Raw genomic sequence first — 130701 nt, 5'->3', positions numbered from 1 at the left:
GCTGTGCTTCCAAGGGAAATTAGGGACAGGCAAAGGTAAATGGTTCTGCGAACTGGAGTGAATGATTGACTCAGGTTCATAGGTGGGCCCCTCATCCAGAGTACCACATGACCTAGAGAGTGCACCAGTCCGACTATTGCAGGACGCATCCCAGAGATCGCTATATACAGCGGGAAGAGCAGAACATACTGGGATGGTGGTAACAGGAAATTTCTCCTTTGGGGTACCCTTGAGTAGGCAGGAAGAGGAACAGGAGGAACCTCAAGCCAGGACCTGACCGGCAGACCAGTCAACGTGTGGAGAATGGAGTCGTAACCAAGGAAGACCTAATATGATAGGAGATGAAGCCTTAGGTAAGACAAGGAAGGATATCCACTCCTGGTGGAGTGTCCCTACTGACATCTTAACAGGAAGAGTCTGGAAGTGGATAGGGCCCCCTGGGAGAACAGTGCCATCAATCGCCAAGACCACCAATGGCGTTGTAAGGGGCAAAAGGGTAAGTCTCATGGAGGATGCAGTTTCCCAATCCATGAAATTGGCAGCGGCTCCGGAATCCAGATGTGCTGAGACCGAACAAGAGGAAGCACCGACATGAAGCAACAGGGAAAGGAGAAGACGAGAAGGTGAAGGTGATATTTCAGGGTCTAATACTCCACCTTCCAGATGTATTAGCCCTGAGCGTTTTTCTGGACGAAGAGAACAAGTATCACGGAAATGACCTTTGGCCCCACAATAGAGGCATAGGCCCAGAGTTCTGCTCCTAGCACGTTCTTCGGGAGATAACTTTGTCCAGCCCAACTGCATAGGTTCCTCAGCAGGCAGGGGGTGCTCCTCAGGTCGAAGAGAAGGGACTAGGGGCTCAGGCTGCCTAAAGAACGGGGAGTGCTGGCGTCTTTTTTCCAGGGCCTCTCCTGAAAGCGAATATCGATCTGGTTACACAAGGTGATGACACTGTCCAGATCAGCAGGAAGGAATCTTCCTGCTAATTCATCCTTCACTCTATCAGAGAGGCCATGTAAAAAGGTTGCAACTAGGGCCTCATTATTCCAGCTCAATTCCGCTGTGAGGATACGGAACTGAAGAGCACACTGTCCCACAGACGCAGACTCTTGACGGAGACGTAAAAGAGCGCTAGCTGCTGAGGAGACACGACCCGGTTCCTCAAAGATATTCTGAAAAAGTTTCAAGAAATCAGACAGGCTAGAAACCACTGGATCATTCAGTTCCCACAGAGGGGCGGCCCAGGCTAACGCCTCGCCGGACAGGAGGGATATGATATATGCGACTTTTGCCCGATCGGATAGGAAGTTTTGGGGCAGAAGTTCAAAATTAATTGTGTACTGGCTAAGGAACCCCCTGCTAGCCTTGGAGTCCCCAGAGAAATGGACCGGAGCTGGTAGTTGTAATGAATGTGTGGCTGCGACTGATGCGATAGGTGCAGCGGCAGATAGCGGTTGAGGTTGTTGAACCGGGGGTCCTAATGAGGCCTAAACCTGTTCAACACGGGATGCCAAATCCTGAAGGAATCGCATCACCTGGGTCTGATGCGATTCTTGGGTCTCAAGTCACCGAACTAAGCTCTGCAATGGATCATCTGCAGGAAGCGGCACGTCAGCTGGGTCCATGGCCGATCAAACTGTCAGGTCACCTTGAGGCGAGGTGACAGGTGCACACCGTAGGATCAGGAGTGCACCCCAAGGTTGTGGACCCTATGGCTGACTGCTGCAGACGGGGGACAGATCCCACTGGGGTTAGAGCGTAAGATTTCCTGGGGCTCGGTGTCTAAGAGCCAGCAGGTGTTCACCAGCGCCTCTGGTGGTGAGGATGGACTTGGCTGCAACTGGCTCCAGGTCACGACCCCCAGGGTCCCCCAGCTCACACCCACAGTAGGCAACAGGAGGATAGGTAAGGTGAGGGACAAAGCCAAGGTCGGGGCCACAAGCAGACAAGAATAGTCGGGTACACGCCAAAAGGTCAGGATCACAGGCAAACAGGGATAGTCAAGACACGCCAAAGTCGGTAACAGAAAACAGTAGCAGAGCACACGGCAGGAAACAGGAGGCTAACACACAAAGGTTGATCAGCACTGATGGCCTGCAGTGCACAGGTTAATATAGGGCTCCCTGATAGGGCCTGGGGTGGAGCCATGCTTAGAGGAGAGGTTATAAAAACCACCAGGTGGAAGTGGCTGGCCTCTTAGGCTGAAGACATGAGGGGAGGTAAGCAAACACAGGAAGATCACTGCATAACCATGACACTCATCCTGAATCTCAGAAGTGATAATAACATCACTTCCGCCGGAATATGGCGAGTGCGTGTCATTGGGCACTTCCCATTTGCGTCTCAAGCCTCACAATGGAAACCAGAAGCGATAATGATGTCGCCCCGGCTGAGACACAAAACGGTAGGCGCCGCGAACCTGACCAGTCAGATCGGAAATATTCAGCAGTTCCACCGCCCTCCGCCAAAGCCATAGCGAGAAGGAAGTTGCGTTGCTGAATACAACCACTAAGGTCACATGTGATACAATCACATGTAGCCAATTGCTGTATAGTCTCGGAAATGATTAAAAACATGGGGTGAACACAATAAGGAAACAATGATGATAAAAGGGCAGCGGCCCCATGGGAAAACACACAGATGTGCAAGTAGTATGTGTACATGCTCCTCAAAGGGATACAAGGCCACACTACAGCACCATCATGTGGGGAAAAAATATATACATGAACCAAGGGAACCCGTGAACCGGGTTCCTGTACCCAGACCTAGCACAGGGCAACTCACAAAGCTCCCCGGAGCAAAAATATATACATAGATTCCCCACAGACACAAGAGGAATGTTGCATATGCTAGTACCAAAGACACCACTGTCCAAATGGAACATTGAACCAAGGTCCAGCTGCAGTCATACATCATTAAAATAATCGTAATTGAAAAAAGGGGGTACATCAATCCAGAGAAAATATACACGACACAAATGTATCATCACATCCAAAAGACTTATATGGATATAACATTTATAATAAAAGGGCAATATGAGTCTAAAAGTAACAATGCCTGACAGATAATCCAATGGACATAAGAAAGGAAATGGACCAGAAAAAAATAAAATATGTTAAGTAAGGGTGCATCACAAACCCAAAACACACCAGAGAGAAGGTGCCACTCATGTCCGATTGATCACTCTTTCCTATTTACATGGATGTTTTTGATTATAGGACCACTAGGTCCCTTAACACTAATGGAGTTTTTGTTATGAATAATAATGACACTGAATTGAGTGGACTTTTCCTTAGACTCAAGAATGTAAAGACCACCAAATTACATCTACAGTGGGACATTGCATTCTTAGAGCAGTATATTAAGGAGAAGATGATCCCGAGAGGCCTACGCTGGGATGTCTTTCCTCAACAGGGGGACACTGATTTAGAACCTTGGTCCCGATACTTTAACGAGGCAGGCCTTAATCTGATTGTTTTTCTAGTAGAGAGAAAGCAGGCCAGATTGACCACAATAGATTTGGAGATCTGTGATCTCAAAGACAAACTTACACCTTCATGCAGTACATCTGAATATGCCTCTCTACTAGTTTAAGAATCCTACTTGAAAAAGAAGAAAAGGACCAAAGGAATACAAAAACAGAAAAAGTCTGAGATGTTACCGACTACAAAGCCAGTCTAGTCTTTAGTTGGCAGAAAAAGATTGCCCAAGGCAATGATCAGGGGATTAATATTCCACCTATGGAGAATCCAGAACCCATACCTCCTAAACCAGACAGGAGGTTGGTCTATGACCCTGCCCCCCTCAGGTTAGGGAATCTGTGGAAAATAGAAATAATGCGCCCTCCCTTAAGAGTGGACTTCAAAATGTCCACCATCCTGGGATCTCCAATCGAGGGAGATATCCCTCTAATAGAGGCCACCCAGGAGATTTCCATAGATGTGGACATTTGTCCAAAAACAGAGGTAGGGGACGCAATGCCAGGGGCCAACATAATCATGGTGGTAACATCAGAGAACCTTATTATGGGGACCGGTCAGGTGGTCCACCTAGATCTTGGTATAATGAGAGATCAGGATATGGGAGAGACAGTTATGTCTATAGTACCCCCCATACATACCAACAAACGATATAGTGCGCTTCAGGATGAAGGTCCCTATGAGGCGCACTGTGATCGACCTTATTATAATAGAGGAGAAGAGTATATGAGAACACCACATAATCTTAGTCACCCTGGTCCCTCTCAATCTTTGGATTTTTACAAGCCCCACTACAACCCCCACGAAGTTCAAAACTAAAAGAGGATGTAGAGATGTAGAAAAAGAAAAAGGACACACTAGGTGCAGGCATTTTTAATTTGAGTAATACAGTCCTTAGGAACGAAGAAAGGTACATCTTAGACAAAGGACTCAAATTTGTCCCTCCAAGAAAGTTAAACAAATTTACCACGTTTGTGGACGTACACAAATATGTCCGCAAACTAAACATACAGAGACACTTTTTGGCAGCTTCTTCAGTTGATTCTAGAGGTGGGGGACAGAGTGTCAATTTTCACTCTGGTTTCTCCAACCCATCCCTCTTCAATCCCCCGAATAATTCATCTCTTTCTATTAATATTTTTAAAAGTAAGGTCATCCAGGACTTGGATAAATTACCTAACAAAAGATTGCATCAGGACCCAGCTATTGCAACTGGATTAAAATCCCTTTGTGATAGAAAAGACCTTATTATCCACCCCACAGATAAAGGGGGCGGGATAGTGGTCTTAGATAAAGAGGACTACATCACGGAAATTAAGAAATTGTTGGATGATCCAACTACATAAAGGATTCTCCCTAAAGAACCTGCAGTGGAATACAAACAAGCCCTTATAGCATTGGTAGACGGGGGCTTCTCTCTTGGTATCCTTAACAAGAAACAAAGAGAATTTCTCGTTCCTCTGATTCCTATTATCTGTTACCTTCCGAAGGACTTGACCAATCCTCCGGATCGTCCAATTGTCAGTGGGATAGACTCTATCACTTCGAGGATCAGAAGGTATATAGACTTTTACCTGCAGCCATTGGTCAAACAGGTGACTTCCTATCTGAAGGACACCCAAAATACTATTAATTTGCTGGAGAAGGTCGAATACCATGATGATCTCCTTCTAGCAACGGCGGATGTATCCGCACTTTACACATCTATCCCATTAGATCTGGGTTTGGCCGCAGTAGAGTCGTTCCTTTCTAGGAATTCAGCTTTGTCTTTGATCCATAGAAATTACAAAATGGCACTATTGAAGTTCGCTACGGAACATAATTATTTTTGGTTCCAGGATGTATTTTATGCATTCTATTCGCAATTCAAATGGAGTCGCGATGGGGGAAAAATATGCCCCCAGCTTGGCCAACCTATTTATGGCCCAGTGGGAGGAGGATGTCATCTATGCCCTCAAACGACCAGAGCTGGTCTTGTTGGCTAGATATATAGACGACATCCTCTTCCTGTGGAAGGGAGACCGAGTGTCCCTTGAAGGCTTTATGTCCCATTTGAATACTAATGATAGGGGCATAATTTTGAGTTTTGCAGCAAGTCCTAAGTCTGTAAATTTTTTTGGATCTGGAGATCTCTGTCGTGGATCACCAGTTGGTTCTGAGGACTTACTTCAAACCCACAGACCGGAATGGATACATTCTGGTGGACAGCTGCCACCACCGCCAATGGCTTAAGTCTGTCCCTAAAGGACAGTTTCTTCGCCTTTGTCGCAACTGTACCAGCATGGAGGACTTTCTCTCCCAGTCCCAGACTCTCAAACTGAGATATGTAGAGAAACGGTACAAGGCATTAGAGCTTGATGCTGACATCCGAGCAGTTAGAGATGTTGATAGGAACTCTTTGCTGATGGACCGTCACAAGGTGGTAAGAGAGAACCATTTTAAATGGTCCTTTTTTACCTCTTACTCAATCTAGCATAGGGAGATCAAAAAAACAATAAATAGACATTGTAAAATCTTGCTTAATGATAGAGTGTTGGGACTGGACCCGCTGGACCGGACGGGCATCATTTATTATGGTGCTCGCTCCATCCAGGGTGAGGTTGCTCCTAATAATATGGACCCTCCACGTGTGACTTCCTTCTTTTTGAATGTAAGGGGTATTTCCCCTGTAGGAAGTGTAATGTATGTTTGTATAATGTTCTCAGATGTAAATCTGATACTTTTGTTTCCACTGTAACATTGCAAACCTACAATATGAAACATGTTACCACGCGTGCTACGAAATATATTGTTTATCTAATTACATGTCCATGCAAAAGACAATACGTTGGACGTACAATTAGGACTTTTGCTGTTAGAGTAAATGAGCACATAGTAAAGATCAGAAAGGATTGCATTAAGCACAGCGTTCCTCGTCACTACTTGGAACATCATGGTAAGGACCATATGGGTAACCTATTCCAGGTCATTGACACGTTTATTCCACACTGGAGGGGGGAGTCCTGCCTTAGGGGTGTATCTCAGCTGGAAACTTACTGGATACATGAGTTAAGTAGTGATGGACGAACTTCCGACGGGACGTTTCGCGAACGCGAAACGCGAACGGACACAAACGTTCGCGAAAACGACCGTTCGCCGCGGGCTCCATTGACTTCAATGGGAGGCGAATTTCGCAAACCTTTAGGTCGAATTTGCGGCCACGGGGTAATTATTAGGGGGTAGCACGTAGTCCCACCACCTGGACAATAGCATAATACATGTATGAGGTGAATTTGGGATCGATAACTACAAGCATTTTTTTTTTATTTGGGAAATTGTTCTGACAATTCAGGACTATGGAGCTAATGAAGGCAATGGAGGAGAGGGAAGGTCAGGGACCAGGGTAGGCAAACAAGAGGGTGCAGGAGATACAGAGCACTGACAGCAGCACCGTAATACAGAGCACTGACATCAGCACCGTGACATACAGCGCTGACAGCAGCTCCGTGACATACAGCGCTGACAGCAGCTCCGTGACATACAGCGCTGACAGCATCTCCGTGACATACAGCGCTGACAGCAGCTCCGTGACATACAGCGCTGACAGCAGCTCCGTGACATACAGCGCTGACAGCAGCACCGTGACATACAGCGCTGACAGCAGCTCCGTGACATACAGCGCTGACAGCAGCTCCGTGACATACAGCGCTGACAGCAGCTCCGTGACATACAGCACTGACAGCAGCTCCGTGACATACAGCGCTGACAGCAGCTCCGTGACATACAGCGCTGACAGCAGCACCGTGACATACAGCGCTGACAGCAGCTCCGTGACATACAGCGCTGACAGCAGCTCCGTGACATACAGCACTGACAGCAGCTCCGTGACATACAGCGCTGACAGCAGCTCCGTGACATACAGCGCTGACAGCAGCACCGTGACATACAGCGCTGACAGCAGCTCCGTGACATACAGCGCTGACAGCAGCTCCGTGACATACAGCGCTGACAGCAGCTCCGTGACATACAGCGCTGACAGCAGCTCCGTGACATACAGCGCTGACAGCAGCTCCGTGACATACAGCGCTGACAGCAGCTCCGTGACATACAGCGCTGACAGCAGCTCCGTGACATACAGCGCTGACAGCAGCACCGTGACATACAGCGCTGACAGCAGCTCCGTGACATACAGCGCTGACAGCAGCTCCGTGACATACAGCGCTGACAGCAGCACCGTGACATACAGCGCTGACAGCAGCTCCGTGACATACAGCGCTGACAGCAGCTCCGTGACATACAGCGCTGACAGCAGCTCCGTGACATACAGCGCTGACAGCAGCTCCGTGACATACAGCGCTGACAGCAGCTCCGTGACATACAGCGCTGACAGCAGCTCCGTGACATACAGCGCTGACAGCAGCTCCGTGACATACAGCGCTGACAGCAGCTCCGTGACATACAGCGCTGACAGCAGCTCCGTGACATACAGCGCTGACAGCAGCTCCGTGACATACAGCGCTGACAGCAGCTCCGTGACATACAGCGCTGACAGCAGCTCCGTGACATACAGCGCTGACAGCAGCTCCGTGACATACAGCGCTGACAGCAGCTCCGTGACATACAGCGCTGACAGCAGCACCGTAAGCAGCCCCAGGAGGAAGTCAGCACAGCACAGGGATGGTGTGATCCCCTCATAATAAGAACCCCCAGGAGGAAGTCAGCACAGCACAGGGATGGTGGGAGCCCCTCATAATAAGAACACCCAGGAGGAAGTCAGCACAGCACAGGGATGGTGGGAACCCCTCATAATAAGCAGCCCCAGTAGAAATATGACACCGCTCAACCTCTTCAAAGAGGAGGGTAGGGGCATATAGTACGGTGTGCTTTTTTGGGTCAGGGAAGTGAGCCAAATGAATTAAGAAGGTCTGTGTGCTTGATTCCAAAAATTGTTTATAGACATATACATGGTCTACTGATCACATGTGTTGAATTCCTCCGAGATCCATGCCTCATTCATTTTTAGAAATGTGAGGTAGTTAACACTGTGGTGAGCTAGGCGAGTACGCTTATCGGTCACAATCCCCCCTGCTGCGCTGAACGTCCTTTCGGACAGGACACTGGATGAGGGGCAAGCCAACAGTTCGATTGCAAATTGGGCAAGCTCTGGCCAGAGGTCAAGCCTGCCCACCCAGTAGTCTAGGGGTTCATCACTCCTCAGAGCGTCCACATCGGCCGTTAACCCAATGTAGTCGGACACCTGACGGTCTAGGCGTTCCCTGATGCTGGATCCGGATGACACCTGTCGATGGGTCGGCTGAAAGAATGACCTCATATCCGAAGTCACCAACACATCTTCAAACCGGCCTCTTCTTGCAGGCGCTGTTGGATTGGTACCCGCAAATCCTTCTCTGGGAGTGGGAATTGCTCCTCTGCCAGCGCACGCAAAAGCAGAATGCAGCATTTCTCGAAGCAAGGCCTGGAAGTGCTGCATTCTGACAGCCCTCTGCGACGGCGGTAACATTTCCGCCATTTTGTGTTTGTACCGGGGGTCTAAGTACGTTGCCACCCAGTACTGGTCCTTGACCCTCATGCTTTTTATACGGGGGTCCCTATTAAAACACTGGAGCATGAAGGCCCCCATTTGCACTAAAGTGGAAGCGGTGTGGTGGCCTGGCTCCTGCTCATCATCCAGGATAATGTCGTCCTCTTCATTCTCCTCTCCCCATCCTCGCACAACAGGGATCCCAGAAAGGTTTAAAGCATGCTCTTCTTGCTCCTGCTCATCCGCCCCGGCACCATCCTCCTCTGACTCCTCATCAGACTCCTGTTGTTGACTTGTCTCAGATAGAGTAGCCCCCCCTGGGAATTCATCCAGCATTGCGACTTCCTCATCTTCCCGCTCCTGCTCCTCCACAGCCTGATCAATGACACGACGCAATGCACGCTCCAGAAAGAAGGCATAAGGTACCATGTCACTGATGGCGCCATGGCTGCGACTGACCAGTTTGGTGATCTCCTCAAATGGCCGCAGAAGTCTGCATGTGTCGCGCATGAGCAGCCACTGGCGCGGTGAAAAAAAACCCAGCTCCCCAGAACCGTTTCTTTCGCAGAGTTCATACAGGTAGACGTTAACTGCACGTTTCTGCTGGAGCAGCCTATCAAGCATATAGAAGGTTGAGTTCCATCGCGTCGGGCAATCGCAAATAAGACGTCTGACCGGCAGATGGTGTCGCCGCTGAATGTCAGCAAGGCGAGCCATGGCCGTGTAAGATCTTCTGAAATGGGCCGAGATTTTCCTTGCCTGCCGCAAGATGTCCTGGACCCCAGGGTATTTGACAAGGAATCGCTGCACGACCAAGTTTAAGACGTGTGCCATGCACGGCACGTGCGTGATTTTGCCCTGTTTCAATGCGCTAAGCAGATTGGCACCGTTGTCACACACCACTTTACCAACTGTCAAATTGAGCGGTGTTAGCCACTCATCTGCCTGTGAACGCAAAGCTGAAAGGAGTGCCGGGCCAGTGTGGCTCTTTGCTTCCAGGCACAACAGACGCAGCACGGCATGGCAACGTCTCACCTGGCATGTGGAATAGGTTCTGGGGAGCTTGGGCGGTGCAGTGGAAGAGACGCTAGCAGCGGAAAAGGAGGAGGCAGCTGAGGAGGAGAGGGAGGAGGATGGAGTAGGAGGAGGAGAAGAAGAGTCAGGCCTGCATGCAATCCGTGGCGGTAAAACCAAATCTACACGGGTGCCACGGGTTACATGCTTGACGGCCGTCAGAAGGTTCACCCAGTGGGCAGTAAAACTGATATACCTTCCCTGCCCGTGTTTGCTAGACCACGTGTCTGTGGTCAGATGTATCTTGGCACCGACACTGTGTGCCAGAGATACATTCACTTGCCGCTGAACATGGCCATATAGCTCTGGGATGCCCTTCTCTGAGAAATACTTCCTTCCTGGGACCTTCCATTGTGGTGTTCCAATGGCCACAAATTTGCGAAAGGCCTCCGAGTCCACCAGTTTATATGGCAGTAGTTGGCGGGCTATGAGTTCTGACAAGCCAGCCGCCAACCGTTGGGCAAGAGGGTTATCCGGCGTCATCATTTTTTTACGCTCAAACATTAGGCCCACGGAAGCCTGCCTTTTTGCAGAAAAATGTGAGCTTGGCGTGATGGAAGGTGGAGTGGAGGACAATTGTGAGGAGAGAGGAGAAGGAGAAGTAGAAGACGAGGCTGGACGGTGAGAGCCTGCAGTGTGGCTTTGTGTGTTCCGTTGCTCCCACTGGGCTCGGTGATGGCTGCTCATGTGCCTTCTTAAGGCGGTCGTCCCTAGGTGAGTATTGGGCTTACCGCGACTAACGCGTTGACTGCAAAGATTGCAGATGGCAACGCTATTGTCAGCAGCGGACACGTTAAAAAAAGCCCACACTGCGGAGCCATGTGCCGGTGTCCTGGGAGCGCCAGATGTGACCGTACATGGTCGATGACTCGCTCCTGATACATTTGCAGTCTGCTTTGTCCCTGCTGTGCAATGTAAGTCATTGCTGCTTCTCCTCCCTATCTGCTGGTCCATATCTCCCTCTGAACTCCCCTCCTCTTCCTCTCTTGTGGGCACCCACGTGACATCACTAGACACGTCATCATCAACGTCACCTTCCCCACCGCTATAAGTAGAGTAGGCAGCAACACCGGGGACCAACCTCCTCCTTGGGCTGATCTGGGTACTGGCGTCAGACTGCTGAGTAGCGCTTGTTGCTACCTCCTCTTCCTGATCCAATACCAAGAGTGGCTGCGCATCAGAAATGTCCTCTTGATATGGATCGGAAAATAATTCCAGTGACTCAAGCGGAAGGTATGTGGTGGTGGTGGTGGTGGTCGTGTTGTTGGTGGTAGTGTCTTTGGGGGTGCACATAGCAGAGAGTGAAGAAGAGGGTGCAGATCGAGAGGATGAGGAGGGTGCAGAAGAGTAAGGCTGAGCGAGCCACTCAACCAAGTCTGGTGCATCCTTTAAAGTAATTGAACGCACCTTCTGCAACTTCCCACTTTGGCTCAAGCCTGTTGCTCCTGCCCTACCCCTACCACCCCTGCGGAAGGGCCTGCCTCTTCCTCTGCATGTCATTTTTTAAATGACCCTGTGACAAAACTCTTAGTCCCTATACCGCTGAAGGACTGCTGCAGTATAGGTGAGCGGTCAGCAGTGGTGCACGTCAACCCTATCTATTGTGGACCGATAGCGGTCCTTACAGAACAGCAGACTGTACCGCACTCAAGCCTATGTACCGTAGCACCCTATACCAAGTTACCAGTCCTTATAAGAACTTTTGTGGACCAAGCAGGTTGTGTATTAGTGTTTAGCAGACTGTACGTCAGTCCCTATACCGCTGAAGGACTGCTGCAGTATAGGGCAGCGGTCAGCAGTGGTGCACGTCAACCCTATCTATTGTGGACCGATAGCGGTCCTTACAGAACAGCAGACTGTACCGCACTCAAGCCTATGTACCGTAGCACCCTATACCAAGTTACCAGTCCTTATAAGAACTTTTGTGGACCAAGCAGGTTGTGTATTAGTGTTTAGCAGACTGTACGTCAGTCCCTATACCGCTGAAGGACTGCTGCAGTATAGGGCAGCGGTCAGCAGTGGTGCACGTCAACCCTATCTATTGTGGACCGATAGCGGTCCTTACAGAACAGCAGACTGTACCGCACTCAAGCCTATGTACCGTAGCACCCTATACCAAGTTACCAGTCCTTATAAGAACTTTTGTGGAACAAGCAGGTTGTGTGTTAGTGATTAGCAGACTGTACGTCAGTCCCTATACCAATGAAGGACTGCTGCAGTATAGGGCAGCGGTCAGCAGTAGTGCACGGCAACCCTATGTATTGTGGACCGATAGCGGTCCTTACAGAACAGCAGACTGTACCGCACTCAAGCCTATGTACCGTAGCACCCTATACCAAGTTACCAGTCCTTATAAGAACTTTTGTGGACCAAGCAGGTTGTGTATTAGTGTTTAGCAGACTGTACGTCAGTCCCTATACCGCTGAAGGACTGCTGCAGTATAGGGCAGCGGTCAGCAGTGGTGCACGTCAACCCTATGTATTGTGGACCGATAGCGGTCCTTACAGAACAGCAGACTGTAACGCACTCAGGCCTATGTACCGTAGCACCCTATACCAAGTTACCAGTCCTTATAAGAACTTTTGTGGACCAAGCAGGTTGTGTGTTAGTGATTAGCAGACTGTACGTCAGTCCCTATACCAATGAAGGACTGCTGCAGTATAGGGCAGCGGTCAGCAGTAGTGCACGGCAACCCTATGTATTGTGGACCGATAGCGGTCCTTACAGAACAGCAGACTGTAACGCACTCAGGCCTATGTACCGTAGCACCCTATACCAAGTTACCAGTCCTTATAAAAACTTTTGTGGACCAAGCAGGTTGTGTGTTAGTGTTTAGCAGACTGTGCGTCAGTCCCTATACCGCTGAAGGACTGCTGCAGTATAGGGCAGCGGTCAGCAGTGGTGCACGTCAACCCTATCTATTGTGGACCGATAGCGGTCCTTACAGAACAGCAGACTGTACCGCACTCAAGCCTATGTACCGTAGCACCCTATACCAAGTTACCAGTCCTTATAAGAACTTTTGTGGACCAAGCAGGTTGTGTATTAGTGTTTAGCAGACTGTACGTCAGTCCCTATACCGCTGAAGGACTGCTGCAGTATAGGGCAGCGGTCAGCAGTGGTGCACGTCAACCCTATCTATTGTGGACCGATAGCGGTCCTTACAGAACAGCAGACTGTACCGCACTCAAGCCTATGTACCGTAGCACCCTATACCAAGTTACCAGTCCTTATAAGAACTTTTGTGGACCAAGCAGGTTGTGTATTAGTGTTTAGCAGACTGTACGTCAGTCCCTATACCGCTGAAGGACTGCTGCAGTATAGGGCAGCGGTCAGCAGTGGTGCACGTCAACCCTATCTATTGTGGACCGATAGCGGTCCTTACAGAACAGCAGACTGTACCGCACTCAAGCCTATGTACCGTAGCACCCTATACCAAGTTACCAGTCCTTATAAGAACTTTTGTGGAACAAGCAGGTTGTGTGTTAGTGATTAGCAGACTGTACGTCAGTCCCTATACCAATGAAGGACTGCTGCAGTATAGGGCAGCGGTCAGCAGTAGTGCACGGCAACCCTATGTATTGTGGACCGATAGCGGTCCTTACAGAACAGCAGACTGTACCGCACTCAAGCCTATGTACCGTAGCACCCTATACCAAGTTACCAGTCCTTATAAGAACTTTTGTGGACCAAGCAGGTTGTGTGTTAGTGATTAGCAGACTGTACGTCAGTCCCTATACCAATGAAGGACTGCTGCAGTATAGGGCAGCGGTCAGCAGTAGTGCACGGCAACCCTATGTATTGTGGACCGATAGCGGTCCTTACAGAACAGCAGACTGTACCGCACCCAAGCCTATGTACCGTAGCACCCTAGACAGACCAAGTTACCAGTCCTGATAAAGAGCTTTGTGGAACAAGTGAGTTGTGAATGATTAGCAGACTGCAGCAGAAGGGCAGCAGTCAAGTATAATATTCTTTCTATATTTGGAAGAAAGAATATTATACGTGTACAAGCCTATTACCGTACCACTGATACCAGTCCTGAAAAGAACCTTTGTGGAACTAATAGTAACAGCAAGTCTTTAAAATTATCCTCACTGCCTGACACACTGCTTCCTGCCTGTCCCTATACAAATTGGCAAAAAAGAGTAGGCTGGAACGATTAGCTGGAACAGCTCTTTTGTGGACCTGATAGTAACAGCTAATGATGATGATGATGATGATGATGAAGAAAGACTAATCTGGCTGAGCTGTCCCTAAAATAGCAGCATACAGCGCTCTGTCCCTTTATCTAAACTGACAAAAGAAACTCAGGCTGCTGACCTAACACCTATACCAGTCCTGAAAAGAACTTTTGTGTACCAAATAGCTAGCGTTTTCTCTGTCCCTACTCCACACAGGATCCTTTCCCTACAGTGACAGAAGAAAGAATGTAAAATGGCCACCGGATCGGGTGTATTTATAGGTTAGGGGGAATGTCCAAGTGTCCATGAGCTGTCATGTCTCAATTGGTTGTCCTGTAACACATGATAAACGTGTCACGAAAGGTTAAAGTTCTTGTATACATTAAACACGTAAGTCCGCCGGGGCGAACGACGGAAAAAGGCGTTCGAACCCGCGGACGGCGAAAGTCGGAAATTCGCCGCGAAACGACCGCCGGGCGAACCGTTCGGCCATCACTAGAGTTAAGGTGCCACTCGCACTACGGTTTGAATGTCGAATGGGACATAAATTGCTTCATCAATGGGGCATGAGTGGCACCTTCCCTCTGGTGTGTTTTGGGTTTGTGATGTACCCTTACTTAACATATTTTATTTTTTTCTGGTCCATTTCCTTTCTTATGTCCATTGGGTTATCTGTCGGGTATTGTTACTTTCAGACTCATATTGCCCTTTTATTATAGATGTTATATCCATATAAGTCTTTTGGATGTGATCATACATTTGTGTCCTGTATATTTTCTCTGGATCCCCTTTTTTCAATTACGATTATTTTAATGATGTATGACTGCAGCTGTATCTTGGTTCAATGTTCCATTTGGACAGTGGTGTCTTTGGTATTAACATATGTGACACTCCTCTTGTGTCTGTGGGGAATCCATGTATATATTTTTGCTCCGGGGGGGGGGGGGGGGGGGGTTTGAGAGTTGCCTTGTGCTAGGTCTGGGTACAGGAGCCCGGTTTTATGCGTTCCCTTGGCTCATGTATATATGTTTCCCCACATGATGGTGCTGTGGTGTGGCCTTGTATCCCTTTGAGGAGCATGTGCACGTATTACTTGCACATCTGTGTGTTTTCCCATGGGGCTGCTGCCCTTTTATCATCATTGTTTCCTTATTGTGTTCACCCCATGTTTTTAATCATTTTGGAGACTATGCAGAATTGGGCTACATGTGATTGTATCACATGTGATCTTAGTGGTTGCTATGGCTTTGGCAGTGGGTGGTGGAACTACCGGATATCTCCGATCTGATTGGTCAGGTTTGAGGCGCCTGCCGTTTTGCGTCTCAGAGGGGGCGACATCATTATCGCTTCAGGTTTGCATTGTGAGGCTTGAGACGCAAACGGGAAGTGCACATATTCTGGCGAGATTCAGGACGTGGCTTGGGATGCAAACATGTGGAGATTTATGGTTGCGTCCAATCTTTCAGCCTGACCCCACGAGACTCCAATTTCCACTCCAGGGAGAGTTACTTTTATTGGAGGTATGATAGTTTTATAGTCTATTGTCTTATAATTGAGGTGAATTCAGAGACATTCAACTCAGTGTTTACTTCCGGTTACGCCATGATGGGGGCGGACCCGTGCAATTCATGTAACTGATGGCTAGCTTATATATACTGAGTAGCAATGTGGGGAGGTTAGGAAATGCCCCAGTTGAAGACTATTTAGTTGAAACATGTCGGGCCAGCACCTCCTGCTTCCCAAATTGCTTTTTTTTACTATTTTTCGTGATCACTTTTAACTTTTACCTGCATTCCATTGTATGGCAATTTTTTATTTTAATAAACCAACCGTGGTTGACCTACGCCATGTGGAGCTTTTATCCTTTTTCTTTCACCATGCTTGAGTATTGATGATTGCCCCCTGAGCACCTTGTTTGGGACCGGTTTGGATTCTTTGGGAACCTCTGCTTTGGAACCATCGCTTTGGAACCACCATCCAATTCCATCCAGATTGGTGTTACAGTCTTCGTGCCATTTTCCAGCCTGGCATCATCCTGTACTGGGAAACCAGTACTACAAGCCTTCCTGACGCATCGCCGTACGGTTTGTGCGTCCATCTGTTCTGGTAAGAGTACCCATTCCTTCATCAGAATATGTTTTATGATGTCATCTTAGCCTGCCATGATCACATGATATTTGCCTCTGTTTGTGACTTAGAGCTATTCCTCTACCCCAGGGGTAGGGAACCTTTTTGGCTGAGAGAGCCATGAACGCCACATATTTTAAAATGTAATTCCGTGAAAGCCATACAATATGTTTAAAACTAATTACAAGTAAATGTGTGCATTTTATGTAAGACCAACACTTTTAAAGTACAACATGTCTCTGAATTAAATCAGGTGTTCTTTATCAAGGGATAAATCACAGAACAAAGAAATACGGCAAAGTTGCCAAACATGACATGACCTCTGAATTCTTTTTAATAGCGTTGTTATGCTGTTGCTAACCAATGATGAATAAAGTACTTCTTACCATTAATGCGACTTCTGGTGCTGCATGGTTTTGCTGATAGCTTTGTAGTCTGGTTGATAGGTGGTGAGGTTAAGCTTCATGCAGACGTTGTGACTTCCATCCATTAAACGTGATCGTAATTTCAATTAATTATAACTGTAATGTCATCATCTCCCCCACTGTAATATCCCCGCCATCTCCTCCCACTGTAATGTCCACGTCATCTCCCCCACTGTAATGTCCACGTCATCTCCCCCACTGCAATATTCACATTATGTCCCCCACTGTAATATCCACATCTACCCACTGTAATATCCACATCTCCCTCACTGTAATGTCCACATCCCCTCCACTGTAATATCCACATCTCCCCACACTGTAATATCCACATCTCCCCACACTGTAATATCCACATCTCCCCCCACTGCAATATCCACATATCCACACATCTCCCACCACTATAATATCCACATCCCCCCCACTGTAATATCCACATCTCCGCCCACTGTAATGTCCACATCTCCCCCCCCACTGTATTATCCACATCTCCACACTGTAATATCCACATCTGCACACATCTCCCCACACTGTAATATCCACATCTTCCCCCACTGCAATATCCACACATCTCCCACCACTGTAATATCCACATCTCCCCCCACTGTAATGTCCACATCTCCCCCCACTGTAATGTCCACATCTCCCCCCACTGTAATGTCCACATCTCCCCCCACTGTAATATCCACATCTGCACACATCTCCCCCACTGTAATATCCACATCTTCACACATCTACCCTACTGTAATATCCACATATCCCCTATGACTGTCTGCTTGCTTCCAACTTCCAACTACACAAGCAGGCAGATCCACGAGCAGTTGAGGCGGGTGATGATGACGTCAGTGCGTCGCTCACCTAGTGTACCAAGATTGCTGCCGCTCCGGAGCTAGGCCGAAGCCGAAGCCACGGCCTTTCCTATGGGCTCAATCCGTGGATCGACACACCATGCGATCAGCGGATTGAGAGGCGAGAGCCAGATGCGGCCATCAAAAGAGCCACATCTGGCCTGCGAGCCATAGGTTCCCGACCCCTGCTCTACCCAGTGGACTTTTTAAATGTGGACATTGGCCATTTGATTTATGTTTGGCATTTGTACATTACTGTGATATTATACTTTATCATTTATTTGTGTTTTTTATAGGTTATTTTTGATCTATTCGCTTTGATCTGACATTTTCATTGTGACACCTGTTCCATTTAGTGCTACACTTATTTTTTGATATTACCCAAATATTTAATGGCTTCCTTCTGCCATTTGAAGGAAAAGTTTTTTTTTAAAGATCTAATATCCTACTCGGTAATGTAATATTAAGGGCTTCTGATTTGTTGTAATTGACTTTAAAATGATTCAATATTCCAAAACAGTTACATTCCTGGATAAGATTTGGTATTGTCACCACTGGTTTAGTATATATAACAGCAGATCATCTGCATATACTGACATCTTATATTATGTTTCCTTAACTGTAATCCCTTGTATATCTAAGTTTTTACGAATTTCTGTACTCAAATGTTCCATTACTAATACATACAAGAAGGGGGAAAAGGGACAGCCCTGTCGGGTTCCATTTGTTATCACCACCGGGTCAGACAAGACTCCGTTTGTACGTATTCTAGCTGTTCGGTTATGATAAAGAGCCATTATTTTCTCCAAAAGTAGAGGACCATTTCCTAATTGCTTTAATGTCTCCTCAAGGAAACGCCATCCTACCCTGTCAAATGCCTTCTTGGCATCTACCGCCAATAGACAGGATGGGTCAGTTCTGGGTATATTCTATCAACATAACATACCAAAAAAAAAGACTGAAACTTTTTGGGAAAAAAATTATATTTTCTACTTTCTGTTATAAAACATTTCCAAGAAAATAAAATTTCTTCATAAATTTAGACCAAAATGTATATAATCAATAAATGTATACTGCATAGCTCCCAACTGTCTCTGATTTCGAGGGACTGTCCCTGATTTGGAATAAAGTCCGTCCGTTCATCATTCCTGCTAATTTGTCCCTCATTTTGGTCTGATCTATATAGTTGTATATAAAATTTACTTTTTATCTATCAAAAAGTGTTTTCCAGCGCTAAACCTTGCTTTCATCTGATTTTTAAACTGCTGCATCTGTAAATTCCAAAAGCCAATATAAAGGAATAGTAGTGATAAAAAAAGCACTTGTGGGTTTAACTGATCTTGTTTTTTTGTACAATTCTCCTTTAAGGGGGTGTGGTAAGGGGCGTGTCCTATGCCTGCAACTTTTTCTAATAGGTGTCCCTCATTCTCATCTCAAAAAGTTGGAAGGTATGATTTTGATTGATTTGTGTAAAAGTTATAGCATCCCATAACCGGGATATAACTCTGACCAGTAAGTGAGATCAGGAAGCAGAAGCAGCCAGATCTGTGTTCTGTGTTTACTAACACACACAGGCAGGGCAGGACTTAGGGTGGTGGGGGCCCCTGGGCTTGTCACTTTCGGGCCCTACCTTCTATACATTACCGTATTTATCGGCGTATAACTCACGCCAGCGTATAACACGCACCCCAAGTTTAGGAGGGAATTTTAAGGAAAAAAAACTTACATTTAAATGCCCATCAGTGTCAGTGGCAGTGTCATTTGCAGCCTTGTCAGTGTGGCCTTGTAATTTACAGCCTTGCCCCAGTGCCATTGCAGTCTTGAAGTTTAAAAATGGTGCTGCCGAGATACAGAGTCCCGTGTATCTCGGCGGCTCTCTGCGGCTCTCGGGTCCTCTCGGCGGCTCTTGGGTCCTCTCGGCGGCTCTTGGGTCCTCTCTGCGGCTCTCGGGTCCTCTCGGTGACTCTCGGGTCCTCTCGCAGTCCCGAGTGGAGTCGAGAGTAGTGTGCTCGGCTCACAGTCACACCCATTTCCTGTGTTATGTCCATCATAGGTTGGGACTGGGTGTGACTGTGAGCGAAGCTGAGCCGAGTACACTCGTCTATGTATCTCGGCGGGGCCCCCTATTGGGCGGGGCCCATGGGCTTGAGCCCAGTCAAGCCCAATGGTAAGTCCTGCCCTGCACACAGGTCTGTAAGTTGTGGTTGGCCACAGCCATTAGCAGGTTCACAGCCAAAATAATTAGCTGCAAACTTGCTGACAAGCTTATGCTGTGTCCAACCACAGCACAAGAGGCAGGGTGCGTGTGCGCCTGTAAACCAGGAAGTTCTCGGGGGAACAACAAAGCCACCAGCCAGCAGGACTTGTTAAACTGCTGGTCAGCAAGTGGTTAAAGCCCAGCTTTTAGTTAAATCGGCTAAGCACGTTCTAGGTGCTTTGAAACAAAAATTGTGCTGTTACAATTTGTTTTGTGTAAAACAGAGCCACAGCCTGTGTAGAAAAGTCTGTCTGTTCCAGCATTCTGTAGAAAAGAACTCTTTCTCTCAATAGAGCTGCCTCTCATGCACCCTGCTGACTAGAGAGCTCTAGCTGCTACGTAGCAGGAGGAGTGCCGTACCTCTGCAGAGAGACCACTGCTTCCCATAGAGAGCAGAGGTCCTACTTTGCAACATGCTGGCAAAGGACAGTTATGCGAGTCTGAGTCTGTGTGCACATGCTGATAGCCAATCAAGTTACAATAGTCTGTAATTATTTTTATTTTCCCAGCCATCTCCATTGTCTTTCTATGAAACCCCAGACAAAAGGGATCTGCACTCACGGCTCGTTTCATGTTAATTTCGGTTCCGCTTTTCAGCAGAATTTCAGCCATTTTTTTGCCATCTTTGATTCGGGCCGCAATATGTAGAGGTGTCTCCTAGTCCTAGGACATAATCAAAAAGTAAGGCAAAGATTTTTGTGTTTCTCAAATGTACAAAAAAATATCATGTTAGGCCAATTTATTAAGTATTTGTTTTTAATGTGAACTCAAGACGTCCCTGTGTAGACATTTAAAGGTAACCTGTTATGGGAGAAATGCATGGATTGCCACTGCTGAAGTCCTTCTGGAAATCATGTCATGCTGATTCTTTGGCTTCAGTAGGCACAGAGATGGGACAAGACATGGCCATCTGCGTAAAGGCCTAAGACTTTACAATCACTTTAAAGATAAGGCAAGGAAAAAAAAAATGATAAAAAAAACAAAAAAAAAAACAAAAAAAAAAACAACAAGGCGAAATGTACAGCACTGGCCAAAAGTTTAGAATGACAAAATAATAATTTTTACAAAGTCTGCTGCCTTAGCCTGGGTTCACACTCCTGCGATGTGGGAACCAGCACAATTCCACTGCCGGTTCCCACATCGCATTTCCCCCTGCAGGCAGTTCACACTGCCCTCTACGAACCGCTGTAGGTGTCAATACTAAGTTAATGACACCCCCAGATCGGTTCACAGATCACAGTGTGAACTGTGGAATTCAGACAGGAATTGGGTCACATGGGTGTGAACCCCCAATGCGATCCGATTCCAGTGCGGGGGGGAAAAAAAAGTCTCTGCACCTCTTTTGTGTGAATGCAATGTCAGTTTAGCCATACAACTGTATGGCTGAATTCGCATTGCACAGACATCGCATGTGATCCGCATCAGCAATGCGGTGCAACTCAAATGCAATGTCTGTGTAGCGGCTCTTCAAGATACTGTAGCAGGCAGGTGCGCGCGCGCCTGCAGCGTGCCCCTGGGGCCGATGCCAGTGTCCGGCAGGTGCAATGACTGCAGGGCACCCACGATCCCTTGTGAAAGAGCGAGAACCGTGATCTGTGTGTGTAGACACACGAATTGCAGTTCTATCAGGGGAGAGGAGAGAGATTGTGTGTTCCTACTAAGTAGGAACAACGTTCTCTCTCCTCTAGTCAGTCCCACCAGTTAGAACACACATAGGGAACACAGTTAACTCATTGATAGCCCCTAGTGTTAACCCCTTCCCTGCCAGTGACATTTAAATCAGTAATCAGTGACTATTTTTAGCTCTGATCACTGTATGTCGCTGGTCCCAAAAAAAGTGTCAAAAGTGTGCAATCTGTCTGTCGCAATGTTGCAGTTCCTATAAAAAACGCCGAACATCGCCATTACTAGTAAAAAAATAAAAAATAAAATAAAAATTCCATAAATCTATCCCCTATTTTGTAGACGCTATAACTTTTGCGCAAACCAATCAATATGCACTTATTGCGTTTTTTTTCCAAAAATATGTAGAAGAATACATATCGGCCTAAACTGATGAAGAAATTCGTTTTTTATATTTTTTGGGGGGGGGATATTTATTATAGCAAAAAGTACAAAATATTGTGTTTTTTTCAAAATTGTTGCTCTTTTTTTGGTTATAGTACAAAAAATAAAAACCGCAGAATACCACCAAAAGAAAGCTCTATTAGTGGGGAAAAAAAGGACATAGATTTTGTTTGGGTAAAACATCGCACGACCGCACAATTGTCAGTTAAAGCAATGCAGTGCCGTATCGCAAACAATTTGCCTGGTCATTAAGGGGGCAAATGTACCTGTCACTATATGGTGTTTTGGTGTGTTTGCTCCATTATATGAGGACTGTTTACCGTATATTCATTTTATATGAGTGGTCATATGTTATGCACTATATTCACAGTTATAAACATATGTGAGTTAGCTCCAACTTTTTATATGTTCTATATTAAAACTCATATAAACCCAAAAAGTTGAATGAATCCTACCACCGGCAGTTTGTGCCAAAAGTGAAATGATCTAAAGGGTTGGCAATACGTTTCCGGTAGGGTTGCACTGATACTAGTATCATTATCGCTGCTGATACCGAGTATTTGCACAAGTATCGGTACTTGTGCAAATGCACCGATACCTGAAACCGATACTTTTAGGTTTGGTTCTTTGAGCTGTCAATGGGGTCTCTCCTGTTGACAGCTAAAATGTTAAAGAAGTCTGGTAATTGGAGCTGTGAAAAAAAACAAACAGCTGGCAATGTTTATTAACAACATTGCTCAGCCACGCAAACACTATAATAAAAAGAAACATTTGTTTCTTTTTGTATCGTTTTGTTTCTTCATATGCAGATCAAACTGATGAACAAATGTTCCTCTGTTGAACCCCTTATTGACCCTTAATTTACTCTAATCAGCCTTAATTAACTCCCTATTCTCCTCCATTTAATTATTATTTTGCTGCTTTTTTTTTCACATCTATTTTATAAACGATAAACAATTAAAACTTTTTTTTTTGTTTGCTTTGTTAGTGACTATTTTCACACATATATATTAACATATATTTACACATTTCCCATTGAAAAAGCACGAAATTAAAAAACAAAATCAATTTATTTAATTTGTAAATTACTTTTCAATGCTTTGTTCCATTGCTGACAGCTGAAGTGTAAACAAAACAGTTGCAGTAAGTATCGGTAATTGGTATCGGCGAGTACTAAATAAAAGTATCGGTATTCGTAAAAAAAAAAAAAAAAATGGTATCGATGCATCCCTAGTTTCCGGACCTCATTTCACCATTTTTGGGAACTGGAAATAGTTAAAATTGGTTGAAAAATGTCCTTATTGTGCGTGATCTCGCGAGGCTTGGCACACATGCCCACTGCGAGCTCCGTGATTCCGACAGCGGGTCTCGATGTCCACGGGCATACCCGTGATCGCCTCATGGAGAGGAACAACGGGAGATGCTAATGTAAACAAGCATCTCCCTGTTCTGTCTAGTGACAGTGTCACTGATCTCTGCTCCCTGTGATCGGGAGCAGTGATCAGTGACGTGTCACATACAGCCCAGCACCCCACAGTTAGAATCACTCCCTAGGGCACACTTAACCCCTACAGCCCCACCTAGTGTTAACCCCATTCACTGCCAGTCACATTTGCACAGTAATCAATGCATTTTTAATCACACTGATTGCTGTATAAATGCCAATGGTCCCAAAATAGTGCCAAAAGTGTCCGATATGCCATTACTAGTAAAAAAAATGAATAAAAATGCCATAAAACTATCCCCTATTTTGTAGATGCTATAACTTTTCTGAAAACCAATCAATAAACGCTTATCGTGATTTTTTTTAACCAAAAATATGTAGAATACATATCATCCTAAACTGAGGGAAAAAAATGTTTTTTTTTTTTATATATTTTGGGGGATATATTATAGTAAAAAAGTAAAAAATAATGCTTTTTTTAAAATTGTCGCTCTTTTTTTGTTTATAGCGCACAAAATAAAAACCGCAGAGGTGATAAAATACCACCAAAGGAAAGCTCTATTTGTGGGGGGAAAAAAAGGACATCAATTTTGTTTGGGAGCCACGTCGCACGACTGCGCAATTGTCAGTTAAAGCGACGCAGTGCCGAATCACAAAAAGTGCTCTGGTCTTTGGCCAGCCAAATCCTCCGGGGCTGAAGTGGTTAATGCATGGCCAGCATCAAATCTTCGTCTTGTTTTACTACGAAGGCCGGCCTGAGTCTTCCTCAGCACAAATACACCACTATTATTAAGGTTAGTAAATAATTCTCAATTGTTGATAAACGGGAGGAAGAAAAAAAAGTATGCTGATGAATAAAAATATCTACTTGCCTTGGTGCACGGCAAAACATTCGAATTGTCCACTGACAATCGGCAGATGGCTGGTTCGCAGATTTGTCTCGCGGGTCGGTTGTATGTTGGAGTCACTTTGGGGACTTTCATTCTGGTATATGTGTATGCGCTGTTGGTTTGTGTGGACATCGTTGTTGTTTGTGTATTGGAGTGGTGTTGTATGTGTTTTGTCATGATTTGTGCGCATCGGTGGGGGTTTGTTGCTGGTTTGGTCCCGTCAGGCTTCATCACCTTCCCAGGCTGCAATGTGTAGCGGGGTCTGTCCTTTATCCTACAGAATAAATCGCACGACACATAACTTACAGCTTTCTGTAATACCCAAATGACTTCAATATATACAATGAGATCTATCGAAAGTCCACCCAAAACGGAGATTTCTCCGATTGGCTGATTCTAAGGAGCAACATCACCGTACTCCTTTAACATCTCAGTTTATTGCTGAGATCCCTGTGCTGAGGTCTGTGTCTGTACACCTGCTTTGCCCTTTATGAGGGGTTCCCACCATCCCTCCTCTGAGTTCCAGGTCTGCACATCTGCTGCGACCATTATGAGGTGTTTCCACCATCCCTGATGGATATTTTATTATTCTAAGTTCTGGAGCATGTAAGACAAAGGCTAATTGGAACAGAGTCAGGAATGATGTTAGTCATACTCTTTTGGAGTATAGATGATATATAATAATATATAATCCCGGGTCTGACCATCTATACCTAAAATATCAGTTTTGGTTGGACTCAGAAGAAGTTCTGAGACACGTGCAGTTGTTCGCTCTCTTGTGTGATTAGTAATGTACAGAGTGTGGTGATCCAGGTACTTACATTCTGGCCATCCACAGGAGCTCCACATTCCACTAGGAGTCTGGCCACCTCCACATCTCGCTTTCTACAACAGGCATGAAGTGCTGAGCCACCACATTTCTGTTATTGACAGGCAGTACAGTGACACGTCACTGGGACTGTACACTGATCATCATCATTAATAAAATGTTGCCCACTGGGCAACAAGAGAGCACCCCAGAGTATTTCAGAAGCGTTAGATCGAGGAAGGAGCAGAGTCCTCCAGCAGAGCAGAGTATTTCAGGAGAGGAGAGTTATAGAGGAAGGAGCAGAGTCCTCCAGCAGTGCAGAGTATTTCAGGAGAGGAGAGTTATAGAGGAAGGAGCAGAGTCCTCCAGCAGTGCAGAGTATTTCAGGAGAGGAGAGTTATAGAGGAAGGAGCGGAGTCCTCCAGCAGAGGAGAATATTTCAGGAGAGTTAGATAGAGGAAGGAGAAGAGTCTTCCGGCAGTGCAGAGTATTTCAGTAGAGGAGAGTTCGGTAGAGGAAGGAGCAGAGTCCTCCAGCAGAGGATCTCAGGAGAGGAGAGTTATGGAGGAAGGACAAGACTCCTCCAGCAGAGCAGAGTATTTCAGGAGAGGAGTGTTAGATAGAGGAAGGAGCAGAGTCGTCCAGCAGTGCAGATTATTTCAGTAGAGGAGTGTTAGATAGAGGAAGGAGAAAAGTCCTTGAGAGATCTTTTCCACAGTTATAGATAAGTCACACTGAATTTTGAAGGCGATTTTCATCACTACTATATTGTAATAAGCACATTGAATGGATGGATTTCAGGTGCCTCTAGAGAAGGATAATTACTACATCACTCGACATTGTGGATAATTGCGTTCTTCTAATTTTGTGGTAACAGTTTGATGAAGGCCCTTTTCTGTTTCTACATGACTGTCCACGGTGTACAAAGTCAGCTCTATAAAGATAGGGTTTGATGAGTTTTGTGTGGAAGAACCCAAGTGACCATAGCCCTGAACATATTTGGGTTGAACTGGAATCCTTCTAAACAAACATCAGTACCTGAGCTCACAAATGGGCACAAAATCCCACATCCAACATTCTCCAAAATCTTGCAAAAAATTTCCCTCCGAAATATGGAAGCTGGTAAAGCCACAAACGGGGACCTATTCTTTATCAATAGCCATGGTGGAGGGCGGGGGAGATGGCCTAATATTTTCCACTTGCCGACCGGCTCACGCCAATATACGTCGGCAAAGTGGCACGGGTGCGCAGAACAACGTACCCGTACATCGCTGCGTCATTGGCGGCCATCGGGCGCGTGTGTTTTTATAGTACTGATCGCTGTATAAATGCCAATGGTCCGAAAATAGTGTCAAAAGTGTCCAATCTCTCTGCCGCAATGTCATGATGAAAATCTTAGTTTGGGTACAGTGTAGCAAGACTGCGCAATTGTCATTCAAAGTGCAACAGCACTGAAAGCTGAAAAATGGCCTGGGCAGGAAGGGGGTGTAAGTGCCCTGTAGGGGTTAAACGATGCTCAATTGGTACTAAGGGGCCCAAAGTGTACCAAGAAAATATCCCCCACACCATTACACCACCAGACTGAACTGTAGGTACAAGGCAGGATGGACCCATGCTTTCATGTTGTTTACGCCAATTTCTGAACCTACCATCTGAATGTCACAACTGAAATAGAGACTCATCAGACCAGGCAACGTTTTTCCAATCTTCTGTAGCAGAATCTCTAAACTCTTCCAGTCTAAGGAGAGACATCCTTCAATATGTAGTGGGTTGTGAGGCATAGTGGGTGCAAAGGTGGTAAAAGTCATTGAGCGCCAGACACTTCTTGGATGCAAAAGAGGTTTTATTTCTTCTAACAGTCCTTTTTATATTTTGCAAGGGAAAGAGGGTTAGGGGCCAGGACAACCTTGAGTAGTTGCAATTTCAATTGGTAGACTCCAAGACTTCAATAAGAGGACAGCCGTACAGGGAAAGGCTCCAGCATGGTGCCACATCTGCACATGCAGGATTGCTGTCTCCTATGGCAACAGTGCTTAACAGTTCCTAACACAACAGTTCTCTCGGCTTTACTACAATGTCCACTTGTAGCTCTTCAGCCCCTTGAGCTCCTGGTCTCTCACTGGACCCTCTGATTCACTGACTCTGAATCCCGTGAGCATCACCTACGCTTCCATGCTGGGTCTCTAGCTTGGCACTCCCAATACTTCTCAAGCTTCAGCCCTCTGTCCTGTTCGGTCCTTGGCTTGACACACAAGGCTGCTCTGCAAGCGTCACCTCCGCTGGTTGGATCCCTGACTTAATCACCGCCTGAAGTTTCCGATTCTCCATCGAGCCCGTTCGGTGAGAATGTTGCTCCTGTACTTGCTTCAGTTACTCACTGTGGTCCCTGGTAAAGGTGGTGACAGCTTCCCTTCTACCTCCGACCACTGACAGGTTGGACTACAAGCCGCAATCCCAACCCTGCACTGCCCTCTTACTTCTGGATAGGCCCTCACACAGCCTGGCAGCCAGGTGCCCCTGGGATAGACCCAATCTCTCTAGCAGCTGTATGACACACATCCACCCAGACAGAGGTCCGGGTGGCACAGAACATAGATCACCTGACCCCACCTGAATCTATAGGTTCTCACAGCAGGCCAAGGAATTCAAGAAAACCCCTGTCCATTGGCTGAGACCCTCCATATACCCATAACTTGACCTCGAAATGTCCTTCTCAAAATGTAATGCCACCAACTGCTCGGCCACCTAGTGGCAGAAGAGAAAAGTACAACAAGGCCAAACAGGGAGAAATCAATTGATCTCTAACAACTATCTACAGTAGCTACTCCTGACAAGGGATTTGGTGAGGAGCACCCTGACTAAACCCCAGGGCTCTACACTTCTATTATACAATTTTGGTGAGCCTGTGTGAATTGTAGCCTCAGTTTCCTGTTCTTAGCTGACAGAAGTGGCACCCGGTGTGGTCTTCTGCTGCTGTAGCCCATCTGCTTCAAGGTTCAATGTGTTGTGCGTTCAGAGATGGTATTCTGCATACCTTGGTTGTAACAAGTGGTTATTTGAGTTACTGTTTCCTTTCTATCATGTGGAACCAGTCTGCCCATTCTTCTCTGACATGGCATTTTCTTCCACACAACTGCCGCTCACTGGATATTTTCTCTTTTTTGGACCATCCAATGTAAACCCGAGAGATGGTTGGGTGTGAAAATCCCAGTAGATCAGCAGTTTTTGAAATACTCGGACCAGCCCGTGTAGCACAAACAACCATGCTACGTTCAAAGTCACTTAAATCCACTTTCTTCCCCATTTTGATGCTCGGTTTGAACTTCAGCAATTCTTCTTCACCACATTTAGATGCCTAAACGCATTGAGTTTCTGCCATGTGATTGGCTTATTAGCAATTTGTGTTACCAAGCAATTGAACAGGTGTACCTGATAAAGTGGCCGGTGAGTGTTATATATTGTGAGGGGTTAGCTCGGCAGTGGGTGTGTATGACCCCCTGGATGGGTTCACAACACAAAATCAGGCACAGCAGACATCGTTATAGGTGAAAAAAACAAAGGTGCAGTTTATTTATGCTATATGCAGTGCAAAATATAACAGCAAAACAAAAAGAAAAAAATGAAAAGAAATCCTGGTCAGCTTGACCGCTTACTACACATGCAGATTCCCTGTCTAACAACTGGGTGCAGCCTTGTGCTGCCCCAGTCCCTCTCTCTCTATTGTAGAAGTTTGCCACTCAGGCATTAACTCACCGCACAGAACAGATGCCAAACTCCCCAGTCTACACAAACACAGAACTGGTTCCAGGATGGAGCATCTACTTAAGCATGCTTTTTTTTTTTTTTTTTGTAGAGGTCTTAATGAGCCCACTTACTCCAGTTGGGCTCATTAACTCTTCCCCTGTAGACAGGGCCGGACTGGCCTACTGGGATACCGGGAGATTTCCCGGTAGGCCACCTGCCCTGAGGCCGCTTTTAGTTGCGGCTGCTTCCTCGCTCTCTCCTGCGGATCACAGAGCTGGCTGGCTCTGTGTTAGGCGGCCGCTCTGTAACATGGCCCCGTCCCCTCAGACCGGCTCGTGTGATAGTAGATAGAATCAACTTTCCACCTATCACACGAGCAGGTCTGAGGGCCATGTTACAGAGCGGCCCCCAAACACAGAGCCAGCCAGCGCTGTGATCTGCAGGAGGAGATGCTGCAGGTACAGCCCGACCTGTGTGCCACAGTGCCTGGATAGGAGGATCGGCGGGGTGGGGGCGGGCCCCCCTGCCAATTCTCCTATCCAACTTATTTTACTGTCCCCAGTTCACCTTGTGCTCCCTGCCCCCCCCCCCAGTACTCTCCTCCACCACCACACTCTCCTGCCACCACCCCCCCCCCCCACAGTTCTCTCCTCCCCTGTTCTTGCTGCCCCCCACCCCCCACTCTCCCCATCCTTCTATAGCCACCATCCCAGTGCTCTCCACTCCCCCCAGTTCCCCCCCAGCCGATTCTCCTATCCAATGTATTTTACTGCCCCCCCAGTGCTCTCCTCCACCACCACACACTCCTGCCACCCCTCCCCACAGTTCTCTCCTCCCCTGTTCTTGCTGCCTCCCACCCCCCATCCTTCTATAGCCACCATCCCAGTGCTCTCCACTACCCCCAGTGCTCTCCCCCTGTTCCCCCCCAGTGCTCTCCCCCCGTTGTTCTCCACTCCTCCCAGTGCTCTCCCCCCAGGTGCTCTCCACTGCTCCCAGTGCTACCCCCCAGTGCTCTCCACTCCTTCCAGTGCTACCCCCCCAGTGCTCTCCCCCGTTGCTCTCCACTCCTCCCATTACTCTCCCCTCCTCCCAGAGCTCTCCCCCCCCTGTTGCTCTTCACTCCTCCAGTGCTCTCCCCCCGTTCCCCACCAGTGCTCTCCCCCCTGTTCTTCCCCTCCATTGCTCTCCCCCCAGTTCTTCCCCCCCGTTGCTCTCCACTCCTCCGAGTGCTCCCCCCTGTTCCCCCCAGTGCGCTCCACTCCTCCCAGTGCTCTCCCCCCCCTTTCCCTACCGTTGCTCTCCACTCCCCCCAGTGCTCTCCCCCGTTCCCTCCCAATGCTTTCCCCCCTGTTCTTCCCCCCAGTGCTCTCCCCCCGTTGCTCTCCACTCCTCCCAGTGTTCCCCCCCAGTGCTCTCCACTCCCCCCAGTGTTCTCCCGCCTGTTCCCTCCAGTGCTACCCCTGTCGTCCCAGTGCTCTCCACTCCCCCCAGTGTTCTCCCCCCCCAATGCTCCCCCCCAGTGCTCTTCCCCCTGTTCTCCCCTCTCCGCCCTATGTGATTTCATATCTATATATAATACTCTCTTCATCAAATGTGTTTTAAAATGAATGGTTTTCCCTTTCATGAACAAGAAAATAATGACGTTATGCTGTGGGGCTGGTATGAAATTTTTTCCAGGGCTGGTTTTTATTCCCAGTCCGGCCCTGCCTGTAGGATACCCAGCACTCCCTCTAGTGGTATAAGTTGGCATAAAGCCTGAATCTAGGGCGTATATATTTTCCATCCTGGATGCAACCAGGTGATTTTACCTGCCTGCTGTCACATACCCCACCTTCTTGTTTCAACCTTGGGATTGTAACACAAGCAGTCAGACACGCATGTATCCGAGACAAAGCATCCACATTCTCCACTTTAACACCAGGGCGACGCTTAACTGTAAAGTTGAATTCCTGTAGGGCCAGGAACCACCTGTTTACCCTTCTATTGGTCTTCTTGTTTTGAGCCATCCACTTCAAAGGAGCGTGATCAGTCACCAGGTCAAAGTGCCTACCTAGCAGATAGTACCGAAGGGAATCTAGAGCCCACTTCACCGCTAAACATTCCTTCTCAATCGTGGCATAATTTACCTGAGGTAAATGACTGGGTGCTCTTCCCCGTTCCAGACCTGGGACAACACTACTCCTAACCCGATGTCTGATGCATCAGTTTGTACAACAAAGTCCTTAGAGAAGTCTGGTGAGTACAACAATGGCTGGCTACATAAGGCTTTTTTTAAGTAGTGGAATGCTGCTTCTGCCTCTGGGGACCATTTAACCATGACCGACTCTTTCCCTTTTGTTAGGTTGGTTAGGGGCACAGCCTGGGAAGCAAAATTGGGAATGAATCTCCGATAATAGCCAGTGATTCCCAAAAAGGCTCGTACCTGCTTCTTGCTGTTGGGACGTGGCCAACTCTGTATGGCCTCAACTTTATTGACTTGGGGTTTTATCACACACCTCCCAATAGTGTACCCCAGATATTTGGCCTCCTCCTGTCCAATGGTACATTTCCTTGGATTGGCCGTAAACCCAGCTTCCCGGATAGAGTCTAAGACTGCTTGCACTTTTGGCAGATGTGACACCCAATCTGTGCTATGGATAATCACATCATCCAGGTAAGCTGCAGCATACTTTTGGTGGGGACTCAGAATCTTGTCCATTTTCCGTTGGAATGTTGCCAGTGCATTCTGTAACCCAAACGGCATTCTCTTATATTGGAACACCCCATCTGGGGTTACAAACGCAGTTTTCTCCTTGGCCTACTCAGCCAGGGGAATTTTCCAATAACCTTTGGTGAGATCAAGAGTTGTCATGTATCAGGCTGTTCCCAGCCGGTCGATTAACTCATCTATATATGGCATGCGGTAAGTGTCAAATTTTGTAATTTTATTCACCTGTCGAAAATCGTTACAAAACCGCCAGCTACCATCAGGTTTGGGCACTAGTACGATAGGACTAGACCAGTCACTCTGGGACTCCTCTATCACACCCAATTCCAGCATCCTTTCAACCTCCTCCCGCATTGCCTCTCGTCAGGCCCCTAGTATTCTATAAGGTTTTAGTTTTACCCTTTCTCCTGGCGGGGTGATAATGTCATGCTCTACGCCAGATGTTTGTCCCGCAAGCTCAGAAAAAAATCTCTTTGTTGCGAAGTACAAACTCTTTAACCTCCTGTTGTTGGGGTTTTGATAAGGTGACTGCGATTCCAACCTCAGGAACTAAGCAATCAGACTGGGCCGGTGACAAAGTTTCTGCTACTAGGGATTCCCTATCCCTCCAGGCTTTCAGCAGATTGATGTGATATACCTGTTCCGGCTTTTGCCTTCCTGGCTGTCTGACTCTGTAGTTCACCTCACTCACTTTTTCAATTATTTCGTATGGACCTTGCCATTTGCCCAAGAATCTGCTTTCAACCATAGGGACTAGCACCAATACCTTATCCCCTGGGGAAAAAGTATGGGTCTTGGCCCCACGGTTGTACACTCTCTGGTGTGCTAACTGTGCTTGAGCCAAATGTTCCTTTACGATTCGCATTACCTGTGCAATTCTATCTTGCATCAGGGCTACATGCTCAATCACACTCCTGTGAGGAGAACTCTCATTTTCCCAAGTTTCCTTGGCGATATCCAGAGGCCCTCTTGAGTGTCTCCCATAGAGCAACTCGAAGGGTGAGAAACCCATAGAGGATTGGGGTACCTCCCTAATGGCAAACATCAAATAGGGTATTAGTCCCAATTCTTTCCATCTCTATCCACCACTTTCTTTAACATTTGTTTTAGGGTTTTGTTGAATCTTTCAACCAACCCATCTGTTTGGGGGTGATACACGGACGTACCCAATTGTGTCACTTTGAACAACTTGCAGAGTTCTTTCATAACCCAGGACATAAAGGGTGTACCTTGGTCCGTAAATAGTTCCTTACAAATACCTACGCAGCTAAAAACAAGAGATAGCTCTTTGGCTATGGTTTTGGCCGAGGTATTTCGAAGAGCAATCGCTTCCGGATAAAGGGTGGCATAGTCCAATATAACCAAAATGTACTGATGCCCCCTAGCGGACTTCATTATCGGACCTACCAAATCCATTGTGATCCTCTCAAAGGGGACCTCAATGATAGGAAGAGGTACCAGCGGGTTACGGAAAAGTGGCATAGGTGCAGACTTCTGACACACAGGGCAGGAGGAACAATAATGTTCTGTTTCCTTCATGACCCTAGGCCAATAGAATCTCTGCAATACTCTGTTTTCTCTGTCCCCAAATGACCTCCAAGAATGTGCCCATGGACCAATTCTAACACTAACTTCCTGTAAGGTTTGGGAACCACAAGTTGCTCAACGGTTTCTTCTGCCTTTTTTATGCCACTCGATACAGCAGGTCCCTTTCCACAGTGAAGTACGGGTAAGTGCAAATCTTGTCAGGGTTCACTAACTCGCCATCAGGTTCAAGCAGTGCTGGGAAATAATTGTGGCCACACAAAATATTAACACTTTGGTCCCAATTTGGACATTTTCACTTAGGGGTGTACTCACCTTTGTTGCCAGTGGTTTAGACATTAATGGCTGTGTGTTGAGTTATTTTGAGGGGACAGAACTACTATTACTATTGCGCACACTCACTATTTTACATTAAAGCAAAGTGTAATTTCTTCAGTGTTGTCACATTAAAAGATAGAATAAAATATTTACAAAAATGCGAGGGGTGTACTCACTTTTGAGAGATACTGTGAGTCTGTTGTGTGCAGGGCTGAACTCCACAGCCTGACAGTCCTGGCCTCAGCCCCTTTCATTCATTGGATTACAATTTTGTCGGTAGGTCTGTCGGCCTGTTGTATTGCACACTTTTCATGGTGTCACACTGTTGTGGAAGTCTGTTGTGTTGTGGTTCTTGTTTTATGATGCTATGGGGGTGTCCCAGCTCCGGCCCTTATGGCTCAATTAAAGGTCGTCTCCTAGAATGAGGCCTCTCGTTGCTCAACATTTCTGGCCATTGACATTCCCATGTCATCACCCTGAGAGACTGGCATCACGGTTTGCCTTCCCTCGTCCTGTACTGATATAATCAACCTCCTTCTTCACATTTGGCCCTGACTGTAATAGCACAGTATGTAATAAGGGGGACTGTACCCCGAAAAGGAGACTTTGCATGTACCTTTTTGGTGCCAATTTTCCCCCCAAACCTGCCTGCCGAATGTGCATTCCTGATATTTGTCAGATGCTGAATAATGCTGTCTAGCCCTGGTGTGGTGGTACTCCATCATCAAAGCTAGGGAACTGCACTATCACTGTCCACCTAATGGCTGAAGACCAGTGACTGCTGCTCTCTCCTTGTGCAGGGTGATTGTTCTTGTCTCCGCCCACTCCTGTAGTTCTCTACGAGCAGGCTGTAGTAAGGTTTGGCCTTCTGGGCCCCTCCCACAGCTCTGCTCTATGCACAGGCTATGTACAGCACAGTGATGGTGTCAGTGCTCTATATCACGGTGCTGGTGTCAGTGCACTCTATCACGGTGCTGGTGTCAGTGCTCTCTATCACGGTGCTGGTGTCAGTGCTCTCTATCACGGTGCTGGTGTCAGTGCTCTCTATCACGGTGCTGGTGTCAGTGCTCTCTATCTCGGTGCTGGTGTGCTGTCAGTGCTCTCCATCACGGTGCTGGTGTCAGTGCACTCTATCACGGTGCTGGTGTTCATCTCCTGCACCCTCTTCATATCCTACCCTGACCTTTCCTCTCCTCCATTGCCTTCATGGGCTCCTGAGTCCTGAATTGTCAAAATTTCACATATAAAAAAAAGAATACTTGTAGTTGTCGATCCCAGATTCACTTCATACATGTGTTAGTTATGTCAGTGGCCATGTGGTGGGACTATGTGTGCACAGCTAGTAATTATTTTGTGGCTGGAAATATGACCTGTAGGTTTTTAAAGTTCGCCTGCCATTGAAGTCAATGGGGCCCGCCGCACACTTTGTGGTTCACAAACTTTCGGCCACGTTCGCGAAACGTCCCGTCGGAAGTTCGTCCATCTCTACCATTTAACATGGTTTCCAATGGATGTAGTTCACATCTGTGCATTTTATGGAAAGGGCCAGGGACTTTTTTCTGGTTTTTGGTTCCATAGACTTCAATGGATCAAAAGCATGTATTGAAAATGCAAAATACAACATGAATAGGTGTGAATCAGGCCTTATTCTTTGTGGCAGAGATTCAACAAGGTTTTGGAAACATTCCTCAGAGATTTTGGTCCATATTGACATGATAGCATCACGCAGTTGCTGCAGATTTATTGGGGGCACATCCAAGATGTACATCTTCCATTCCACCACATCCCAAATATGCTCTATTGCAGTGGTTCCCAACCCTTTACTCGAATACCCCCAACATGCCATGTTTTCAGATTTTCCTTCATCTTGCACAGGTGCTTTAAATCACAGTAAATGGCTTGATATTTTGGATAGCTATTTTATCTAAGAGAAATTTCCAAAACATGGCCTGTTAGGTGTACTTGAGGACCACTGCTCTATTGTATTGAGATCTGGTGACTGTGGGGGCCATTGGAGTACAGTGAACTCATTGTCATGTTCTATAAACCAGTTTGAGATGATTTGAGCTTTGTGACATGGTGCGTTATCCTGCTGGAAGGAGCCATCAGATGGGTACACTGTAGTCAAAAAGGATGGACATGGTCAGCAACAATAGTCAGGTATGCCATGGCATTTAAATGATACTCAGTTGGTACTAAGGGGCCTAAAGTGTGCCAAGAATATATTCCCCACTAGCCTGAACCGTTGATAGAAGGCAGGATGGATCCATGCGTTCATGTTTTTTATGCCAAATGTTGACCCTACCATCTGAATGTCACAGCTGAAATCGAGACTCATCAGACCAGGCAACGGTTTGTCCAATTTTGGTGAGCCTGTGCAAATTGTAGCCTCAGTTTCCTGTTCTTAACTGAAAGGAGTGGCACCCAGTGTGGTCTGCTGCTACTGTAGTCCATCTGCTTGGAAGTGTTGTGCATTTAGAGATGGTATTTGGCCTACCTTGGTTGTAACGAGTGCTTATTTGTTTCAAATCTCTCTTTATTTTATATTAATAAAACTTACATTCAAGAATTACCCCATTACACATTTCTCCATATATATAAAAAAAAAAAAAAAAAAAAAAAAACACAAAACACCACAACATACATTAAATCCACCACCATCCATCCCCCCTTCCCCCCTCAAAATACTCTTATCTTCCAACAGCTATACCAAATATGCTCTAAAGTAGGGCTGAAATGATTAATCAACATTATCGATAATGACAATCGTTGTCAACGACTTTCAATATCGATTAGTTGGTCCGCAACCATGCGATCCGCGGAGCAGTCCGTAGCCGCGGCCTTAGGAAAGGCTGCAGCTTCGGACTATCTCCGGAGCTGGCGGCCATCTTGGCACACCCGGCGGCGGTGTTGTAAATTGTAACCCCGTCACTTCCGGTGGGGCTCCGTCACTGAAACAGCTGACGGCGGCCCTTTACCGCGCCACTTCAATGCTATTAACAGCGCATGAGCAGGATATTTCTTTAGCGGCGGAGAAAAATTATGGACTCAAGCGGGTGGAGACTTGCGGGTGGGCGGAGCTGGACAGATGGTTAGAGCATCAGCAGCAGCCGCGCCCACCCCACTAACATGCCCCCGAATCGATTAGAAGGATAAAACTGCTGACAGACTGGGACTGACTGCGGCAAGCTTTATACACAGAGTACAGGTAGCAGGGTCAAATACAATGTTATTGACTGGCAGTTACCTTGTTACTTACTAATTAGCTTTGTTAAATTGTCAGGTCTTATTAGTTATTCTGTATAGCCACATTGGAATATTGGTATTGGTGCAATGCTGAATTCTGGGGTGTTATGTAATATCTTTTTGACATGTCCGCTGACATCCGAGCCGTTCCGAGCCGAAAAAGTGTGATGGAGGAAAAAGCTATTTTTCCATCCGTCATCGGATCGGATGACGATGGACACTACGGTCCGTCATCACCCGTTCTCCCATAGGAGAGAGCGTCGCTGTGACAGGTCCGTCCCTGCGCAGTGTGCAGAGACGGACCTGTCATCTTCCTGCTCAGTGGAGATCGCTCCGGCAATCCCCACTGAGCAAGCGGATATCCACGATCCGCCCCGTGTGAAAGGACCCTTACACTCAGTTTTTCATTATTACTTTTAATTAAATGGAAAAATGGCATTTTAATTTTTTTTTTCAATGATTTTATCCGATTAATCGAAAAAATAATCGGCCGCTTAATCAATTATGAAAATAATCGTTAGTTGCAGCCCTACTCTAAAGTACCCTTTTCTATCTTACATCTCCAGCAGGTTTCAGAATTCTCTTTGTTTATTCTGTTCATAACCATTGGGCTTCTATAGCATCTTAATATTATTTTATAATTTTTTTCCTGATATTGAGTAGAGGTATTTTATATAATCTTACAAATATCTCTTCCCATTCTTTCTCTGTCATTTCACTCCCCATTTCTTCCTCCCATTTTCTAATACCTGCTATTTTTTTTTTTTTAGTTACTGTTGCCTTTGTCATCTTGAACCAGTCTGCCCATTCTCCTTGGACAGCAACAAGACATTTTCGCCCACACAACTGCTGCTCACTGGATATTTTCTCTTTTTTTGGACCATTCTTTGTAAACCCGAGAGATGGTTTTGTGTGAAAATCCCAGTAGATCAGCAGTTTTTGAAATATTCAGACCAGCCTGTCTGGCACCAATAACCATGCCACGTTCAAAGTCACTTAAATCCCTTTTCTTCCCCCATTCTGATGCTCAGTTTAAACTTCAGCAAGTTGCCTTGACCACATCTAGATGCTTAAATGCATTAAGTTTCTGTCATGTGATTGGCCGAATAGCAATTTGTTTTACCAAGCAATTGAACAGATGTAGATAATAAAGTGGCTGGTGTGTGTGTGTATAATATATAAATATATAGGGCTAACCGTTTAAAAAATAAATAAATAAGAAAAGTATTTTTTTTCCCCAAAAAATGCGTTTGTAAGACCGCTGCACCAATCCAGTGTGACAAAGTATTGCAACGATCTGCATTTTATTCTATAGAGTCTCTGCTTTAAAAAAAATAATGTTTAGGGGTTCTAAGTAATTTTCCAGCAAAACATACTGATTTGAACTTGTAAAAAAATGTCAACAATAGGCTTTGTCCAGAAGTGGTTAAATAAGAGGGACTGGCAGGATCAACTGGTCATTATGTCCAAAGGTATGAATTAAAACGATTGTAAGCCCTGTTGCACCACTTTTCACTACAGATAAACCTATAATAAGGCTTACCTGTAGTTTCTGTGAATATCTCCTAAACTTGCAGTTTATGAGATATCCAATGTATCCGCATGTGCCAATGTCATTGGCATATGTACACTAAAGAAACAGCACGCTCGTGCCGATTCTTTAGTAGCTGTGGCTGATGGTAGGTCATTATAATTCCGGCCAATCACAGTATGCAACGCATACTAGCTCATTATACCTTTGTGTTGCAGGTTTTTTTTTTTTTTTTTTTACTGAGTTTACAACCACTTTAAGACACAGCAGAATTTTTCCAGACACGAATATGCCTAACTAGACACATTTACGCTATAATAATTTTAGGGGTAACATACACTTTAATACAATGTTGACTAACCAAGTTCTTTGTCAGTTCCGCAAATGTGCTTTTGCAGCTGTGGTGGTCCTGGGCCATTATAGCAAATTTAGAAAATGATACAAAATATAGTAAAAAGCAATTTAAAAAGTTACTAGATTCAATATTTTATATTAAAAAAAAAACACACAAATACATTAAATATTACAGTGAGCATTGGAGGTTCTTATTGACACCTTACATCTCTGTACAGTAGGACCATTATAATGCAACTTCTGAGGGATCTTTTACACTGATCAGCCATAACATTAGGCCCACCCAATATTGAGTAGGTTCCTCTTTTGCTGCCAAAGGAACTCTGACCCATCAATAGATGGACTCCTCTAGCCCTCTGAAGGTATGCTGTGGTATCTGGTACCAGGCCATCAGCAACAAAGCACTGCCTCCTTCCCATAATGCAGAGATATGCACTTAGCGGACCTCCACCTGTTGCAAAACTACAAGTCCCATCATGCCTCTGCCTCTGGGTGTCATGCTTGTGGTGGTCAGTGTCTTGGTATGCCTTATGTTATAGTTCTGCAACAGCTGGAGGTCCGCTAAGTGCCATAAGGCATACCAAGACACTGACCGCCACAAGCATGACACGCAGAGGCAGAGGCATGATGGGACTTGTAGTTTTGCAACAGGTGGAGGTCCGCTAATTGCATATCCCAGCCATCTCATAAAAGAAAATGCAATTCATCAGACAGGTCACCTTCTTACTTAGCTCTGTGGTCCAGTTCTGATGCTCACGTGCCAATCGTAGGTACTTTTGGCTGTGCATCAGAACCAGCATAAACCCTTTCAGCAGTCTAACCTTCAGAAGCTCTTCTATTGGATCGGACTACACAGACCATTCTTTGTGTCCAATGTGCAGCAATTATCCTTTGCCCCCCATGACCCTGTCACCAGTTTTCCTGCCGTAGACCACTTTTGGTCAGTCCTGACCACTGCAGACCAGGAACATCCCACAAGAGCTGAAGTTTTGGAGTTGCTCTGACCCAGTCATCTGACCATTATAATTTGGTCTTCATCAGTCATTTAATTCCTTATGCTTGCCCATTTTTCTACTTTCAACACATCAACTTCAGGGACATGTTCACTTGCTGCTTAATATAGCCCACCCACTTTCAGGTGACATTGTAATGTGATAATTACCTGTGAGTGGTCATAAACCAGAGCTGAACAGAAGCTCGCCCTTAGCCCTATGTACTGTAGATTTGTGATGGACCAGGCCCCATGCTGTGTATATTTCATATCCATATACATTCGCACTAAGAGTTACTAATAAATTAAAGCAGATGAAAAGCTATTAATGTATACTATACATCTATCAAGGATTCTTGCACATAATCCATACTGCAAGTCCATAGCATACATGATAGGATGTTGTGAAAGCTACAATTTACTTCCACTTGAAACGCTGTGAACAGAAGTGACTTAGATGTTATTAGTAATCTCCTCAGCATTTGTGTAGAACATTGATATCCAATAATTGCAACACTGAAATTGAAAAGAGTGAACAAATCCCTTTAAAAATTAAAAAGGCTAGTCATGGGCCACAATGCAGGCTACTTTTGCCATTTTAACAACATCTTAAAAGCAGTATTAAACCCAAAAACAAAAATTTGATATAAATAATCATTAGATGTGGTGGCTGCATTCATTTTTTTTTGCTGTTTTCACCTGGAGATCTGACTAGTAACACACCTCCTGGATGAGGCCATCCAATTGGCACAACATGCAAGTGCAATTGGCTCTCAATGAAACCGCTTCGCACATGTCCGGGGGTGGCCGCGGTCGGTCCACATTCCAAAGGGTCCTGTGCATGTTTGGGTCCGGTTCAGGTGGGAATTCAAGCAAAAATTCAGACGCGATTTGCACCTGAACTGGGAAAAAGGAACGCACCAGACCCCATGCTGGGAACCACTGCCGCACCGATGTGAAGCCGACCTAAAGCCGAGTACACACTATATAAATGTTCTTTAATTTTTTTTTTCATTTAGATTTACCAAAACCATATAATAAAAGGAGGTCAGACCCGAACACTTTCAATTTGTATGCAATCAGGCAGGCCCTTGCACTACATAGTTAAAAGGTAAATCTGAAGGAAATTAAACAAAAGTTGTATAGTGTGTATCCAGTTAAATAGTACCTGCACTGTGGTTGAAGGTATACAGGGCTACTTTTAGACAGCAGCTTTGTCAATCTGGGGGGAGGGAAGGGTTTGCTGTACTAGCAGATTTAGAGACAAACACTAAACTTTTTTTTTTTTTTTTTGTATAAAGGTTTTACATTAAAAAGCTGTTCCGTTTTACATACCGCTATCAGTAGTAAATGGTTGGTCTCATCCTTTTAACTTACAGTTCTGTTCTTTTGAAATACAATAGACTTACTGGCTGGATCACCAGATAAAAAGAGACAAAAAAAATATATATATACTAATGCAGGCATCACATAGGGTTGATTACTGTATTAATAAACCAAGTCATTAGGAATTAAAAAAATTGTTCATACATAATAAACTTGTCTATACTTGGATAGTAGATGTAAACTGCATTTCGCTTTTTTCAAAGCAGTCCTTGCATTTAAAAAAAAAAAGAGAAAAAAGTGGGACCGCCTAAACATTTACCTTAAACTAGAATAATTTTTTTTTAGTGGCGAGGATAAAAGCTCTGTTTTAACTGTGTATTAATATTTCTATGGGAGGACACAAAACACCCATAAAGACTGTTAGGAGGTAGCCATTCCCCAATTCTTGTGCCAAATCAGTTGTGGAAAAGCGAAAACCAATTCCCTGAAAATGCGTGTGGACAAGAGCCACAGAATGGCTTCCCCGAGGACTTTTGGCTCGTGTGTACAGACCCTGGCTGAACAAACATGGCAGAAAACCAGCATCCAATTAGCGATTGCAGCCAATAGCGGTGAGGGCTGATCAGTGTGGTCTGGCAGGGCCAGAACAGCACTCAGTTCACTTAGTTGAATGGAAAAAAAAAAAAGTGTGTACACAGCTTAAAGTGAAGGTTTCCTTTGTTCACTCAGTGCAAATGAACCCCCCCCAAAATCATACACTAACCTTCCTTGACTGTTACCAGTAATAGAAAGCCCTGTAAACTCCAACCAACGTGTGAAATTCTACCTTTTCGAACAGCCCATGGACCCTTCAAATAAAAAGTGCGCAAATGTGGCCACAGGAAAACTGCAAGAGTTTGAACCTAGCCCTAGGCCTTGTTCACACTATACATGCAGAACAACTGATGGGGAAAAAAAATAAAAAAACAGGCAGATTTCACATGAATTTTCATGAGTGCTTCAGCGAGGTTTTTTTCCACTGACTTTTTTTTTTTTAAGCACACATTCACACTATATACTATTTCTTTAATACAGATCCTCCCCTTAGATCAGAGCCTCCAAACAGAGCATCCCTTTACACTATAGTCCTCAACAAACCTTTCTTACATTCAATTCCCCATCCTCCACCCCCGATCAAAGCTCCAAAGTTGGCATTGGTGTCTCCAATACAGCTCTATCAGTGTCCCCCTCGTTAAGGCTTCCTGCAATTGGCGTCTTTAGAGCTCTCCCATCAGTGTCCCCCTCATCAGAGCCCTTCTATTATGATTTACTTGTACCATGCGCTGGATGGGGCAGGATTTTTTTCCTTTACGCAGAGCAGTTCTGTGTGCTTCCCCCAACTCATATGCAGACATGCTGCTGTGCACATCACACAAGCATTTTGGTGTGAACAAGACAAATAGAGAATGAATAAAAAAAAAAAAGCAGTGCTTACATTCAACGATTGAGAAGTTGCAATATAAATGCAAAAGAGGACTAAAATCAATTTAAGTTCACTTAGGGACACAGGACTTCAACGACTGTTCGATTATACTGCCACCATCATTCTAGCAGTGCCTGTATAGTAGACATGCGCAGTACATCCAGGCAATAGAGGGAGATCTACTTTTATAGAACAAGGACCAGACAGAAGGAAGGATGAATGATAATCTGGCTGAGATGAAAGGCTGAAACTGCCTTAGCAAGGAAGGGAATTCTAGGTCTCAAAGCCACCTAATCACTGTGTTCGATGAGAAAGACTCCACAGAATTACCAGGGAGACAGATAAGAGGTACCCAGTACGAGGGTCTTAACCAAGGAATGAAAAGCAAACAGCCTTTAGAATAAAATGGCAAACACTGACATCTGACCCTGGATGGCTCTCGGGCCAGTAGTTGATCCAGGACCAAATTTCAGAAAGGCTAGGGCTCACCTCAGTGAGAATTTTCCAGTTTGAAAGTTTCTCTCCTTGAACAAAGCAAAACATGCCTAACTTGTAAGATGACAGACCTTATGAAAAGTGAATTTCTTCATCTTTAACATCAGAGATGCCCAAGTTCCTCAAGACCTGGGCTTCAACAGCCATGCTGTGAACAAGAATAGTAAACATGTGTATATACATGAATTTATTCCAGTCTATTCATATTTTTACTTGCATTGTGGATTGAACTCATCTGTATATGGAAAATAAAATACTTCTATAGACACAGTGCTCATTTGCGTTCATGCTGCATGCTTCATTTAAAGTCCCAAAAAATCCACCTTTTCAAGAATGGTAAACAGGTCCTTGGGACAGATCTGGAAGGGCCCATGCAGCACCTGCCAGCAGTCTGATCAAGCCAGAGAACCGAATTCCTAAGCCACCAAGTCAGGACCTACCTTGTCCTTGATCTTAGGTGAATTGGCCGATGCAGAAGCTTAATTGACATGTTCCACGATGACAGAATATCAAGTTGTATGGGTCTGGAGTGAACTGGGTAAATGGGACCATTTCAAAGCCACCATCAATCTGAGAATGCTCATAAACAACTGAAGAGTAGGTTAACTCCTGGACTGAAGAGTCATCATTTTGTATTTTTCCTGGGAAAAAGGACTTGAGCTGTATCTAGGATGGGACCCAAAAACTCCAAGTGATGAGTCAACTCCAGCTCCAATATCTTAAAGGGATTCTAAAGTCTCGCTTTTTTTGGTTAAAAACAAATATGGTAATACGTACTGGCCCTGTGTAATGGTTTTGCATGGATCAGCCACAATCCTCCTCTTTTCAGGTTCCTCTTCGGTGCTCCTGGCCCCTCCCTGCTGTTGAGTGCCCCCACAGCAAGCAGTGTGCTATAGGGGCACCAGAGCAGAGTTGCACCCCCCTGTGTCAATTCAGAAACAGAGCTGCAGCCCGGCACCTCTTCTGATGGGCTCACTGTATTTGATTGACAGCAGAGGGAGCCAACTTTACAAACTCTTTCGGGTTAAGGACCCAACTAAACCTCTAAGGTCTGTGTCATATTTTTGGCTGAAACGTGTGCCGTCCGTTTCCTCAACAGGAGGTTGTTAAGGGATACACTGGGAACATAGCAAGGAAAGTACAGGGACCAGGGCCCTGGTGCACACTTGAAGTTGGTCTAGGCTTTATGTTAATGGCAGTGCCACAAACTGGAGGTGCTGGGGAACCACATCAAAGCAAAGAATCCACCTATGTGCCAGAAAAATAAGGATATGATAGTGCAGATCCTCAATGTCCACACAGGCCAGAAAGTCTCCCTAATAAAGAGGCAGCTATGACAGACCTGGTAGATTTCATGTAGAATTTCTGGGCTTTTTTTCTGGGCATTTAGAGCCTTGAGATCCAAGCAAGACGGGGCAGATGCCCCTTTTAGATTTTTACTGTAAACAAATTGGAATAGAACACCTAAAAACCATGCTGCCACAGAAAATGGGGTTATGACCCCTTGCACCAGGAGGACTGCATGGAGATCTGCTAATCTATGCTGTGCCACAAGCAGGGTGGAAGGCATGAACCGGAGGGGGCCCAAGATCCATAGTCAAGCGTGTAGGCCCTAAAAACCACCTGCCTCAACCAAACATCTGATGAGCTGGCTGACCAAATTTCTGCAAAAGCTTAGCAGACATCCCTCCACTTTAGAAAGCATGGGCACCCCTTCATGCCGAGGAAGACTAGTCTGAAGACTTGGGCATCTTGGACGTCCAGGGTTTGCAGGCAAAACTGACTGCCAAGCGTTACTTTGGAGGAAGAGGCCTTCTTGGTCTCGGAGGAGTTGGGCTTCCCAGGCTGAGATCTAGACTTCTTTAGTTGGGGCAGATGGGTGCTCTTGCACCCAGTAGCAATATTATAGAGGATGTCCACTCCAGGGCAGCTCCAAAGAGACACGTTTAATGTTAACCCATTTTATGATGGACCAACAGAAATCAAGAATAGTAAAATGGCACCCAATTGTCCTAACAAGGAGCACCTAGTGGTCAGCTCACAAGGCTTACTTACAAAGTGAGCCTTCAGAGACAGGGTCATACCTAAACTGTGCCATGGTTCTGGACCCGGAAAGCACGCCACAGCTAACTAATCAGTACACTCAGGTTGTAAAGTGCTCAGCACAGAGCCCTGTGCCAGAAGGTCCGGTTCTCGGCTAGCCTTCTGCTTGTCCAGGGGGGTTCTGGATATATAATTCAAAGCTAGTGCTGAGGACCTGCCGATCTGGATATCTGTGTTTAAAACCAGCTTAGTGGCTTGTGGAGACATCTTGACTGAAGAAAATAAAAATAGCTAGCAAAAATAAAATTCTTTTAGGACACTAGCAAAAAAAATGAGGCATGCTGGGGGGAGTAAGAGGGGTTGGGTTATACCAAGCTCGTCAGTTTGTTTTTCAGTGTCCAAATCTTCCTATAGGCTGCAGTATAAGCCAGTAGTCATTGAATACCTGCGTCCCTCATCCCTAAAGAAATTTTTTGATCACATGCAACTTTGAATCTGATCGATGGTTGTGGAGCAGTACATTTGGAATCAGTAACTACTATTAAAGGGCGAGAACAGTTTAACTAGTTGCCAGGAAGCTGGTATACCCATAGTCTTCATATAGATCTGAGCATATAATTAATTCTACCCTTAGGCCCCTTTCACACTGGGGCGGGAGCGGCGGCAAAATGGCGCTATTTTTAGTGCCGCTTTACCGTTGTGTTAGCGCCACTATTCGGCCGCTAGTGGGGGGCAGATTTAACCCCTGCTAGTGGCCGAAAGGGTTAAAACCACCCGTGCTGCCCCATTGCTTTCAATGGGCATGAGCGGCGTAAACGCCACTCCAAAGATGCTGCTTGCAGTTTTTTTTTTAACATTCCTGCAAGAGCACAGCTCGTGTGAAAGCTCTCGGGCTTTTACACTGGAGACACAGCAGCGGCTGTTTCAGGGCGCTTTGCAGGCGCTATTTTTAACTCTGTAGCGCCCCAGTGTGAAAGGGGCCTTAGTAAATAACAAAAAGACAAAGCAGGCCTTTATAACTGATGATCTGCTACCAGATGACCCTAGATTTATACACTCTTTATGAGTGTAGCCATACCATATTTCACCTGTGTATGAGAATGTTTTATTATGAAAGATCAACATTTCATTACAATGGAAGGCCAACACATATTTCCTGCATTGTACTTCTATACAGAGTGCATTTTCATCTGGATTTACACAGGTCCTTGATATTAGAACCACTAACTTTGTGTATCTAAGAGACTTGGAATGGCTACAGGATGAAAAGAAAAAACGTACGGAAGAGATGACAGAACAAGGGTGGAGCAACACAGCACATGAAATCTAAGTTATGAAAACTTTTAAGAGTTAAGAAACATAGCTATGGCCATAAAACGAAGTGCTTCCAAGTATTGAGTGCAGCAGTAGCTGCAATGGCTCTGCAAATACAATTAAAGTATGGAGACTCTTGACTTGTGTAGCAAAAGCAGTTGAAACAGCTGCAGCATAAATCGTAAAATGTGCTGCAGAGCTGCCAGAGCCAGGGTGGAAAGCCACAGCAAATAAAATCTTAGAGATAGCAAATTTTAAAAGAGTTAAAGTGACACTAAACTCTGGTTAAAAAAAAAAAAAAAAGTTCTACATAAAATTCTATGTATTCTTAACTCAAAAAAGTACCTTCTACTGCTCTTCACCTCATCCAAATTTGTTTTTGCTGCTCCAACTTCCCGTTTACGGGTAGCTATGTTCATTCTCCATGGTCCCATGGTATGTAGAAACGTAGCCACCCTCTCTTGCTTGCTTCCGAGTTAAGACTAGGGAATATGGTATTTGTATTGCGCATACAGCAGTACTGAAGACCACAACTAATGTGTACTGCTCTTTCCAAACAAAAGGAAATGGCGGTAAAAAAGGAAAGGTGTAGGGGCTTTGAGAGGACAATACAAGGAGGCAAAAAATCAAAATAAGAAAAGATTTCAGAGCCCTGAATCATACAATAATGGCACAGCTGGGGGTAATGTGAGAATTTGCTGTCATGAACATTGCATGAAAATGCTCGTTCTTTACAATATTGTTACTCTCAAACATTTTCAAAATATGTTAAAGAAAACATGTATAAATTTCACAAAAGTAACAACTCAGTAACATATACAATATGCTATTTTGTGGAACCATTGCAGTACTTTCCATTGCAATCCAAAGCATTTTCTGTTGTGTTTTAACAATCCAGTCTGGTTAAAGCGACTCTGTCGCTATTTTCAAAAGATTTAAAAAAAAAAAAAAAAAAAAAGAAGGGGGAGGAAAGCTCACTGCAAAGTAAACAAACAATACACACCTTTCTCCCACAGCTACTTTAAAATATGCTTTCTTGAAAGCCTTCTGCATTTAACAATCGTGGGACTGTTGGCCTTCCCGGCTGGACTCTGGTTTCCTCCACGGTCCTCAATATCACTACAGGATCTAGCAGGGGTGAAAGAAACCACAATGCACAGCAGGGGACCAAGCATCAACACCAAGAAGTGTGACAGATGCTGAAGATCTTTGAGCAGGCATCTCTCATCAATGTAGCAGAGGCCAGCAGTGCTGACAGCAGGGTTGGTAAGTATTGTTTGCTCACTTTTCAGGGAGCGCTTTATCTTTAGTTCCTTTAATGCACTGAAAAAAATTATTCATCTGCTTGAGAAACACATTCTGGTGGATTATCCTTCTGGACAGCACAGTCCTCTTCTGGCATATCCATGTCTTGTGGAATTGGTTCATCATTACAAGTATTATTTTCTTGGGTAACCTCATCTTCAGAGGGATCATCTTCTTGAGTCACACATTCGTTTGGATCTGTCATCATCATGTGCAAACCACTGGAGTGCAGGAAAGACTTTAACTTATCATCATAGATCACCTTAATTGGTATTCTCTTGTCCTTGAATCTTACACGGTCTAGTTTTGCAGCCTTGGATGCTTCTTCTAATGAAGAGAGTTTTACCAACACATCCCCAGAGCAAGTATTTTTTTTGTCAAGTAGCAGAAAAATATTATCTTCATTCAAAGAAAAGCCCACAAAGAATTCTTTAACATCACTTTTAGTGACATCAGGAGAAAAGTTTCTAAGATAAATGTATGCTTGAACTTGACCACTACTCTGCCTTTTGCTTGTAAGTAATTTTTCCATTTCAGATTTGGAGATTAGGGATATGTACAACTTATGTCCTTTAAGCATTACTTTGTTTAATGCGAGAGCCTTCCTAAAGTGCTCCTTACTTGTGAATGTGACAAAACCTTTTCTCGTTCTGTGACCGCTTTCATCATACAGAAAGACAATATGATCATCACGTACATGGTTAGAAAAAAGCTTTTTTATGTCCTCTCTTTTAGCGCGGTAGCTCAAGTTTGTCATTTGTACATGGTACTGCCCAGGGTTTGTTGAATCCCTTTCTTCATTTTGACTTGCAGGAGATCTAGAACAGCTTAGGGGTGTTCTAGAGGAACTTAGTGGAGACCTTGTATGCCTTCGTGGAGACCTTTGAGGTGATCTTCGTGCAGACCTAGAATGCCTTTTTGGAGATCTAGACCACTTTCGAGGAGACCTAGAGCGTGATCGTTTTCTATTTCCTGATGTGCTTGAAATGCAGTCATCTTCAACAAGTTTTCCACCATATTTGATCCACTCTTTTTGATCTGACCATGCTATGCGCAAAATCTTGCTATCCTTGTATCTATTATAGCCTTCCAATGCACCATTTTTATTGCCAAACATGATTATCACAATCGCCTTACCAGGTGACTCTTCATCTTTAGAGAACACTATGTCTCTAATGGTAATGCCATCAAAGAAATGTCTGATATCTTTTGGAGTTAGATCAATATCACCAATGTCTATCCGTAAATATAACGATGTGGAGCGAGAATGAGCTTCTTTGCCTTTTTTATCATCATCAGTACCATTTCTACCATGTGCAGAATCTTTAACCTTGTGGCTTTCCAAAGCTTGCTGCTTTTCTTCTGCGGAGACAACTGAAATTTTTATTATGGAATTCCTTATTTGTTGGCCTGACATTTGAAGAGCTTGATAAGCATTGTCCCATGTTGCAACATCAACAAAAGCTTCACCATCTGGCCCACCAGTGATATGAACACCTCCCTGGGGAACGTCCAGTCCAACAAAGAATTTTCGGATATCATAGGAATTTGCTCTGTGAGAAAGACCTTCTAACCGAAGAGTAACACTCATTCTTAGTTACCTGTAGAGAGAAAAATATTTTTTACTGACAAACATTAACCACTTGAAGACCAAGCTTTTTCTGGTACTTTGTTTACATGTGACAATTAGTATCTTTTGCTAGAAAATATCTTCAAATCCCAAACACACACATTTATATATATATATATATATATATATATATATATATATATATATATATATATATATATATATATATATATATATATATATATATATATATATATACACACACACATATACACATACACATACACATATACATATACATATACATTTATATTTATTTATTTATATTATTAAGCAGAGGCCCTAGAGAATAAAATGGTGGGTTTTGCAATTTATTTTATTTTTAAATTTCAAAAGGTTTTTATTTTTGTGATACAAGCAAACATATACAAACAAATGTATTACAAGGGTGACAGATTATAAACTTGTGGCTAAGGATCAAAAAGGCAACAAGAGATGAGACACATCCTATTGAAGTAAAATCTAGCTGAGGTGCCAATGGCGTTATGTTGTCTCAATCCCATATATGTCCCGGTCGGGCCTCATAAAAATAAGAAGACCTATGCCAAAAGTACTTTAAATCCGAGGAGAAGGGAGTGTGGCGAAAGGGAGCGCTCCTGTGATAATCCCAAGGTGAAGTCTAGTGGGGAACCGGAGGAGTCCCCTTTAAACACCCAGCACCCCTAAGGGGATCAGACTGTGCTGAGTGGGGGTCTCAACTCCAGCACCCCACCGGAAGCGCCCCCATCTAGCCAACTGTGGCCTTATAGTTTTATCAAAGAAAAAAAAACAAACAAAAAACTGGAGAATCTGCTCGGGAGATTGATCATGTTCCGGAGTCAACCCGCCGAAACTGGACAGAAGAGGGATCGGATAGAGAAAGAAGGGTAAAGGGGGGGGGGGGCTCAGATCAGTGGAGACCAACCTTGAGGGCTTTTGATTGCGATTATAAAGTATTAAGCTAGCTTACTGAAGGGAGTAGGGAGCCCATATGCTGAGCCCAAGGTTCCCATGTGACTTTAAATTTAGAGCAGGTGTCCGAAAGGATACTGGATAATTTTTCTTTGGACATTATCCATGAAATCGTCAGCTGTGTGGCTTTAATGGAGATACTAGGTTGTTTCCAGGCTTTAGTAATTGTTCGTTTATCTCCCACTAGGATAAAGTGGATTCACTTCCTCGTGTGGGCAGGAGTTTTAGGAATCTGTTGGTTGAGGAGGGCTATTGTTGGAGACCTGGGGACCCGACGCCCGACAAATTTATCTATAATCAGAAATACCTTTCTTCAGAAGGGGCGGATCCTGGGGCACTCCCACCAAATGTGGGCCATTATGCCTGTCAGTTGACAGCCTCTGTAGCGCAGAGGGTCCGCGGACGCATATCTGAGAGGTGTGTAATACCACCTCAAAATGACTCACAGAAGCCAGTGCAAAAGTTAAGTGTTAAAGATCCCCTTGAAGGATTTAAAGCATGCCAATTGCCAGGTCTCCATGTCCCAACTAAATTGGAGCTCATCCTCCCACTTCCTCATGAAAGGGGATTTGGAGCCCGGTAGTTAGTGATGAATAAATGATCGATATTCCGCCCCTCTGCTCTGGGCCCTGACCACACCATAATTCATATGCCGTGTATCTATGTGGGAGTGGTTTTTCCACCTATATGGAGTTTAAAGTGTGCGATATTTATTGGAATCTGAAGTTTTCCGGAGTGGGAATCTCCAGCTTCTCAGTATAGTGCTTGAGGGAGAAAGGACCTGCAGGGGAGAAGTACCCGATTCGGTACAGTCCCTTGTCCAGCCACCATTTAAACGCATAGATGTTTTGGCCAGGAGGGAAGTCAGGATTGTTAAATATATGGGAAAGGGGTTTGCTAACTGAGGTTAAAGCTTTTAACTTGCGTAGCCTGTCCCAAAGCGCAAGGGAGAGGGTCGGAGCCAGAATTGAAGGACGAATTTTAGGACAGGACCATAAAAGAAAGTCTGAAATATGCCAAGGTATTGCTTGTCTCTATGCGTACCCAATCTGGTTTCTCAAATCTCGAATATATAATTGAGAGTTGAGCTAATCGCGCTGTGTGATAATATTGTATCAAGTTGGGAAGCCATAAGTCCCCTCTTTTCCTATGGCTATACAAGGAACTTTGTGGGATCCTATATCCTGATTTGCCCCAAATAAATTGAAGCATCTTGCTTTGAAATGATTTAAATGTGGCCTTGATTGATTCGGATGGGGAGGGAGCGAAACAAATAAAAGAGTTTAGTTAGATAGGAGAGTCATCTTTATGGAGTTTATTTTGCTTATCCAGGAGAGATTATGGTTAGCTCATGTTTTGAGTTCTGATTCCAATTTCCGAAACATTGGGGGATAGTTGGTGTTGTAAAGCTCTTCTATCTTTGGAGTTAAATTGATGCCCAGATATTTGATGGATTTATCGTTCCACTTGAAGGGGAAAGATTCCTGGAGTAAGGCTACAGTTTGTGAGGGAAGAGATATGTTGCAATTTTTTGAAAAAAAAGGAAAAGAAAACAATTTTTGGTAAAATGTAAATGATGATGCTATGCCAAGTAGATACCCAACATTTTCAAATTGAGCATGCTTGTGCAAAGACGACAAATAAGGTACATTTTACTATCCATAGGGGACACTTTAAAACCCTTACGGATTACCACTTTAGATTTACACAGAAATACTGCCCATAAGCTGACATTAGCAGCGATACCTCACGCATGGGACAATCGCTGTTTGAGTGCATGTGGGACCCCCAACACGTGTGTTTGCCTTTGTGTGCAAACACACAGGGATGGGAGTACTTTAATAGGATTTTTTGTACTCGCCGTAAAATCCTTTTCTCTGTAATTCACCGATCGACACAGCTCCTCTCTGTAACAAATGGGTTGTTAGCCTCATCACTAGGAGAATACTAGGCATTAGTTGTAATACAACACTCAGAATTCTCAGTTCCGCCCAGGGTGGGCGGTCCCTTGGGTAACAACCCTCCCGTCTGCAGACAGACCTCAGTACATCATCAACAAGCAGTATAACGTAAAAGATAAAAAGGGAGGGGCGGGTACTGTCGGTCTGTGAATTACAGAGAAAATGATTTTATGACGAGTACAAAAAAAAAAAAAAAACATTTTCTCTTATATTCACCGACCGACACAGCTCCTCTCTGTAACAAATGGGACATCCAAGCAGTGCCAAACAAGGGGTGGGAAAATAGGACAAAACTTCATCCACCATGGCAAGTGGGAACTAGTGAAACTTTACCCACAAAAAACAAGTGCGTGGAAAATCCACCACAAAAAACAAGGTATCCTCAACAGGAGTGATCACCCAAAACCGCACCAAACTACGTAAGTAATGCAACAGTGCATTACCATAACAGTACTGTGTTTTTATCGAGAAACCAGGAATATATTGCATATTTAATTGAATCTACACATCCACCTGCAAAACTTTGCGGCCAAAACAGGCATCAGCCAATGCACGGACGTCTACATGGTAGAACTTGGCAAATGTGTGGACAGACGACCAGGTTGCCGCTTTACACACCTGAGCGGCAGGCGATTGGTGTCGGAAGGCCCAAGACGTTCCGATTGCCCTTGTGGAGTGGGCCGTGACTTGAAAGGGGGGCACCTGCCCCTTCAAGGCGTAGGCTTGTACTACAGCCTGTCTGATCCACCTGGAAATGATGACTGACGAGACCGCCATGCCTTTCTTTGGACCAGCGAACGAAAAACAGTGAGTCTGATTTCCGAAAAGGAGCTGTGGCAGACAAATACACCTTAAGATGGTTGTGGACGCAACACCACTTTATCTTTGTGGATAACCAGATAGGGCGACTTGCAAGACAAGGCCGCCAGTTCCGAAACCCTCCTGGCCGATGTGATGGCTACTAGGAAGACCACTTTCTGGGAAAGAATCCATAGGGGAATCTCCCCGATATTTTCAAATGGCAGTTTTTGAAGCACCGGCAACACCAGGTTCAGATGCCAAGGGGATAACGGTGGACGCACCGGAGGGACATCTCGTACCCCCGAACGAAGGTACTCACTAAGGAGTTAGATGCCAGGGGTCGCTGAAAAATAAAAAAATAAAAAAAAAGGAGATAGCTAAGGCTGATATTTGCCCCTTAAATGGTGCTTAATGCCAATTTCTGGTCTACTCCTTTCTGAAGAAACAGCAGGATCCTGGATATGGAAAAGGAGCGTGGATGCCATCCTTTTCTCCTCACACATGGAGATGTAGGCCTTCCAGGTACGATGGTATATCTACCGAGAAGAAGATTTCCGCGCTCGCAACATAGTTGGGATCCCAGAGTCCAACAGACCCTGGTCCCTCAACACCTGGCACTCAATAGCCATGCCGTTAAAGCCAGCGATGGTAAAGCAGGATGGAGAATCGGACCTCGAGACAGAAGGTCCTCTCATAGCGGCTGTCGCCAGGGAGCGTCTGCCACCAAACGCACCAGGTCTGCATAGCAGGGACATAGAGGCCAATCTGCGGGAACTAGTATTACTGGGATCCCCTCGGCTTCCACTCTGCGAAGCAGACGTGGTAACAGTTTCAGTGGAGGAAAGGCGTAGATCAGCTGGTACTGATCCCACTGAGCCACCAGCGCGCAGAGGCATCGGCCCATGGATCTCTTGTCCTGGATGCGAATCTTGGCACCTTCCGATTGATACGGGAGGCCAGCAGATCCATGTCTGGTGTGCCCCACCTCAGGCACAGTAACCTGAAAGTCTCAGGATGCAATGGCCATTCTCCTGGGTCCAGCATCTGTCAACTCAAATAGTCCGCCTGCCAGTTGTCCACTCCCGGGATGCAAGTGGCCGACAGGGCCAGTACGTGTCGCTCTGCCCACTGTTGTGAATTCATTAAGAAAAAAATTATAAATACATTTAATATTTACTGTCAGAGAGATGAGAGATTTCAGTAGGCCTAAAAAAGGTGGATGAACTATAATGTTGATATTATTGAACTATGACCTCTTGGAGAACTTTAAAGCAAAGTACAAGATCTCACAGGTTTTTCCAAATGTTAAAGGGATTAGCTATCTTTTAAAGTTCTACAAGCCTGTATTGAGACAACCTAAACAAAAGGGGGATTTTGTCATAACATATACCTCAAAATATCATATTTTGTTATTTTTGTTTTAGTCTGGTAAAATCTAAAGCAGCAACACCAAAGGACCACTTTCCCCTCCCATCAGAATTAGGTAACCAATTTATATAACCCATTGGAAAGCTGGGCTGCGACAAACAAAAGTCTCAAGCTGACTAAGACTGACGCCGCAATAATTTTTAATTCAAGGAAGACTTAAATAAATAAACCTATTGTCCTAAAGTCAACCTCAATATGGACTCAGATGTCAATGAGACAATGACTAAGATACGAAGTGGAGATCTACCCCAACAGGGCAAATAAGACACCTCCATTAGAAAAGTAAACAATGGGATTGTATCCTGAATGTTCAAAGTTCATTTGAGACACTGTAAGGAAACATTGAAAATTGTGTATATTTTTACATCATGAATATACGTATATTAGAAGAAGGGATATGATATCTTACTATAGTACAAATGTCTCAAAACATGGTGCGAGGAATATACAAATCAGACATATTTCAAAAATACTTCAAGTGTTTAAAACTGTATGTGATATTTGTGGGTCAACAAGGAGATATTGTGGTTTGGTATCTAGTGATCTGGGGAACTTTGTCATGGAGAGATTATATATGAAAGTGTGATCATAAGTAGAAGTTTTAGCAACAAAATTAGTATTATGAAAAACATATAATCATGATTATAACTGTATAAGAATTTAACCTATGTTTAGATAAACAAATATTGATTGGATACCCGAATTATACATGTATCCATAGAGATAATAATTGTATGTGATATTGTTTGATATATATCTAACCTGGGTCCTTTCTAAATGGACTAAAGATTAACATATATATCACCATTTTATTCAAGTGATTATTCAAAATTATGTTGAGTGTATTTTATATTATGCCATCATTCCTGAACACTCGAGATATATTCGTTAGAACATATATAAACAACGAACGCATATTATAGAAATAAAAAATATTAACTTAAAGAAATAAAACACCAAACACATGTGAGACACCTGGTGGTTGAAGGTGCTATTACCTTAAAATCACGAGACTACAGGGAAAGGTGATCATTAAGTCTGCCTGCCAATAGGAAAGGGACACATACCCTCTGGGCAGAACTTAGTATAATTTTATGACCTTTTTGTTTAAGAAGATATTTAAGAAACTAAAAAGATGGGTAAGAGGAGGAAAAAGAGAGAGAAAGCTCGGAGGAGAGCTGGGGGAGTGAAGGGGAAGCTTAGGGACCCCCCCCCTGAGAAGGGACACTGGAAGATTCCCAGATAACTGACACTCATTGGCTGACAGCTGATCATGTGATAAGGGGTCGGGATCGACCCCTTGCTCGGATCAGTGATCAGGCGAGTCTCAGACTCGCCGATCACAGGGGGCGCGCAGGCCGCTCGTGCACGGGACTACGTCAATAGACGTAGTCCCGGCAAAGGAGATCCGCGCTGTAGCTGTCATTCGGCTATAGCGCGGGTCTCAACTGGTTAAATATTGATTTTTTTGAATATTTTATTATTGAAAATATTTCTCCCGAATCAATAACCGCCTTTTAGATTTTTCTCTAAATTTAATTTTTCATTATAATTTTCTTTTTGCATAGATGCCAATTTTATTGACAAACAAATGTCTAATTTCACATTGTTAACCACTTACTTACCTGCAGTATAGTAACGGTTGGACGTGTGAAATACAGACAGACATTCTATTTAATTGTCAAGTATCAAAAGGTTATTGATTCTACCGAGAAGTGATAATGGTGATAATTGTGTCCAAGGTACTACTATGCCCAGTTTGAGGGTGTTTCCATTAATTGTCAAAATGATCAAGTAATGCAATCTGTATTTTAATATTTCATGTAAATATTTGTTTTTTGTCAACCAATAAATGTAGCTATTTTGTATGATCGCTCGTCTCCGTGAATAGGTTTCACATGTATAGACTGTGTCATATAGATAGATTCTGTATCTTAAAAATATCTTCGTTAAAAATTACTTAGTAAATATTGTGCGGGAAAATGTCCTTAAAAATCACTACACCACCGAAGTATGTGAGCGACCTCCCATGCAGCGGCTGAGCTTCTTGACCCCCCTTGGTGATTGACATATGCTACAGCCGTGGCGTTGTCTGGATCCTGATGGGACACCCTTGCCGTCTCAACCATGTGGAGAGGCACAGCCTGATTGCTCTCAATTTGAGCAGATTGATTGGCAACTTGGATTCTTCCGTCGACCAGAGGCCCTGAGCCAACTGAACCCCCATCACTCCACTAGAGGTCGACCGATATGGGTTTTTCTCTGGCCGATGCCGATATATGATGCCGATTTTTTTGGGCCGATATGTTAGGCCGATTTTTATTTTATTTATTTTTTTCCTTTTTTTTTTAATCCCCCTTGATCTAACACACCTTTCCCATTGGGGTGTTTTTCAGGCGCTTTTGGGCTAAAAATAGCGCCTGTAAAGTGCCTGCAAAATGGCTCCCCTGCAGTCTGTGTGAAAGACAGAGTGCTTTCACACTGAGGCGATGCGCTGGCAGGATCTTAAAAAAAAGTCCTGCAAGCAGCACGTTTGGAGTGGTGTATAAGGCTCCTCCACCACTCCTGCCCATTGATATGAATGGGCACCACTGCCGAAGCGCATGCAATGCGATTTGGCAGCGGTACTTCATGGGCGCATTTAACCTCTTCCTTGGCCGCTAGCTGGGTTATATGTGCCCCCCTAGCAGCCAAATAGCCCCGCTAAAATGATGGTAAAGAGCCGCTAAAACTTGCGTTTTACCATCAACGCTCCAGTGTGAAAGCAACCTTCATAAGTGATACAGAAAATTTCTTACATTTAAACATTTATTAAACAAAACAAACCTCCAATCAGTTTACTTGTATGTATGAGTTAGATAAAAAAAAAAAAAAAAAAACCTATGTATTAAATAAAAACAGGTAGTCAAAACTTTTGGACGAAAAAAAAATTGGGCTAACTTTACTGTTTTTATTTTATTTTTAAATAGTGTATTTTTTCCCCCAAAAAATGCATTTGAAAGACCTCTGTGCAAATGCCGTGTGACATAAAATATTGCAACAACCGCTATTTTATTCCCTAGGATCTCTGCTAAAAAAAATATATATAATTTTTGGGGGGTCTAAGTGATTTTCTGGCAGAAAATACAGGATTTTTACTTGTAAGCAACAAGTGTCAGAAAAGAGTTAGTCTTTAAATGGTTAAACTGAGAACTTCTACACACAGAGATGACTTCATTAATTCAAGTGTAAACATTGTATCATTTAGTTCTTTTCTTGGCAGTCTGCCCAGAGAGGAGGAAAGTGTTGCTATGACGACTCAGGCAACTCACACTGACTTCTATACAGAAGTAATTTCAAAGTCCCTCTGTAGAATCGGCTTTTTATCAGCACAATCGGCCGATGCCGATTATTTAAAAAACGGCAAATATCGGCCGATATATCGGCCGGCCGATATATCGGTCGACCTCTACACTCCACCCCAGCGGGATAGACTGGCGTCCGTTGTGATCACCATCCATTTAAGAGGAAGGAACGATTTCCCGGACTGAATCACCGGGGACCTCAACCACCAGATCAGTGAGTCACTGAGTGGCTCAGCTGGATCTGTCAATCCGGGGACAACTGAGATTTGTCCCGTTTTGTCAAAAATCTCCTTCTGCAGGACTCTGGCGTGGAACTGAGCATAAGGTACTGCCTCGAAGGAGGCTACCATAAGCCCCAATACTCACATGCAAAAGCGGGGCGACGACCACTTGCGGTTCATCAGCAGTTTTACCGCGGATCTGAGAGTCTGAAATTTGTTTGAAGGGAGAAACACTCTTGCTTCCCTGGAGTCCAGCAGCAAGCCTAGGTCGGAACTCCAGACGCTGGGTCGGCACAATCACCGACTTCTTTAGGTTCAACAGCCACCCAAATTCTTGCAGGGTCTGCATGGCGACTGCCACATCCTCCTCTAATTCTGAGGTGGAAGATGCCCTCAGGAGGAGATAGTCTAGGTATCCCACGATCGCGATCCCACGTTGCCGTAGCAACGCCAAAACTGGAGCCAATACCTTGGTAAAGACTCGGGAGGCTGAAGCCAGAGGAAAGGGAAGAGCCACAAACTGGTAGTGGGATTCACCGACTGCAAACCGCAGAAACTTTTGATGCCGAAGGCATATCGGTATGTGCAGGTACGCATCCTGGATGTTTAAGGACGCCAAGGAGTCCCCTTGATGGAGTGCAGCGACTACTGAGCGAACTGATTCCATTCTGCACCTCTGCACTTTTAAAAAGTGATTGAGGGATTTTAGGTCCAAGATCGGACGTACCCCTTCCTTCTTGGGAACCACAGATTTGGAGTAGAATCCCTGCAAGCGTTCCAAATCTGGAACCGGTACAATCACACCACGATTCAGCAAATCCTTTACCGCCCCCAAGAGGGCCTCCTGGCGAGCCGGGGATATAGGTATGCTGGAGGGGAAGAATCTGTTTGGCAGCCAAGAGAGGAACTCTATCTTGTAGCCTGTGGAAATCAGATCGCAGACCCATTGGTCGGATAACCGGGAGGACCACCGGGCTGCAAACTCCCGAAGGTGACCCCCCACCCGAGACATGGGCGGGGGCAAACCTTCATGAAGTAGCACTTTTAGTCGCAGGCTTGTTGTTCCAGGGACGTTTTTGACCGTCCGTGGACGTCCTGTCGGGGTCCTCTTTAATGCACCTTTCTTCGCATGCACCGCCTCCATCTTGGCAATGAACAAATTGAGGACAGCCGTCAGGGTGTCCATGGGCACTGCGCAGTCCGCAGGTGACCCGGTTGCAATTGCCTGGATTTCAGGGGAAGAAACACCAGTTTCTGAAGCCATGCTGACCCTACCCTGTCTGCCAACTGAAGGGGACTTAGGACAGTGACAGTCCCACCCTCCTTGCTGCCGCTGACTGAGGGGCTCTTTCCCGCCAGACTCACCAACCTGAGGAGTTCTGCGCTGTCCACAAGTAGTGCCTGTAGTCCGAGTGCTCCCAAGTGCAGAGGAAACAAAAGCTGTGTCGGTGGCAGCCGCCAAAATGAGCGCTAAAACATTCTAGAAAAATTGCCCAGGCTTCAATAAAATGGCCGTCCAGTACACAGACAGGAAACTTAGGTAAAATGGCTGAGAGAGCACATGAGCCATGGTGCTGCTAGAGAACACCGAGAACGTGTTCAGGCTTCCAGAAAACGTCCGCCAGTGTCCTGAATAGGAAATCACTTGGAAAATGGCCGCTGAAGCCCAGGAAGGCAAGCTGCCCTCGCCCACACCTAAAATGGCCGCCAGCAGCTCCATGATCCCCTGTATATGCACACATACACCGCTCAGCAGCCACATGCAGCATCCCCCCCAGGGAGGGGGGGTGGAGAGGGAAGATAGGGACAGGGTAGAGAAGAGAGAGAGGTGAGGGACCGCCGAATCGACCTCACAGGGAATACTCAGCCCCACCGAGGTAGGGAGAGCTGTACTTACCAGTCCTGAAGAGCTGGGAGACATTCCATTGCAGAACTACTCACTGATCAGTACAGGGTAGCTGCTGGCCCGGCATACTGTAACGCAGACATCAGTAGCCCGGTCATATGTATGCCCCAGAGCATAAACGCTCACCAAACCCCTTTGGAGCTGAGGTTTCGTTGTGGCCTGCCAAGCCATAGCTGCGGCCTGCACACCCTCGATGGTCAGACTGGGGAGACTACAAGGATAAGGGTATCCAGCCTGTCACCCAGCCGGCTGTTGATAGCAAATCATAGGACCAGTCATCTTCAGCAAAAAGCCAAACTTCTGCATAAAAAAAACAAGCACCGATGGGCCCGCAGGGTTCCTAGGTCCTTCTTCACTAGGCAAAATAAAACTGAGGTCTGTCTGCAGACAGGAGGGTTGTTACCCAAGGGACCACCCCCCTGGGCGGAACTAAGTTTTGAGTGTTGTATTACAACTAATGCCTAATATTCTCCTAGTGATAAGGCTAACAGCCCATCTGTTACAGAGAGGAGCTATGTCGGTTGGTGAATAAAAGAGAAATTTTTATTTTAACACCGTAAAAAATCCCTTTTGACAGCAATATGCATGTGACTGGTATGGAGAGATATGGGATCGATAAGACCCCAAATCCCTCCTCTGCCCTTAAAAGCAATAAATCACAACAAGATCGGGCGTTTTCGAATGCTTTTGATTTTTGAAAATGGTGCCATTGACATCCGGGTAAACCGGAAGTGATGTCAAGTCCTCATTTCTACCATAGCCAAACAAAGCTGATCAGGTCTTTGTTCAGTTCTCCTATCAGCCAGTGGAAGGGTCGGGAGAGCCCGAGACTGTTCCGATAGGCAACGGTGGGAGTGGGGCATGGAATGGACATCCCCTCCAGCTCCTTATAAAAGCAATAGGATTGTTTTCACAAGGGAGCCAACCACTGGCTCTAAAGAATAGCTGCAGGAATCATCCTGGTATAACTCCATGACTTCTAAGGACATATGGGTATGTCGCTAGCTGGCAAGTGGTTAAAAGGCCATAGCAAGGTTACAGTAACAAATTCAACAGTATAGCTTTATTGTAGATTCATATTGAGAACAGTCTTACTAGTGCATTATAAAATATAGAATAATGGCCATATGCTAATAGGACTAGCAGTACTCTGGAAAACCACAGGTCGTTCATATAGGTCTACTCACCTTTGGTTAACAATTTAGTTTTTCACCTCTATGAATATATTGATGTCACTTTAGGGAAGACTGTAGGAAAACAGAGAAACAGTTAATGCAGTTCAAAGTAAACCAGGAATTCCTCACTTTAACACACAAAAAAATTATATCATTTTATAGAGACACAGCAGTGGCACCATTGCCTGCCGCTGCTGTCAAAGTCAGCTAGCCAATCAGGAAAGAGAGGGGCTCAGTGTCTGAATAGACAGAGGGTGCTGTTACTCGGCTCAGGTGCCCCCATTGCTGTAGGGGCACTGAACAGGAGGGAGGAGCCAGGATCACAGAAGAGGCACCTAAGAGGAGGATCCGGGCTGCTCTGTGCAAAACCACTGCAACAGAGCAGGCAAGTATAACTTTTTTTTCTGATAAAAACAACAAAAAGGGATTTTACAATCCCTTTAACCACTTGACTACTGGGCACTTAAACCCCCTTCCTAACCAGTCCAATTTTCAGCTTTCGGTGCTCTCACATTTTGAATGACACTCAGTCATGCAAAAAACTGTACCTATATGAAATTTTTGTCCTTTTTTCACACAAATAGAGCTTTCTTTTGGTGGTAATTAATCACTGCTGGGTTTTTTTATTTATTTTTTGCGCTATACAAAAAAAAAAAAAAAAAAAAAAAAAAAAAAGAAAATTCTGTAAAAAAAAAAAAAAATTTTTTCTTAGTGTCAGTTATAAAATTTAGCAAAATTTGTCATTTTTCTTCATAAATTTTGGCCAAAATTTATACTACTACATATCTTCGGTAAAAATAAGTACAAAAAGTGAAAGTTACAGAGTCCACAAGCTATTGTGCCAATATCTGAAAATTGATCACACCTGCAGTACTGACGGCCCATCTCATTTCTTGAGACCCTAACATACCAGAAAAGTACAAATACTCCCCAAATTACCCCTTTTTGGAAATAAGACATTCCAAGGTATTTAGTAAGAGGCATGGTGAGTTTTTTGAAGTTGTAATTTTTCCCCACAATTCTTTGCAAAATCAAGATTTTTTTCCCCCACAAAATTGTCTTATTAGCAAGTAATTTCTCACACACAGCATATGCATACCACAAATTACACCCCAAAACACATTCTGCTATTACTCCCGAGTAAGGCGATACCACATGAGACTTTTACATAGAGAGGCAGGGAGCACCTTCAGGCGTTCTGGAGCACCCAGGCCAATTTTTTGATCACTTTTATTCCTATTACCAGGAATGTAGACATCCCTTATAATAGGAAAATGGCATGACAGGTCCTCTTTACAGTGAGATATGGGATCAATAAGACTCCACATCTCACCTCTAGGCTGGGAAGCCTGAAATAGATATATATATATATATATATATATATAAATAATATAGATTCTGGCTTCGATCATAGAGGCGAGTCGGTAGAAGCACCAGAGGGTGGGGGGGTGACCCCTCTCACCTCCCTTAAGAATGATCAAGCAGTGGAACAGCCGTTATGATCATTCTTATGGTGTAGGGAATTGCCGACTGAAAAAGCTGATAACCGAATGATGCCTGTAGCTGCAGGCATCATTCAGATATCCCCGCACAAAGTCAAGGAGGTCATATGACAACCGGCAGGCGGGAAGTGGTTAATATGCATTTTTTTTTAACACAAAGTTGTTCATTTATACAATATTTCTAACACATAGCATGTACATACCAAAAATGACACCCCAAATTAGATTCTCCTACTCCTCCCGAGTATGGCGATACCACATGTGTGAGACTTCCACAGCCTGGCCACATACAGAGGCAGAGTACTGGCTGGGTACTGGCTGGGTATGGCAGGGTACTGCAGAGTTAATTGTTAGGGAGTAGTGCTGTGGGCACTACAGATCTAGCCCACAGCACTGCTGCCACCGATCTATCCCCTCTCACACTGTACCAATTGGTACATAGAGAGGAGGGAGGAACCGGTGTCATGACATGACGCCGGATTGTTTACAAGTGATCGTGCAGTCATTTGACGTGGTAAACGGCCACAATGAGGACCCAGCGGTCACAGATCTTCTCGGGCGTGCGAGAGCGGGATTCTGGGAGGACGGCACTGTACGCCCTCCCAAAGTTAAGCAACTGCCCTCTAGCCGTCATTCGGCTATGGGCCGGTTGTTAAGTGGTTAAGGGCCCATTCACACCAGTGCAGTCAACTGCAGTGTTCTGTAACCTTGTGCACTGTGTTAAGGCAGTCCATTCATAGAAAATCACACCTGGCACACTTTTGGTAGTGTGTTACTACGCACTGCAACACAGGTGTGTTGTGAAGATGTACTGGGCTTATGCAGGCCAAATATAGGTCAAATTCTGATCTAATTTTCTTTCAAAAATCATAAATTGTGCGTTTTGTGAACCGATGGTGCCATCATTGATTTTGAAATTCAACCAAGCCTTCAATTTCACCTCATGTTGTTACAGAAAATAAATTTTCGTATCTTTTCTTGCGCATTTCTTTTTTGATTAGATTTCTCACACAATTGGGGAGGAGAAACTGACCAGAGCAGACGTGTGGTGAGCTTCGCTCCTCCCGGCCCAGACAAATCAGCTGGAATTCCCAAATTAGATGATAGGATACGCCTGATTCTTTCTGGTTTGAACATCGATGGCTTCAGAGATCGTCCTCTGTTTAATATCCATGCTCCCTGGAGAGTTATAGCGTTACCTGTGGTATCAGTGGCTTCCTGATGGTCTGGTGGTGAGCAAGGAGCGTATACGGGAATAGGAGGAGGTCGGAGCGGCAGCTGTATGTTATTGTGGATGTGCATTCCTTCCAAGCTTGGCCGAAGCCCTCCGATCTGCACTGACTACAGACCCGACCCGTGCCAAAGATCCCCAAGTGGTGACGGAAGTTTCCGAACCCGGCGGAGAGAGCCGAGGATAAGCGGACAAGCCTTCAGCGATCGGGAGCCCCGCCGAAAAGCAGCAGCTAATTGGGCGGACATAAGGAAAAAGTGAAACTGGGTTTTCCCAGGTCGCCCCCACCAGCCACAGAGGAGCGACATCTCACAGAGGGGGATATTTCTACTCTCTCTACCAAAAATACAGGTCTGGTGTCTTTTTTTTTTATTACTTAATGGTATAAGTTGGTAAGCTGACAGACTCAGGCTGAACATAAAAGGAGAACGCTATAAATTAAACAAGTGAACAGGAGCCTTGCTGAAAATAATAAAAAGGTCCAATACTGAAATATAATTCCTGATATTCTTAATATGCTGCCTAAAAGTACTCTCACAAAAAGCAAAAAAGGGGGTCAGCAGGAGGGACTTTGAAAAATTCCTCAAATTCTCCAAACCACCTAAAGCCCATCTCTGCTCAAAAAATGGATATAACTTTCTTTTTTAATCAGCAAACTCAATTAGAAAACTAACTGAATTGGATTTTGGGACATCTCCTAAAGAACCCAGTTTAAATGGTAGCCCGTGGGCAATATGCAACAGAGCATAATAGATATGGAAGGAGCAGAAAGAGGGTCTAATTGGGACATGCAGTCATATATAAAATTACTACCTACAAGAGAGGATATGGATAAGTATGTATATAGACTGGAAACCTCCTATAAAGCGGAAATTAAGACATCAGTAGTGGATACACAAAATGAGGTTGATATTATAGACTCTAAAATGGCGGACATAAATCAAAAAAGATTTCAGTATTGGAGGAGAAAAATCAAGACGCTGACAGATACAGAAACCATCTGATGAATGTTACTGACAATTTGGAAAATAGAAGTAGACAAAAAAGAATTAGAGGTTTACCAGAAACAAAAAGGACCAGAAGGGTTGAAAAATGTAATACAATAAATATTTAATATGGTACTAAAGCGACCTGGTATAACCGAAATAGAAATTGATCGTGCACATAGAGCACAGGGATTTAAGGATAAAGACCCATCAAAGCCAAGAGATGCGATTTGTAGGATACATTTCTTTCACGTTAAAGAAAGCATTATGGCAGTTGCACGGCAATAGAGAAATTTTGAGTTCGAAGGTACTCCATTGATTTTTTTTGCAGGACTTATCCAAATTTACTTTGGTTAAGAGGAAAGCGGTGAAGCCAATATTAGATGCATTAAAGGAAATTCTATATAAATGGGGATTCCCCTTCCAGATCATAGTTCATCAAAATATTTTTTGAGATCCGAGGAATCTCCCAGACTTTCTGAAAAATCTTCACCTGCCCTCAATGGATTTACCAGCATGGCCACAATCCTACTTGGTCATTTCATGGGGATTATATAGAGGGAGATAGCGGGGACTGGAGGGAAATGGCGGGTTGAGGGTAGAGGGGAATGAAGGTTGTGTTTTTTTTTGTGGTAAGGTTTAATACATATTTTGGTAATGTTTATATATGCAAACACATAAAGTAAATATATTGGCACTAGACCAAATGTAAAGATTCACTTGTTGCTTATGTATTTTTTTTCTCAAAATATGTTTTTTGGTAATGGCTATAAAACGTAGACATGGGAAGTACTCGTATTAGCACATGATAAAAAGTAAAGATTCACTGATCTATATACTTTTTTTGGGAGAGAGTGGGGGAAGGATGGAGGCAGGAAGGAAGAGTGGGGAGTGGGAGGGATGAAGGGAAGAAAAAATTTTTTTTTTTTCTTTTGGGGTAACGTTTATATTTTTATATATGCATACACATGAAGTAGTTATATTAACACAAGACAAAATGTAAAGATTCACTTGTATCACCTTTTTTTTCTTCATTTGTTGTTGCATAATGTTATGCGGCTTGGCTACTAAGATAGGTAACACACTTAATTCACTATCAAATCACCTAGGGTAGTTGGTTTGAAACAATACACTATGGAGAATTTTTTTAATTTACTGATTTTGGGAATAAAATGGTAGAGGTTGGGTGGGAGATGGGAGTGCCCCCTCGCCTCTTTTTCCTCCTTCCCTGCACTAACTCTATGCCTCCCTTCTTTTTTCTTTGTCTGTTGTGCTCCATCAAGGGAAAGATGATATCATAAATAAAGATGTCTGGACCGGACACGTCTTCTTTGAGGTAGGTTACCTTTAAACCCCCAAGTTAGGGACCTTACTTGTAAGGATAGACTTAAAGAAGTCAAATAGGTAGATTGTGGCTTGTATGAGTGGTAGTATCGTGGGCGACTGTGTGCAAGTCAGAGATTTGTGGAGTAGGCGAGTATGAGGCGATAGCACTTGATTTCAATTCCCCCCCCCCCTTTTTTTCCACCCTCTCTTCTGAAGCCTGGTTAATATGGCAAAAATATGTTCTTATAATATTAGAGGATTAATTGCAGCCTCAAAAAGATCTCAAGTTCTAAACTCTCTTCATAGACAAAATGTTGGCATCGTCTTTCTTCAGGAAACTCATTTACGTTCAGACCATAGACCCAATATACAAAATAGACACAATCCATCCTGGTATCATGACTCCCTTGCCTACTCAAAATCTAGGGGGGTGTATCTATAGCAATACACAAATCAATACCTCACCAAGTAATGGAAATCTATAAGAATAGGGATGGTAGAACAATTTTTTTTTAAAGTTGACCATCTACGGTAAAAAAATTTTTTATACCTTTATTGACGTATATTTGCCTAATCAAGAGCAGATTAAAGTCGGAATGCAACTCTTAACGGACTTAATGGAGAAAGCGGAAGGGGTCACAATAATTGGCGGTGACTTTAACTTTGTTTTTGACCGGGAAATAGACACTACAGCACCGCCAATAAAAGGGAGAAATAATGACAAGAGGAAGTTTAAAGGAAATGATGAATAGATATCAATTATTAGACAAATAGAGGGTTACTCATCTGCTTGAGAGGGACTATACGTTCCACTCAAAAGTTCATGGAACAAATCATAGACTTGATTATTTCTTAATTAGACAACTCGGAATGGTCTCGGTCTCCTCCTCTGAAATTGGAAGTGCGATATGGTCTGATCATGCACTGATATATTTAACAATGGCCACTGCTAACGAGAATAGGGCAAGGGGCTCTTGGAAGTTAAATGATATTTGATGACATATGTACAAACTTTATAGGGGACCATGTGGAGGATACCACTCCCCTTCCTATTCAATGGGAAACTCTGAAATGTATTTTATAGGGTCCGTTTATAAAACATGGGGCGAGACTAAAAAAAGATAAAAAGGGAAATAAAATAACCCAGCTTTCGAATGACATAAGTGAATTGGAGAAACACCACAAACAAAATCCAACTCAGGAGAAATAGAAGTAGAAACAGAAAATAGAATTGAGAACCCTATTAAATGAACAAACCTTGCGGATTAGAGATAAAACCCGCTCCCTATATTACCAGCAAGGAAATAAATCTGATAGATTATTGGCCAAGGCACTACGCCAACAAGTAAACTTAACATCAATAGTTAAAGAGGGAGTAAACCCTAATGGGTTTACTTCCTCTTTCATTCCCTGCAACGGCAAAGCATAATGGACTACTATGCATCGCATAGTAGTCCATTATGTGTCACTTAACTGACACAGGAGCCAGCGAAGTCACCGCTGTCCCCTGTAGTCTGGCGCATCCATCTTCTTGGTGGGGTCTCGCAGCTCTGCTGCTGTCATTCAGCGAAGCCGTCACTCCCGCACATGCGCACGGGAGCCGACACGCGCGGCATCTTCGTCGTTGACCGAAGGTTTAGGAGATATTTCTTGGACCTACAGGTAAGCCTTAATCTAGGATTACCTGTAGGTCAAAGTGTGTTGTAAGGGTTTACAAACACTTTAAGGTGTAAACTGAAACGGGATTATGTATATGACCCAAAAGGGATTCTGAAAACTTTCCATACCTTCTACTCTAGGTTGTATAATATACCAAAGGTTTTAGCGGAGAAAGACTCTGTAGCCTTTCAACAAAAGTTACGCAAATATATAAAGACACTGCAATACCGACGTTAACAAGGATAGACGCGGAGCATTTAGAACAAGAATTTTCGGAGGCCGAAATAAAAATGGTAATTGAGTCACTAGTGTTGGGTAAAAAAAAAAAAAGTCCGGGCCGGATGGATTTACTCCCCGGTTCTATAAAAAAATTTAAAAGATCCATTAACTCCATTTATGAAACTAACGTTAATGTAGTATCTGCCTCGCAACCCTTTGTTTCACAAGGAATGCAGGCATACATTTCTTTCATACCAAAACCTGAAAGGGATCATACCAATTGCGGAAACTATTGACCAATTTCTTTGACATTGACCTTCAAATTTACTCAAAGATCATAGTTAACAGACTCCGATACTCCCAGCCCACATACATTTAGACCAAGTGGGATTTTTAAAAGGAAGAGAGGCTAGAGATAACATTCTAAAGACATTGACACTCGTAGGACGTATAGAATCACACCATCTCATCCTGTCTCTTGGCTGTAGATGCCGAGAAGGCATTTGACAGGATGGGATGGTGTTTTCTTAAAGAGACTTTGGAACAATGGGGAGTGGGTCCAATCCTTCTGGAAAAAATAATGGTCTTATACCAGAAGCCTATAGCCAAAATACGAGCAAATGGCAAATTATCTGACCCAATAACTATAACTAATGGAACCCGGCAAGGATGTCCCGTCCCCATTATTATATGTGCTTGTTATGGAACATCTAGGAACAGACATTCGGAATAAAGGTATACAGGGAATAAAAGCAGGAAAAAGGGAATATAAAGTATCCATATATGCAGACGATTTGCTGGTATACATTATGAATCCACTAGTAACACTAGCAAATTTAATTCAGAAATTTGATCGCTTTGCTAAAGTGAGTAATTTTAAAGTAAATTATAATAAATCGGAGGTATTGAATATTACACTACCTAAAGATAGAATGGAACATATAAAGAATAACTTCTCCTTTAAATGCCAAACTAATGCAATCAAATATCTGGGAACGTATATACCTAAAGATCTGGATAAATTTTATGAACTTAATTACCTCCCAATAACACATAAAATATTTAAAGACACTTCAACGATATGATAGGGTTTTTTTTCATGGATGGGTAGGATAAATATAAAAATTGATATATTGCTCAAGATCCTGTATATATTCCAAATCATACCGATATTTCCTGCAATAAATATTTTAAGTCAACTACGAAAGGCAATAGGGAGCTTTGGGAAAACCTGTTAGAATAAGTAGAGCTACATTAACTCGCCCAAAGAAAGAAGGGGGCATGGCCCTCCCTGATGTATCAGTGTACCTTAAAGTGGTGTTTATAACAAGGATTGTGGACTGGTTCCAGAATGCGGATTGTAAACATTGGGTAAAACTCGAGGAGGAGGTCACAGCCATTAAATTGAAATCAGTACCATGGATGAAGAAAGAAATATGTCCCCCTGAATGCAATTTGCCCTTTCTGGTAGCATCAACATTGAAGGTATGGGATAGCCTGCTGAGACAGGGGAAAGGGTCAACATGTGGGCCAAATGACCCCCCTTTTTGGTAACCCAAAATTCCCACCAATAATGAAGGTGGGAACTTTCTTTTTTTTTAATCAATCGTTTTTATTAAAGTTTAAATTTTTATCAAGACAAATGACAGAAATTATGACTAAATAACAGATCAGTTACAGTAGTTAGATACATAGATAACAGTATCCAAAAATAATAAAAAATATAATATAAAGAAAACCATATTAATTATCTCAATTATAATCGGGATAATAAAGATAACGATCGGGAGGTTATTAATACATCCATTGTGGAGACAATACACAAAAGTAATATCAATATCTTCATATATTTATATACTGCCAATTTAAGTAATTAAAAGATGATGAACCTAAACATATTCCCGAACACCCCTATGGGTACTAAACTGTGTTCAGGACAGTAATAGTAACCCGTCATTTAATAGATACAAAACAAAGATTAAAATATTAGAGCGGGGTAAGTAATTTTTTCATTCAAGTTATCTAGGAACAAAGAACTCGTGCAATGTTTTGGGGACTAGCCCATTTTAACCATGGCTGCCATATTTTATGAGTATGTTCTTTCTTTTTTGTGAGGCCGAAGAGCTAGAATTGATTCATAAATGTAATGAGTTTGAGTCGATTCTATCACTTTTATGGAAGGAGGATCAGGATTTTTCCAGTTCCTCGTTATACTGATCCTGGCTGACGGCAAAATATGTGTAAGCACATTTCTAAACTGGATAGGATATCGATCAAGATCAATGGATAATAGAGCCAGTGAGGGATTTGGAGGAATGACTGTTTTGGTAATTTCAGACATAACTTGAAAGATTTGTTCTCAATACTTCCCAAGTTTAGGGCATGTCCAAAATGTATGCAACATATCACATTTTTTGCCGCACAATCTCCAACATTTGTCGTCAAATATGCCGTTGAATTTAGACATTTTCTCAGGAGTAAGATACCAGCGTTGAGTCAATTTAATGGATACTTCCCATAATGTAGAGCAGCATGTGGCTTTATATGTGGTGTTACAAGCTTTTTCCCATAGGATACATCTATACAGTTGACCAAAGTCTTCTTTCCATCTAATTAAAGGGATAGTCTTTGTAAACACACTTTTTTGTTGTGGAAGATTATAGAAAAGAGAGATCCCTTTCTGTTGATGTATGGGGATCTTAAGGAAGGACCAAGCCGATTGGGGAACATTATAGGTCCATGATGGGAGGTTGGAAATGCAATTCTTAGTTCGTATGTAGAGGAATAAATCTGAATTTGGCAATTGAAATTTCTTTTGAAGTGTAGGAAATGGTTTGATCACCCCATTATCAAGTAGATCAGATAGATATTTAATTCCCTTCTCTATCCATGGTATAAATGAGGTTGTCTTCATGAAATGATGTAGAGTATTTAGCGGAATTTGGTAGGAAGAGGGTGTGAGGAAGTTAGATGCAGAAATCGAACAAGGTGGGAACTTTCTTAAAATGGTAAAAGAAGAGAAGATACCAGGCTGATAGAGATAATAGAAAATGATAGACTCATCCCACTGGATTCTTTGGGGGTGGAATATAGGGCTAATTGGATACAATACTGGCAGCGCCAAAAATATGTTTCCTCTCTAATGATAGAAGATATAATTAACGGACCTCTGACGGATCTTGAAAAAGTATTTTTACAAGCGCAAAAGCCAATATATACACACATTCTATATATATATATATATAAAAATATTTCAGAGACTAACAGACAGGAGATAACACACACACATATACATATATACATATACATATAAAAAAAAAAAAAAAAAAAAAAAAAAGGAAGAACTGGGGATTGCTATCGCCAAAGTAAAATGGGATAAAGCATTTAAAGTAATACATAAATTATCAATATCAAGTAGACACCAAGAGAGGAATTATAAAATATTAGCTAGATGGTATAGATGTCCAGTAGACATGTATAAAATAAGCCCAGAGAACGAAAATGTATGTTGGAGATGTCGGTGGGCGAGGGGCACAATATCTCACATTTTGTATTATTGTCCCAGGGTCTATAGTTTTTGGGAAAAATTATATAAAACATATACGACAATGACAGGTATACAATTACAACCCGACATATGTTGGTCCTGTCAATGACTCCAGGATCAGTAAAGAACATAAGCAAGAGTATTCTAAAATACTGACTGCGGCACGTACCATTATAGCTAGGAAATGGAAAAGTAGGGTAAGTCCTAACTTAATAGAGTGGGAGCTAGAGATGTGTGCTCTAGAGGGGAGGATGAAGATCGAAAAAGGAATAAAAAAAAAAAAAAACGAATGACAACATGGCGCATGGACAGAGTTTAGCACCTCACAAGCGAGCTGGAGGGAATCTCCAGAATAAGATTGGAAAACCGGTATGAAGGAAAGAAGAGAAGTTTAGCATTCTCCCCCCCTTTTTTTGTGGGGGGGGGGGGGTAGGGGTTCTGGGAGAAAGTTAATAGATGTCCTCCCAGAACTGGACGACCGTGCTGTAGCTGTGTTTTGGCTACAGCCCAGTCGGAAAGTGGTTAATAATATACAGTATTTTTCGGACTATAAGGCGCACCTAAAAGCCTTAAATTTTCTCACAAATCGACTGTGCCCCTTATAATGCGGTGCGCCTAATGTATGGCAAAAATCTGTCAAAATGTTTTAGCTCGGCCAGCATGTTGTACTGCGTGACTGATAGCCTTGAGTTTGAAATCCGCTTCGTAAGCATGTCTCTTAACAGGAGCCATTTTTTGGGCAGCGAGTATAGAAAATGAAAGAATGAATGCGCACACCTCCTGACTACGATGGCCATAATGCCCAATCCAAGCAGTGCAACTTCCTAGCTTTGGTAATCCTACGAAGCTGCACTGCTTGGATTGGGCATTATGGCCATCGTAGTCAGGAGGTGTGCGCATTCATTCTTTCATTTTCTATACTCACTGCCCAAAAAATGGTGGATTAACCAAAGAACTCCAGCCACTAGATATTGGTGTCAACAGGTCATTTAAAGTTAAACTGCGAGCTGCATGGGAGCATTGGATGACAGAAGGCGAACACACATTCACCAACACAGGGAGGCAACGCCGGGCGAGTTACGCCATCTGCCAGTGGATCGTGGATGCCTGGGCGAAGGTATCAGTCTCCAGTGTCATCCGAGCTTTCAGGAAGGCCGGAATTATCACTGAACAGCTAAGTACCGATGACAGCAACGAGACTGACTCGGATAATGATGAGAATGATGAGAGGGATACGGGCGTGCTTGATGCCGAAATCGCCCAATTGTTAAACTCAGACACTGAAGATGAAGAATTTGATGGATTTGCAGGAGAAGAATAAAGTGAAAAAGTGAGTGTATTGTTTTCTATTTTACTGAACAATGTTGCGAGTTATTGTTAAAGACCATGTTATGGTTATTGTGAAAGAGTTGAATAAAATTTGACTTACCGTATCAGAGTTTTGTTTCATTTAATGCGCCTTATAACCCGGTGCGCCTTATATATGAAAATAAACCCCTTTAGTAGCCGATCATTGCTAGTGCGCCTTATAACCCGGTACGCCCTATGGTCCGAAAAATACTGTAAGCTTAACCTGAGTTATTTAATCAATACAGGGGCTAACAACCATTATGTAGTGAGCAATCACAGGCTGTAAGTTCTTCTTACCAGTTACAGAAGTTCACCATACTGGAACACCTCTGCAGCCAATAAATGTTTGTTCCCTCTTCTCCACAGAAAACAGAACAATGTTTCTCCTGCACAAGCCACAACCTGAAAAAAAAAACCTGGTGGGGTAGAAAAAGCAAGGACTGTGATTACACTGAGGATGGGCAGCTTTATCACCAGATTTTAGGTACAATTTGCAACATAGAATTTAATTGTGCACTCTCTTATGTTGGGTCTCAGAGACACAACATAACATAAAAGACAAATCTCTCCAAAGTGATGAGAACCCCCTCTTAGATGTCACCAGATTCCGTGGTCCTCACTGAAAGAATTCCCTTTTATTCCTGTTCTGGTGAGGGCTGTAAAATTTTGGATCTTGCATCAGTGTTGGGACACAGACAACATTAAAGTGGTTGTAAATCCTTACATATAAAAAAGGTGACTGGCCTCAGGTGTAATGCAGATGAAACAAATCCTCCTACATAAGTTGTACTTGTTTATCTGCAGCCCTTTCTTCTCTATATCTGTTCCAAGTGGAGAACTTGTAAAGCTTGCCTGAGCTGTCGGGAAAAAAAGGGGGATGGAGAGTTGAAGTTACACTTTGCAGAGCTCAGTAAGGGGAGTTCTGAGAGCTGATTGGAGGGAAAAGGCACCCCCCCCCCCCCCACACACACACAGGAACAAAGCTGAGGCTTTCAATCTGCTGGATCTCCCTCCTGTCACCTTTTTTTTCCTCTTGGTGTCAGGCAAACTTTTCAGAAGTGACTCCTGCTGATAGCAGAGGAACAAAGCAGCACACATAAATGTCACTTAGTGTTCTTAGTTAAGACAAGTTCACACTATAGAGGGATATGCTTTGTTCATATTCAAGTCTGAGGTTTACAGCCACTTTAAAAGAAGTATGGGTTAAATTTTTTTCCTCCATCATACTTCTCTCCGTGAAAGCAGCATAGGTCTGATGCTGCATCTGTCCCCCCCACGCCTTTGCACTGAAAACTGGGTGATTGAACACTGCCGATCTCTCGGTTCTGACAGTTCCCCCGAGCAGATAGCTGTAGACTGTCAGTCATAGCTCTCTGCTCTTCTCCCTCCTCTCTGATTGGAGTGCTGGGCTGTGGAGGGGAGCAGCCATCTCAGTCTCAGCGGCTCGCTGAGAGGCTGAGCCAGGTGTCAGTCTAAGCACCTGGCAGATGCCTGAACTGATATTGGTGACGTGAGCAGATAGCGGACTTCAATCCGCTCTCTGCTGAAAATGGGTCACAGGATTACAAAACAAACTGCTCTCCTATGATCCATAGGAGAATTCCAGCCAAACAAGCTCAGGCTGGACTTCTCCTTTAACCACTAAAGGACCCAGCCTTTTTCTGACATTTGTTGCTTACAAGTTAATATCAGTATTTTTGTGCTATACAATTACTTAGAACTCCCAAACATTATATAGATTTTATTTTTAAGCAGAGACCCTAGAGAATAAAATGGCGGTTGTTGAAGTTTTATGTCGCACTATTTTTGTGTAGCAGTTTTTCCAAAGCATTTTTGAGGGGAAAAAAAATGCACTTAAAAAACAAAGCACAATATATATACCCAAATTTTTTGGTTTAATATGAAAGATGATGTTATGCCGAGTAAATAGATACCCAACAGGTCACGATTAAAAGGTAGAAAAAATAAATAAAAAAATTGCGCTTGACGAAAACAAAATAAATAAATAAAAACCATCCGCATCCTTAAACATAAGCCAGGAACTAGGGATCACCCTGGAACAGGACCTCTACGGCATCACTTATGCTGCTACTAGAGACTGACCAAAAAACATGCTCAGGCTACAAGAAAATGGCTGCCGGGCGTCCAGTATAAAAGGACAAAAACAGGGAAAATGGTCACCAAGCTACAGGAGAGCATGCTGCACCTTGCCCTCACCTAAGATGGCCACTGAACACCGAAAACTATGAGGAACAGTGACAGAAATGCAGATGAACAGCGCTGCAGGGAATCACAGACACCCCATGGAGAAAAAAAAAAAAAAAAAAAGAACACTGTGACGCAGACATCAGTAGCCCGGTCATATGTGTGCCCCGGATCATTAAAGCTCTGTAGCTGAGGTACATTGTGGCCGACCCAGCGCGTAGCTCTATTGTGCACACGCTCGCTGGCCAGGCTGGGGATATTACAAGAATAAGGGTATCCAGCATGTCACCCAGCCGGCTGTTGATAATAGATCACAGGATCTATAGTCTTGCGCAAAAAGCAAAGCTTCTGCAGAAAAAAATCTGGACCGATGGGCCCGCAGGGTTCCTAGGTCCTTCTCCTTCACTAGGCAAAATAAAACAGGCTGCAGTAGCATGCTGAGGGGTCCTTACCCAAGGAACCGCCCCTTGGGCGGAACTAGAAAGTTCTAGTTTAATTATCACATGTTATGCCTAGTCCTCTCCTGAAGATGGCTTAATAACTCAATGGTCTAAAGAGAGGAGCTGTGTCAGTCGGTGAATATAAGAAAAATGTCTACACGTTACAAGTTTAGAGTTAAAGGAGTTCTTAGGCCACTTTCACATTGAGGCGCTTTAGCGCTAAAAATAGCGCCTGTAAAGCACCTCTCCTGTCACTCCAGTGTGAAAGCCCGAGTAGTTTCACACTGATGCAGTGCGCTTGCGGGACTAAAAAAAAAAAAATCCTGCAAGCAGCATCTTTGGAGCACTTTAGGAGGGGTGTATACACTCACGTGTGGTACAAACAGCATTTACATATGTGAGCGTGATCTAGGTATGCGTTCACTATTGCACACAAGCAAGCAAGGACAGGGGTGCAGAAAAAATAAAAAAACATTTTTGGTCACTTATTGCTATTGCAAGGCATGCAAACATCCCTTGCAATAACAACACAGCATGACAGGTCCTCTTAGTTGATCAGCAACATCAGCCTGGGAAATGGCCCTCTCCCGCCATGATGCCGGTTCCTTTCTGAGTACCGATCGGTACATTCTGAGAGGAGAGAGCGGATAGCAGCAGCGCTGTGGGCTGGATGTGTAGTGCCCACAACGCTGCTCAGTGACAACTGCAGTCACATCCAGCCATCTATGCTCAGCCACCCCTCCATGCTCAGTGATGCTCGGTCATGCTCAGCTGTACTCTGCCTCTGTATGTGGCCAAGCTGTGGAAGTATCACACATGTGGTATCGCCGTACTCAGGAAGAGTAGGAGAATCTATTTTGGGGGTGTCATTTTTGGTATGTACATGCTATGTGTTAGAAATATTGTATAAATGGACAACTTTGTCTTAAAAAAATAAAAATAAATGCGTTTTAACCCCTTCCCGTCTGCCGGCTGTCATATGACGTCCTTGAATTTGTGCGGGGATATCTGAATGATGGGTGCAGCTACAGGCATCATTCAGATATCAGCTTTTTCAGCCGGCGATTTCCTACACCATAAGAATGATCATAGCAGCTGTTCCATTGCTTATGGGAGCCGAGAGGGGACGCCCTCCCTCCCCCCCACCGGTGCTTCTACAGACTTACCGCTACGATCAAAGCCAGGATCATGTTTTTTTTTTTATTTTTTTTATTTCAGGCTTTCCAGCCTAGAGGTGAGATGTGGAGTCTTATTGATCCCATATCTCACTGTAAAGAAGACCTGTCATGCCATATTCCTATTAAAAGGGATGTTTACATTCCTTGCAATAGGAATAAAAGTGATAAAAAAAAAGTCATTTTGGGGAAAAAAAAAGTGTCAAACTAAAATAAAGTAAAAATGAACAATAAAAAAAACACAACATTTTTTAAAGTGCCCGTTCTTGCATGCATAAACGAACGCATATGAAGAACATTATTTTTATTTATTTTTTTTACAGGATTTTCAGCCTTTTTTCTTTTATAGCGCAAAAAATAAAAAACCCAAACGGTGATTAAATACCACCAAAAGAAAGCTCTATTTGTGTGAAAAAAATAAAGGACAAAAATGTATATATGGGTACAGTGTTGTATGACTGAGTAATTGTCATTCAAAATGTGAGAGCACTGAAAGCAGAAAATTGGTCTGGTTATTAAGGGGGTTTAAGTGCCCAGTGTTCAGGTGGTTAAAAGGCATTTGTTTTGTAGTGATAAATATTATTATGGTTGTTTGATTTTTTTGGGGGAAGTTACCACAACACCATTATCCTCTAGTTTTTAAGATCAAAGATACAACTATGTTGGTGTCCCTTGTTAGTTTTCCATTGTGTTGTTTTTAATGTAACTGCCTACTCCCAAACTGTCATTTAAAAAAAATAAAAAATAATAAAAAGTATTATTCTCCACAATTTTGAGATGCTGCCAACCAAATAAAAATAATAAAAAAAATAAAAATAAAAGAGTGTGAATCAACGCTCACCAAACTTCTAACATGAAATTAGCAGAAGGGGACCAAAGTGTGGCGCTTGAGAAATTAACTCTCTCTTTATACTCTCATAGTACGTGCAGTACGTACGTTTGTGTTTGTTGTACGTCAATTTACTGATAGTTGGTATGCTAGACAAAATCCTGTACACGTGCTTTTGACAAATCAGAAACTCAGTCGTACAACAATTGAACCATGTGTACGAGGCTTAAGTGTGGTATTTGCATTTAGCAATTCTATTGCTGTGAACCTACATCATGCGTTCAATGGAGCTGTCCATGCAAGTGAAACAGGCCATTTGTAAGGCTTTAAAAATGAAACTATTTCAGAGAGATAGCAGCAACATTAGGAGTGGCCAAATCAACAGTTTGGTACATTCTGAGGAAAGAAGAATGCACTGGTGAGCTCAGCAACATAAAAAGGCCTGGACGTCCACGGAAGACAACAGTGGTGGATGATCGCAGGTTCCTCTCTATGGTAAAGAAAAACCCATTTACAACATCCAGACAAGTGAAGGACACTCTCCAGGAGGTGGGCATAATCATTCTCAAAGTATACAATCAAGAGAAGACTTCACAAGAGCAAATACAGAGGGTTCACCACAATATGCCAACCATTCATAAGCCTGAAGAATAGTAAAGCCAGATTAGACTTTGCCAAAAAACATCTAAAAAAGCCAAACCAGTTCTGGAAAAGCATTCTTTGGACAGATGAAACTAAGATTAATCTGTACCAGAATGATGGGAAGAAAAAAGTGTGGCGAAGGCGTGGAACAGCTCATGATCCAAAATGCACAACGTCATCTGTAAAACGTGGCTTACAGTGTGATGGCATAGGCATGCATGGCTTCCAGTGGCACTGGGTCATTAGTGTTTATTGATGAGAAGCAGCCGGATGAATTCTGCAGTGTTTAGAGATATACTGTCAGCCCAGATGCACCCAAATGCAGCAAAGTTGATTGGACAGCGCTTCACAGTACAAATGGACAATGATCTAAAGCCCCATACACACGGTCGGACTTGTACAAACTTTTCCGTGGACTTTTGTACAAAGTGTGTTGTCCACAAGTTTGTATTGCATACACACGGTCGGACTTTTTGACAACAAACACGAACGTAATGACGTCACAACGTACTGACGCCGCTTCAAAAGAGGACGTTCAATGACTCCAGCGCCACCTTTGGTCAACTTCTGTATTGTAGTCTGATCGTTTGCAATGGTTCTGAGCATGCGTGTTTGTACCTTGTACAAAAGTCCGATGCTTTTGCGTACACACGGTAGGACTTTGCTCCATCGGACTTTTGTTGCCAGAAAGTTTGTCCATTCGCACAGCCAACAAAAGTCCGATGAAAACAGAAAAAGTTTGTCCGATGGAGCGTACACACAGTCGGATGTTGCTCCAAAACAGCTAATTTGCATGTTTGTTGTCAAAAAGTCCGACCGTGTGTACGGGCCTTAAAACATACTGCAAAAGCACCCCAGGAGCTTTTGAAGGAAAAGAAGTGGAATATTCTGCAACGGCCAGGGCAATCACCTGATTTCTACCCAACTGAGCATACATTTCACCTGCTGAAAGCAAAACTAAAAAGGCAGAAAGACCCACAAAGAATTGAAGACAGGTAGAGCCTGGCAAAGCATCAGGAGGAGACCCAGTCTTTGGTAATGCCCATGGGTTCCAAACCTCAGGCAGTCATTGCAAGTAAAGGATTCTCAACAAAATATTAAAAATGAAAATGTTATTTATGATTATATTCATTTGTCCAATTACATTTGAGCACCTGAAAAGGGGGGGGGGGGGGGGCTGTGTATAAAAATGGTTTCAGTTCCTAAAATTTGTACTCCTTGAATTAAAGCTGAAAGTCTGCACTTCAAATTCATTTGGATTGTTTCGCTTTCATTTTATTCTGGTGGCATACAGAGCCAAATTGTGCCTGTGTCCAAATATATATGGTCCTAACATAGAATTTAAAAGGATACATTTTTCTTGAGCTTTACAAACACTCTAGCTGCACTGTAAAGGATGGCGATTTATGATGCTATAGGCATGCTGTGAAGCATGGCGGGGGTCCATATCCCTTCTATCAGGGCCCCATCAAAGCTATGTGTTCAGACGTACATTTCCCTGTTTGCCACCACAACCCATGGTACTCTGCAGTGTGGTGCCATTCATGTAGTATGGAATCCTAACATACATACACTGCACCGGCACTAACAACACATAAGGCCTGGTTCACACTATTGAGGATAGATATAGCCACCTGTAGCCAAAATGCATGGGGCTGCCATTCATTCTTAACGCCACCCCCATTAGAACGTCGGCCGAAGCATATCGACTGAAAATGACATTATAGGCATTTTAGCCAATAAGAGATAAAGGGTGCCTATAATGCATCAAAAACAAAACAAAACACACACACAAGTTTGCCATGACTTTACTGCGATTTTACTATGCTTATGGTGTGCTTTTCATAAATCATGTGGCTCAAAAACTGCATCAAAAACGTAAAACAGGTGCAGTATTGCTGCATTTTCAATTCATTTTTACGAGGAGGTGCGTTTCCTTTAAAGAGGTTGTAAACTCTAAATAAAAAAATCCTGTAAGACATAGGCATAATGAGTTAGTATGCATCGCATACTAGCTCATTATGAAATACCTTAGAATGAAGCTGCTCCAGCGGTGCCAGCACACCGCTGACATTTCCCCCAGAGTTTCTTCTGGGTGTGCTGCGATTGGCCAGAGCCGCGAGGACATCACTCCCACGCATGTGCGCGGGAGCCGCCCCTTTTGCTGGGCTCAGAAGGAATGGCACCCATGGCTGTTCCTCAACAGCGCATGCATGTAGTATAAATATCTTATAAACTGTACATATTAAGAGATATTTACACTATCTACACGTGAGCCCTATTATAGGCTTACCATTAGGTAGATGTCAGTAGAGGAGGTTTACTTCCTCTTTAACCAAAAATGCAGCAAGCAAGATTTTTAACACCATAATGGAAGCGCAATGGACCAGTGTGAAGACAATCATACAATTTTCAAGAGAAAGGTATCCCTTTACTTTTCTTGCGCTAAAAAGGTGCCAATAATGGCTGACAAATTCCTACTCATTTAAATTCATGATATTAATTAAAAAGATGAATACAAATATAAAATTTTATATATATATATATATATATATTTTTTTTTTTTTTATTTCTTTTCTTTTTTAACTGTCATTTTCGGTACCCAAATTTCCATTTTGCGCACCTCTAAGCCCCATGTATCTAAAACACAGCACTTTTGCAGTTGCAGGAATTGTTGGGAAACCGAAAGATGCCACCACGTTTTTAAAAACGGTGCAGGAACCTTTATCCTGCATGAAACACAGACAGAGAAGTCCATTCAAACAAATGGGCTGTTGTGCCCACGCAAATGTGGCCCACAAACCTGCAATAGTTTGAACCAGGCCTTAGCAGATTTGTGCTGGCACGGCAGACCATTCATTTGAATAGGCCCCTATGTTTGCAATCCCAGCAAAAAAAAAGGTGCATGCATCTTTTTTAAACCACAGCGGGAGGGAACTACCTTCCGGTTCCTGCACCTGCTGTGTGTTGAGATGCATGGGGTTGACATTAGTGTTACTAAACCCACAACAGCAAAATCAGTCTGTATATGCAGAATAGCATGCTTGGTATACTGACTGCGGACCTTGAGGGGTTATTTCTCTGCATTTTGTAAAAGGGCTGTTTTATCCTGTATACACAGATCTTCCCCCTCCTGCACTGCCTATCTGGGGAAGGCCAGCTAACACAGGCAGAGTAGCCGATCTGCACATGCTCAGTTGTGTCTTATGCTGAAGAGAACATTTACTTGTTCTCAGAGATAGTTAAGTCACATGATATTGACATCACACATGTGGGCGTGTATACAGGCTGCAGTGGAACTCTCCTCCTTCCTGAACTGAGCACTGATGTGCAGTTTATCATGTAACCGTGGTATACTTCAGCCAAAAAACGTATAAAGTGGCAATATTTTAATGTAAAAAGAAAATTTATAAGCATTGAGCATGGGGGGGGGGGGAAGTAACTATTTTCATATTACTGGGTTTAGTAACACTTTAAAGAGAAAGTAAAGCCTCTGGAAAAAAAAAATATATGCACCGTAGACATCAGCGCTTGCTGTTTCTGCAAATATCTCCTAAACCTTTTAGATTTGGGAGATATTTCTTGCACCTAAAAGGTAAATCTTAATCTAGGCTTACCTGTAGGTTAAAGTGGTTGTAAAGGGTTTACAACCACTTTTAAGAATGAATGGGCGCCCTGCAAATCTCTACAGAGCAGCACAATACGGTTACAGGAACAGCTGCGATTTCCTGCACCCTCTACCACCGCTCGAGTGCGGTCTAGCCCTATTCCCGGGTCACACTGGCGCGCGGTGATCAGCCCGCAGTGCGGGTGTGTCTGCGTTTTACCCGTGGTCCGATAGACTTCTATGAGGTCACAGGTTCTTGCTGCATCTTTGGAAAGCACCCCAAAAAGTTCTGCTTGCTGCCTCTTCGGTGCGCCTTCAGAAAATGCAGGAAAAACGCGCGACCGCATAAAAGTCTACGGGAAGCCAGGTAAACCAGTCGACCTTCACAGGTTCACAAGTCCCGCACCCACCAGTGTGATCCTGAGGGATATAAACAAGCAATATGTGATGCATCAGTGTGACCGGGCCCTGAAGGTGGGATGAACCATAATGGGATCAGACACAGGCCGATAAAATCAGACATTCTCTAATCTGTAACACGCGTTATAACGATCAATACCGATCGCGTCCCCGCTCACAGTGAGGGTAACCATGGGAGATACCGGCCGCTACGGCACAATAATCACCACCCCGGGGGTCACGTGTTTTCTCCTCCTGCTCTCCCCCATAGGGCCATCACATACAAGCGGCGGAATGGGGAGGCGCCCCTGGAAATAAAGACAATTACCGTGTAATCCGCGCACCTCCGCCGTACGACCGCTCTCCGATCACACCAACGTATGGCGCTCACAATGCTCCGGAGGAGGGGTCACAGCGCATGCGCAGTCGGGTCACCCTCGTCGACACAGCCAGCCAGAGACGCACTACTATTGGTCGTACGCGGCTCCTGTACCAAAACGGGAAGTGCCGCTGAAGTCACATCCGGGCGGCCAGGGTCAAGGCGGAAATGTGATTATCTAAAAGGGACAGTGCTGTCAGGTTTAAATGGGTGCACAAAGCAACCCTATACATGACAACAGGTGATAGAGTAATAAGATGGTTTCATGTATCTCAGAAAAAGGATAAAGACAGCAGAATGAGATTCTTCTACTTATTTAGCAGGTTAGTTCACCTTTGTCAGGAAACTGCATCTGCAGATGAAAAACAAACTGTGTAGTTCTGACCAAAGTTAAATCCTGCCCTTTGTTATAGGGGGCACCATTTACATGCCTCCTGGAGCCTGACTGGGGAAACTCCCAGGATGTTACCAAGGACTTCTGTTATTGTTCACCTTCACTATCACAGGTGTGAGCTTTTTCTCTAATTCAAAGGATTTAGAGAACTCACTCCTGTGATGGTGAAAAGTAACATCTAGGATTTCCTTAGCAATGTCCTGGGAGCATTCCAGTCAGGCTTCATAAAGGTAAAGTATGTAAATGGCCTCTGCCTGTAGCAAGGGCGTTATTCAACTCTGCTCACAGTTTTTTTTTTTTTATGTATAAGAGCCCCATACCTGCATAAACAGTTTTTTGGTAACAATGAGCTATGCCTTTAACTTGTTCAGATCCACCCTACAGCCGAATGACAGCTACAACATGGATCTGCTTTGCTGGGAGGCCGTCAATAGACATCCTCTCCTTTGCAAGCTGGCAACGGCTCCTGAAGGGCGCACGCTGTGATCACCCAAGTCAATGAGACTCGGGTGAGCACAGATCGGAGTAAGGGGTCGATCCCGACCCCTTACCACATGATCAGCTGACAGCTGATCACGTAATGTAAACAGAAGATCTGTTTATAGTTTTATTTTTTTCTTCGCACGCTGACAGCATGAGGAGAAAAAAAAGACAATCACAGGCTTCTGTTGAAGAGACATCGGTCCCGAAGAGGAAGCAGCATAAGTGCCAGCAATCAGTGCCACCTATTAATGCCCACCAGTGGTGCCAATCAGTACCTCAGCGGTGCTGCCTTGCACTGTCACCTACCAGTGCCACACCATCAGTGCCCATCAGTGAGAGAAAAATTACCTGTTTGCAAAATTTATTAACAAAATATAAAACGGTTTTGTATTTAAAAAATAAAAAATTGGTATTTTTTAAATTTGTTTAACGAAAAATAAAAAACCCAGAGGTGATCAAATACCAAAAGAAAGCTCTATTTGTGGGGAAAAAAATGATAAAAATGTCATTTGGGTACAGTGTTGTATGACTGCGCAATTGTCATTCAAAAAGAGTGACAGTGCTAAAAGCTGAAAACTGGTCTGGGCAGGAAGGGTGGGTTTAGGTGGCCAGTAAGCCAGTGGTTAAAGAATAATTCTAGATATGAATATTTTATGCATGGATACCTCGATCTAGCTTGGACCAGTGTAGCACTATTTGTGTGTGTGTATATATATATATATATATATATATTTGATACACACACACACACACACACACACACACACAATATACCTGGCCGATGCCCCTGGAAGCTGGACATCACTGAAGTAGACTCCAGTGATCTCTACTTGCTTCCAGGTCCTGTGCTGAGCCGCTGCCCTCTGAATTGTGAACATAGGAGGTTACTCAATCAGCCCAGGTGCCATTCAGAGAACACTTTGCATTTTCTTAATAAATGCAAAGCATTCTCTAAAGTGCAGAGCATTAAAAAAATTTTTTTGTAAAACCGCGCTAAATGAACTTCTAATTAATACATAACAGAAACAAATGAAAATTGTAAAGCAGCGATTCTTAGTGCAACACAAACAAGAGTGGAAAAAATTATGAATCACGCTAATTGTTACCAATAATGATTAATAAATTTGCTAAAAACAATTGGACTAATCAAATATTAATAAATACATAAATTACAAATGAATGTGATAAATTTGTAAATTGCAACAGTGCAGCAAAATCGTGAAATGCCCACAATAATATGATGTGTTTAAAAATACCACCAAATTTCAATGCTGTCCATCATCTATCACGAAAATTGCTTGTGAATATCCACTACCAGCTGAAGAGAATCCTTACCAGCTCCGATGGACCCCTTGTTATAGGGGGTCGGGATGGACCTGAGCCTTAACACCCAGGCTGGGCCTTTTCCACATCTTGGCCTATTCTGGGTGGACGTCTGTGGGACATCCATGACCGCCGGGTCCGGCTGACCCGGTGGATCACGGTAAATGTCCACTGATGGAGCATCACTTGTAAACAAACCGGTGTCATGTCATGACGCCGGTTCCTCCCTCCCCTGTCTGTACCAATCGGTACAGTGTGAGAAGAGAGAGGGAGAAATTGTTTGCAGAGCTGTGGGTACTACAGATCCAGCCCACAGCGCTGCTCAGTGCCCATACTATGCCAGTACTCTGCAATACTCGCCAATACTCTGCAATAAATTTTAACAGAAACAAAAAAAATTTTAACCTAATTTTCCGTCTTTTTTTTATTTTATATCGCAAAAACTAAAAAACCCAGCGGTGATTAAATACCACCAAAAGAAAGCTCTATGTGTGGGGGGAAAAAAGACAAACAATTCATATGGGTACAGTGTTGCATGACTGAGTAATTGTCATTCAAAGTGTGAGAGCACCGAAAGCTGAAAATTTAGTCTGGTTAGGAAGGGGGTTTAAGTGCCCAGTAGGTAAGTGGTTAATGCATATGCATTAGATAAAAAACCTTCTGCCTTTAGAACCACTTTAAATCAGGCTTGCAGGCAGGAGGGTGTGCTTAGCAGAGAAAGCCCCTCCTCCAAGTTAAAAGGAAGACTGAAGACTCCTGGGATGTATGACATCACTTTGGCCTAGGCCAGAAACCAGGACTCAACTGAAGAAATGGAAAAAAAAGTTTATATTTTATTTCCTTGATTTACTTTCCTATCTCAAAGAAATAAAATCCATAAGGCGCACATCATGAAGCAGATCCATGTGAATAAGTGAGATAAATGGCAGCCTCAGCCCGGACTCCAGCTGGGCAACAGAGTCCATGCGTTTCGCTCCTCCCTTGGAGCTTGATTATGATTAAGCTCCAAGAGGCTGAGTGAAAAGCATTGGAGGCGTGGCCTGACTGGTGTCCGGGCTGAGGATACCATTCCTCTCACTTCATTCACATGGCTGTGATTCATGATGTGCGGCTAATGAATCGTTTTCTTTGACATTTCTGCAGCTTGGAGCTAGGACAAGCTCTCTGTCCCTGCTTGCACTCACAGCGGTCTAGTTGGACTGAGCGGCCCTTACGTTTTTCACTTTCCAATTTATATACTAATTATAGCAGCATGGGGATTAAAAATAGTTAAAGCAGAGTTCCACCCTTTTTAAAAAAAAGTAAAAAAAAAAATTCCACTCTTTGCAACGCCTCCCGGTTCACAGTGCTAAATGGCATATTTTATTTTTTTTATTCAGTACGTAAATACCTTTCTTTGTTGTCTTTGGGCGGCACGTCCTCTCCCTGCCGCCTAGGCAATTATGTCATTAGGCGAGTCCCATTGACTCCTGGGATGTCAGCGTCATCTATCCCAGGAGTCTTTGGGAAGCCCAATGTAATGACACCTCGAGTATGAAAGGGGTTAAAGCTGTTTAGGACATTCCATTTCCAAACACAAAGGCAGCTACCAAATACTCCAATCAGCCAAACAAGAAACCCATACGAATAATTCTTCACCCCCCAAGTACGAGACGAGGCTCTATATGGAGGGTCAAACAGGAATCAGACTCTAACAATCTCAATACAGGGCATTTTCACCCCCTTCCTGCCCAAGCCATTTTTCAGCTTTCAGCGCTGTCACACTTTGAATAACAATTGCGCGGTCATGCAACACCGTACCCAGATTAAATTGTTATTGTTTTGTCCCCACAAATAGCTTTCTTTTGGTGGTTTTTATTTTTTGCTCTAAACAAAAGAAGAGTGACAAGTTTGAAAAAAAACCCAATATTTTTTGCTTTAATAAATATCCAATTTTTTTTTTTTTTAAACAATTTTTTCCTCAGTTTAGGCCGATATGTATCATTCTACATATTATTGGCAAAAAGAAAAAAAAAAGTGTATATTGATTGGTTTGAGCAAAAGTTATAGCGGTCTATACTGGTCTTGGGCCGCCCACTGGAAAGGGGGAGGGGCCTCAAGGCCTTGATTGATTAAGGGGGAAAGTGTGTGTGTGTGTGTGTGTGTGTGTATATTATATATATATATATATATATATATATATATATATATATATATATATATATAGGGACTGCTGAAGGAGTGTACACTGCTGAGCTGAGGAAGAAGGTTTTCTGTTCGAAACGCGTCACATGGCAGTGGCCTCCGTCATTTCCTCCGTGACCTCTGGAGTGTATTGTTTGTCTTAGACGGATTGCTGCTATTTGGCGATTATTTATATTGCAAGAATTCTACAGTTGTTTGTGAGTAATTTTCTTTTTAATTTTTTTAATAAAAATATATCTAAAGGATAATGCACAAGGCTGGTGCGGCCTTCTTTTCCTTTTTTCTTTTTGACTATTAGGATACCCCTATCCTTGAGGACAGCAAGGTCTGTGACATTTATATAGACTGGTAATCCACTCGTGTGCAGGAGCGTTTGTTTTTCTGCTATCAATTTTCAGCACCGTCCCATTTTGAATAGCAGTTACTCAGGCATGCAAAAATGTACCCAACTAAAATTTTTATTTTATTTTATTTTTTTTTTTTAGACAAAGCTTTCTTTTGGTGGTATTTAATTACCACTGGGTTTTAACATTTGTTTATTTCTTAATTATATATAGCAACAAAAATTTTGTTAAAAAAAAACAAAAAACGGTTTTCTTAGTTTGTTATAAAATTTTGCAGACTTTTTTTTTTATACATTTAGGCCAAAATGTTCTCTGCTACATTTTTGGTAAAAAATAACCTAAATCAGTGTATATTATTTATAGTCTGTGTGAAAGTTATTTACAACTTCAAAAAAACTCGCCATGCCTCTTACTCAATACCTTGGACTGCCTACTTTTTTTAAAAGGGGTCATTTAGGCGGTATTTGTACTGTCCTTACATTTTAGGGCCTCAAGAAATGATAAGCCATCATAACATCAGGTGTGATCAATTTTCAATGATTGGCACCATAGCGTGTAGACTATAACTTTCACACAGACTAAAGAATATCCTCTAATTTGGGTTATTCTTACCAAAAGATATGTAGTAGTATACGTTTTGGCCCAAATGTATAAACAAAAATTACTTATTTGTAAAATTTTATAATAGAAACTAAAATAAAATGTTCTTTTTCACTTATATTGCAAAAAATAAAACAACCCAGTGGTGAGAAATTAAATCTGTGTGCAAAAAAAATATAAAAATGTTTGGGTACTAAGTAATTAGCATTCAAAGTGCAAGAGCATTGAAAGCTAAAAATTGGTCTGGGCAGGAAGGGGGTATAACTGCCCTGTATTGAAGTGAAGTGGTTAAGCAGGTGGTCAACTGCTGGGAAAAAAAAGGAGGGGAGGCTGCAGACCCTAGCACTCATAGGCAGGAAATGTTAGTAAACTGTAGCAGGAAGGAAAGCAATTCTAATACCACAGCACGCAAGATTAGCAAAAGTAGGATGGTTAGTGTGACATCACTGTAGTCCCATCACAATAGGTTTAAAGAAGACGTTCACCTTTAAAAAAATAAATGCATTTTGCAGGGGGGAAAAAAAGTGCCAGGGTTCAGTAGCTAAATCGGGAAGTCAGAACAAGCCAGGTAATCAGGAAGCCAGAGATCAGTGTAGTCAGGGGCAGCAGACAGGATCAGGAGCCAGAAGGGATGTCAGCCAGGCAGTCTTTAACAGGAACACAGCAGAGAGAGTCTCTAGATATGTTGAGCAAGGCAAAAGGCATTGACAAAATGAACCAGGCAGTTTAAAAAGGGGGCTTGCTGTGGGATTGACTGACGAGCAGGAGATGAACAGGCGAGCCACTGTGGAACAATAAGTACTGGCAATTAACCGACAGCTGAGCAACCTGGGCACAGAGAAGGAAGGGCTGAGAGCCTAGCCCTGACAGTACCCCCTCGGAGGACCACCAGGTTTGAGGGGAAACCCATCTATGGAAAGCATGGAGGAGGACAGGTGCATGTACGTCCGAGAAGGAGACCCAAGAGCATGCCTCTGGACTGTACCCTTTCCAATGAACCAGGTACTATATGCGCCCATGGAACCTACGGTAGTCATTGATTGATTGTATCGCATACTCACGGTTCTCGACCTGCATCGGGCGAGGACATGGTACCGAGGTGGTGCAGCGGTTGCACACCAAAGGTTTTAATAAAGGAGACATGAAAAACATTTGAAATACGCATGTTGGAAGGTCACTAGGTTGAGCCTATGGAGAGTACGGAAAGGCACAATAAATCGTTGTGCCAGCTTCAGTGACGGAACACAGAGTCAGGGGATACGAGATGACAGCCTGGTAGGAAGGCACAGGTAGGTGACGGCAGTGTCAGCATGGAGTCTGTACCTCTCACTGGCACTTTGCAAGATCAGGAAGCGTTATTGACGGCACTATTTTAAGCAAACTCCGCCCAAGGTAGGTGGTCTGACCAGTTATGGTGGCCAGAAATATAGCAGCGTAGAAACTGCTCCAAGGCTCAGTTGGCTCATTCTGCAGCCCCATCAGACTGTGGATGATATGCAGTGAAGGAAAGCTGAATTCCTAACTGTGCACAAAAGGCTTGCCAAAACCTGGAGATAAACTGGCTACTCCTGTCAGAGATAACCTTGGGTAGCCCATGTAACCAAAAGATCTCCCAAGGTAAAAATGGATGCCAGTTCTTTGGATGTGGGCAACTTCAGTAGTGGCATACAATGTGACATTCAACCAGTCAACCACCTTAAGAACAACTGTGTTGCCCTGGGAGTTGGGTAACTCCACAATCAAAATCCATAGACGGGTGGGCCCAAGGCCTCTCTCCATTGGGTATGGGTTATAGGAGGCCCACTGGAAGGTCTCGTGGTGTTTTACTTTGAGCACACACACACACACACGGAACAAGCGGTTACAAAGGTGTTTACATCAGCGCAGAGACTGGGCCACCAGAATTGTTGAGAAATAGCCAAAATTTGTTGCTTCTTCCCTGGGTGATCAGCTGTCTTGGGAGAATGGCAAGTCTGGAGCTTCTCTGGGGCAAAGCTGCAGTCACCAGGTTTCACAGGAGGAGACTGGGGAGGAGACCGGATCTGAGCGGCACAAATTCTGTCACGCAAATGTGAGGCTAGACTGATGTGTACAGTAGCCAGAATGCGGTCGGGAGCTATCACAGGAACAGGCACCGACTCAATCTTGGAAGCAGAGAAAAACTGTTGTGACAATGCGTCAGCCCTTATATTCTTAGTACCAGGTAACAATGAGACTATTGAAGCTCGACAGAAAAGGAGCCTACCACGCTCTTGTGGCAGATAAGCGTTTAGTCTCAGACAAGAATGTGAGATTCTTATGGTCAGTCAAAATGAGGATCGGCACAGTGGTACCTTGGAGGAGATGCCTCCATTCTTTAAGAGCTAAAATGATGGCTAACAATTCTCTGTCCCCAATCTCGTAATTGCATTCTGCAGGAGACAATGTCTTAGAAAAGCAATCGCAAGGATGCATAGCGCTCTGAAGAGGTAGGGCATTACAGACTAGCACCCACTCCAGTCTCACAAGCATCAACCTCAAGAATGAAGGGTAGCATAGGATCAGGATGTGTCAACACAGGAGCTGAAAAAAAGGCAGCCTTGAGAGACTCAAAGGCTTTAATGGAATCCAGAGACCAATTCTGTGGGTTACCATCCTTCAGTCAGGGGTTTGACCAGAGAAGAGAAGTTCCGAATACATTTCCGATAATAATTGGCAAAGCAAACAGAAATTTCACCGCTCCAGGTCAAACCACTGACAGGCTGCTAGCTCTCCAAGTAGGTAGGGGTTCCAGGTGCAGGCTGATTGCATAAGCCAAATGTGCAAAAACAGAACAAAACTCTGGATAGCTGCACTCCGGGTTGAGTAAAAAACAAAGTGCCTTTATTTCTTCAGATGCAAGTGCAAAACTCCTTAGAACAACACATCACAGCAAAGGGGAACAAAAAAATAGAACAAGATTTCTGACGCGTTTCACGCTACAAACAGCGCTTACTCATAGCTGACTTTTGTTCTGAATAATAAACAAATATATACTATTCACGTATAGACACACCATAGTAAAATCAGAGGTAAAACCATGACAGCTGGTGAAGCTATCATCGTAGATTCTCCACACATGCATTCCACACCCAGTTGTTAATTAATAAGAATGACTGGGAAAAGAAAAAAAGGGGTGAAAATATCCGTGTGGTGAAACGTGATTATATGAATTTAATACAAAATGTGAATATGCAAAAATATGTGGGTGAAAGTGACGGTGTATGAAGTAAAAGAAAAAATATATATGTAAATGTATGTATATAAATATTAGTATGAATATAGTACAATGTAATAGTAATTATGTGTTTGTGTAAAATAAACTATAAATACATAAACAAGGGAAGGGTGAATGAATATTATGCAATTTAGAGTAAAAAACTGTGTTAAATGTTTATGTATTTGTAAATAGACTCAAATATTTAGAGAAAACTGTGATCTAAGAGTAACAGGAATAAACATACACTGAACAAAGCCGTATCAATTTAGTGGCCATGTTTATGTGAACTGTCAGTGAATAAATGTAAAAGCCAATATAGAGCCATACAATTGGTAAAATTATTCGGATGACAAGTAGTATGCATGCATGGAGAATCCAGGACTCAGAACAGACCATAGTCACCAAATGTTTATAAGATTGTACATACACCAACCGATCTCATGCTTTTGTCAGTGTGTAAATAAATGTTGATATTTAAGTAATACATCAATCAATACATAATCATAAAAATATATTCACAATTAGGGCCGGTTCACACAGCGATGCGATGCGAGGCGACACGGCTCGCCTCGTCTCGCTCCCGCAAGTCGCCCCCGTTCAGTACTATGGAACCGTTCTGAGAGGAGCGACTCGAGTCGCTCCGACTCAGAAAAAAGGTTCCTGTACTACTTCTGGGCGACTTCGGGGGCGACTTGCATTGACTTCTATACAGAAGTCCTCTGCAAGTCGCCGCTGAGATCCCCGCAGGTCGCGGCGAGGCAAGTCGGAGACGCCTCGCCGCGCCTCGCTGTGTGAACCGGCCCTTACTATCATGTTTTCAAAAAATGAAAAACACACATATGACATATAAAATTGTTGATATAAAGTAAAACAAAACAAAAAAGAAAACAAAAAACTTTGAGAACCCTCACGGACAATAAAGTGAGTCTTAAAGCCTCAATCAAGTGCATAAAGCAATAAATGCACCCAAATGAGGCATATGCTCTTGGTGGCCGACCATGAACTTAAATATTCCATTGACATTATGATTCATGAATTAAGAATGAAGGAGAAAAATAAGAATGGAGGCTAGCCCCCCCCCCAAACTATAATAACCCCGCACCATTCACACAGGTCGCCCATGTGAAAACCGATGCCGAGGCATGCAAAGGCATCTGTGATACAATGGCTGCGACTGGTGTGTGGACACCGTCTATTCCATATAGGATAATAATATATAATATGTGATCGCAGTGTGTGTAAACTCACTTGAACATTGTTTATAAATTGCGTATATATAGAAAATATCCCACTGCAATACTATAAAATATCTCCTTTTCTTTAAAGACCAATGACCTGCATGAACAATGCAAAGGCATTTATAATGGGATAGGAACAGGAATGCAATAACTGTGACAAGTGTATGGACACCGTCCATTCCACATAAAATAATGATATATATAATAGCAGTTTTTGTTCCCCTTTGCTTTGATGTGTTGTTCTATGGAGTTTTGCACTTGCATTTGAAGAAATAAAGGCACTTTATTTTTTACTCAACCCGGAGTGCGGCTATCCAGAGTTTTGTTCTGTTTTTGCACAATAATTGGCAAAGCCAAGAAAAAGTTGTAACGGATGTAGACCTACGGGTCGAGGACACTGTAGAACTGCAGATAATTTCTCTGGATCCAGCGAAAAAACATCAGAAATGTCATAACCCAAATTTTAACCTGTTCACGATGGAACTCGCACTTCAACTTACAATACAGGTTATCGCTCAGCCTCTGTAGCACACGGGAGACATCTGTGTGGTGGCTCCCTAGGGATTTTGAATATATGGGAAGATCGTTGAGATAAACCAGGGATCCTCAAACTATGGCCCTCCAGCTGTTGCAAAACTACACATCCCATGAGGCATTGTAAAACTCTGACATTCATAGAAATCACTATGCATGATGGGAATTGTAGTTCCTGAACAACTGGAGGGCCATAGTTTGAAGACTCATGAGATAAACCACCACACATTGCTGCAACCTATTGGAGGACATCGTTGATGAACTCCTGAAAAACTGAAAGAGCATTGCAAAGACCAAACTGCATTACGAGGTATTCCTAATGTCCTGTCGTTAAACACAGTTTTCCCATTCATCGCCCTCCTTGATCCCCACAAGATTGTATGCCCCTCTCAGATCGAGCTTTATGAAAACCGTTGCTCCCTTGAGGCGGTCAAATAATGCCGTAATCAATGGAATCGGGTAGGTGTTCTTACTTGTGATGCAATTAAGACCCCTATAAATCGATACAAGGTCTCAGTTCACCACTCTTTTTTCACAAAGAAGAAGCCAGCACCAGTGGGAGATGAGGATTTGCGGATGAACCCTCGAGAATGCTGCTGATGCACTTAGTCCTCCATAGCTTTATCCTCCAAGACAAAGGGTAAATCCGGCCAGGGAGAGGCATAGCATCAGGTTGAAGGTCAATGGGCGCAATCATACGACCGGTATGAAGACAAACTACCAGCTTGACCCTTGTCAAAGACATCGCTAAATTTGCAGTACTCCTCTGGGAAGGAGGAGAGGGAAGCGATGCACAAGACCTTAGCCACTTTCCAAAAACATGTCTTACTGCATTGTGGCAACCAAGAAAGAACCTCAGCACGAAGCCAATCAAGAGGGGTTGTGCCACTGTAGCCAAGGATACCAACAACCACAGGATAATGAGAGGAAATTACTTGAAATTGGATTATCTCATGGTGAAGAGCCCCTACGGCCACGGTCAACAGAGCAGGCTCATGAGTCACATGGCAGGCTGTAGAGGTCTCCCATCAATGGCCTCAATAGCAAGTGGAGTGGCACAAAGTTGCAGCGTAAGCGAGTGCTTAGACACAAAGGCACTATGAACAGGCCTGCAGCCCCATAGTTGATTAGAGCCTGTGTATCGATAGATGACTCAGACCACGAAAAGGGTAATCAAAACTAGAGGCTTATCCTTCAAGGTAACTGAGGATGTAACAACGCCACCTCAGGTGCAAGCGTTTGCTGGATGAGTAGGACAAGACTTAAAGAAGTGTAGTAATAATTTTTTCCTTTTAAACCAAGAAAAACACTGCGCTATCCAAATGTGCAAATAAAGCTGCTACCACACTAAAAATTGATATTTTAGTAAAAAATTTGCAAATATTAAAAAAGTGTAGCGCTAAACCATTATATTGAAAGAAAATTGTGAACAATTAAATATCTATGTATATAACCTCATAGATCTTACAAAAATCTATAGTGAATAGAAGGAATGGGTGAACACTAAATCGTTGTGCTCGTATATAAATAAAAGAGAAACATGAAAAGTGCAAATATAAAGTCTCTTTGTGTCCAGAGAAGTATTCAGTGGTATTCAAGTCCCACGTGTAAATGACACTTCAGATGTACCGTCCGGTCCCCAACAGGGTAGACATGCGAACCCCCATGTGAAGATACCACCACCTTAACAGATGCAGGCTTAACAGATGGTTTTGACCCAAGAGAATGTATATTGTAAGGGTCCTGCAAGCTTTTTATTGATTGTGGACACTTGAACTGGCCGGTATTGGAATGCCCAACAACCTGAACTGGCAAGGACTAAAATGCCAGACAACCTTCCAAAAAATCTTCCCAACCACAATAGGCTCTCTCCTCGCATATAAAAGGCCCAATTCAAGATAATGGACACATAGAAGGAAAATATAGGGCCATATAGTGTAATAGCGTTAAAATCAAAATGTATTTAAAAAATAGTAACAAACTCACATTTCTGTAGTTTAAACAAGCGCTTTTCACAAAACAGGTGGCAGTGGAGTGCTCCCGACACGTTTCGTCCTCATAGACATCGTCTCGGGTGCCTATCCACTGCTGCCAGACTCACTTTTATAGTCAAAAAAGCCCATTAGACAAGACTCGCTTCACATGTGTCACCGCGTATCACTTCTGGTTTGTGGGGGTCAAAATGGCCACCGGGCGTGCGTTCCACGCCTCTATTTCAATATCACACCTCTGTGTTAATAATAGGCATACTCTTATAATATCCCTATATGGGTAACTCCAAACCATATATGCCCAGATTAATAAAACGCAAACATTTATACCCAACTCTTTTTGGTTCTGAGTGTATCCCCCTCGTGTGCTGGAACGCACAACATCAACTGCGGTATTGGTGCAATGTAATCGTGTCATTTCTGGGCGACGCCGCTGGGTGGTAGTGAAAGTAAACAAAAGATCAAGAACGGAAGTAACGCGATATAGAACGCCCGCGTCACTTCCGGATAGTGTCTATCACAGCCACGCAGCCATGAAAACAAACAAAAGGTCCAGTACGGAAGTGACACGATACAGAGCACCCGCTTCACTTCCGGATGGCATCCATCACAGCAGGGGTTCCCCACGGAAGTGAGACCTGTAAACAACACACATCACTTCCGAGTGGTCAGTGGAAAAAGAAAAAATGACCAACTCCATGGAGACAAAGCCCCAAACACATCACATCCACGAACGCAACGGGCACTCAAAGGGATGCTTTAACCTACAGGTTCAAGTGCGCCCCACCAAAAATAACAATATTACCATAGGGGAACTCATAATTCCACGTATAAAATAAATAAAATGAGTTAAAATAAAGTAAAAACATAATTTGGCTTTACCCTTCTGCTCAAAACAACATATTCATATATTAGAAATGCATATAGCCAAGATTCTTAACCATGAGATACAGAGATGTATTTATATATGAATTTAAAAAGAAATGTAATCTAGTTACTAAACCTAAACACAGGAAACACCATATAAGACCATAAATTATATTAAATATATTTTACCAAATGTTCCTCCCCCTCGCATCTCAAAAAAAAAAAAATTATTATTTTTTATTACATATTTGTGCCTCCCATATAAACATATCTATACGTCTACATTTACAGTGCCTTGCGAAAGTATTCGGCCCCCTTGAACTTTTCAACCTTTTTCCACATTTCAGGCTTCAAACATAAAGATATAACATATTAATTTTTTGTGAAGAATCACCAACAAGTGGGACACAATTGTGAAGTGGAACGAAATCTATTGGATAATTTAAACTTTTTTAGCAAATAAAAAACTGAAAAGCGGTGCGTGCAAAATTATTCGGCCCCTTTACTTTCAGTGCAGCAAACTCACTCCAGAAGTTCAGCGAGGATCTCTGAATGATCCAATGTTGTCCTAAATGACTGATGGTGATAAATAGAATCCACCTGTGTGTAATCAAGTCTCTGTATAAATGCACCTGCTCTGTGATAGTCTCAGGGTTCTGTTGAAAGCGCAGAGAGCATAATGAAGACCAAGGAACACACCAGGCAGGTCCGTAATACTATTGTGGAGAAGTTTAAAGCCGGATTTGGATACAAAAAGATTTCCCAAGCTTTAAAAATCACTGTGCAAGCGATCATTTTGAAATGGAAGGAGTATCAGACCACTGCAAATCTACCAAGACCTGACCGTCCCTCTAAACTTTCAGCTCAGACAAGGAGAAGACTGATCAGAGATGCAGCCAAGAGGCCCATGATCACTCTGGATGAACTGCAGAGAACTACAGCTGAGGTGGGAGAGTCTGTCCATAGGACAACAATCAGTCGTACACTACACAAATCTGGCCTTTATGGAAGAGTGGCAAGAAGAAAGCCATTTCTCAAAGATATCCATAAAAAGTCTCGTCTAAAGTTTGCCACAAGCCACCTGGGAGACACACCAAACATGTGGAAGAAGGTGCTCTGGTCAGATGAAACCAAAATCGTACTTTTTGCCCAGAATGCAAAACGATATGTTTGGCGTAAAAGCAACACAGCTTATCACCCTCAACACACCATCCCCACTGTCAAACATGGTGGTGGCAACATCATGGTTTGGGCCTGCTTTTCTTCAGCAGGGACAGGGAAGATGGTTAAAATCGAGGGGAAGATGGATGCAGCCAAATACAGGACCATTCTGGATGAAAACCTGTTGGAGTCTGCAAAAGACCTGAAACTGGGACGGAGATTTATCTTCCAACAAGACAATGATCCCAAACATACAGCAAAATCTACAAAGGAATGGTTCACAAATAAACGTATCCAGGTGTTAGAATGGCCAAGTCAAAGTCCAGACCTGAATCCAATCGAGAATCTGTGGAAAGAGCTGAAAACTGCTGTTCACAAACGCTCTCCATCCAACCTCACTGAGCTCGAGCTGTTTTGCAAGGAAGAATGGGCAAGAATTTCAGTCTCTCGATGTGCAAAACTGATAGAGACATACCCCAAGCGACTTGCAGCTGTAATCGCAGCAAAAGGTGGCTCTACAAAGTATTAACGCAAGGGGGCCGAATAATTTTGCACGCCCCACTTTTCATTTTTTTATTAGTTAAAAAAGTAAAAAAAAATCCAATAGATTTCGTTCCACTTCACAATTGTGTCCCACTTGTTGGTGATTCTTCACAAAAAATAAAAATTTTATATCTTTATGTTTGAAGCCTGAAATGTGGCAAAAGCTTGAAAAGTTCAAGGGGGCCGAATACTTTCGCAAGGCACTGTATGCCTCATTAATGAAAGCATTAATGTCCCACTCCACGTTCATGCTGAACGGGGAGTGGGACTGGAGAGTATAGATCCAGTACGTTTCTAATCGTGACACGCCTCTTGTCATAGCACCACTCCTCCATGGGGGTACATATTTATCAATCGCAATGAATTGTGTTCCCTGTGGGTCACTGTTATGTCATTCTCTATAATGTCTAGGGACACTGTGTTTAGATTCTTTACTTTTAATTAAAGCTATGTGTTCTTCTACTCTTACTGAAAAGGTTCTTGTTGTCCTCCCAACGTATTGCTTACCACAAGGGCAGGAAATTAAATACACCACATATCTTGTACTACATGTACAGAACGTTTTAATGGTGTTTCTTGTGTTAGTAACTGTTGATATGAACTCAACCGTTTTCCGTCTCCCTGATATGTTATGTTGGCATACCACACACTTCTTGCAAGGAAAAAAGCCAATTAAATTATGAAAAAATGAGGGACGAATGGGTGGATTTATAATGTTAGGTGTGATGCGACTTTGTAAAGAGAGGGCTCCTTTAAAAAGAACCTTTGCTCGCTCAGGTAATTTCGATCCAAGTATAGGGTCGCTCCTAAGGACGTCCCAATGTCTATTCACAATACTTCTAATTTGTCTGTGTTGGACTGAAAAAGAAGTCAACATAGCCCATTTGAAACTGTCTCCAGACTCTTGTTGTGGTTTGCTCGCGACCAGACTATCCCTGCTCGTACTGATTACCTTTTGTAATTCGTCGTTAAGGGCCTTGGCGTCATAACCCTTATTGATGAATCTCCTTTTCAGAACATCAGATTCAATCATGTGCAATGAATGTGTTTATATCGGTGCAGTTTCTCCGAAGCCTAAGAAATTGGCTGCGCGGAACTGAACTCAACCACGACTTGTGATGGCAACTGTCAACCGATATAAAACCATTGCGGTCCGTTGGATTGAAATACGTTTTGAACTCAAATTTGTTGTTAGCTATTCCGATCTCCAAATCCAAAAAATGTATTTGGTTATAGCTCATTTCATATGACAGTGTTATACCTCTGTCGTTGGAATTTAAAAATTCTGTCAAGGACTGCGAAGTGCCGTTCCACAGGAGGAGGATGTCGTCAATATACCTCACCCACAGAACCAAAGATGGGTTCTGTTGGGCATAGACGACATCCTCCTCCCATTTGGCCATAAAGAGGTTGGCAAGGCTCAGGGCGAACTTAGCCCCCATCGCCACGCCACGTTGTTGGAGATAATAACACTAATTAAACCAGAAATAACTATGCTCTATGGCGAATTCCAGTAATTCAACAAGATATTCGCATTGAAATGGTGCAAGGGAATGTTCCCGATCCAAAAAGTGGTGAACTGCTTCTATGCCTCTTCCGTGTGGTATGCATGTATATAAAGATGCCACGTCAGCTGTGGCGATGATGCAACGGTCCTGGAGCTCGATATTCTCTAATCTTCTAATTGTAGCACCTGTATCCTTGAGATGCGATGGGGTTTTTTTGACAAGGGGCTGTAAATAAAAATCAATGTAGCGGCCTATACGGGAAGTTATTGAATTAATACCACTCTCACTATAGATCTACCGGGAGGTTTGACTGAATCCTTATGTATTTTGGGTAAATAATATATTGTGGGGATGAGTGGGGCAGTAGGAATCAAAACAGATTTCTCTTTATTGTTCAAAATCTTTAACTCGCGGCCTTTAGTAATAAGATCGTTAAGTTGTCTCTTAAACATGTTCGTAGGGTTATTTGAAAGTTTCTTATAAGTACCTGGTTCTGCCAGGATTTTATACATTTCTATCTCATATTCCTTCTTATCTAAAATAATGATGCCACCGCCCTTGTCATCCGGACGTATGACCACATCTTTTAGATCACATAAAGATCTAAATCCGGTCATTGAAAAGGGCGGTCGATGGTTTTGTTTTACGGGGAGTTTGGCGAGATCTTTGAGTACCAAATCTTTGAAGATTTTAACTGCCGGAGCAGTGGGTACAGGGGGTGTGAAAAGGGATGGGTTCGATAACCCAGAATGGACCGTTCCTGATGTAGCGGCAGGGTAATCTGTTCTAAATGGGTTTGTTGTTAAATACTGTTGGCGATTAATCTTACAAATGTATTTATGTATATATGAAAGTACCGAATTTGTCCAATCTTTTCGGAGGTGCAAATTTTAACCCTTTGTCTAGTACAGACATTTCCTTCTGAGTGAATGTTTTGGTACTAAAATTGAACACGGCCTGCCCTATTAAAGCCTTCTTCTCTTTCCTCCTCTGTAATCTCCTTCCCCCTCTGCACCCTCTCTTCAAGAAGTGACCTGCCTGGCCACAAAGGCACAATCTCTCCCTCCTTCTAAAGGCCCTCTCTGCAGACAGACGTGTAAACTGCATGGGTTCTACTTCACTAGCAGACTTTGTACCAGGAGGCATGGAAGGTGAGGGAGGCAAGGGTGGGACAGCAAAGCTCGGAGCCAAATGTAAAGGAAGCTTCCGCAGGTGCTCCTTAAAAGGAAGATCTCTCTCGGAGTCTGGAGTCAATGAGAATGGAAAACTTGATCAACTTCGCCAGATCTGTAGGTATGTCTCGGGCTGCTATCTCATGTTTGAGGTTAACAGAGAGACCATGAGAACAAGGGCCTTATTGTTCAAAGCAACCTCTGCTGCCAGAGTACAAAATTCAGTGGCATAATCAGCAACAGTTCTTAGACTCTGATGGACATGAGTCTCTTGGCAGCAGAAGTGGAGCGTGCGGGAATGTCAAATACCCTTTTAAAGCAAGCCACAAACTCTAGGTATCTTAGGACAATGGGTTTTTGCATCTCCCATAGAGGGTTTGCCCAGGCAAAGGCTCTATCAGAAAGCAAAAAAAAAAATGATGAAGCCTACTTTGCTTCTGTTCGTGGGCAATGTCTGGGGTAGCAACTCAAAGTATATCCGAACCTGGTTGAGAAACCCTCTGCATTGAACTGGATCACCCCCAAATCGCTGGGGGAGCAGAACCAGACATAACTCTTACAGAGGTAATATTCGAGGCGGGTGCCTGCACAGAGACTGGAGCAGAAGCAGGGATGGCCTGCAACACAAGTTGTATTGGAACAGCCACAGAGGGAGGATCCAGGTGAGCAATGTGAATCAGGAGCGTCTTTAACGATATGGCAAACTGATCCACATGGTGATCCTGTGCATTCAACCTGTAAAAAATACCACTAGGTGGATTGCCTGCATTTTCTGAATTCATGACCTTCACCTACTGTCAGGAACCATAAACAGACGGAGACAGAAAATGCAAAAAAATAAATAAAAACACACACCACCCTTTAATAAAATGGTACAACTGGTAAACTTAGTCAAACCACAGCCAGGGTTCGGTAGCCAAATCAGGAAGCCAGGAAATCAGGAAGCCAAGAGATCAGCATAGTCAGAGGCAGCAGACAGGATCAGGAACCAGAAGGGACATCAGGCAGGCAGTCTTTAACAGGAACACAGCAGAGAGTCTAGATATATATATACCAAGGTGAAGGCATTGAAGAGATTAAACAGGCAGTTTAAAATAGCCAGAAGGGGCTGGCTGTGGGCTTGACTGATGAGCAGGAGATGATCAACAGGTGAGCCACTATGGAACGGATAAGTACTGGCAATTAACCGGAAGCTGAGCACAGAGAAGGAGGGGCTAAGAGCCAAGCCCTGACAAGACCATAACTTAGAACAAGGGACAACATTGATCTCCTGAACCATAATTACACAATGCAGTACTGGTCAAACAAATCCTAAAGCATATCCTTACTCTCACTATTCAAGAAAAACCTAAAAAGGTTATGTTCACTATTTAACCACTTCCCGCCTGGCCTATAGCAGAATGACGGCTGGGCGGTGGTTTCGTTATCCTGACTGGGCTTCATATGACGTCCTTCAGGATAACATTCCGCCGCGTGTGTCAGTCTGACACACAGCTACACTGATCTCGGTAAAGAGCCTCTGGTGGAGGCTCTTTACCACGTGATCAGCCGTGTCCAATCACGGCTGATCACGATGTCAACAGGAAAAGCCGGTGATCAGCTTTTCCTCACTCGCGTCTGACAGATGCAAGTAGAGGAGAGCCGATCGGCGGCTCTCCTGACAGGGTGGGTTGTTTATCAGCGCAGCCCCCCCTCAGATGCCCACACTGGACCACCAGGGACTCCACTAGGACCACCAGGGAAGTGGGCAATGTGGATGGCCAGGTATGTACCCCCTGGCCATCCACATGTGCAAATGATGCCCAATCTGTGCCAGTCAGTGCCCACAAATGGGCACTGACTGGCACCATCATGTACCAATCAGTGTCATCAGTACCACCCATCCACCCAGCAATGCCACCCATCAGTGTAATCAGTGCCATCTATCAGTGCCTATCTTTGCCACCTCTCTGTACCACCCATAAGTGCTCATCAGTGCCGCCTGAGTGCCCATCAGTACTGCATACCAGTGCCACCTATCAGTGGCCGTCAGTGCCACCTCATCAGTAGCACCTCATCGGTGCCCATCAGTGCCGCCTTATCAGTGCCCGACATTGAAGAAGAAAACGTACATATTTACAAAAATTTTTAACAGAAACAAAGAAAAACTTTTTTTTTCAAAATTTTCGGTCTGGAGGGTATGGGATTAAGGTATGCAATTTGTAAATCCACATAAATGTAGATCTTTTTTAACTTTAGGGTTAATGGAATCCAGATAAAAGGCAGTGGTACCCTGAGAAGATGCCAAATAGAGACCTCTCGAGCCATTAGGACAGAATGGTCTGGGTACCCCCTAAGTTGTGGGGATTTCTCCTCTGTGTCTATTTGCAGAAGTGTTGGCTTCCTGCCAGGAAGCCAACTAGACCAAAGTGGAGGCAAGGCCTCAGGCACAAATCCAAGCAGATGAGTGTCAGATAGCCAGAGCTGACCAGGTCACTGTGGGCTGGGAGAAGAAACAGGCAGGAACAGCAGCAGGGTTATGCGCTTCCTCCATGTTGAATGATGGGAAAGAGCATAGAACTAAAGCACGTGAGGTGCCACCCAGTGGAAGATTCAAAGCTCAGTCCTTCAGTGTTAAACCATCATGAAAGGAAGTGAGATTGAAGATCTCCCTTGGGTTTAGCGCTGAAGTGTTTTATGGAGAACATTGCAACAGCCAGTCCAGTGGAAGCCCAGGTATGGCAAAAGATTGCAAGTTTATTGTATAGAAAAATATTAAAAACATCCCCAACCATATGAGGGGGAAAAAGGGAACTTTTCATTTATCAGGGAAATAGGTGCACCCCTATGCGCAACACTACAAGGATGGTGAACCGGCATAGGCAGGGACACGCTGACGCGCATCAACGCACAAGGATGCGCGGCATCACAAGCAGACGGATGCGCGCCACCGCGATAAGGTGAATGCGCATGAGCAACGGCATGCACACAACGTGATATGGGTGCCACCGCCTATTTAAACTCGCTGCTGACAATGGCGCATCGCTGGTTTATCGCCAGCTTCCCCTGTATTCCTGTACCACATATCTTCTGCTTATCTGATCTCCTGTGTACCAACCTGGCTTGTACCCGACTTCCTCCTTCCTGCATCTGACCCCGCCCTGGCTAACGGACTCCGTTTATCCTGTCTCCTGTACTAAGGATCCAGCTACTCTTGATCTCGGACTGTCTTGCTGTGTTTTGACCCTTGACTCTGCTACCTAAATATCCCACTGGTCCTCTTCTGCTGGACCTCTTAAGCACGCCTGCTTCCAATAACTTTGCCTGTCCTACCAAGTTCCTGGCAACCAGCTTCGCCAACCAGGCAACCCGTGCTTATGTGGGCACCACATCCCCTGTGTCATCTTCAGGGTTGTGCTGCGCTCGGCCGCAAGGTAAGCCCTCCCAGCATCTTAGCCTCCTACCAAGTTCCTGTCAGTATAAACCATCCAATGTCAGAGGCTGACGGAGGTGGCGCCCCCGATGGAAGCTGTATGTCAACAAATCACGGCCCTTACACAAGTCATCCAGAAACTTCAGGAGGGATACCTTCAGGTTAAAAGGGCACCTGCCAGAGTCGCCCACTTCCTCAGATCAAGGTCCGCCTTCAGCCGCTCCTATTGTGGAAATGTCTCCTCCAGAACCACGAGTCCCAGCACCAGAACGCTTTTTTGGAGATCGATAGAAATTCAGATCCTTTCGTAATTCCTGCTACCTGTACTTTGCCTTGAGTTTTTCCACTGAAACAGTGAAAGTAGGGTTCATCATTTCTTTACTAAGTGGTGAAACTCAGACATGGGCCCATGGCCTATTGGAGCAAGAGAGCCCAGTCATTAACTCTGTGGATCAGTTCTTTGAAACCATGGCTCGGTTATACGATGACCCCCTATGGGTGGCTACTGCAGAATCTACTCTGCGTACTCTTTGGCAGGGTCAGCGCACCTGCGGAAGATTATACAGTAGAATTCCGCACATGATCCACAGACCCTGGGTGGAACGAGGCAGCCTTAAAATACCAGTAGCAGATGGGGTTGTCTGAAACCCTCAAAGATGAACTGGCCAGAATAGAGACTCCCCTCAACACTGGAGGATCTTATCCGACTGACCATTCAGCTTGACAGACGCTTGCGGGAACATCAGTCTGAACACGATTGAACCTTCCTTCCCACCCGGACACTGCCTCAAGCCCGGTCTACATCAAATCCCATACTGTTTGGCATGGTCCGTCCAGCATTAACTACAGAGGAGAGACTATCGCAGACAGGCTAACCTTTGCTTCTACTGCAGGGAAACAGGACATTTTATAAGCAGTTGCCCCATAAGAGCAAGGAAACCAACCCCCCGCACTCCGGTCTACCTTCAGGTAGGCAAGTCTTCCTTGGCCCATATTGCCCTTCCTGTTGCATTACTTGTGGCAGGTGAAGAAGTTCACCTCCAGGTAATACTTGATTCCGGGGCATGTAGCTGCTTCTTGGATCTGGCTTTAGCAAAGAGAGTTGCTATTCATCTCAATCACAAGAAGCAGAGACTAACAGTCCATCTGGCCGATGGCTCAATGCCTAGTTCGGAACAGGTCACCCAAGAAACAGTACTTATCCCTACCTCCAACTCAGGTCTCCAGGAATTTCAATTTGACATCCTAAGCTCCCCCATATTCCCGGTCATTTTGGGAATTCCATGGCTACAGGCGCACAATCCTGTGATTGATTGGTCCAAGAAAGAAGTGCTTTTTTCATCCCCCTACTGCTGGCAACATTGTCTTGCTCCCGAATCCAAGAACTTTTTCAGTTATCTGTCTGTACTAAAAGGTGCAAGGAAAAGACTGTGCTGAACCACAAAAAAGAAAGAATGAAAAAGCTGCTGACACCCAAAGTTAAACGTGAGTAATAGATCAAAAAGTGCAGCGCTAGTGTGAGCAATAAAGTGACATCTTACATCTATCTTGATGCAGCAAAGATAAATTGTGTATATCCACAAGAAAATTTGTGTTTAAAACGCATAAAGTAATATGAGGCAGCAGTCCATATAAGTGTGGAAATGAAGAAAACTCTTCTTAATGGGGTGACACCAAACAGTTGAAAGCAGGAAAACAACTTGTCTGGTTTGACCTTCACTATTGGGAGCCCGCTTTCCTTTCTGTTTTTTGTTCCCATGTCATTTTGGGGTCCATGAGGAGCAATATTCATCTGCTGCGGGAACGGTCTGTGGAGCCTTGGAGCCGAAAGTCGGGGATCCCACATTGGATTCAACCAACCATCTCCGGGGTGCAGCACCAACTTCAGCCCCTATTGGATTTCGAGCCTGTTTGACTCACTATCGTATGACGTGTGTCCACCCCAGTTGGTAAGAGTGTTCACTTACTATTGGAGCACTGTTTAGAGTGACTACAGACAAGTTGTTTTCCTGCTATCAACTGTTTGGTGTCACCCCATTAGGAAGAGTTTTCTTCACACACTTATATGGACTGTTACCTCATATTACTTTATGTGTTTTAACACTAGTTTGTCTGTACTATCCACACCCAGTGTGGACCCCAATATACCAGTGGTCTACGAGGTATTTCTAGATGTGTTTGATAAAAAGAAGGCAGATTCCCTACCTCCACATTGTCCTTACGACTGCCCCATCGAGTTACTACCAGGGGCTCAAATCCCTTTCGGTCGTATATTCCCTCTTTCCAAAACTGAGCTTCAGACCCTGAGTCAATATATTGACAAAAACCTTGAGAAAGGATTTATCTGCCCTTCCTCCACTCCTGCCGGTGCCAGCATCGTCTTCGTTGAGTAGGATAAGACTTTGAGACCATGTTTTGATTACAGAGAACTAATTAAGATTACCCTTAAGAATCGCTATCCGTTTCCCCTCATACCCAAACTCTTCCAGAGGTCTTGCGCAGCTCACATCATTACCAAACTAGACCTACGTGGAGCCTACAACCTCGTCGGCATCCGGGAGGGGGACGAGTGGAAAACAGCGTTTAGAACAAGATTCGGACATTTTGACTATTTATTTAGTTATGCAGTTTAGATTGTGCAATGCTTCAGCTACATTTCAGGCACTTTATAAATTATATTTTTCGGGAGTACTTAGATCACTTCGTTGTCGTCTATCTCAACGACATTCTCATATTTTCAGCCACTTTGGAACTTCATAGAACACGTTAAGAAAGTGCTGTGCATCCTTAGAACACACGGGTTATTTGTTAAAGTCGAGAAATGCGATTTCGAAAAGGTTTCAATACAATTCCTGGGGCTCATCACCATGGGTGGAATAGCTATGGACCCACAAAAGGTGAAGGCTATCCTTGACAGGCCAGACCTTCCAACAAGAAGGGTGTTCAAAGGTTCATCGGTTTTGCAAACTTTTACAGGAGATTTATAAAGAATTTCTCCGCCATTGTAGTGCCTATTACTCAGATAACCCGCAAACATACCAAATTCCAGTGGTCCGTAGCAGCACAGACCGCCTTTGACTAACTAAAAACCTTCTTTACCTCTGCACCGATCTTATAGCATCCTGATCCTGCCATACCCTACGTCTTGGAAGTTGAAGTTGATGCTTCAGAGGTTGCCACAGGGGCGGTACTATCCCAACGGCAGAGCCCCAAAGCATTACCACACCCTGTGGCTTTCTCTTCGCTGAAGATGAGCCCTCCAGAGAGGAACTATGATGTGGGGGATTGGGAACTCTTAGCAATTAAAACTGCTCTAGAGGAATGGAGATATCTCCTGGAAGGTGCCACTCATCCCATCTTAATTTTTACAGACCATAAGATCTTAGAGTACCCCCGCACAGCCAAGTGGTTAAGACAGGCAAGCTCGATGGGCCCTATTCTTTTCAAGGTTCAAATTCCATATAACGTACTGCCCAGGGTCTAAAAGCGGACACCTTGTCCCGAATGTTCCCAGACACTCCTGAAGAGATCACACCCGGTACAATTTTGTCCCCTCAAAACTTCTTGATTCAACCCGATTTAAGGTCCTCAACTAAACAGACCTCTACTTAGTGCACAGAAGCAGAAGTCAGGAGGGGCTCCTATGGCACCAAAACAGGATTTTAGTCCCACGGCAAGCCAGGCTACAAGTGTTGAAAACTTTTCTTGACTACCAGCTGGCCAAAAGACGACCAAACTTGTCCAGCGGTCCCTATGGTGGCCCACTCTGAGATCTGACTGTAAGGAATATGTCAACTCTTGTACAATGGAACAAGGGGTCCAACGCCAGATCTTAGGGCCTGTTAAGACCATTGCCAGTCCCGGAACAACCTTGGAAACAAATTTCCATGGACTTCATAGTGGATTTGCCCCCCTCAGAGGAATTTACAACTATCCTGGTAGTGGTGGACTGGCTGTCCAAAATGGCGCACATCTTGCCAATGATGACCACACCCTCCACCATGGACACAGCAAAAATCTTTATAAAAGGAAATAATCCGATTGCACAGCATACCAGACAACATTGTGTCAGATATAGGTGTGCAATTCACCTCTAGGTTCTGGAAAAGCCTCTGCCAATTACTGTCAATCGAGATATGCAAGTCCACAGGCTATCACCCACAAAGTAACGGTCTACCCGAAAAGGACCAACCAAACATTGGAGCGATACCTACAAATGTTTTTGTTCTTTCTCAAGATGACTGGATTTCATTATTACCTTGTGTGGAATTTGCATATAATAACTCTGTGCATGCTGCTACCAACCAGCCAACCTTCTGGGCAAATTATGGCTTTCATCCTTCATTTTTACCTAATATCATTCCCGAGTCCTCAGTTTCGGCAGTTCAGGACAGAGTAAACTTCATCCAAGCAATCTACCAAATACTTCATGACACAATGAAGAAGGCTCAAGAAGGGTACAATAAACAGTATGATAAAAAGAAAAGAGGAAACCCTACCTTTAAGATAGGGGACAAAGTTTGGCTTTCATCAGCAAATCTCAAATTGCCGTGTCTATCTCAGAAATTAGGACCCAAGTTCCTAGGTTCTTTTGAAATCAAACGTGAATTTAACCCTGTAGCTTTTGAACTTGCCTTGCCAGAATCTTTTAAGATCCACCCCGTATTTCATATATCACTACTTAAACATGTTATATCCTGTCCTTTTCCAGGGAGAAGAAGTACCCTCACCTCCGGTCCAGGCTGGAGATGAAACAGAATTTGAAGTGGAGTCCATTCTTGACTGTCGTCTGAGAGTTAGGACAATCCAGTTCTTAATTAAGTGGAGAGGGTATTATGCTGAAGAAAACTCCTGGGAGCCTGCGAGCTATGTGCACACTCCCCGGCTTATACAGAGGTTCTGCAACAGTCACCTCAAAAAATGGGCACATCTGGGCATCCAGAGGCTGCCCCTTGGGGGGGGGGCACCGTTAGTGAAATAGGCCCACCCCTATATACAATACTACAAAGATGGTGGACTGGCATAGGCAGGGACGCGCTGACACGCATCAACTCAGAAGGATGCGCAGCGTCACAACCAGACATATGCACAACGGCATACGCATGACGCGATAGGGGTGCCACTGCCTATTTAAACTCGCTGCTTACAATGGCACATCGCTGGTTTATCGTCAGCTTCCCCTGCGTTCCTGTGCCTCATATTTTTTGCTTATCTGATCTCCTGTGTACCAACGCGGCTTGTACCTGACTTCCTCCTGCCTGCTTCCTGCATCTGATCCCAGCCTGGCTAATGTAGTCCGTTTATCCCGTCTCCTGTACTAAGGATCCAGCTACTCTTGCTCTTGGACGGTCTTGCTGTATTTTGACCCCTGGCCCGGCTCATGACTAACTGGTCCTCTTCTGCTGGACCTCTCAAGCATGCCTGCTTCCAGTAACATTGCTTGTCCTACCAAGTTCCTGGCAACCAGCTTCGCCGTTCAGGCAACCCGTGCTTCTGTGGGCACCACATCCCCCGTGTCATCTTCAGGGTTGTGCTGCGCTCGGCCACAAGGGGAGCCCTCCCAGCATCTTGGCCTCCTACCAAGTTCCTGACACCATTTATGGTCCACCAGCCATTGGGCATGGCCATTTATCACGTGATCAGCCTTGACGAAGTTACGGCCAATCACAGATAGTTCCCCCCCCCTCACTGTGCACGGCGCATATCGGTGGCAGCGTGTTCCCGGGAACACTGCACGTCGCCGGCTACACATGTGATGGGCTGTGATCCTTTCACAGCCGACGACTAAATGTCAACAAACCGCGGTAACGAGATTTTACCGGGTTCTCCTTCTCACACACCGCTCGTGTGTGAGATTGCGGTAACATCTCGTTAACGCTTACAGTACACACCAATCACACCGACCCCCCCCCCCATTAAAGAAGACCTGTCATCACCCATCAAAGTACCTGTCACAGTCCATCTGAGTACCCGAGTACCTGTCATTGCCCCTCAGGAGTACCCGGGTACCTGTCACCAGGCCATCAGAGTACCTGAGTACCCATCACCAGCCCATCAGAATACCCAAGTACCTGTCACCAGCCCATCAGAGTACCCAAGTACCTATTTGTAGCCCATGCCTCATAGAATATACGTTGGGGTGTTTGCTTTCCAAAATGGAGTAATTTTGTGGGTAATTTCACTGTCCTGGTGCTCCAGGATCTTCAAAAGTGTGGGTAGGTAGGAATGAAATGAGGTGTAATTTATGCACCTAGAATGTCTGAAGGTACTACTTCAATGTTGGTCCTCTTTATGTGGCCAGGCTGTGTAAAAGTCTCACACATGTGGCATTGCCATACTCAGGAAGAGTATCAGAATGTATTTTGGGGTGTCATTTTTGCTATATACATGCTATATGTTAGAAATACCTTATAAATGGACAACTTTGTGTAAAAAAAAAAAAAAAAAAAAAAAAGAAAAAGTGTGGTTTCATTTTTTTTCCCCCCCATTTTCCAAAAACGTCTGGTAAAAAAATGAACCGTTCAAAAGACTCATTATGTCTCATAGATTATACATTGGGGTGTTTACTTTGCAAAATGGGGTCATTTTGTGGGCAATGTGCTGGTGCTCCAGGGCCTTCAAAAGTGTAATAGGTGGTTGAGAAATGAGATGTGTCATTTATACTCGTAGAACGCCTGAAGGTGCTACTTCAATGTTGGTCCTCTGTATGTGAAAAGTCTCACACATGTGGTATCGCCATACTCGGGAAGAGTAGCAGGGTGTAATTTGTTGTATGCATATGCTGTGTGTTAGAAATAACATGATAATATAAAAATTCTGTTAAAAAAAAAAATCTCAATTTTGCAAAGGATTGTGGGAAAACACAACTTAAAAAAACTCACCATGCTGCTTAATACCTACCTTCTAAAAATGGGCAATTTGGGGGGGGGGGGGGGGGGGGTATTTGTACTCTCCCGACTTGTTAGTGTCTCAAGAAATGTGATACACCTGATGTACTGAAGGCCTTATCAGATGTGATCAATTTTCAGTGATTGGCACTATAGTTTGTAGACTCCAACTTTCACAAAGACCAAATAATATACACTAGTGTGGGTTATTTTTACCAAAGATATGTAGCAGTATAAATTTTGGACAAAATGTATGAAGAAAAATTACTAATTAGCAAAATTTTATGACAGAAACAAAGAAAAATATTTTTTTTCACAAAATGTTTATTTATAGCACAAAAAATAAAAAACACTAGTGATTAAATACCACCAAAAGAAAGCTCTGAGTGTGGGGGGGGGGGAAAAAAAAAGGCAAGTTTCATATGGGTAGAGTGTTGCATAACTGAGTAATTGTCAAACTGTGAACGCTGAAAATTGGTCTGGGCAGGAAGGGGGTGTAAGTGCACTGTATTGAGGTGGTTTAACAACATGCTTGATGAAACCAACAGCTACACATACCTCAGCCTAGAAATTAACAAAATCAGGAAGTTTCAAGCCAGCCTTATGCAGGCCATACACGGTTGAATTTCGAACGAATTTTCTTTTCAAAATCAGAAAATTCGTTTTTTTTGTGATCCGATGATGCCACCATTGATTTTCGAAATTCGGCCGACCAAGCCTTCAATTTCACCTCATGTTGCTACAGAAAATAATTTTCTTGGCTGGGAATCTTCTTTTCTCTCCGTAAATTTTCTTTTATCTCCGTACATTTTCTTTTATCTCCGTACATTTTCTTTTCTTATTACGTTTCTTGCACGATTCTCCCATCATTGATTAGAAAATCGTTAGTTTTTCTAAAAATTTCCAACATGTCCGATTCCTCAAATTTTATTTCCGCACGAAAATCGGCTGTTGCTGCAGCCCACTAATGGTGCGAAATTCATACGAAAATTCTTAGATACGATTTTCGAAAGAAAATTCTTTCGAAATTCGAACCGTGTATGGCCGGCATTAGAGGCACTAAAAAAGAAAGCATGCAGAGCCTTCTATGCCATCAGAAGACAACTGTACCACCTAAAAACCACCAGTAAGCGTCTGGCTTAAAAACTTTGATAGCGTTATCACCCTAATCCTTTATGGCAGTGAAGTTTGGGGTCCTGTCACATTCCCAGACCAATCCAAATGGGACTCCAGCCCACCAGAAAGATTTCACTTGGAGGAGGTGCTTGCAGAATTCCAAGTCCATCAGAGTACCTCCCAGAATTCCCTTACTTCTCGCAGTACAGAAAAGGGTTCCATCATACTGGGACCACCTACAAAGTAGCAGTCATAACTCATACCACCCATAAGTCCCTACTGCTCAACAAGGACCACTTTAAGCCATGTGGGCTGCAACAACTCATCAGTGCCTTGTCTATCCCAAACCCCCAACAATTTGACCTGAAAAAATCTCAAATAAAAAAAAAACATAAGTGAATGGTTCCAAAGAAAAATATGTTGGAGATTGTTTAGCAGTCACTGCAGAAAGACTACAAACTGGCCGCGTATGTGGAGGTGCTAAAATATCCCAAAGACAGACCCTGAGCTTGTACAGACTCGGCATCCACAGCCTGGAAATCAAATTTAGATGGCACAGACAGACCTACAAGCTAATGGAGAGTAGACTGTGCCAGCAATGGGACCAGGGGGTCCTGGAGGATGAGGACCACTTCCTGTTACATTGCCCCAAGTACTCATCAGTGAGGAACACTCACTGCCAGAGACTCTCATCTCAGACTTCAATTCTATAGAAGAGGAAACTCCAAATTCTACTGGGAGAGGAGGAGCCAATTGTGAAAATAGCTGCCCAATATGTGACAGTGTGTCACAGACTGAGAGGGACATGAAAAACTGAGGACTTTAAAATCCTTTACACGGACTTAACCTTTTCCCCCTTTATATTACCTATTATGCACCCCCTCCCCATACAAAATGTATTTGGTCCTGCCAATAAAGCTTATTTGAGTTGGGGAGGGGGGAGAGAGGACTGTATAGGGTGTGTGTGTGTGTGTGTGTGTGTGTGTGTGTGTGTGTGTGTGTGTGTGTGTGTGTGTGTGTGTGTGTGTGTGTGTGTGTGTGTGTGTGTGTGGGGGGGGGGGGGGGGGGGGGGGAAATAGTGTGAAAATAGGTCTCCACCCCTCAAGCTTTGGTGCTATGCCACATCCACAGATTGATGAGGAGACAACTAAACAGGGTCGAATTTTTGACCATTACATAATGAATTACAGTGGATATAAAAAGTCTACACACCCCTGTTAAATGTCAGGTTTCTGTGATGTAAAAAAAAAAAAAAAAAAAAAAAAAAAAAAAAGAGAGGACAAAAATCATTTCTGAACGTTTCCACCTTTAACCACTTCCCGAGCAGCGCACGCCGATGTACGTAGGCAGAATGGCACAGGCAGGCATATTGGCGTACAGGTACGTCCAATCTTAAATGCCACCCTGCCATCGCGAGCGCGCCGCCAGCGTCACGCTCGAAGGCTTGTCGGGACCGATCGCCGTGGGCATACCCGCAATCGTCTCACGGGGTAACTGAACTGGGAGATGCCATTGTAAACAGCATCTCCCCGTTCTGTCTAGCAACAAGTGACGCTGATCTCTGCTCCATGTGATTGGAGCAGAGATCAGTATTCACTAAAAGAAAGCCCAGCCCCCAACAGTTAGTAACACACCCCTAGGAACACTTAACCCCTACACTGCCACCCACTGGTTAATCCCCTCACTGCCAGTGTCATTTACACACATTTTTGGGGGATATCATAACAAAAAGTAAAAAAATTAGTTTTTTTTCAAAATTGTCGCTCTATTTTTGTTTATAGCGCAAAAAATAAAAAACCGCAGGGGTGATCAAATACCACCAAAAGAAAGCTCTATTTGTGGGAAAAAAGGACGTCAATTTTGTTTGGGAGCCATGTCGCAATTACCGCGCAATTGTCAGTTAAAGCAACGCAGTGCAGAATCGCAGAAAGTGGTCTGGTCTTTGGCCAACAAAATGGTCTGGGGCTGAAGTGATTAATGTGACCTATAAACTGTACAACTCGGATGAACAACAAACTAAAATATTTTAGGTGGAGGGAAGTAAAAATAAAGGTTGCATAAGTGTGCACACTCATAACCACTTCACCGCCCGCTGTCATATGACGCCCTTGATTTTGTGCGGGTATATCTGAATGATGCCTGCAGCTACAGCGATACCCTACAGCATAAGAATGATCATAGTGCCTGGTTAGCTGCTTGATCATTCTTACGGGAGGCAAGAGGGGACTCCACCCCCCCCCCCTCCTGCCACTTCTGACGACTCACTGCTGCCATTGGTGAGTTGGAGAATGGCTCCACCAGCCCCGGATGTTCACCATAGAGATTTCCAGCAGGCCAGATGGTCACCGGAGTCTCTATGATCGTTTGAGGCCAGGGCGATATTATGATGTCATACCCAGCCTCTGCATTCCAACAAACGGCGCTGCCTCAGATGGGAAACTGGAGGTTTTTTTATTTTTTATTTCAGCTGTCCCAGCCTAGAGGTGAGATGTGGGGTCTTATTGACCCCATATCTCACTGTAAAAAGAGGACCGATCATGCCATATTCCTATTACAAGGGATGTTTACATTCCTTGTATTAGGAATAAAAGCGATCAAAATGTAATATGGGAGAGGTCCCACAGGGTTTTTTTTTGTTTTTTTTTTTTTAGCAGCAAGGCTAGTAATTTCAAAGAATTCATTTGTTAAAAATAGATTCTTTATTAGAAAATTGACATATCAGACACATAGCAGTTAAAATATGATCTCTGGTAGGGGGAAATAATACCATTCCAAATACAAAGAATGCAAACACAAAATTATACACAGCATCACATATCATAATGTCTGTTTAAAGGAACCAATGTGTTTCGACCCATACAGTCAAGCTCTTCAAGGGGTTGGTTTGCTGTTGAAAAATTATAATTTAGCATTTCAAATATCTTCACTGTGTTCTACGGTATATCTAATGCCTTGGTAATTCTTCTGTACCCTTCTCCTGGCTGATACCTTTTAACAATGAGATCCCTCTGATGCTTTGGAAGCCCTTTGCGGATCATGGATTTTGCTGTAGGATGCGACCAAGAAAATGTCAGGAAAGACCTACTGACCAGCTGAACTTTATTTGGGTTTAAGCAGAGGCACATTAAAGATGGAAAACTTCTGAAATTATTTATCTCAGTCTCTTTTTTACATCACAGTACCCATGTATAAGGTCTCATTTAGGGGTGGTTATATTAGAATCAAGGTTGCAGCTACAACCAAGTGCCCAAAGCCCAGTATAAATCCAAGGGTGATCGGAGATTCGCTGTCCAAGGGCCTCAGCTATGGAATGCTCTACCAATCAAAATCCGCCTGGAAGAAAATCACCTGGCTTTTAGGAAAAAACTCAAGACCTTCCTCTTCTAGCAGATGGTCAGGGCTCGCCACAGCGCCTAGAGGCGATTCGGTTTGCATTGTGCGCTATATAAGTATTTCATTCAACCATAAGCCTATTACCAATTCAACTGGCGATTCTTTTTGGTAAAAGTGATCAGCTCAGCTTTACAAAAGACTCTATCACTTTTACATGCAGCAGAAGGGGGTCCTGCCTCCCCCAATGGACTTTGCACTCCACCAGGGAGCCCAGGACAGATCCAACCGGCAGCATTACTTTCAGTGCACAGAGTGAGAGGAGCTGACATTGTTCCATCCACTCTATCAGAAACCATAAGTGATGAAGATTTTTTCACTTTTTTCACTTCCAGTTTGTTTACAAGCCAATACTAATTTGTAAAACAGCAGATCAAACTGATCTTTGATTGACTGCTTTGAAGGCAAGGTATAGGGGAAGATTTACTAAAGCTGGTGCACTCAGAATATGGTGAAGCTGTGAATAGTAGCCAGCTTCTAACTTCAGTTTGTTTAAGCTTTGACAATAAAAACTGGAAGCCGGTTTCTATGCAGAGCTGCACCAGATTTTGTACTCTGCGGTTTTAGTAAATAACCCCTATGGGGTCTCAGAAGCCATAGTCTCATAGGTTATTACCTTCATGTAGAAAATGCAATAAATGAAAACCTTTTGCCTTTGGAACCACTTTAAAAATTTGTACAGTGCATCTGGAAAGTATTCACAGCCCTGCACCTTTTCCATATTGTTATTCCAAAATAGATTAAATTATTTTCCACCAAATTCTAGAAAAAATATCCCATAATGAGAACATGAAAGAAGTTTGTTTGAAATCTTTGCAAATTTTAAAAAAATAAAGAATGAAAAAAAAAAATCCCATGTACATATGTATTCACAGCCTTTGCTCAAATACTTTTTTGAAGCACCTTTGGCACCAATTACAGCCTCAAGTCTTTTTTTTTGTAATTCCTTTATTGAATGCCAGAAGAAATAACACGTGCATGGACATTAATAAAACATACAGAATTTCAAAACATAAACCTTTCGGAAACACCCGGGTGGGAGAAATAGAGACCCCCCCCAACTTAGGCTTAAACTAAACATGGAAGCATTCCCGGACAAGGGGCTAGATTCCCCTCTAACACCTCTGACACCAATTAGGCAATCTGATCCCACCCAGGTGAGCGGTAATCATCACATGGCCATGCATTACAGTGAGATGCACAAATTTTGTTATTTTATAAAGGGAAGAGGAGGTAGATGGGCGATGGGCCGTGCCCCAGGCGGGCAGAGCATACTTTGTTTAAAACTGGTCATTCCCGGGGGAGCCCACAACCTACCGCATCCTACATAGACTAGCCGGCAAAATCTAACCATGAAAGAAAAAGGACTGAGGAGGTGAAACTATGAAGGGGGAAGGGGTTACGGAAGAAAGGGACTACAGGGGGAGACGGGGGGAAGGGGGGCCAGAGAGAAAGGAAGAGAGATCAGAACAGAGAGACAGACCAAATAGAAGAAGCAAAAGGAGAGACTCCAGGCAGGCTAAAGCAAAAGAGCCTAACACAAAAGAGCAGAGTAGTGACCGTGGGCGCCACCAAGCCGCAGGGGGGGGGGTCCAGAAGCCAGCAGAGACCCTCTCTCACTGGGCATCTAAAGCTACCACCCGGAGGTAAGCCTCAGTGTAGGTAAAATGTTGCCATGGTCTCCAAGTCTCACGAAAGGCCTCCTCCTTATTGTGAAGAGTCGCTGTGAGGTCTGCCATATCTCTTAATTTGTTCACTTTAGAGAACCATAGAGCCATAGCCGGTGGGTTCTCCGATCTCCAGCACAAAGGGATACAGGCCTTCGCCACATTCAGCAATTGAATAGTCAAAAAGAGTACCTATACTTTTTAATGGATCGCTCCGACAGGTGCAGCAGGCAGGCCGCAGGGTTCCCCTCCAGGGAGACACCCGTTAGATGACCGATCGTGTCGGTCACCCCGCGCCAGAAGGGGACCAGCTTGGGACAGGCCCAAAAGACATGCAACATGGTTCCCTCCGCCTCCCCACAACGCCAGCAACAGGCAGGCACCTGAGGGAAGATGCGGTGGTGAACGGATGGGACCCTATACCACCTAGATGTGATTTTGTAGCACGTCTCCTGAACCCGTGTAGCCATAGAGGATTTCTGCGCAAAATGAAGAATTTTCTTCTGTTGATCTGGAGTAAAGTGGGTGCAGAGCTCCGCCTCCCACTTGGCCACGAATGGGGGGGGGGGACATACCCCTCAGCCGGACGAATCAGGGCAGAGTAAAGAAGCGAGAGGCAGTGCCGCACCGGTTCCCCCCGATGACAGATTCGCTCTAACTCCGTGAGGGGGCGAGAGATGCCCGGCGTCCGCAAACAGTTACGCAAGAAATTCCTCAATTGCAGGCCGCTCCAAAAGTCCAGTGGAGGGTTCACTGCCCGCGGCCCTGCCTTCGGGGTGAGTCGACCATCCGGGCCAATAAAGTCACATAACCGCCGCCTGTCGCCCAGCTGCAGACGATGAAAGCAGGGATTCTGGAAGCCCGGTATAAAATCCGGGTTACCCAGAACCGGCACCATAGGGGAGGGCACCGGGGACACAGACGAGTTCCGAAAGGCCTCCCTCATCACCCGCAGGGTACCCCCCAATGAGCCTCAAGTCTTTTTGCGTAGGATGCTACAAGCTTGGCACACCTATTTTTGGGCAGTTTCCCCTATTCTTTGCAGAACCTCTCAAGTGCCATTAGGTTGGATGGGGAGCATCAGTGCACAGACATTTTCAGATCTGGGCTCCAGCTGGGCCACTCAAGGACATTCACAGAGTTTGTCCTGTAGCAAATCCTTTGTTACCTTGGCTGCGCGCATAGGGTCATTGTCCCGATGGAAGATGAACCTTCGCCCCAGTCTGAGGTTCAGAGAGCTCTGCAGCAGGTTTTCAACAAGGATGTGTCTGTACATTGCTGCATTAATCTTTCCCTCGATCCTATTCTTCCAGTTCCTGCTGCTGAATAACATCCCCACAGCATGACGCTGCCTCCACCATGCTTCACTGTAGGGATGGTATTGGCTAGTGATGTCCAGTTCATTAACGAATCGTTCTTTTGAATCGGTTCTTTTTAGTGAACTGGATGAATCGATTCTTTTCAGTGAACTGATTCGTTTGAAACAGTTCACTCTGCACTCAGTACATAGCAGAGCTGGCAGTGGTAATATGATCCTAGAGTGAGAGAGCTCTGCCCCTCCCTGCAACCAATCAGCTGACTCAAAGCACAGTGACACTCAGGAACTGGATACAAACTTAAAACAAGAGCCAGGAGTACACAGTACACCGAGTTAAAGAATCGTACAAGTTACCGAGTTAAAGAATCGTACAAGTTACCGAGTTAAAGAATCGTACAAGTTACCGAGTTAAAGAATCGTACAAGTTACCGAGTTAAAGAATCGTACAAGTTACCGAGTTAAAGAATCGTACAAGTTACCGAGTTAAAGAATCGTACAAGTTACCGAGTTAAAGAATCGTACAAGTTACCGAGTTAAAGAATCGTACAAGTTACCAAGTTAAAGAATCGTACAAGTTACCGAGTTAAAGAATCGTACAAGTTACCGAGTTAAAGAATCGTACAAGTTACCGAGTTAAAGAATCGTATCAGTTTTTAGAACACAGTACACTGAAAGAACCGCGAGTCACCACCAGTAAAACAATACACTAAACCAATGAGGTAGCACCAGTGATCAGGTGGTACGGACAGCCTAAGGCCCTTTCACACTCATGCGACTTGTCCTGCGACTTGAGACTGCAAAGTCACATGACAAGTCACACCCCATGATTTCCAACGAGTTCAGTTCATATCTGTGCGACTTCAAAGTAGTTTTTGTACTACTTTTGTCTGACTTTGATGCGACTTGTGGCAGAGACCTCAAGATTACATAGACATTGCTTCAAGTCATGGCAAAAATCATGGCAAAAGCACTTGACTTTCAAGTCGCACAAGTGTGAAAATAGCCTTAACGATTGGATTTTACTACCAGGGGTACTTCGCCCATGGTAGTGGTAGTAAAATCTGATCATCATTCCTGCGCATGCGCTGTAAAGACTATGGGAAAATCTGATGGATAGCAATGTTAACTGTGAAGTTGGCCCATCAGAATGCAGTTCACATGCACAAAAACCCGCTTTTCATTTAGGCTCCATTTCCACTTGTGCAACTTGTCCTGCGACTTTGTACTCTATGATTTCCAATGAGTATTATTCGTATCTGTGCGACTTCAAAGTAGTCCCTGCACTACTTTGGTCCCACTTTGATGCAACTTGAGATCCATAGACCTCCGGAATACACAGGCATTGCTTTAAAGTCGCATCAAAATTGCGGCAGAATTGTGCAACTTTCAGGCTGCGTTAGCCTGAAAAGCCAGAAAGTTGCACGATTCTGCCACGACTTGAAGCCATGCCTGTGTATTCTGGAGGTTTATGGACCTCAAGTCACATTACAATGGGACCAAAGTAGTGCAGGGACTACTTTGAAGTCGCTGTGACTTGAAGTCGCACAGATATGAATGGTACTCATTGGAAATCGGGTACTTCTTGTCATGCAACTTTGCAGTCCCAAGTCGCAGGACAAGTTGCACAAGTGGAAACAGAGCCTAAATGAAAAGCGGGATTTGTGTGCATGTGAACTGCATTCTGGGGCAACTTCACAGGTAACATTGCTATCCATCAAATTTGCGGAAACCTAGGCTCAGGGCCGGTTCACACTGCAGCATAGTGCAAAAATCGCATGCGATTTGCACTGCAGTGCAAATCACAGGCGATGTCCGTGCAATGCGATTTCAGCCATACAGATAGTATGGTTGAAATCGTATCGCATTCGGACTAAACTCGCACAGGACCCTTTTTTTGGTCCGCACCAGAATCGGATCGCATAGCACTCATGCGATCCGATTCATGTCCAAACTGACACTTCGCAGTGCGACATGCGAACTGAAATGGGGGTGCCATTAACATTGTATGACACTCCCCAGCAGTTCGCATATGTCGTTGTGAACTGTCGTGCGAGTTGGGTGCGATGCAGGAACCCGCCGTGGAATCGCAGGGTTCCCGCATCGCACAAGTGTGAACCCAGCCTAACACAGCTGTTTGTGTATCACCAAAATGCATGACACTGCGCTAATCTGACAACAATGGAATAATTGTCAATTGATAACAATTGTGCTCTGCGCCGATGAACTAAATCAAAGTAAACATTACCAGGACCTGCCAACCTTCTGTGTGAATCAGTCTTCTGATTCTAATCATTTAAGAAGGTTGAATCAGAGCTTCGGTTCACTTGCTTGTCAGTAGACTCAGCAAGTGAACCGAAGAACCGAAGAATCGATTCATTGAATCGGTTCATTTCAGTGAGCAGTTCGAAATGAACCGATTCATTTTAAAGATCCGAACTTCCCATCACTAGTATTGGCCAGGTAATGAGCGATGCCTGGTTTCCTCCAAACATGACGCTTGTCATTCAGGCCAAAGTGTTCGATCTTTGTTTCATCAGACCAGAGAATTTTGTTTCTCATGGTCTGAGAGTCCTTCAGGTGCCTTTTAACTGAGAAGTAGCATCCGTCTGGCCACTCTACCATACAGGCCTGATTGGTGGCGTGCTGCAGAGATGGTTGTTCTTCTGGAAGCTTCTCTTCTCTCCACAGAGAAACGCTGGAGCTTTGTCAGAGTGACCATCAGGTTCTTGGTTACCTCCCTAAGGCCCTTCTCCCCAACTGCTCAGTTTTGGCAGGCAGCCCACTCTAGGAAGAGTCCTGGTGGTTCCAAAAAACAGAGTTTATCTTAATGGCAACTCTGTTTCCAGGACAGCCCATGAGAGAAGCCCCTCCTCCCTACAGGAACAGGAAACACATCACCAATACACTTTAACCACTTAAGGACCGCTGCATGGCAATGTACGTCGGCGCAATGGCACAAGCACGTGCTCACCTTCCAGCTGGATGCGGCGGTCCATTTCGCTTCAGGAGCGATCCGGGATGAGAGGATGGCCGTTGGTTTCTGGCCATCCCCTCTCGATCGCTCCTGGCGAATGAGAACCTTCCCCCGCTGTGTATACTATACACAGGCAGGGAGGAAGTGATGTCATTCTCCTCAAGGCAGTCTTTTTGACCGGACTATGAGGAGAACACTGAAAGTGTGCACCAACACTACACTGACATGTAGGTACACATAGGCACACAAACCCCCCCGCCCCCTCCCCCCCAGTCACAGTGTCACTGATTGCAGTGATCATTTATTTACTGATCACTGCATTTAGTGTCAGTTGTGACAGTAAAAACTGTCAGGACAGTTAGTGTTAGGTCCAAGGTAGCCCCCTACCCCCCCAATAAAAGTTTAACCCCCTGATTGCCCCTAGAGTTAACCCTTTCACCCCCTTTTGCCAGTGTCACTAAGCAATCGTTTTTCTGATCGCTGCAGTAGTGTCACTGGTGCCGCTAAGCAGCTAGTTATTTTTTTAGGTTCACCGCCAGGTTTTTATAGCGCTAGGTACCCCCATATACTACCCAATAATGGTTTTAACCCCGATTGCCCCTAGTTAACCCTTTCACCAGCGATCACCGTATAAGTGTCACTGGTGACGCTGGTTAGCCAGTTATTTAGGTTCCCCATCAGGTTTTTATATAGCGCCAGGGACCCCCATATACTACCTAATAAAAATTTGAACCCCCTGATTGCCCCTAGTTAACCCTTTCACCAGTGATCACCGTATAAGTGTTACGGGTGACTCTGGTTAGTTTGCTTTTTATAGCATCAGGGCACCCACCATTTATTACCCAATAAAGGTTTAACCCCCTGATCACCCGGCGGGTGATATCAATTAGGTTTTAGGGTCAGGGTCTGCGTCGCCCCAGGCAGCGCTAGGTTAGTGCCAGTACCGCTAACACCCAAGCGCAAAGCATAAACCTCCCGTAGTGGTATAGAATCTGAACAGATCAATATCTGACTGATCAGATCTATACTAGCATCCCCAGCAGTTAAGGGTTCCAAAAAAATGCATTGTTAGCGGGATCAGCCTAGATACCTGCTAGCACCTGCGTTTTGCCCCTCCGCCCAGCCCACCCAAGTGCAGTATCGATCGATCACTGTCACTTACAAAACACTAAACACATAACTGCAGCGTTCGCAGAGTCAGGCCTGATCCCTGCGATCGCTAACAGTTTTGTTTGGTAGCGTTTTATATTTAAATCCAGAAGGCAGTGCTTGGTTTTCGGGGTCCCTTACGTGGCTAGGCTCCCAAAAAGTCCCCCACATGTGGTATCCTCGTACTCGGGAGAAGCAGCAGAATTTATTTTGGGGTGTAATTTCACTTATGCCCATAGCATGTGTGAGTAATATATCATTTAGTGACAACTTTGTGCAAAAAAAAAAAAATTATATTATTCCTACAACTTGTGGCAAAATATAAAATATTTCATGGACTCAACATGCCTCTCAGTAAATAGCTTGGGGTGTCTACTTTCCAAAATGGGGTCATTTGGGGGGGTTTTGTGTTATTTTGGTATTTTATGGCCTTCGAAACTGATAGGTAGTGAGGAGTGAAATCAAAAATTTGCACCCTTCGAAATCCTGAAGGCAGCGATTGGTTTTCGAGGTGCCGTACACGGCTAGACTCCCAAAAAGTCCCACATATGTGGTATCCTCGTACTCAGGAGAAGCAGTAGAATATATTTTGGGGTGCAATTCCACATATAACTATGGCATGTGTGAGCAATATATTATTTAGTGACAACTTTTTTTTTGTGTCATTCAATCACTTGGGACAAAAAAAAAAAAAAAATTTCAATGGGCTCAACATGCCCCTAAGCTATTTCCTTGGGGTGTCTACTTTCCAAAATGGGGTCATGGGGGGGGGGGGGGTTGTACTGCCCTGCCATTTTAGCACCTCAAGAAATGAGATAGGCAGTCATAAATTAAAAGCTGTGTAAATTCCAGAAAATGCACTCTAGTTTGTAGACGCTATAAAACTTTTGCGCAAACCAATAAATATACGCTTATTGACATTTTTTTTTACTAAAGACATGTGGCTGAATACATTTTGCCCTAAATGTATGACTAAAATTGAGTTTATTTGATTTTTCTTATAACAAAGTAGAAAATATCTTTTTTTTCCTCAAAATTTTTGGTCTTTTTCCATTTATATCTCAAAAAAAAAAAAAAAAAAAAAAAAAAATCACAGAGGCAATCAAATACCGTCAAAAGAAAGCTCCATTTGTGGGAAGAAAAGGACGCAAATTTTGTTTGGGTACAACATTGCATGACCGCGCAATTACCAGTTAAAGCAGTGCAGTGCGAAATTGTAAAAAGTACTTAGGCTGACAATTGGTCCGGGCTGAAGTGGTTAAAAAGGGGCAGTCCCTCTGCTGAACTGGTCAGTTTTAAACAAAAACGGAAGGACAAAACCTTAAAGCGGAGGTCCACCCTAAAGTGGACCTTCTGCTCATCGGAACCCTCCCCCCCTCCGGTGCCACAATCGGCACCTTTCAGGGGGGAGGGGGGGTGCAGTTACCTGGATAATCCAGGTAACTGCACCCACTTCCGGGATAGCTCTCTGCGGAAAGGGGCGTAACTTACGCCCCTTTCCGCAAGTGCCCGCCCCTTCCCGCAAGTGCCCCGCTGCCTGCTGGGAAACACACAGATCCCAGAGGCAGCGGGGACCGTCCTCATTGCGCAGCGCGGCTCGCGCATGCGCAGTAGGGAACCGGGAAATGAAGCCGAAAGGCTCCATTTCCTGATTCCCATACCCAAGATGGCGGCGGCAGCACTCGAGTGTCGATCTAGAGATCGGCTTCGGGTGCCGAAATCGCGGGCGCGCTGGACAGGTAAGTGTCACTATTTTAAAAGTCAGCAGCTGCAGTATTTGTAGCTGCTGGCTTTAAAAAAAAAAAAAAAAAAAAAAAACGCGGAGTCCCGGTGGACTCCCGCTTTAAAGCATATACAAACAACCATTAACATAAGAGCGGGAACCTGGTTATCCTGAAAGACTCCTGGAAACAAAGTTACCAGTAAGTTTAAAGACCCATACACACGATCAGACTTTTTGACAACAAACATGCGAATTAGCCGTTTTGGAGCAACATCCGACCGTGTGTACACTCCATCGGACAAACGTTTTTGGTTTTCATCTGACTTTTGTTGGCTGTGCGAACGGACAAACTTTCTGGCAACAAAAGTCCCATGGAGCAAAGTCTGATCGTGTGTACAGAAAACCATAGGACTTTTGTACAAAGTACAAACAGGCATGCTCAGAACCAAAAGATCAGACAACAATACAGAAGTTGACCAAAGGTGGCGGTAAAGAGCAGAAAAACCACATGATTTGGTGAAAGTTGGCTGAAAAAGTCCTGCTGTGTGTATGCAATACAAGTTCAGGGCCGACGCCCTTTGTACTAAAAAATCCAAGGGAAAGTTTGTACAAAGTCCTATCGTGTGTATGAAGCTTAACTCTGTTTTTCCCCAGTTGTCTTCCAGGACAGCCCATGAGAGGATTAGCAAGAACTTACTCTGTTAGGGAGGGTCATTAAAAGTCCAAATACTTTTACCACCCTTGGAAATACAATGATTTTCATAGATATGGTGTGCCTAGGTACCCTAAATTCTCAATAGAGACTAGCCCCAACTATGGTGGGTGGATATATATATATATATATATATATATATATATATATATATATATATATATATATATATATATATATATATATATATATATACACAAAAAAAAAAATCCCACACACCACCATCCTATATAGAATATTATATAGTGGCTTTTCCCCATCTACATCCTTTTATATGAAATGTGAATAACCCCAGCACTCATAAGTAAAGCACATGTAAAAAGCTGTAGTGTTAATTGCTCTAGCATTACACTAGTGCTGCAGAGCAAGCCAATGACATTCTCTATATGCTTAAATAGAGGACGCATTCACTACAAGGAAGTCATACAGAGGTCTAAAACTGATCTAGGATGGGTAACACCAGAATCACAGATGGCCTGTCATAGTGTTATAACACTAATTGGCTGCAGAATTATGTTACTAAGCTGTATAAAACAGGAATGGGATGGACATCGGAAGTACAGTACATGAGTAGAACATATCCTGGCAAGGGCCTATAGTGTAACTGGCTGCAACCCAGACTAAACCAAGTGCTAACATGTAGTAGGAGACACTACGTAAAATACATGTAATATATCAAAACACACACACACACACACACACACACACACACACACACAGGTTAATATGGTGGTGAAAAAGTTAAATATCTACTGCCGACACTTAAAAGCCTTGCTGTGCCCAGTTTAAGACAGAAGCCTCTTCTGCAGCTTTAGCTACAACAGATTATACAGAGAAACATCCAACATTTGGAGTACCTCTAGAGGCTACAGGTTGGCAGTAAGCAGGGGTGAATACAGCAGCTGGATTTACCAACAAACCCTGGACCTGAACAACTTAGGGTCCTGGCCAGAGTCTAAGCATATGAATGCCATGTTAATGTGACGCCACATACAAAACTGGTAACAAAAGGCCCATGATGTAAATATAAAATCTTAGGCCCAAAAGAGACTTGTGCCAAGGATGTACATTTTCCTTGACACAGAATGTGTATGGCAGGATAAACCTCACAGAACTACTGAGGTTTATAAAAAGGGTAAAATCCAAAATTGAGTGAAGTAATTTTACACCAGGTGACAAGTCCTTCATCAAAAAGCAGTGGAGTTTTCACTTCCTCCCTTCCAGCTCTACACTAGTGGGAACGGGGGGCTCTGAAAACCAAGTAGATCTTCTGCCAGCTGAGTTGTTAATCAACTGCAGACTGCACTGTGTAGGAAGGCAAACCAAGACACCTGTGAGATAGCCACACACAGGTAACAGACAAAATGCAACTCCATATGCAAACCCGGTAACACCAAAATGGTTACTACACATCACACACAAGATGCAAAGTATAACATTAAACCTTGGGCCTAAAAGACAGTCTTGCGCCAAGGCTGTAAATTTTCCATGAGACAGACCTCTCCACTGAGGCTTGTATAGTCAGATCCCAGGTGAGTGAGGACCCCTCCATCAAGAGTTTTAGGAATTTACACTTTATCATTCCCAGCTCTAATGGGAATGGAAAGCTCAGACAGGTGGAGCAAAAAGGTTTACTATGCAGACCCTTGTGAAGCAGAACATTAAACCTTAGGCTTAAGATTGTGCTAAGGCTGTAAATTTACCATGAGACCGACCTCTCCCCTGAGGCTTGTATAGTCACATCCCAGATAAGTGAAGACAAAGTATACCTGGTAACCAGTCTTTCATCAAGAGTTTACACTTCATCCTTCCCAGCTCTCTAGTGGGAATGGAAGGTTTCTGAGAGACAGGTGGAGATTAAAAACCTTTGTCAGCTGAAAATACCAGACTGCAGATTGTACTGTGTGTAGGGAGGTAAACCAAACACCTGTGAGGAAACCACACCCAGGTAACAGATACCAGAAACAATTAGGGCTAATGTGCTCTATGAGCCTAGAGAAGATTGGTAAAAAAAAAAAAAAATGCCCCCTCACCTTCATCTTACCTGTGTCCTGCTGGTTCCAAGGGCGCCTGTATCTGCCTGAGCTGTAATCTGAATTGAGCCCAAAATGCAGTATTAGCTACTCCACCTGTAGCTTCCTGACAGCCCGTGCTTTAGGAAAATGCTATATAAAAAATAAAAATAAAAAAAAGGCACCAGCTAGCCATTCCCCTGACTCCTGCGCCAAAAAAGAGGCTTGGAACCAAAACCTCCAACGCCTGGAAATGACTTTTCCTGCTGTGCATCATCTGGTCACAATCCAACGTAGCTACTGTGCGAGCCCCTCTGTCCAAAAATATCCTATAGTGCACGCACCCAGACATTTGGACTGAGAACCCACGCTGCCTGCGCTGGTTCCTGTCCAGGGGGTATGCCACTTTCCGTCATGGCCTTCGACAGGCACAGAAGGAGAAAGGGAACCAAGCTTCCACCTTCCTCGCCCGAGTGGTCTTGGAGGGCCCTCTTGAAGAAGATTCTACTAGCTGCTCCCAGTGGAGCCAAGTAGGTAAAGATGTGGGTAGAACAAAAAGAAAGCCAGAGAACAGAGGCCTCCCTCACCCTGGTTCCAGGTGATGCATCTCCTCCATCTGAAGGAAACACAAACTGACCAGTTCAGCAGAGGGACTGCCTTTTAAAAGTGTATTGGTGATGTGTTTCCTGTTCCTGTTAGGAGTAGGGGCTTCTCTCATGGGCTGTACTGCAAGACGACTGACGATTTCTATTTACGGATGATGGAGGCCACTGTGCTCATTGGGACCTTCAATCAAGGTGGATAAAAATAAAGAAAAAATAAAATGGATATATATTTTTTTAATAATCTAAAAGATAGTTTTCTATTTAAGACACAATGATGTTCAGGGGAAACAGAATGCACCTGTGCTCAATTTTCAGTGTCATGGCAAAGGCTGAATACTTATGTCAGGGCTCGATAAACCCCAGGCGCCAGGTCGCCAATGCGACCAGAAATCGCAACCTGGCGCCTAAGCTGCCACCAGCCCACTCACTATTGATACCCCAGACATGCAGCAGCATTAACACTGACTGCCGTCCTCCTCCCACCTCCACACTCAGCGGTGCAGCGCTAAGTGTGTGAAACTGACAAGCAAGGGAGAGAGTAGAATCTGTCAGATTTCAGCTTGATTTTCCAGGTGGGCGGACCCGGCCGGGGTGGGTGGGACCCAGCACCTATCAAACACCAGCCAATGGGATCTGGGCGGGCCGCTACGTGTATGTGGCCCTGCCCCTTTTAAGCAGCCCAATCGTTGGCTGGAGTTTGATAGTTGCTGAGTCCCGCCCGCCCACCCCGACATCAAGCTCAAATCTGACATATCCGCCTGTTACTTGTCAGTTTCACACCCCAGCCGGGTCCCGCCCATTCCAACATTAAGCTCAATTCTGACAGCTCCTTTTACATTTCAGTAACACAGTGCTCCGTGTGAAACCTGCCAGTGCCATCTGCCACCGCCAATCAGTGCCACCTGCCAGTGCCACCACCAATCAGTGCCACCTGCTAGTGCCAACCAGTGCCACCGCCAATCAATACCACCTGCAACCACCAACCAGTGGCAATCGGTGCCACCATCAATCAGTGCCACCTGCCAGTGCCGAGTGTCACCGCCAATCAGTGCCACCTGCCACCACCTACCAGTGGCACCTGCCACCGCCAATCAGTGCCACCGCCAATCAGTTCCATCTGTTGCCAGCCTCTCTTTCTGGTCAGCCCATAACCCTGATGTAACAGCGTTTCAATGGAGTTGACTGGGTGCTCCATTGTGTTAGGTATAGGGGGTAAAAATGAGTGGCCTTACCCCGGGAGCTGACAATCCATACAACTAAAAAAATAAAAAAAACTGGCTCCTAACTTTTTTTAACTGGCTCCTAAATTCAAAGCAAATTTGTCAACCCCTGACTTATGTACATATTTTGTACATATTTTTTTCCATTTTTTATTCTTAATACATTTGCAAATATTTCAAACAAACTTCTTTCACATTGTCATTATGGGGTATTGTTTGTAGAATTTTGAGGAAAATAATGAATTTAATGCATTCTGGAATAAGGCTGTGACATAACAAAATGTGGAAAAAGTGAAGTAGGGCTGCAACGATTATTTTCATAATCGATTAGTTGGCCGATTTTTGTCTCGATTAATAACCCTAAAAGTGTGTAAAGTTTTTTTTTTTTTTTTTAAAAGCAATTTATACTTAAATATCTATATGCAGTGGTAAATATAAATAACCAACTATATGGTTAGGGAGCAGAATTGCTAATCCACTCTGAGAACAGACTGAAGAGATATACTGTGTATATTATTGGAGGTTGAAGCTGGAAAATCAGACTCAGATCAATTTTTTTTACTTAAAAGAAAAAAAAAAAGTTAGTCTGTTTTGCAGATTTTCAAATAGAACTGTAATATCTTATATGTTGACCATACAAAAAACAATGTCTGCTTTAAAATTACAATTTTTTTTTTTTTTTTTTTTTAAGAACGTTAGTTTGATTTTCGTGGGGTCAAATCGACATTTGTTTTTTAACCACAGTAACGGGAAAATTTAGAAATAGAAAACTTCTTGGTCAAAGGAATTTTTAGACAGTATATGTGGCTTTCGTTCAGAAATGACATTAAAAACAATGTTAAAAGCAAGTGAAATTTTCAAACAAAATTCTTTCATTCAGCGAATCTACAAAGATTTTTCGTATGAATATTCTCATCTGAAAATTGATCCATGTGGCCAGAATAAGGCATGGTACACCCCTATGCAGTTTGTTTTTGATCTGTTTCTGCAGTGCTTTTTGCTGTGTGTTTAGATTTTTGCAAATATGATTTTGCTGCGATTTGCATGTTTGCATTTGTTGGGCAAAACACAAATTGCTGCAAAAAAAAACACACACTACATGTTTTTCTGCTGCTTCTCTATTAAAGTATATTGTACCAAATAAGTACAGTTTTGCGTTGAAAAAAGTCTGTTACCCTTTCCAAATAGGCAGCGACTGAAAAAAACAGCATAGATGTGAACGTGTCCCAAAGGAAACCATGTTAAATGAACTGTCGTGCGTTTTTGCAAAACACACATAGGCGTGAACAAGGCCTAAGACGTTTAGTAAAATAATAAGGTTAACAAAAACAAAAACAAAAAAAAAAAAAAAAAAACAGCAAATCCCTACTGTTAGGGGTTAATTGTTTTTTTTACTGTGGAACAGTGAAAGTAATATTTACAGCAGCAATGGTTTGCTCTTTTTGTACTATAAAGGGCTAGTTTTAGTTTAACCCCATTATGTTACTGGCTGATCAATTATGAAAACAGTAATCGATTAATTTCATAATCAATTAGTTGTTTCGGCCCTACTGTGAATACTTTCCGGATACACTGTATATTCCCTCACTATTTTCTATTTAGGGTCATCTTCAAGACTTCCAGATTAAACCTGAAGAATGATAATTTTCTAAGATTATGTCTGGATTTTTGATTTAGCCATTATTTGTATAGTTTGAGAAGGTTAAAATTTACACTCACTACCCATTCAAAAATTAGACATGTTTATTTCTTTGGAAAATATTAAAGGACATGCAAACATACAAAACTTTATCCATAAATTAAAACCCAAATCATTTTTTTTCTTACGGTTCGATAGAGTGGTAAACCTTTATGCCAGGGTTTTACTGTTGTCTCATTCACATTAGGGAACTTTTCCCGTCATCTTCTATCCTGGCAACATCAAATGAAAAAATCCAGACAGGATGGAAAAAAAATAAAATAATTTAAAAATTCAGAAGCATATCAAATCGAACTCCATTGTGTTACATATTGCCCCCAGTGACAAGTGAGGAGAGATATCTGCAAAATAAGACAGCAACCAAACGCTAACAAAAGGTGGCAAAAGTTCCCCCACTCTGCTCAAAACTTGTCTGGGATCAGGCTTTAGAACCCTTATTAATACAAAAATCAAAATAAAGGTGAACAAGAAAATTAAAGCCAGCTCAGCCTTTTTAAAACAGAAAAGAAGGATCATTCATATACTGCGATTTCACATATTGCACAACCATAATATATTAATTGTGAAATACAATCATCTGCCATGCAGATGAAAATTTCTGCCATACTATTCTCTTGATTGGGTGAAAATAGACTCCTTTTTAAAAATACAAGTATCTAAAGCAAAGATTCGCTCACTCACTAAACCCCATTTCCCAAGTTTGCTACAGGGCTTGATATAATATGCCTACTCTAAAGTGTGGATCCCTTTTATCCTAAAAAAATGTTTAACTTGCGCCTTGACAACTCTTGCAGAGTATCACTTGTTTTTTTGTTAACTTTG

General features: G+C 43.8%; 2 protein-coding genes across 6 annotated transcripts in view; both read right to left on the bottom strand.

Annotated features, from left to right (window-relative positions):
• Window positions 1-38686: 38686 nt before the first annotated feature.
• Window positions 38687-82503, bottom strand: LOC143997419 (RNA-binding protein 12B-like). Of its 3 annotated transcripts, XM_077493029.1 has the most exons (4): window positions 73037-73156; window positions 72819-72932; window positions 60932-60991; window positions 38687-49103 (listed from the first exon to the last, which is right to left on the bottom strand). In XM_077493029.1, exon 4 carries the CDS (start codon window positions 49091-49093, stop codon window positions 47531-47533), a length of 1563 nt encoding a protein of 520 aa, XP_077349155.1. In that variant the 5' UTR covers window positions 49094-49103; window positions 60932-60991; window positions 72819-72932; window positions 73037-73156; the 3' UTR covers window positions 38687-47530. The 3 variants fall into 3 exon arrangements, with proteins under 3 accessions (XP_077349155.1, XP_077349153.1, XP_077349154.1); XM_077493027.1 differs by lacking the exons at window positions 72819-72932; window positions 73037-73156 and adding an exon at window positions 82365-82503; XM_077493028.1 differs by lacking the exon at window positions 72819-72932 and having other exon boundaries at window positions 73037-73169.
• Window positions 82504-129905: 47402 nt separating this feature from the next.
• LOC143997417 (RNA-binding protein 12B-like) overlaps window positions 129906-130701 on the bottom strand; it is a 15495-nt gene continuing 14699 nt past the window's right edge. For all 3 annotated transcript variants that reach the window (XM_077493026.1, XM_077493024.1, XM_077493025.1), the window contains exon 2: window positions 129906-130701. This exon is cut by the window's right edge and continues 1760 nt beyond it. The gene's annotated coding sequence lies outside the window, so the exon portion shown is untranslated.

The sequence above is a fragment of the Lithobates pipiens genome, unplaced genomic scaffold (assembly GCF_037356315.1).
Source record: "Lithobates pipiens isolate NorthernLeopardFrog02 unplaced genomic scaffold, aLitPip1_a1.2 Scaffold_19, whole genome shotgun sequence".
NCBI classification, from domain to species: domain Eukaryota; kingdom Metazoa; phylum Chordata; class Amphibia; order Anura; family Ranidae; genus Lithobates; species Lithobates pipiens.
Note: the sequence above shows the minus strand (reverse complement) of the source record. Positions and strands in the feature narration are given on the sequence as shown.

Excerpts from the sequence above, each read along its gene's own strand:
- LOC143997419 (XM_077493027.1), bottom strand. The coding sequence starts at position 49,093 with ATGAGTGTTACTCTTCGGTTAGAAGGTCTTTCTCACAGAGCAAATTCC.